Source organism: Melanerpes formicivorus, unplaced genomic scaffold, assembly GCF_026170545.1.
Source record: "Melanerpes formicivorus ecotype bairdi unplaced genomic scaffold, bMelFor1.0.p_v2 SCAF_109, whole genome shotgun sequence".
NCBI lineage: Eukaryota > Metazoa > Chordata > Aves > Piciformes > Picidae > Melanerpes > Melanerpes formicivorus.
Window position 1 is genome coordinate 882,577 of NW_027142461.1, and position 139,957 is coordinate 1,022,533.

Genomic DNA, 139,957 nt, shown 5'->3' on the forward strand with positions numbered 1-139,957 from the left:
GAAGGGGGAGGGAAGAAGGGAGGGGGGGAGAAAAGAAAAACAAAGATAAAAATCAAACTGTTTGTCCTCAAAATCGCTGGAGAATTTCATCTATCGGGCAAAGACAGGCAATTCGTCCGCTCCGAGGCGGAGAAGAGTAGATCTGGGGTTTTCTCTTCCTCTGCTTTCCCTTCACACGCTATTAAGAAGCAGGCTTTCTTTTTTAAATTAATAATAATAATAATAATGGCGATAATGTTAACAACGATAATAGCAATAATTGTAACAGGACTGCTTATAATAACCAAGAAAACATTGCGGCGAAGCAGCGTGGGTTCCCCACCGATCGCGCCTCGGTATTTCCGAGCAAGGTATTTCCCGCAAATAAAAGAATAATCGGTAAACGGGCATTATTAAAATAATAATTCTACCACGACCCAAAATCACCCTTCACTAGCTCTGGACAGAACCGAGACGAATACTAGCGCTGGGATTATGCATCCAAAGAAATCCCTAGAAAAACCAAGCCCACTGCCATTTTGTTACCAGAAAACGCCGAAATAGGCTCTAAACAAACAGCTTGTCCCCCCCGCGAGTTTTACGAATATTTCGGGGTAAAGGCACGACCACGGTCCCCCACCTAAGGGAAAGCAGCCCCGTAGCTCCCCATTCGCCACAACGGGCGATTTCGGAGCGGGAGGTGGGGAGAGGTGGGATGGGGGGTGGCGAGGGCCAAGGCGCCGGGGAAGCGGGAAGGGAATGCGCCGGACTGGCAGGGAGAGCCGCGCCGCACCGACGGGCTTTTCGGTACGGCTGTGCCCGTTCCCGCAATCGGGCAGAAGATCCCACAGGTATGTCCGGGGGAAAAAAAGACATAGTCTCCACGGAGGAGGATTTAAGGGAAAGAGCCACGATCCCGAAAAAAAAAGGGAAAGGAGAAAGATGAAAAAATATCCCGTTTGCAGGTGGTAGAAATGAAAGCGGTGGGGGTCAAGCAAAGCCTTTTGCTGTTCACTAGAAGCAGACCAACAATAAAAAGGAAAAAAAAAAGGGGGGGGGGGGGGAGGAAAAAAAAGGGGGGGGGAGAAAATAGAAGGAACAAATAGTTAAAACAAAACAAAACAAAACAAATGGAAGAGAGAAATAAGGTAAACCGCTGAATTTAGAGAAACGAGGGAAAATAAAGCCCTCTCCAGAAAGCTGGGTGCAAAACCCCGACCGCCACCGCCGACAACAATAGCAACACCCAGCGCACAGCAGACCCCCTCCGAGAGAAACGGGAAGCAACTCACCATAGCCGAAAAACTGTGTACTAACATCTGCGAAGAGTCGGGGGTTACAAGTCAAGGCAGGAAAAAATGGAAGAAAAATAATAAAAAAAAAAAACAAGAAGGAAAAAAAAAACCACACCAAAAAAAAAGGCAGAGGAAAGGGGACCGGCGGAGAGCTCAGCCCCCGGCGGAGCCCCGCGGGGTGCGGAGGGGAGCGCGGAGGGAGCGCGGCCGGAGCCCGGCGCTAGGAGCGGGCGGAGGGACCGGGACGCCGGGGCTGCTCCTGCACCGCGGGCGAGCCACGATAATCCATCAGAACTTTGCACCGGTCTCTGCTGCCCTTCATCGAGTGTTGCCAAGGCGAGCTCTCTATCCTGGCGTGGTGTGAGGAGGAGGCAAACTTCGTTGCTTTTTGTTTTGCTTTTTTGTTGTTGTTGTTGTTGCCTTTTTTGTTTGTTTAGTTGGTTTTGCGCTTTTTTGTTGTTGTTGTTTTTCGCCCTTTTTTGGGGGGGGGGGTGTTTGATTTTTAGCGTGTGTGTGTTTGTTTCTTAATCCTTTTTTTTTCCCCTCTGTCTCTCTCTTTTTTTTTCTCCTTTGACTTAGCTGCTGCTTCACTTGAGCTCCTAATAACAGATCTGCTGCCTTCCTGGAGACTCCTAATAGCAGATATTCATGACTATTAATATTACACGAACACTTAATAAGGGAAGAATGGCTGGAAATCGAGCGTGAAGCGAGAAGGCAACTCAAGGCAGAGCCTGTTCTAAATGACGTCCATTGAATGAAGAATCAGTGTATCTAATCAGAGATGGGGTGAGAGGGAGAGGGAGACAAAAAGGGAGAGAGAAGGAGCGGGAGAGAGAGAGAGGGGGGACATGCTGCTGCGTCTGACGAATCACAGGAAAGGGGCAACATTTTAAAAGGTTGCAGGGCATGCAAAAGTGAAAGAGAAAGAGATCCGGAGAGAGGGAGAGGGTGGGAGCCACGAGGATGGAGGTGGGGGAGGTGGGGGGGGGGGGGGGGGGCGGGGGGGTGGGAGAGACGAGCATGAAAGAGAGAAGGGAGGGGGGCGCGGGATCCCTCCCCCTAGCCCCCCGCCCTCCCTTTCTCCCGTTCACTTCCCTTCCCCTCCCCTTTGCCTCTCCCCCCTGGCCCCCAGCCCCGCGGTCCTTCTCGGGCGCACCTCGGGCTGCGGCTGCTGCTCGTAGCCGGCCTCAAAGCCCAGGGTGAAGAGCGGCTGCTGGTTCCCCGCTTGGCTCTTGCCACCCTCGGCCCCGCTGCCGCCTTTCCGCGGGGTGGGCTCCGCCGGGCCGCCCGCCGCCGCTCCGTCCATGCCTCGACGGCGCCCCCGCCGAGGGGGCTCCCCGCGCCGCCGAGCCGGCTCTCCTCCGTACCCCGCGTCCCGGAAATCGTCTGGGAAAGTTGTGTGGATTTTTTTTTTTTTTTTTGGGTGTCTCCCCTTCTGGGTGTCAGCCCTCCTCCTCCTCTTCTTCCTCCTCCTCCGGTTCCAGCACCAAGGAGCCCGGGTTGTAGAGGGGTGTAGGGGGGAGGGGTGGCTGGAGAACACAAGGAGCATCCACTGAGCTCCCCGTGGCCCCCGTCTTGGAGGATGCGGGGTAAAAAAAACAAAACGAGGGGAAAAGGCAGCGAGGCGGGGAGGGAAAGAGGGCGGGAGGGACGCGGAGGAGGTGGGGGGGGAAGAGGGAGCCTGGAAAAGAGGCTTCTCCCGGCCCAGACAAGCCGGGGCTCCGGCGTAACCCGTCGGACTGGCTGTGCAAGTCCCAAACAACTCCCTCAAACAGGCATCGCTCCGTTTCTCCTCCGCCGCTGCCCGGCCGCAGCCTCCGCCCGCTCCCGGCCCTGTGGCCACCGAGAGCGGCTTCCCGGGCTTCTATTCCCGGGATCGTATTCGGCTTGCCTTTCCCACCCCCCCCCACCCCCCCCACCACCCCCCTTTCTTTAAATGCAGATCCTATCCCCGTCAGGGCACAGCCACCCTCTTTTCCGTCCTTTCGACAAGTCCACCCCCGAGACAAAAACAACCCCGCCGAGCCAACCGCGCACGAACGCACAACAGTAGCCGGTGTGCTCCGATGGAGCGGGCCGCGGCTCTCTCCGTGTTTGGGAGGCCCTCCGGTACAAAGTCCCATCAGAGCCGGGCAACAAAAGCCATTTGCGGTGAAATCTGCACGCTCGCACATGTGCGCACTTGAATATGGATCCTGGAAGGGGAGGGAGAGGGGGAAGAGACACACTTTCCTCCCGAAATCCAGCCGTAAAATTACAGATATTGTTATTTTTTTTTCCGAATTAAAAATAATAATTAAAAAAAAATAAACAAACCAACCCTGACACCTCCTTCCTAGAAATCAGGCATCCAGCAGCGATAGGATCCAAGAACTCAGCTCCCTCACCCGGAGCCAGCTTTATCACAAATTCCTCATTTCGGGACTAAACCACTAAATTACTTAGTCGGCGGCGAGTCTGGCGAGTCTTCGGTCCCTTTCCTAAGACACAGCATCACCCCAAAGTATCGGCAAGGTCGGGTGGGAGCGTGCCCCTCCACCCCACCCCCCCCACCTTCGCCCCAGACATGCAGGTCGGTAAAGCTCCGGCGAGGCTAGCGGGGACCTTCCCGCGTGGGTCGCGACCAGATCACTGCGTTCATTTGCGAAGTAGAGTCCTTTATTTGCGCGAGTGGAACGCACTTGGAGCGGGCAACTTGTGCGAAACGGGTGAGAACAGTATTTGTTGCTCTGAAAGTAGGCACCCAGTCCTGGGCATCTCTCTTCTTTTTTTTTTCTCCCTCTTTTTTTTTTTTTTTTTCCCCCTTTTTTTCCTTTTTTTTTCCCCTTTTTTCAGAGTAAAAGACACTCTAAAACCACGGATGCACAAACAGCTCCATAGATGGGCGCATACAATCTCTGCTTGAACGGCTCCAAGACCAAATTAGGTGGATTTTAATTTATTTCTTTTTTTCTTTTATTTTTTTTCCCAAGCTGTTAAAATATTATGGTTCAAAGCCGTGGGAGAATGCCCCCCCCAAAATTAGGAGGGAACATTGCTCCCAACCCCTGAGATTTCAGGTCAGCAGCTGACCCCCGACAAATTCGGGCAGCTCGGTGTTAATCAACCCGCAGGTACATCAAAAAGGCTGAAATTAAGCGTCCATCCTGAGCCAATTTATTGGGATGCCTCGGGTACCTGGTGTGTAAAGAAAATTCGCTTCCCTTTGTCTCTTTGCCCTTTCATTCATTCATTCGTCCATCCATCTATCCATATGGATGAGTGTAGCATCCTACAGAGCCTTATCTACGGAGGATCTACCTAGACCACTCTGCTGCTGGATCCTCTTTGCCTTTCCTCATGCACTTTCGACCCAGCCGGCTTTCCACAAGCCCCGAAGTTCCTGGGGAAAAGACCCCAGACCCTCTTCAGCTGCAGGACCACAAGGAAGCCTGGCGAAGGAGCAGAAGTTTTGTTGGGATTTTTTGTTTGTTTTGGGGGATATATTTTGCTTTTGTTTTTTTCTTTCCTAAACGAAATTGAGAGACGGAGGGATGCTGCAAGCTCCTGCTCGCAGCTTGCGGGGCCGGGATTTTACCCCGGTTGTGGGGGAAGCGCTTACCTCACATTCCTCATATTTGATATTATCCGTCAGTTTCCAAAGCATTTTCATGGATTGGCGAGAGGAGAGAAGGTTTGGTTCTCCCTGCCTTTCCCTACGGTGGCGTTGCCGGGGCTGGCGGAGGCTCTGGAGCGCTCCCGTCCGCGCTCGGAGATCTCCCTCTAATGGTGGAAACTTTTCCCTTTTCCAGCTCTTTACCCACAGCCTAATCGCCTCATTAGCATATCAACAACAACCCAATTGCTCGCCAGCACAACAACCTGCAGCGATGGACACAGGTAGAAGGGACCCACGAGCAAAGATAAAAACAACCAAAAAACCAAAACCAAACCGAAACAAAAAACCCAACCAAACAAACAAAACAGCCAACAAAAAAACAACACACAAAAATTTTCTCCAATGCATTGAAACCCCAGCTCGGGAAAGGGAGAGAGCTGAGGTGGGGATTCCGGGCCCTGTCTGCTGGTGGGGAGGAAAATGGCCAGAGAAGTCACTGTCCCTTCAGCTGCGGCTACCCAATCCTGGTTTGGGATTTATTTTTCATTGTTTTAAATTTTTTTGTTTCTTCCCCGTAGTTTTTGAGGAAACCAAAGTGAGGAGAGACACAAAATCAGGTTTTGCTCTCTGAGGCTGTTGTCTGTGGAGGCTTCTATTGCCTTCCCTCTGAATTGGATTTGATTTTCCTTTCTTTTTTTTTTTTTTTTCCCTCTCTTTCTTTTTTTTCTTTTTTTTTTTTTTTTTTGAGTGCAGATTTGAAAAGCTTCTTTCTTTCTCAAACTATTTCGTTCTTCTCTGCTCTGCTGACTACTGCTCTTCCAAAAATAATAACAAAACCCCAAACATAGTCTCCTATAGAGAAGTGGGCGAGTGGTAATGAGATTGCAGCAGGAGGAAGGGGAAAAAAGTGTCTTTTGCAAGCACCTGAGCAAAGGGACAAAACCCAATGACCGTAATAAAACTTGGGTACTTTCTTAGGTGGAGCGCTTCGTTTTTTTAACAACGTGCCGCTAAGCGAGCGATCAGCCCGCCCTTCTGGGGAGGGTTAATTTTCCACCCTTCTCTTTTATTTCCCCGGGCGCCCAGCCTTGATCAATCCATCGAAAAGATTCATTTTTCCCCTCTCACGGATCCCACGCCGCTCCTAACGCCAAGGCATCGTCTTCTCCGTGGGTCGGGTGTCCCGAGCATCCCCCGGGGCTGGGCATCCCCGAGCTAGGAATGAATGAAGGGGGTGGGGAGGCAGCAACTGGCCGCCCTGCCTCTCCCTGAAACTTCCCTATGCCAACCTCAAAACCTGCCCTGTCAGCCTGAGACACGCTCCCGAGGTCATCTCCACGCGCTGAAAGAAAGTTTACCGCTTCCAGGAGCAGACAGCCCCTTCACCCCACGGTGGGCCCTCAGGGTGGGGGAGACCTGGAACACACATCCCTAGGCCTGAAAGGATGGCAAAGCATCCAGGCTCCTGGGCCTGCTCCTTCACGTTTACACCCAAAACGTATTATTATTATTTATTTTTTTGTCTTTCCCTTTTCCACACCCCGTCCGACGCTCTTTTCTACCAGCTCTTTTGTCTGCAAGTGGCAGGAGAGTAAATTGTTGGTTTTACTCCCATTGAGGTTCAAATGGAGCTGGCAGACTAAGCCTAGTTAATGCCTCAGGGGGGGTCGAGGGGGGGAGGATGAGAAATGAAGAGAGGAGGAGGGTTAACGAAGGGGCCCACGGCCCCTCTGCGGCGGACCATTTGGGAGAGCTTCCCACTCGGGACAATCTCCCGACCACGGCCACTCGGGACTCCCTCGTGGCAAAGGCCCGACTATTGTCTCTGCTCTCCCTCAGCCTCGGGCTGGATGGGGTACTAGGGGGAGGAGGGAACTGTTTTCCCCAGGAGACCTGCAGAGGGAAGCGGCTCCTGAGAGCCCCGCGGCGGGTCCTCCTGGTGCAGCCCCTCTAGCCAGGCTCGACGGGGTTGGCAGTGGAGGGCCCACAGCACCGGGAAGAGGGAGCGACGAGGGCCGGGATGTAGGGGAAAATCGAGAAGAGATTTCAAGACAGATAGCCCGTATGGGCAATTACACCAGAGTTGAGTTCAGTGCGGGGGGGGAGATATAAAAAAAAATTAAATCCTCTTTGATCGCTTCTCCGAAGCGAGCTGATAAAAACTTCTCCAGTTGTAACTGTAAAAAATGATTAAGATATTTTTGTTAAATTCATTCCTTGCCCCTTCCCCCCCCCCCCCTCCCCAGCTCACTGCTACCTTAAAAAATAATAAAATAAGGCAGTCTGGGGAAAGACCAGGTCAAGAGAGTTAAAAAAAAGTTGAGAGTAAAAGGAGAAAAAAAAAAAAAAGAAAAAGCAGCCAAGCTCCCATCTTGAACTGGACTGTCCTGGGAAAAACACCTCCTCCTTTTTGGTAATAAAACCCCGAGCGTTCCAACGGGACGGTTCTTCCCTTTTTATTCACAGGTGAATGGCGGTGATCCCGATGGAGCGGACGGACATCGGGATGCTGCAAGGATTTCCCAGTGTCTTCCCGTTTTGGGAACCGCCGTAGCTCCTCCACACGTGTCGGCTCGTCCGTGGCGCGGATGGAGGCTCCCCCTCCCTCCCGCAGGTCCATGGGGTTGGGCGAAGCCCCGGCCGTCCGCGTTTATCCCCCCGCCAGGTGGATTTTACTTTTCCCTTCGGCTGATCATCCCCCGCAGAAACAATTTCCACAGACGCTCCTGGTGTATGTACTACCGGCCGGAATCCGGCAGCATTATTTTTCCACGCGATGGAGTAGGGTAGGAACTCGCAGCAACGTTCCAGCCCTCCGAAGCCCGTCCACGGTGCTTAACTCTGGGCCCTGCCCCGCATCGGGCCCCATCGAGCTCCTGGTGCAGCCTCGAGGCTCCGCGGCGGGCCAGCAGCCACCAGACCAGGGCAGAGGGACGACGGGCGGGCACACACCGCCCTTCACCGACTCACGCCGCCACGCAGCTCAGCCCCAGCCCGGGGCATTCCCACTGTCGACGGAACAGCCCTCGCCGCTCTCCCGGCCCCGACCCGACGCTCTCTACCTGTTGCAGCTGGGCCCCAGCAGTAACCGGCGACATCTCCTCCTAGCACCAGCAACCACAGAAATCACCGTGGTTTGCCCGGCTCACTCCCGGCCTTTCACCGTTCCCTGCTCCAGCCCTGCCTCCCGTCCCAAAATAACAATAAACACCCTCCCCTCCCACCCACCCCCAAGGCAAGAGGGTCGCCTTACCTGCCAGTCCCCCATTTTGGCAAGGATAGACATCCTGGCTGCGGGCTCTGTGTCCCCAGGTCCCTGCTGGTCATGGACTGCGAGGGCAAACCACCCTCCCGGGACGCCTCTGGGTAAATCCTCCCCTTACCTGCGCCGGGACTCTCTCACCTGGCCATAAAGAGCTGGGTGCTCCCTGCCTGCGCCTGCGCGCTGCTTCCGCGCTGCCCCCGCGCTACCTCCCGACGGCCCTGGCCCCGGCCCCGGCGACCCCTGGTGCTGCGCCACCACCAGATCCCCTCCACCCTCCGGGTGAGCCTCCCGGGTATGCTCCGGGCCATCTGTAGCCGCCGAGCTGGTGCCTACTTTACTGACCCCCGTCTATCCCCAAACCCCGAGCGATGGGCAGCTCTACCCGTCCCGGTGTCCTTGGCTGGGGACAAACTCTCATCCCATCCTCAACCACCACAGGAGGGGGCTGGCAAGTTCCCTTGGGGGCGAGTTGCCAGAGAGTGCGTGCTCGTAGTTGTCCTAGTAGTAAATAATAACAACAACAACAACAACAATAACTACTACTGAACTAGCCCAAATGGGTAACATGGCTGCAAGTGGCCAGGAGAGTCCAGGGGGAAACAGAGTCCCCCTCCACCAAATGCAGACGGCTCTTCTCAGGCTGTGGCACCCGGAGGGATGTGGCTCTGTCCCGTCGGGCTGTGCGAGGTGAGGGGATGCTGCTGTCCCCCGGGGGAAGCCGCCGTGTGACAATCTGTGGTCCTTGGACCTCTCGGTGTCCGCACCCCTTGTCCCCGCCCATGTTTGGGTTTTTTGCCCTCAGGGACTGAAGTGCCCAAGTGCCCTGGAAAGTTGCCATCGTGTAGCGCAGCTCCAGTTTCACACCCCGAAAAAGAGGGAGCACGACCCCTGCCTCATCTCTAGGGGCTGGGCATAGAAAGAGCGGAGGAGGGGAGCAGCACTCCTCAACAGCATTTGGGGGAGAGGCGCTCCCCCAAATTAATTTCCACTTTTCAGTTGCACAGCAAACCCTTCGCGTTTTGGAGGCAGGCGAGCGTGGCAGCGCGTCCCAGGTGTGGGTCATTTCAAGGCTCCCTAAAAGCAGGAGTGCGCTATCCCCCACTTAGGAGGCCGCGCTGGGTCGCTAGGTGTCCTGGTGTGCTAGGCTAATCTCAGCCTCCAGTACGGGGAACGTCCCACCCACAGAGCTAGGGGACAAGAAGGGAGGTCGGTGTGTGCGGATCGAGAAGCGAGAGCCGGTACCCGCAGACAGTCGAAACCTCGGTTCGTGCGGGTCTCCGCTTCCCAGCCTCTCATCTCAGCGAGACGAGGTCTGTGGGGACCGAGCCTCTTCCGCGGGGACCTGCGGTTCCTGAGGGGCAGCAGCGGGGTCAATGGGCCATGAGAGCCACGCTTCGCCCCGCCGCTCCCAGCGCCTGCCCGCGGTGTACAGTTAGCGTCAAATTACTGCAATTAGCTGGGCACCGGAATTTAATTATCCAGCCCTGCCCCTTCCCTACACATCCCCTACCCGGGTCCCGAGGAGGCTTCTGCTCGGGGAAGAATCGGAGCAAAGGCAGCCCCGTGCAAAATGGGAGAGGGACGGGGAAGGTGCGCCAAGATTTCATGGCTCTGGGACTCTGCCGCTTCTTTCCCCGGTTCCCTCCGCTCTGCCCTCTCCAGGAAGCGGCAATTGTAGTCCCCTAACGACTTTTACAAATATTTCTTTGTCCACTTATTTATTTACTATTCGGGGAATTAATCCGATTCGAAGCCGGCCTTCGGTGAATCGTTCGCGCTAAATTTGAGTGCTACGTTTCTGTCGTCCTGCCGGTGGGGATCCTCCCCTTTGTCCCTGCTTCCATCGCTCTCCATGCAGGGTTAAATCTCCCCCTTCAAGACCGGGCTTTATCCCGCGGAACTTGGCAGCCTGCAGACCGGGAGCCGTGGTTTTGGGGCTACACGCCAATCTTGGGCTTGCATCAGGCTCACCCCTGCGCTTTATTTTTTTTTTTTTAATTTTCTTTTTTAATTTTTTTTCCCCAGCCTGAGGGAGGAGGGCATGGGCTGGGCGTGCTGCAGAGCCCCCGGGCTTGTGAGGTACGCCTTTTCTCCTCCCTAGGGCGTTTGGTGACCGCACTTCAGGGGCTAATTCGTCTTCCCCGGCCCGGCCGTTTAAAGGACTCGTTCCCTCGGCAGCCTTCCGGGCAAATCCGGCACTTAAAGGTAGCTGAAGCCACCACACCCTAGGCTACTGTCATCCCTGAGGTGCCAGCTCTGGGTGTCTTCCTCGTCCTGCCTGCCCTGCCGCCTGTCTCCTCCCCGTGAGAAGGGAAGATGAGGCTAAGGAAAGTTGTCTCCCCAGCCCCGTCTCCTTTAAAGCAAAGACACACGTAGCCTTTTTTTTCTTTTTTTTTTTTTTTCCCTCTTTTTTCCATCCTCCCTCCTTGTCACACCGGCTGGTTGACAGCTCGACAGTGATTTTGGCAGGTGGATCGGAGAAAGTCACCGCGCAGCTCCATTCCCTCTGATTTTTTTTGTGATGGACCCGCCGGATCCCTCCCCGTGTGTCACAGCGCGGGAAGCAGACGGGACAAAGCCCTTGACTGTTCCCCTTCCCCTCCACAGCAGTACCCCTTTGGCTAAATCCCTTCACGCATTTTTTACCAGCTAGGATAAGAGATGCTCGTGGGGGGGGCTTTCCCCCGCCTGGCGTCCGCTCTCCCCAGCCATCCCGAGATACTGCCAGGTCCCTGTCCCCCGTGAACTGGGAATATTCGCACCTGCCCGGCCCTCAGCTGCCCTCCAGACTCTTCCCTTTGCTTCCTGCACAAGAGCGGCGGGATAAACCCGGCTCCCGGTGAGTTTAGGGTTGGTTATTCCTCCTGCTGTTGCTTTTCCCTTCTTCCTTCATCAGTGTTGCCCGACCGGGAAGATGCTCAGCACGGGGCTGGTTTCTACGGGCTCGCTGCCATATAAACGGCTTTAATTTTATTTTGAAATAAATTTCTGGCGGTGCCCATGGGATTCCTTGCAGCCCGTCCAGAGCCAGGGCTGGCAGAGATGCAGCCCCGCTCTGTCCCGGGGACATGGGGTGGTCCGGCTCCCCGGTTGGGTCGGGGCGGGACCCAGGAGGGACTTTCCTCCATCCTCTGCCCAGGCTGAGCTCCTAGCATCAGGGTTTTCAGAGGGAGAAAGGAGAGATTCGGGTTGGTGCGGGTCTGCCTCGGTATTATGGGAATGAAGGGATGAGGCTGCCCCCGGGATGAGGGTCTCCGGGCTGAAAGCGTTTTCCCGGGCTCATCTTTAAGCAGAAGAGTAAAAAAACAGCAGGATATTAAAAAAAATCCTCAACAGCCCAAGCCCTACAAAACAGCGACAGAAAGGAAGGGAAAATGTAATAAAAAGAGAGAAGGGAAAAAATAAAAAAGGAGGAGTGGAGTAGAAAATAGACACTTCCTCGCCTGGCACTTTGCTGTCCAGTATCGCTCGATTAATTTTGGAAGGCCGGTGCCGGAGAAGGGGAGGTGCTGGCAGCAGAGAAGTTTTCCTTCGGTTACTGTGGGAATTTGTGCTTTGTTTTTTTACGCCTTGCTGCGGTGGAGCCGGGTACCGGGGTAGGAGCAGCCTCAACCCTCTTGCATCCGGGAGAGCCGACGTAGGATGGTGTGAAGGAAAGGAAAAATAAGAGAAGGAACCTGTCCACGTCCACCCACGACTGGTCTGGTCAAGGTGCTGTCTGCCGGCTGCTCGGTTTAGCAGTGTTAGTTTTCCTTTATGCCCATTTCTCAGGGGATTAAACCCCAGAGCAACAGGTCGCTTCCACTGCTCCACGGACCTCAGGATACCAACGTCACTTTTCTCCCACTCCCTCTTCCACTCTCTCCTCTCGTGACTTTCTTCTGGAACACTCTTTGGAGGTGAAGGATGCAGGGTGCCTCACTGGAGCTGGTGCGGAGGAGAGGGAGGAGGACAAAGATGGTGAGGAGGATGCTGTGCCCCTGAGCAGGGCACTGCTATACCTCTCCGCACACCCTCTGCTGCCCATCCCCCTTCCCGTGCCCAGAGTCCCCCAGTCTGGCGTTTAAGACCCAGAGCGTTTACAGGGGACTGCACACTTTGGGAATCAGCTCTGCATGGAAATACCTTTTAATTTTTTTTTAATGCCCAATGGAGTTGGGACAGGAAGGAGGCAGAACAACTTTTTGGGGAGCAAGATAACCTATTTTGTTGGGGGGGGGGGGGGGGGGGGGCGAGGGGGGGGGAAAAGCCAAGTTTTTCCAAGGAGCACATGGCTCTCACCTATTCTTTTAACATTTTTTTTTGCTAAACTGATTAGGCTAAAGCAATTAAACTAGCAAAACCAGGAAGCAGTTGAGAGCTAAATCAGAGTGCACACTGTGGTACCAAGGCATTCCAGCTACTGTGGACCGGTCAGTGTTCGCATGAGCAACCACCCGCTACAAATTCCCACCGTGGAAACATCCCAGGGATATGTAACAGGTACATTCTGCTTCACCAGACACCTCCTTCCCAACACAGGCCCTTTAGGCTGTGTTGTCTCTACCTCTGCAATTGCTGTCTCCAGAAAATGAGCCCCTTTAAAAAAAGATGATCACTACGAATCAAGCATTGGTGGGGTAAAACTTTATGCTTCAGCTCAGGGAGTGGTTGTATAGTCTCAAATCCAAAGGTTTGTGAGGAATTTGTCTTTTTGCTTTTCCTCCTAAAGCACAATAAATCCACACTAAAGCCACTAAGCACTTCTAAAAGTCTTTGGAATGAGAAATCTATCTGCTATAAGTGCATCTAGATCCGATTGTTTACTCCATCCTGGCTGCTGTTTCTGTAGTATGTTTTATTTCCTAAACAGACAAAAAAAACCCCAAACACCCAGAACACCTAATTTTAAGAAGACAGTTTGCAGCTCTGGCGTAAAATTAGAGCATTTCCTGGGCAATTCCGACTGCTCATGTGTCCTCCAAAAATCCCTTCTGCATTTGAAATGCCGGCAACTATTTTGCCAGCAGCCTCATAGCTGCAGTAGGTTGTGCTTTTACCCACAGAATTACAGAATCACAGAATCACCAAGGTTGGAAGAGACCTCAAAGATCATCAAGTCCAACCTGCCAACACAGACCCCATGACTACTAAACCATGGCACCAAGTGCCACGTCCAATCCCCTCTTGAACACTTCCAGGGACGGTGACTCCACCACCTCCCTGGGCAGCCCATTACAATGGCGAACGACTCTCTCAGTGAAGAACTTTCTCCTCACCTCGAGCCTAAACTTCCCCTGGCACCATGATACTTCAAAAATCATTACCAAATATGTTTTATTTGATGTTTATTTTTTTCATTTCCCGTCGATAAGCTTGTCAGATGAAATCCAGAAAGCAACCTGCTGCCGAAGGTCCCTTGACAAGAGCCACCTGATTGCAGCGGTATTCCTGGTGCCAGTGTTCTCAGGAAGGGCTGTGTTTCTTCAGGAGAAGCTTGGCTGCCTTTACCCTCTTGCTCCCCTTGCCCTAAAATCCACTGATGCAACAGCACATCTCCCGAGTGCGAAACACAAACTTATGCTCCAGCATTAGGTTTCTGTACAGGGAGTTTTGCTTGGATTAAGGTTTCGAAACTGAGCCCATAATAAGATATGCTGCAAAACCTCAAACAACCCTCCTCCCCTAGGGGTATTTATCTTACACATTTAATTGCCCAGTAAAATAAATTCTGTGTGTGTACACTTATAAGGGAAGCATTTTGATCTGGTGATCTCAGTGTATCTTCTGATCTGTAGCAGCTTAGAGTGAGTCTGTACTAACATCCTCAGAAACTGTGGAGAAGCAAAAACCGTGCCCTGCTAAATAATGCCGATTCAGCTGCTAAATATTTACACACAGACAGCTTTCCTTGTAATGCTCTCTCTTAACCATACATTAACAATCAAGAGCAGTAACAAGTCATTTAAGCATAGGCCAAATCCCTGCTTCTGCTAAAACAAATAACAGGGGTCCACTGATTTGTGTGGAGCAGAATGGGGCTCCTCCGTGTTGACTTGATGTCACATTGATACGTTTTTATAACGACTTCCCCTCTCAAAGCACTTGCTGCTGTACAATAAGCTTCCACAAACCCTTGAGAGATGCAGCGTTATTAGTTTATCTGCTCTCCAGATAAGTAAACCGATGCACGGGCAAGATAAGGAATTTCCCCAACATCTCCAGCAGCAGGTTTGCTGGAGATTAAGGAGCAGAAAGGAGAGGAAACCAAGAACTGGGACTGACTTAACCAGCAGACCAGTATCTGCTCCTCCTGCTGCTGGTGACAGTGTGTGCTCTAGCCAGGAAAGTGAGACTGAGGAGCAGCAGGTGATCAAGATCTGTATGAATAGAATAGAATAGAATAGAATAGCATAGCATAGCATAGCATAGCATAGCATAGCATAGCATAGCATAGCATAGCATAGCATAAATCAGGTTGGAAACAGGCCATTTCCAGCCGGGCGCCTAATTGCGCTCTTTGATAGCTAAACTTGGGCACCCACATTTGAAACTTTCCTCTTTTCTACCAGCCCTCTGGTGTTGCATCCATCCCAGCACGAGATGAGACATTGGAAGAGGGGATTTCATTCTTCAGTGCGCCAAGCAAAACACCCTGAGACACGTCTGAGAAACAAAGCCTGGGATTACCCACAGCAGAGTTTAACCGAAAAGCCACTTTGATATGTCTACACTAACATTAGAACCACTGTCTGCAAGGCACAGATTTTCAAGTGTCACATAATTACAAAAAGGCCTATTACTGGAAAATGACTGCTGGGGGCTCTGATGTCCAAAACAATATTAATCTGCACAAAGAAGTGATTTTTATTTTTTTTTGGGGGGGTTGTTTTGTTTTATTTAATATTTTAATTTTTTTTTTGTTTATAACAAGAAACTTGCAAAGCTGTAGCCTTTAATCTAGCCCATCTTGCAGGCAGCTGCAATGCATTTAGCCTTTAACATGAGCTCAAGCCATTGTCCTAGCACATGCCTACACCCCACGACACTTTATGGTATTAAAGGCAACGCTGTACAGCTCGAGCAGGCTTGTCACTAAGATATATCACTCAGTGGAGAGCAAAACAGGACAAAACACTCAAGAGCATGGATTTTGTTGTTTTTTTCTTTTTATTCCTTTTTTCCCATGGCAGCCTCTACTATGGGTCTAACTTGCTTGGCTTAGTTGTGTTTATATGTTTTATACCAGCTTGTCCTACCTCCCTGACAGCTATGGAGTAAAACCTCTGCAAGGAGAGAAAGAGCAGGCCCTGCACTGGATAATCCAATATAAGCCTTGCATATAGCCACTGAAAGAATACCAGCCCGCTATGTGGACGATCTAAGGACAGTCAAGAGCTGATGTAATCACTCTTAAACTTGCCTCCTCCCTATGTCAAAGGGAAAGGAGGGTGTGGTGGAAGAATGGAGGTTACAGCTGATGTGCACCCATGATACAGCTGTCCTGGGGCTTTTCACCCTGGGGTCCATTACAGTCACCACCACAGCAGGTTCAGCTGCTCACAAGAACAAACCAACTAGACAGAGGTTCAGAACATCGTGATTGCGCCCAGAGCAGCTACTCAGACACTTTTTATTTTCCCAAGGGTGCTATTGCCCAGCTGGTACAAATGGAGCTTTTCAGATTAAGATGGGGAAATTGTTCAGAAGTTTGTGGGTGCTGTGCAAGAAGGGCAAAGCCATGCATCATCCTCCCGTGGAAGTTAGCCCCCCTAAACCTGAGTGTACACCATCCCTCCTTCCCCAGCAGCTCCCTGGGACTCCTCACAGGGTTCTGAGCAGCCACGCAGCCTGTTTACACCCAGTTCAAACTATTGTGAAGCCCCAACGAGTTTGCAAATGAAATCAAGCCCAGGCTGATAACCTGCTCCCTTAACACTACCAGCTCCAGAGCAGAGTCCTCTGCCTTCATGGAGTGAGGAGCCTGCCCAGAAAGGAGCTGTGCAGAAAAGAGGCTCAGACTTTGGTTTCTTTTGCTAAGTCTTTGGCGCCCCTTTGTGTCTTCTTTTTGGGAAATTCAAGCAGCAGAACAACTCCAGATAGTTCTTTCAACCTAACACCAGAAACACCACTCTTGCAAGTGGGAGAGCTCTGCAACGACAGCCAGGCCAACCCTATCCAACAGCCTGACTGTAAATTGAGTTGGGCAATTATCTCCTCCTTACCTATCCTCCTTTAGCTGCTGGAATTGCCCTCTTTGGCAACTTTATCCTAAGTGACTACTGTCTTTAAAGCACCATTTTCTGGCGTCATGACATGGATCATCAGCTTTTCTGCACCCTTGTATCTCCCATTATGCACGAGATGCAGACTGGAAAGGATCTTAAATACAAGGAGGAAAAAAATAAAGCATTTGAAGTATTTTAAGGTCTCAAGAGGTCAGATTTATGACTGGGACCAGCAATATGGTACTTGTGGAAAATACATGTCCTTATGTCTGTATCAGCACTGCAATGTGAGCCCCTCTGTCCTTCAGAGGTGAAAGCAGAAGCAGAGGAAGTATAGCACAAAAACTTAGAAACAACCTAAGAGGAACTGTAAATACTTTTCTGTGAGGTAGGTGGCATTATTTATCCTGTATCTGGGACATAAAAGAATGAGGTGAGCTGCCTAAGGGCACAGGGATGAGGAGAGACAGCTGGACAAGGAGGAAGGAAACCAGCCCGGCTGAGATCTGGTGACATTTTCTCTCAGAGGTCCTGGTGCAAATGGGCTCTGCAGAAGTGAGTTTCCAAAGTCTTTGCCCCTTTTCCTGTTTTTCAGCTGTCAGTACTTACTTCAAAACATGTCAGAGATGTGCACATCTGAGGGGTGGGGTGTTTGTTTGGGGCTATTCAGAAAACACACACACACACACACACTCTGCAGAGTGTCACTGGGAAAATATGGCATGCAAATGCAGACAGGCTATTACTTGCCCCACAGTCAGCATCACCTGCTTCATACTTAACCTTGCTAACCTGGGACAGGCCCTCCTCTCCTGACACCCTTCCCTGCCTTCAGACAGATGGCCCCAGCTCTAGGCGATGTAGATGTCGACCTGCCCTGCCTGTATTTATGGGTGGGTGGTTGCCCTGTCTTTGTTTCCCACCTGGAGTGATTATTATTCCTTTCACCAGCTCTTCCAGGACAGCCTCCCTTGTCACAGGTAAATCTGACCCCTAAGGCCATAGCTCCCCACACCAGAGGAAGCTGTTTCAAAAGCCATCCCTCACCTCCCTCCCTCTCATTTCTTGTGCTGTTTCCACCTTTCTTCTCCCCTCACACAACAGCAGGTTGCCTCACCAAAGGTCTTGGTAAGGCACACTGCAGAAGATAGGCAGAGAGCTTAAAAAGAAGCCTGGAGAAAAAACCAAACCAAACTAAACCAAATCAAAAAACCCCAAACAAACAAAAAAAAAAGGGGGAAGGGGGTGCCAAAACCAGGAGGCTAATCCCATGTAAGGACTCAAGAATCTTGTCTGCCTTGCTACTTGCTTCCCTGCAAGACCTCTTCCTAGTCTTGCATGCTGTGAGTCGTTTCAAATGTTGGGAATGCTGCTACAGGCCAATGGTATCCTGTCTTGTGTAGGAAATAGTGTGGGCAGTAGAACCAGGGAAGTGATTGGTCTCCTGTTCTCAGCACTGGTGAGGCCATACCTGAGGCTCAGCTTTGGGCCCCTCACTACAAGAAGGATGCTGAGGTGCTGGAGTATGTGCAAAGAAGGGCCACAAAGCTGGTGAAGGGTCTACAGCACAAGTCTCATATGGAATGGCTGAGAGAACTGAGGTTGTTTAGCCTGGAGAAAAGGAGGTGAGACTTCATTGCTTTCTGCAACTACCTGAAAGGAGGTTGGAACAAGGTGGGAATTGGTCTCCTCTCATAGGTAACTAGCAATGGGACAAGAGGAAATGGCCTCAAGTTGCAGCAGGGGAGGTTTAGGTTGGATTTCAGGTAAAATTGAAAGAGTGGTTAAGCATTGTACCAGGCTGCCCAGGGAAGTGATGGAGTCTGCATTGCTGGAGGGGTTGTTGAAGGACATGGTTTAGTGGTGACCTGGTAGTGATGGGTTAGTTATTCAACCTGGTGATCTTAAAGGTCTCTTCCAACCAAAAAGACTTTAGTATTATGATTCAATTTCCTAATATTTTTTTTTTTAGACCCATTAAGGTCCCTGAGCTTTGTTAATAGTTCAGTGCTCATGTAAGGCCTCTGCAGGAGGAAAGCCTTCCCTGTGTTTCTGAGAATCCTGCTCCCAGCAGCACAAAAGGTGGGAGGATGGTCTTCATCTCAGCAGGGTGAAGCTGTTATGCTTACCTCCATTCTGTCTCCTTCCTGCAGAGGGGCCAGCATTCGTTGCAAAAGCTGGTGGCTAACTGAGTGGGTAAATGCAGTATCAAACTCACATCTGTGATCACCCAAACCTGATTTCCAGCACAGGAAAAAGAGTTTCTGTATCTCCCACCCTGCAACAGGGACTATTAACTAAATAAGGGATATATCCTGTTTGTGAGGGGGGCAGCACAGCACAAATACAGCTCCTAAGGGCTGCAAGCCCCAACTGCCTCCACTAATGGGTCATGTGTTGGCTTGATCCGGTTTACAGGCTGTTGATTGAGCATAAGAATTTAGAGCAGGAACACAAAAATTGTCCCATAAATAGGCTGTCTGCATTTTAAACTAAATTAGCCCTGCAGTGAATGGCCTCCTCTGCTGAGTTACAGCATGACTGAGCCTGCGCTGGGGATTGAAAGGGATTCATGGGACTGGTTAAGAGCAGCACTATTAAGGTTATTATTGGGGGCTGGATCAGGCCCAATATGAATGCAATTATTCAGGACCTTTGAGCTACAATTATGTGTGACAGAAGAAGCCCAAGTAGCTCATGGCAGAGAGTATTTGGCCTTTAACAGTCGTGTAACTCCTAGACAAGCAGACAGGGCTTAGGGCACTGACAGACGGGTTGTGGTGAAGCTTGCTGTGCTGGTTGAAGATGTTTCCATTTCCAGCCACTCAGTCCAATAAAAGAGTTGGCAGGAGGGAATTGGTTCCTGAGTCTCAGTTGCTCTGGGGAGAAGCTCAGCACCTCAGGCTGTGGTTTCACACCACTGAGAGTTCAATGACAATAGCAGCCTTAAGGGATTCACACCCTCTTCCTCAGCCTCCTGTCAACTCTTTGCAGACCTGCTGAACTGAATCACTTCATTAAAGAGAAAAAAACCCAACCCAGGTGGTGAGAATTACCCTCCTCTCCAAATTTAAGCAGATCAAATCTGATTATAGCCTGGCCAAAGCTCTCCAGCCTGTGGAGCTGAAGGTGTAGGATGGGGATAGCTACCAATTTAGAAACCAGGGCCTTGCCTTTAACTGCTGAGGATACTTTTTCTCCTCTGCCTTCCTTCCACTCCTTGGCTCCTTCTGCTGGAGAGGCTGCCCACAACTCTCCTTGGAGGACAAGAATGTTCATCCTCACAGCAGATCTCTTCTGGCTGGCTGGTGTCCTGCAAGCAAGGAGACAGAAAGCAGGTATGAAACCAGGGTGGAGGCAAACCGTGAAGCTGAAGGTGTAGACTGGGGACAGCCCAGCAATTTTGAAACCCGGGCCTTACCTTAAACGGCCTTTAACTGCTGCTGAGGGTGCTTTCCCCCCCGCCTTCCTTCCATTCCTTGGCTCCTGCTGTTGGAGAGGCTGCCCACAGAAGACAGGAGCACTCATCCTTGCAGCGTGTCTCTTGTGACTGGACCTGTGCCCTTCAAACAAGGAGACAGAAAACAGGTACGAAAGCAGAGTGAGAGCAGCTTGGCAAAGAGTGTTTGGAGCAGCATGAAGTTTCACCTGCGTTTTCATCTCCACGTTGGTCCCAGCCGGTTTCCACCCAGCCAACACTACCCCTTTATAATGGGCGACTACTTACAATTTATTGGAACCGAGCTGTTGCTAAACACATGGAGTAGCGATGTATTAACACATTGTAAAAGCCTGTTTGATCACCATGGGATTCCAGATGAACTAACAACAGAAAATAAGCCGTGATTCACAAATGACTCATTTCAGCATTTCTCTTTGATGCAGCAGTTCAAGCAAGCCCTGTCTATGCACATTCAAATGAGCTCACTGAATAGTCATTGAGCCCGGCAATGCCACGCTTACAAAGTCGGGGTTTTTTTTTACACAGTCTAAGTGCAGTTTTTAAGTCTAAAAATTGAGCAATTTCTAGCGAGTTGTGCCAGGCACTCCTGCCCGCAGCCGCTTTCTACTCTTAAAGCCTCCCCGCCAAACATTAGCCTTCTGTGGTTTAAGCCCTTCAAACTCAGGGGTCCTGAGAAGTCAGAAGGCTCTTTAGAGCTGTGCATCTCTTTGTCGGGTTGGAAGGAACAGCGCGAGGTACGACGTCCCAGCGGGATTCTTGCCCTGCCCGTCTGGCAACGCCGTGAAGCCTCCTCCTCCGCTCTCCGGCAAAGCCTCGGAGATCCTTTAGTCAGCATTGCCATCCAGTGGCACCGGGGACAAATGACAGCGGAGAGGCTGGTGGCTAGGAGGGAAGGCAGCTCGCTTTGTTAGCTTAATACATGGTCTGGAGCACAAGCAGCTGAGAGAGCTGGGGTGGTTTAGTCTGGAGAAGAGGAGGCTCAGGGGAAAGCTTATTGCTCTCTACAGCTACCTGAAACGAGACTGTAGCTAGGTGGGGGTTGCTCTCTTCTCCCAGGCAGAACAAGAGGGCACAGTCTCAAGTTGCACCAGGGGAGGTTTAGTCTGGATATTGGGAAGAAATTCTTCACAGAAAGAGTGATTGGCCATTGGAATGGGCTGCCCAGGGAGGTGGTGGAGTCACCATCACTGGAGGTGTTTAAAAAGAGACATGATGAGGCACTAGGCACTTAGTGCCATGGTTTAGTTGATTGGATGGTGTTGGGTGATAGGTTGGACTTGATGATCTCAAAGGTCTTTTCCAACTGCTTAATTCTGCGTTTTTGTGGTGATGTGGCTCGACAGGTTGGTCCCAACTTGGGGAGCAATCTCAAGGTAGGTTGTAACCTATTTATTGACAGTTTGTACTATCACTGGTTAGTACCAGCTTGCTTATTAACTGGGAGACCTCATTGTAGCCTTTCAGTACTTTAAGGGGACAGTGTTTTTACCAGGGCCTGTTGTGAGAAGACAAGGGGTGATGGTTTTACATTAAAAGAGAGATTTAGACTAGATAGAAGGAAGAAATTGTTTACAATGAGGTTGCTGAAACTCTGTCCCAGGTAGCCCACAGAGGTGGCAGATGCCCCATCCCAGGAAATATTCCAGGTGGCGTTGGACAGGGCCATGAGCAATCTGTTCTAGATGAAGGTGTCTCTGCCTAGTGCAGGGGTTTGGACTAGATGACCCCTTAATATTCTATCCTATTCTATCCTATCCTTTCCAACCCAAACCATTCTATGATTCCACAATTCAAGGTAACAAATGGATCCTAGATCCTGCCTCTATTTGAAGTTACTTGGTTTGGATATTTTTTCTGGTGTATATGCTCAGTTCTTTAATAGGCAGAAATTTGAAGAGCTGAGTAAGTTACAGATGGTCTCTCTAATCACTCATCTGGCCATAATTTTTTTTCCTGAGGTGCTGCTAGCCAGGATGCTCTGCAAAACCTCAAGTGTTAAGTAAACAGTGCAGAAGACTATTGGTAAAAATAATCTGCAAAGACATAGGCTCTTGCTTTTCCCAAGAAAACCTGCAGCATTTACATTGAACCAGTCTGGGTTTTGGAGCACATCTCTCACTCACCTGCTCTTCATGGCCCCATCATGCTGCCATGTCATGGTGCCCAAAAGGATATTCTCTGAACTGGCTGGGTCACAAAGGATCAAAGTCATTTTCCACTGCTAATTGGATGAAAACTCCCCAAACTAATGGCTTGGGATTTAAGTGCTTGCAGAAGAAGAGTCAAAAAGACTATTTCTGCTTTGCAAAAGCCAGACATTACTCTGCAAGGTCCACTACAGCTACCTGGCCCCATGAAGGAGGTCCTGCTGCCACAGCAGTGATTATCACTACAGGAGAGAAGGTGTTGCCAGGTCAACACCAAGGATAGATTGTCTGGGGACCTTATGGTGGCCTGCAACAGTTTTGCCACAAAAAGCTGACACTATCCCCCATCCATCTATGCAACTGAAAGCAGGGTGGAATATGTGATATCTAAGACCAGGCAGACAACAGGAAGAGCCTTTGGGTGGTCAGGTCCTAGCAGAAAGAGAGAACATACAGAGGCTTCTGCCAGAACTTCCCAGCTGGCTACATAATTTTCCACATTGGTGTGGCAAGTAGCAGGATGGGTTGAAGGAAGAGAGTTCACCTTTGCAACAGAAGGGTGAAGTGGGGAGACATGAGCAGACATGGTGTGCATTTAGACCAGATCACACAGGATGTAACACACCACAGATTTCACGCTGTACACACAGCAGCATCACTGGAGCTCAGTCCCTGAGCAGGCTTGATATTAAATTGATCAAGCTGGTAATGAAAGTGGGAATTACTCCATCTCAGTCGACACAAGGCAGGTGACCTTATTAAAAAATATGCCAGTGTATTTAATGGGGTAGGGCAGTTTCTTGGGGAATTCATGATTAATATGGCCATAACTCTGGAGATCCCACAGCTAATGCCCCTGGAAAGAGTCTCACTTCCACTATGAGATAGCCTGGCTGAATTTTTTTGAGATGGAAGACAGCTCCATGAGCTCAGCTGCTGTTTTCTGACAGAGAAGCCAAACTGCCCAAGAAGTGCTGCATTGATTAGAGGCCATGGCACCCTCCTGCTGGATGTGGCAAACTAGGTATGCAAGAAACCTCAGAGCCTGCTGAGGGATGCAGTATGCTTCTCTGTGGTTTGTTCAGGCTAACCACCAGGAGCAACTTGAATTCCCATACTGATTAGTCATCACCAAAACAAGAGTAGCCACTGTCCAAGACACTGGCTGAGCAAGACCTGACTTGGAGAAATCCCAATATCTGCTGACAACCAACTGCCTGGAGCAGGACAGTGTTTGCAGCTGTCTTGAGCCATATGCATGTATATGGCTCAAGGGCAAAAAAGAAAAAGATCTGAGGGCTGGAGAACCTCTCCTGTGAGGAAAGGCTGAGGGTTGTTCAGCTTGGAGAAAAGAAGGCTCCAGGGAGACCTTATTGTGGCTTTTCAGTACGTAAAGGGGGCCTGTAAGAAAGATGGGGCAGGCTTTTAGCAGGTACTGTTGTGACAGGAGAAGGGGTGATTGCTTTCAACTAAAAGATGGAAGATTTAGACTAGATACATGGAAGAGTTTTTTTTACACTGAGGTTGGTGAAACATTGGCTCAAGTTGGACAAGGCTCTGAGCAACTTGATCTAATTGAAGATGTTCCTTGCTCAGTGCAGGGGAGTTGGACTCCGTGACCTTTAAAGGTCCAATCCAACCTTGCAAGCAATGATTCTAGAGTAAGAAAGGCAACTTTCTGTGCACTTCTGAAAGGCAGTGCAAACTTAGGAGGGTCATGACATCCCGGCCCAGTATTGTGGCTCCAGCACGTGCTGAAGCTTCTGGAAGCAGAATGGAACAGAGTAAGAAAATGTGGCACTTCTGACAGCCTTCCAGCACCCAGCCTTTTGCAGACCATCTTGTGAGATGGACACAGTTATTGTGCATCCAATAATAGTCTTCTCTTATGCATTTGATCAGTTGTGTGGACATAGTCCACACAGAGATGGAGCAGATAGAGGCTTGGGAGGAAGCTTGCTGTAGGTGCAGCGGAAAGAGGCCTTTGTGCATCTTCCTTGCAAATAAAAAAGGATATAGCAAAAACTAACCCAAATATACACTTGAGGCTCAGGCCAAGGAGTGTTATTGATGTTAAGCAACAGGCAAGAAGCTGTAAGTAGCTCCCAAATAGAGAAACTGAGCCACAAAGGAAGAAAAGAGACTCTTGCAGGATTTTGAGATGGCTGAGTGGAATTGCAGATCGAGGCAGGAGCCAGACATGCTGCAGAAGGAAGGTTGCAAAAATCACCATGAAATAACTCATCACAGGACAGAAAACCCATGCCAGGGTACCAGCTGCCAGCTGTGGATGTTAATTGGAAAGCCCAATGCAAAAACCCTGCCCTGGGAGAGGCACTTTAGCAGGAAGGGACCAGGTAAGACATGGCTGGCTGCATGAGCTGAGGAATGTGATGTTGTGCAAGGCAGGAGATTCCCAGTAGTTTTGTAGCCTCTTTACAACTCTCCAGCAACCAAATATGGGGATACTAGATCATCCCAGCTTCAGTAATGCCATCAGGGTCTGTCCTTGACCCCACGGTGACTGATGGGTTGCAGGAACTGCTCTTCCCGTAAGAGAGCCATAAAAGTAAATGACACAAGCAGCAGAGTAAGGGGCAGAAACGTGAGCCTCCACCCAAAGCAAAAGCAGATAGGAAGGTACCTGGCAATTTGAAACACCCAGGAGTGGAATCTGGGGCTTTTACTGAGCACTGTTTTGGGGGGGTGTGTACCTCAGCAGCAGGAGAAAGACACGGAAATGGATGTGAGTGAGCGTGAAGTGGGGCTCCTCAAAAGGGTGAAACTGATGATTTGGTGTGGATGGTGAAGACAGGGGTAAAAAACCTGAACCAAATCAAACTAACAAACAAAACCACAAACCAACCCATCCCCCCAAAAAAAAACCCCACAAAACCAAACCAAGCAAAAAACAAACAACCACACCCCCCCCCCCCCCCCAACCAAACCAAATACCCCAAACCCCCAAACCTGTTGTCACAGCAGGACTGTGGCAATTTTAAACACAAATTTGGGGCTTATGCAATGTGAGGCAGATGGCTCAGCAACACAGGCTGGTTGGACTGTTGGTTAAACAAAGAGACTTTGACATACAGTAAAGCCTCCAAACTGCAAATGAGGCAACAGAAGCTGAAAATTTGGGCTACAAAAGGCAGCATTTCCACTGGAGGGAAAAAAACTGCAGCTGCACAGCACTGGACAACTTCTTCCCCAGTCTGGCAGGCAACATTTGCCACTTATCACAAGTAACTTCTGCCAGGGGCTTGCTGTTACTCATGTAAGGACTTAGCAGGCTGGAATGGTCATGGATGTCTAATGTTACCTCCCAAGCAGACTTGGAGTGAAACTTGATGTGGAGACTAAATCCTAAATTCCTTTAGAAGACTCTGGAGCCCTGAAAACCAAGAGGCACCTCCCTGCTGCTCACAGCGTGGTGGGGTGGGAAAGAGACTTTTCGAGGCAAGTCATAGTATCATAGTATCAGTCAGGGTTGGAAGGGACCACAAAGATCATCTAGTTCCAACCCCCCTGCCATGGGCAGGGACACCCCACACTAGATCAGCCTGGCCAGAGCCTCGTCCAGCCTGGGCTTAAACACCTCCAGGGACGGGGCCTCAACCACCTCCCTGGAGAACTCATTCCAGGGTTTCACCACTCTCATGGTGAAGAACCTCCTCCTCACATCCAGCCTGAATCTCCCCACCTCCAGCTTCATTCCATTCCCCCTAGTCCTATCACTACCTGATATCCTGAGAAGTCCTTCCCCAGCCTTCCTGTAGGCCCCCTTCAGATACTGGAAGGCGACAATTAGGTCACCTCCTGGCTCACTTCTACCTAAACCTAACAAGAATTCTGACCCTGTCAGGAGCACTTTAAGGACAACAGATAGCTACCACAGCACTCTGAAAGAGGATCCTGTGATAATTCCTTGAAAGAAAACTAAGCATAGAGATGGAAGAGGCATCAAGCTGGTCTGTGTTCTGATGAGAAAAGACAAGGTGAAATACCTGTCAGTGGATGAACAGATTTAGCATTTATTAAATGATTTTTCTTCACATTTAGGATGACTCACAGAAATATCCTACAAATGCTTATCCTTCTGGAGTGACCCAGGACTATCCTGAACTTACCAAAATTGCAGTGCAAATGGTAAATAGCAGAGATGGTGAGGCATATTTCTGAGTGGTGTCAAAGTCCTTTTGTTAACAGTTTCTCCATGTAGTAAGATCCTCAGCCCAGCTACAGCCAAGTTAAGAGATGCTCTACTACAGACAATCATAGCAAAGCGAGCTGGAAAAGACCTAGGAAATTACCAGGTCTAGGCCAGTATGACCTGCAAAGCTGCTGAAAAGGCTAGGCCTAACCTGCTCCTAAAAGCTATCAGCAGGAAAATTCCAGCCTCTCTAGACAATCTAATCCACATTCAACTGTTTATCACTACAAAGCTCCCCTAATGTCTGATCTTCACCTCTTCTGATGTTATCTAAGATGATTAGCTCTTTGTCCTATGCACAGAGAACACAGAGAATCAGCCATTCCCTTTCTATTTGCATCAGGATTTGCTTCTGGTTTTGCTTTTTTTTTACATATTTGAAAACTTTCTGGCTGTTTCCATTCTGTTTTAAATGACAAAATAACCATAATGTTTTTTTTCCCCCATCATTTCTGCCAGGTGATGTTTTCTACATCCCTATGGACTCTTTGCTCATTTCAGACCTGGCAACAAATTATGTTGCCAGAATAATGAGCATGATAATCACAGAATCATAGAATTGTCAGGGTTGAAAGCGACCTCAAGGATCATAGAATCAGTCAGGTTTGGAAGGGACCTCTAGGATCATCTAATTCCAACCCCCCTGCCATGGGCAGGGACACTTCACACTAGATCAGCTTGCTCAGAGCCACATCCAGCCTGACCTTAAAAACTTCCAGGGATAGGGCTTCTACCACCTCCCTGGGCAACCTGTTCCAGTGTCTCACCACTCTCATGGGGAAGAACTTCTTCCTAACATCCAATCTGAATCTACCCATTTGTAGTTTTTTTCCATTCCCCCTAGTCCTATCATTACCTGACACCCTAAATAATAGTTTCATAGTTTCATTCAGGGTTGGAAGGGACCACAAGGATCATCTAGTTCCAACCCCCCTGCCATGGGCAGGGACACCCCACACTAGATCAGGCTGGACAGAGCCTCATCCAGCCTGCTCTTAAACACCCCCAGGGACGGGGCCTCGACCACCTCGTGGACAACCCATTCCAGGGTTTCACCACTCTCATGGTGAAGAACCTCCTCCTCACATCTAGCCTGAATCTCCCCACCTCCAGCTTCATTCCATTCCCCCTAGTCCTATCACTACCTGATATCCTGAGAAGTCCTTCCCCAGCCTTCCTGTAGGCCCCCTTCAGATACTGGAAGGCGACAATTAGGTCTCCTCGGAGCCTTCTCTTCTGCAGACTGAACAGCCCCAACTCCTTCAGTCTGTCCTCATAGGAGAGGTGCTCCAGCCCTCTGATCATCCTCGTGGCCCTTCTCTGGACACCTTCCAGCACCTCCACATCCCTCTTGTAATAGGGGCTCCAGAACTGGACACAGTACTCCAGGTGGGGTCTCACCAGGGCTGAGTAGAGGGGGAGGATCACCTCCCTCGACCTGCTGGCCACACTTCTCCTGATGCAGCCCAGGATCTGATTGGCTTTGCAGGCTGCAAGTGCACACTGAGAGCTTATGTTGAGCTTTTTGTCCACCAGCACTAAAGGTTTAGTGGAGCCACTAGAAATAAAAAGAGTGATCCATGTGGCTGTTTCCTGTGGCATAGCCAAACCCCCATACCAGCACCATAACCACTCATAATCAGTACTGTGGTTAGCCTTGCTTGGCAGAGCAGGTCACTCCCAATTGTGCCCCTCTAGCTGCTAAAGCACCTGTAGCTGGCAGTGATCCTTTGGCCATGTAGAGACCAGGCTCCAGGAACACTACCTTGACTGGGCACCTCCCTGAAGGTCCAACATCAGTTGCCTCACTCCACCCACTGAGAGGAGCACATTGGGTTCATGTTCATCAAGTTAGCAAGGGCCCAAATGTTTGCAAAACTCAGTTTTGAACCTTTGAACACTATCAGAGTGCAAATAACAGCTGCATGTGTATGTTGGTACTTTAATGCATGCATTCATCTGCAGCAGAAACCAGATCTCTCTCTGTGGCTTGGCTACAGCACTGTCATCTATCAAAAGCCAGTCATATTTAACAGAAGAAAAACAAACCAGGAGAGTCCAGTGGAGAGCTATGAACGTGATGAGGGGTCTGGAGCATCTCTCTGATGAAGAAAGGCTGAGAGACCAGGGGCTGGTTAGTTCTACAGGTTTAGCCTGGAGAAGTGAAGACTAAAAGGGCAATGCATACCAATCTCTAAAGCACGGGGGCCAAGAGGATGGGACTAGACTCTTTTCAGTGCTGCTCAGTGATAGGACAAGGAACAATAGGCATAAACTGAAGGTTCCATCTGAACATGAGGAAAAAACTCTTGTGAGGGTGCTGAAGCCCTGGAGTAGGCTGCCCAGAGAGGTTGCAGAGTCTCCTTTGGAAGAATTCAAAACCCACCTGGACATTGTGATCCTGAGCAACCTGCTTTGGGTAACCCTGTTTTAGCAGGGAGGTTGGAGTAGACGGTCTCCAGAGGTCCCTTTCAACTCCTACCACTCTGATTCTCTGGTAACTGCGCCCCCACAGACTGCCTGTCCTCTATTAGGACACAGTTAATTACGTCTTGCTTTCTCTGCACAGGAGGATAAATGAGCATGGAAGAGAGTGCTGTGCTGCTGCTCCTGAGAAGCTGATGAGGAGTAGTTTGCACAGAGGTGAGAACATGCCTCTGCTTGATATTAACTGGGGAAGGAAGCAGTAGAGTGCTCTGCTTTGGACCAGTAGCAAGTCTGACTTGCAAAATGCACTCTGCTAGAGACCAGGCAGGCTTAGCTATTCCTGAAACCTTTCTATCTAAACGTCTGCAGCAAATTCAGACAAATAGTGAAGCTCCTGAAGCACTGAAGAGGTTCTGCAGGTGGAGCCTGAGAGCACCCCAAGGCAAAAAGCAGCTGAGATGGTGCATTGCCTGGCCCTTGCTGTGTGGTGCAGAGAGATGTGCTCACTGACTGCGTACGATTCGATTACTCGAGGACTTTACTGGACCATGTGAGCTGAGCTAGCGTTTGCCTTGATGTGTGCTTCTGTCTCTCCTCCCATTTGCTGAGAGCTGCTGCTGCATTGTGACTGTCCTGGTGTTGGTGCCTCTGCCTGGAAGCTCCTGTTTCAGGTAGGCTTGTATTTGATTCTCTTTGAACTGCCAGGTGATTGCTGGCTGGGAAGCACAGGAATGGCAGGGACTGCTCTGAACAGGAAAAAAGGGAGGGCAGAGAAGAGAGAGAAATAAACAGCTCCTGTGCTCAGACCTTGCTTTCCATCTGTGATACAGCACATAGATACCTGCCAGCTTAGGTGGGGCATGTAAGGCACATGCTAGAAAAGATTGCTGCCAGACAGGACTGCTCTTAAAGGAGTGTTTTGGGGAGACAGTATATATCGCATGACATCCCAGGGCAGGGCAAGACCAAAGAAGCTTCATCTTGGTGCAAGAAGGTGTGAGGGGTGAGGAGATCCTTCACTTGGGCACAAAGCTTCATCTTGACGCAAGAAGGTGTGAGGCATGAGGAGATCCTTCACTTGGGCACAAAGCTTCATCTTGGTGCAAGAAGATGTGAGAGATGAGGACAGACTGAGGGAGTTGGGGCTGTTCAGTCTGGAGAAGAGAAGGCTCTGAGGAGACCTAATTGTGGCCTTCCAGTATCTTAAGGGGGCCTACAAGAAAGCTGGGGAGGGACTTTTTATCAGGTAATGATAGGACTAGAGGGAATAGAAGAAAAAATAAAAATAGGTAGATTCAGATTGGATGTTAGGAAGAAGTTCCTCCCCATGAGGGTGGTGAGACACTGGCACAGGTTGCCCAGGGGGGTGGTAGAAGCCTCATCCCTGGAGGTTTTTAAGGCCAGGCTGGATGTGGCTCTGAGTAAGCTGATCTAGTGTGAGGTGTCCCTGCCCATGGCAGGGGGGTTGGAACTAGATGGTCCTAGAGGTCCCTTCCAACCCCAACAATTCTATGATTCTATGAGGAGATCCTTGCTTACCTAACCAGAAAAACAACACTGAAGAGAAACTGATTGCTTGCAACAGCCTCACTGTGATTTTAACCACAGTGTCAATTCAAACTCACAGCTTTGCAGGCAAGGGTCACAGAAAAAGGAATGTAATGATACAAAAGATTTTATCCTGACAACAAAACAGACCATGCCAAGTGACTCCAAACAGATGTGAAATCTGGATCAGGAAATGGAGACCCATGAGTTGAATTGAAAATGGATTTAATGAAATGACCAAACTAATACCAGTGCTAATATAAAGTATATAAAGTTATACTCAGCCCAGCAAAGGTACAGTAGTCACAATAAACAGGAAAGCAGTCCTTGGGAGCAGGGTCAGGAGCCTGAACAAGAGCCCAAGCAGGAGAGCCCTTCCTCAGCAAACTTCACCCTTTATACCTTGCATGGTATTTCTGGGCTGGGATACACCTGTAACCAACTCAGATCAGCCACCCTGGCTGACTCCAAACTGCCAGCAGCCTACAGCCCATGGCTGGCCAAGGATTCTGTCCCAGAAGAACCAAGATAGCACCCAGAAGTTTACACATACATATACACACACAAACACGTCTCTCTCTCTCTCTCCACGCACATATATATCTATATTTTAGTTATTAAAATGTCTCCTAGCTGTGTAGCAGGTTACATGGTGCCTAAAATAGTTTTAAAATCATCTGAGCAGGCAGTTTCAAAGGCATCTAAATGCCTTGGAGGATCTCAGACAGCTACCTGTGCTCTCTGTCCCCAGCTGAGAACTTCACCAATGAGATTCTCGCTCCTGCAGGAATGTTGACACTTGGCCCTGGTTCTCCTCCTCCCACATTTTCCTAACTCCACATGGATGGAGGTCTCATGTAAAAACCATGGTATAGGGGGAGAAACAGTCTTGCAGCCAGCTGACCCAGTGAGCAGATGGGAACTCAGTGGTCTATGGATTGCACAGAGAAAAGCAAGAAGCTGCTGGCCTTATACTCACCTCTGGCCATGGTTGTCTGTGTTATTGAGGTGTTAGGCAAATGAGTGTTGCTTACTCCCTGCTATCAGACTGTGAAGGAGCAGTGCTTTGAAGCACTCTGGGCAAGTCTGTGCTCCCTAGGACAGCATTCACCTATAACTGAGCTGGGACAAATGTTCTCCTCATAGCAGAGTTTGCTGTAGCTTATTGGGTTTGGATAGTGGTCTCAGCTCATCTCTCTGAATCCTCTTTTAACAAGCTGTACTGTTGGGCTGTTGCAGCATTTTCCAGATGACTTCTCAGCAGTATCAGGTGAGTCTCTATTACTCCCTGGGACTTTGTACACCTCCATTCATCCTCTCAGCTCTACTGGAGCCATCCTCCTTCCAAAGGCACTGGTGTCTGTGAAGAAGGCTGCACTGGATCTTCATCGTGACCACTGGTATCCCTAGCCACCCATGCTGAGGAGTGGTTCTGCTGCTTGCTGTCACTGGGTAAGCTTGACTGACAGGTCTGTCGAGTACTGGTGCCTCTCCTGGGGGTCATTCTGGCTACAAGTCCTTATGAAGCTTCTCCAGTGCTCCTCTCCTCATTACAGCTTGTAACTGATGGACTGAAACCACTGCCTGCAGCCTTCAATCTGTTCGGACAGAAGATCTCGGAGACTGTTTGGGACCAGGATGGGAGGAAAGTACAGCTTCTGGGAGAGACTTGGCAGTGCCTGAGGTGATTTGTCTGCATGAGTTGGAAGGCAGGAGAGAGTACTTCTGCCTCTGTAGCATGCTGGACTGATAGATCAAAACATTTATTGGCATAATCTCATATCATCCAATACTGCCTCAGCATTACTACGCATTGGAGTAAAAGGACATGATGGTGGAAAAGTTTTACATGCTCATGGCAGGAGATCCACGTGGACAGATTCACAGTTGGAAGAGAGAGCTACCAAATATTGCACTTCAGCTGGAGCCATGCCACAAGCTCTCACTGCATAAGCATGTGGCTATCCCAGATGAGTGTGTGGCTCTTAGAACAAGGATGTCTCATCAGAAAGCCTAAGGTCAGCTTAAGTAGTTTAAATTGCAAGTTTCACTAACCCAATTTCTTGTGATGGATGTAAGCCTGGAGCTCATCACAACTCATCTGTGACACAGAACAGAAGCTACTTGGCTAATCTCAAATTCACAAATGAAGACAACTTTACTGCAGAAACCTGATGGCTCTGACAGACCTCCACACAGAGGCAAAAAAGATTCTCCTGCTTCTTATAGGTTAGAGTTGGTGGCCTCTCATGGTAGCAGGGTGTGCTGAGCAAGCCTCTCAGCATTCTGAAGCTGTGATGACTGATACACTTGGGTGGTTCAATGAAAAAGTTCCTGTAAGTAAAGAAAAATGGAATATTAGAAGAGTTTAAATGCATTTTCCTGTCACAGGATGCACACAGAGCAGGCTCAGCAGCCATGTGATACACGCAGGGAGACTGGGGAGGGAGCAGTTAAGAATATGCTCATGAATTGAATCTGAAGCCACTGAAATATGTAGTGCTGGCTGTTCTTTGCCAAGCAGTTATGCAACACATCTGTTTAATCTTAAGGGTGTAGATTCCCCCTCTACTCCACTCTGGTAAGACCCCATCTGGAGTACTGCATCCAGTTCTGGAGTCCCTATTACAGGAAGAATCTGAATGTGCTGGAACCTGTCCAGAGAAGGGCCATGAGGATGATCAGAGGGCTGGAGCAGCTCTCCTGTGAGGACAAACTGAGGGAGCTGAAGCTGTTCTGTCTGGAGAAGAGAAGGCTCTGCGGAGACCTAATTGTGGCCTTCCAGTGTTTTAAGGGAGCCTACAAGAAAGCTGGGGAGGGACTTTTTAGGGTGTCAGGTAATGATGGGACTAGGGGGAATGGAAAACAAAACCAGAATGAGTAGATTCAGATTGGATGTTAGGAAGAAGTTCTTCCCCATGAGGGTGGTGAGACACTGGCACAGGTTGCCCAGGGAGGTGGTAGAAGCCCCATCCCTGGAGGTTTTTAAGGCCAGGCTGAATATAGCTCTGAGCAACCTGCTCTAGTGTGAAGTGTCCCTGCCCACGGCAGGGGGCTTGGAACTAGATGATCCTTGAAGTCCCTTCCAACCCTAACAATTCTATGACTCTATGATTCCATCTACAATTTGTTCCCTATTTATGCTGCCTCCACATCACCCATGACTATAAAACTATTAATACTGAAAGTTAAGATGGCAGCTGCATACCTGTGCATCAGAGGGATGCATGCCTTCTCCAGAAGAAAGCAAGTGCAGCCAGCAAAACAAGATGTTTGTGGTGGCTGATCTGACCTCTTTGTGGTATTCCATAGCATCATAGAGCGGCTTCATTGGAAGGGACCTTTAAAAGTCATCTAGACCAACTCCCCTGCATTAAGAAGGGACATCTTCAACTAGAACAGGATGTTCACAGCCCTGTCCAGTCTCACTTGGAATGTTGCCAGGGATGGGGCTTCTAACACCTCTCTGGGCGACCTGGGCCAATGTTGCACCAAACTCAGTGTAAACAAATTCTTCCATCTGATCAAAATCTCTCCTCCTTTAGTTTAAAACAATTGCCTCTTGCTCTGTCACAACAGACACTGCTAAAAAGCCTGTCCCCATCTTTCTTATAGGCCCTCTTTAAATACTGAAAGACCTCAGTAAGGTTTCCCTGAAGCTGCCACTTCCCAAGGCTGAACAACCACACCTCCCACAGCCTTCTCTCACAGAGTGGTGCTCCAACCTTCTGACCAATTTTTGGCCTCCTCTGAACCTGTGCACACAGGTCCATGTCTCTCCTGTGCTGAGGACTCCAGATCTGGATGCAGCACTGCAGGTGAGTTCTCACAGAATTCTATCCCTGCTGCACATGCTGCTTTGGATGCAGCCCAGGATACAGTTGGCTTCTGGGCTGTGAGTGCACATTGCCAGCTCATGTCCAGCTTTTCATTCACTGAGTGAGACCATTTCATCCATCAAAGTGAGATTCTTTTTCTGAGCATCAATGAGCACACTCAGATATTGATGCTTTGCTGTCCTGATTCTCAGTGTTTCACTCCATTTTTTTCTTATGCTGTTAATTTCCAGGCACAAGAATCTCTTCAGAGGCTGAACTTGTGAGTTCAACTTTAGCAGAATCCTGTAGAGCACTCATTGAAGATAAGGTGTCCTTTCTGAAAGAAAACACCTCAAAAATATCATCCAGAGAATGCAGTTGCATGGAGTATATCACACACAATACAGAATTAACCAGGTTGGAAAAGACCTTTGAGATCATCAAGTCCAACCTATCACCCAACACCATCTAATCAACTAAACCATGGCACTAAGTGCCTCATCCAGGCACAAACACAGGCTGGGCAGTGACTGGCTGGAAAGCAGCCCTGAGGAGAGAGACTTGGGGGTGCTGGTGGACAAGAAGCTCAACATGAGCTCTCAGTGTGCACTTGCAGCCCGCAAAGCCAATCAGATCCTGGGCTGCATCAGGAGAAGTGTGGCCAGCAGGGCAAGGGAGGTGATTCTCCCCCTCTACTCAGCTCTGGGGAGACCCTACCTGGAGTACTGTGTCCAGTTCTGGAGCCCCTATTACAAGAGGGATATGGAGGTGCTGGAATGTGTCCAGAGAAGGGCCACAAGGATGATCAGAGGGCTGGAGCACCTCTCCTATGAGGACAGACTGAAGGAGTTGGGGCTGTTCAGTCTGCAGAAGAGAAGGCTCCAAGGTGACCTAATTGTGGCCTTCCAGTATCTGAAAGGGGCCTACAGGAAGGCTGGGGAAGGACTTCTCAGGATCTCAGGTAGTGATAGGACTAGGGGGAATGGAATAAAGCTGGAGGTGGGAAGATTCAGGCTGGATGTGAGGAGGAGGTTCTTCACCATGAGAGTGGTGAAACCCTGGAATGGGTTGTCCAGGGAGGTGGTTGGGGCCCCGTCCCTGGAGGTGTTTAAGCCCAGGCTGGATGAGGCTCTGTCCAGCCTGATCTAGTGTGGGGTGTCCCTGCCCATGGCAGGGGGGTTGGAACTAGATGATCTTTGTGGTCCCTTCCAACCCTGACTGATACTATGATACTTCCAGGGATGCTGACTCCACGACCCCCCCGGGCAGCCCATTCCAATGGCCAGTCACACACAGAACCACTACATCACCTGCACCCTCTCAGCCAAGTAAGCTGCATTCCCAATCGCTTACGTCATGACCCTGTATAAGGACTTTGAGACCTCTGAGCAGCTCTTGAGGGCAGTGTACTTGCCCCAAAGCATTTACTGCATCCTCATTAATGCCAAGGCCTTGGCCTTTTTCCATCAGGCAGCGTAGCACCTTCTGAGATGCTCCCCCAATGACTTCCTTGCTTCTCAGGCTGAGCTGCTGGTCTACAGTGGTGCATCCTACCTGCAGGCTGACCTCCATTGCATGAGAGATCTGCTAGCCTCAGCTGTGTCCTGGCACTACCTGTTCAACACTTGCAGCCAGGACTTCCCCTTGAATCACAGAAAACGTGTGGTTGGAAGAGAATCAAAGATCATCCAGCCCAGCCCCTGACCCAGCACTGAAGGGTCAGCACTAAACCATGTCCCTAAGCACCAGGTCTACGCTCTGCTTGAACATCTCCAGGGAAAGTGACTCCACCACTGCCCTGGGCAGACCATTACAATGTTTGATAACCCTCTCTGTGAAGAAGTATTTGCTAGCATCCAGCCTGAACCTCCCCAGGCACAGCTTGTCAACATTTCCTCTAGTCCTGTTGCTGGCCCCCTCCTCGCTCCAATGTCCCTTCAGGTAGCTGTAGAGAGAGACTGTCCAGTTACTGAAAGGCCTTGTGGGGAAGAATTATCACCCCTGGGGTGCTGCCACCCACTCATGTCACTGCCTTCAGTGACAGCTCAGACAAACCTCCTTCTGAACATATCAGATGACTGGAACTGAGACCTTTTCCTTATTATCCATCAGATGATTCAACCCAAGAGTTGCAGTATAGCTCTCCTATGATTATCAACAGCCTGAATGCTTCAGGAGAAGGCATTTATTGCCTTCATTCAGACCACTGTCTGGAAAGGACTACTTTTAAATAAGCTTTTTTTTCTCCTCCTTTTTTTTTTCTTTCCCCCTTGAATATTATTTCCTTCTCTCCAAGGTCCACTTTAAAATTTGACAACTTTGAGTTTGTTTCAGTTAACACTTCACCTCTCCACACAGGTGTTTTTGCATTCAGATCCCCCACTGAACTGAAAATTTCTGGTGGCAAAACACAAAACTGAGCCTTTGTATATTTTTAAGGAGGGGTAGTGTTGGTTTGTTTTCTTTCTCTCCATTGTTTCAATCTCATCTTGAAAGAAAATCTCTTCTTCTGGTAAACCAGCCATGCCCCTCCCATGAACAGGTGGGAGAACTTGTCTTACAGGACAAACAAGAAAACAAACTAGGATTTCAGAGCAAGTCACTCTTGCATGCTGTCTTGTAAGCCCTATTTTCTTGCTGCTGTACAGGGTTAAGAGATCGCAGTTTCTATCCTGCCTGCATTTGCTCAGCAACTTCTCTCCTAACACTGACAGCTTAACCGCTTGATCTCTCATTCTTTCAGTTCTGTAAAATGACAAAAATTGCAACACAACACACACCCCCTCCAACCCCAAACTCCCAGCCCAAACCTAATTTACTGTTCAAAAAAATCCCAACAAACTAAATGAACTTGGAAGTCAAGCCCTGTGTCCACGGGTGGGACTTTTCAGGCAGCTAGGAGGGCTGCAGGTGCGGTGGCCACCACCAGAAGGCAGGGCTGGCCTGGCCATCAGGCACCAGTCTTCAGACAAACTGCATTTGTAACAAACAGGACCCCAGACCCGGCTCTGAATCAGAAATCAGTTGCACAAACAAATATTTAAAAAGGAAAAAAGTGGTAAATTCATTTTTCCCCCTCCAGTGCTGAGCTACTTTCCTCCCACTCTTTAATTAACTCACAAAACTGCCTCGTGTACTCATTTTGGGCGCTGGTGAATACTGTGAAGTCAGTAGTTTTGTATTCCTGGAAGGCAGTGCCTTCCAGTGTTCTTGTGGATGTCCCAGGGTGGTTCCTGTTTTGTCAGTCATTTCGCTGCTTTCCCACTGTGTCAGCATTTTCCACCTCTTTCCGCGCACCACATTTACTGCCATCTGTTACAATCAGGTTTTTAATTTGGGATGGTAATGCACATCCCAGGCCATTTACATTGTTTATCCCCTGCCATCACTGCCTCTTTTTGTCGTTTATAAAGTGCTATCTTTAGCTTAATCCTTCCTGAATTTTCCCCAGGACAAAGCCAGACATTTTGACACAGTATTTTATTTGATAACGGCCCAATATACAGGCTGGGAGAGAAATACAAGCCAGGAAGTCCTGCTTATAGCTGCCACATATCTCTGTGTATGGCAAAGTAGCTCTGCTGTCTTTCTGCATCTGAAATCAAAGTCACAGAATCACACAGAATCACAGAATCACCAAGGTTGGAAGAGACCTCAAAGATCATCGAGTCCAGCCTGTCACCACAGACCTCATGATTAAACCATGGCACCAAGTGCCACGTCCAATCCCCTCTTGAACACCTCCAGGGATGGTGACTCCACCACCTCGCTGGGCAGCACATTCCAATGGCTAAAGACTCTCTCAGTGAAGAACTTCCTCCTCACCTTGAGCCTAAACTTCCCCTGGTGCAGCTTGAGGCTGTGTTCTCTTGTTCTGGTGCTGGTTGCCTGGGAGAAAAGACCAACCCCCTCCTGGTTACAATCACCCTTCAGGTAGTTGTAGAGAGCAATAAGGTCTCCCTGAGCCTCCTCTTCTCCAGGCAAGTCATGACTCAGTATTTACAAACAACCATCCAGGAACAAACTCTCCTTAAAAATACAGAGCAAAGCAAGCAAATAGAAAGAAATGATCAACCCTGATGTTTAACCTCTCTCCCATCCAATATATCAAAAAACTTTAACACCCCCCACGCAGTATTATACAGTGCCTTTAGGGTCTTGTTTGTTGTTCACTGCACTTCAAGTTTACAATCAAAATAGTTATGCTATTGTGGCTGTAGAGGTACTGCACTTGTTGCTGTCTAGGAAAGGAACAGAAAAGCCAAAACAGTTACAAACCTCTACTTTGCTTTCAGCTTTATTCTTTAGAAAGGATGATGGCAGAGTCTCACCTACCATTTGGGCACCAAGGGCTTCTTGCACGGGCTGCAGTAATCAGCTGAAACTGTGTTTTACAGAGCTGCTGGCAAATCCCATTTAGGATTGTGGTTAGGGCTTAGGTTCCCTGTCTTTGCACAGATCCCATGGGAGAAGAGACCATCCCCACCTCACTTCAAGCTCCTTTCAGGCAGTCGTAGGGATCTCCCCTGAGCTTCCTTTTCTCCAGGCTAAACAATCCCAGGTCCCTCAGCTGCTCCTCAGAAGACCTGCTCTCCGCCAACTTCATTGCCATTCTCTGCACCCACTCCAGCACCTCAACATCTTTCTCCTAGTGAGGGCCCCAAAACTGAACCCAGTACTCAAGGTGTGGCCTCAGCAGTGCTGAGCATAGGGGGAGCTGATGATCTTGAAGGTCTGTTCCAGCATTTCTGATTCTATTTTTAACCCCTCAGTTAAGAGCCACTAGATGGAAGCTATCAAACATCTGAGCAGATTTTCTTCTCCAAGGCTACACAACCCTTTCAAGCATGCTGATCTTCCACAGCCTAGGCACGCCACAGAGAGGACAAAAACAAAGTAGTGCTCAGGAATATTTTAGAAACAGAAGGTAAAAGTTATGGGTATCAATCATCATGTCCTAAAAATCAAAGGATGAAAGCAAAACTATGAATGCTTCTTCCTGTAGGAGAAAGTTCTTCACAGAAAGAGTAATTTGCCCTTGGAATGGGCTGCCCAGGGTGGTGGTGGAGTCACTGTCCCTGGAGGTGTTCAATAAAGGATTGGACGTGGCACTTCAAGCCATGGTTTAATTGTTATGAGGTGTTAGGTTGGACTTGAGGATCTCTTGAGATCTTTTCCAACCTGGTTGAGTCTATGATTTGATTCTATGATTCTATTCTATGATTCTATGATAGTTGTATTGATGTGACCTAGTCATCACTCACAGGCAGTGGAAATCAGGATGACTGAATCTAAGGAGCGTGTGTGCCTCTCTTCTAAATGATGGCTCAAGGAGTTCCTCCTGAATAACAGCAATTTACCACCCAATTTATTAAGGCAGTGCTAATTTCAGGGTCTTTGAACAAACTGGACTGCAAACTGCAGCAATTCAGAAATGACAACGCATCATATTCAGACATCCTGAAGCATGGCTGGTAACCCCCTGGCAAGGGTCTGAACTGTCAGGAGCTGCCTGAGTCAGCTTATTCTGCATCTATAGCTGCTAACACCTCATAATGCAGATCTCTGCAGAAAGGCACCAAGAATTTACCTCCAGAGCAGAATTTCAGAGAGTCATGCTTTTAAAGAGGGAGGTTTAAGGTGTCCAACTTAAGAGGTCTGAAATCAGTCTCCCTCCCCTCCTTTACTCTATCAAGACTGAATATCCCTCAAAGTGAAACATCCCAAATGAAATAAAGGCATTCTCACCACTTTATGTGAATATTCAAAGTAGCCTGGAGTACAAACAAGATTATATTACATTGCTCAGGCTCCACAAGCGAATGGCAAAATACCACCTAACAGCAGAAGCAATAAGGTTGGCAGTTTGAAACTGCAGATATAAACTGCAGATATAACTGCAGATATAAAGTAGTGTTGTACACAAACAGACATTTTAAGACGGGGTTCTATTACCTGCTTAAGTCAAAACTCACCAAAAAAAAAACCATCACAGATTTCTGTCCAGCTGTGATTTAGAGGGTTGGTGGGTTTTTGTTTTGTTTTGTGTGTTTGTTTTCTTTGATGAGAAGTACTTCAGGTTCTGGTTTTCTGTAAGTAACTTAAAGTTTTAATTCTGTGACTGACTTTTGTGTGCGACACCTGCCTCAGCTGTCTCTTCTTGGTTTGAAAACAAAGAATGTTGCAATTAACCAGTGCAGAAGAGAGAAACAGGCAGCAGGATAAGAAAAAACATAGTCTCTGTTGCACCGAGGTAGGTTTATCACAGGATCACAGGATACTAGGGGCTGGAAGGGACCTCTGGAGATCTTTTGAGTCCAACCCCCCTGCCAGAGCAGGACCGTAGAATCTAGTGTAAGTTGCACAGGAAGGCATCCAGATGTGTCTTGAAAGTCTCCAGAGGAGGAGACTCCACAATCTCTCTGTGAACCTGTTCCAGTGCTTCGTGGCCCTTACAGTAAAGAAGTTCATCCTCATGTTGAGATGAAACTTCCAGTGCTGCAGTTTACATCCCTTACCCCTTGTCCTATCACAGGGCACAAGTGAAAAGAGGCTGTCCTTTCCTTCTCGACACCCAGCCCTCAGATATTTGTAAACATTAATTAGATCCCCTCTCAGTCTTCTCCAGGTTAAAAAGCCCCAGATACTTCAGCCTTTCCTCATAAGGCAGTGCTCTGTCCCTTAATCATCCTTATAGATTTCTGTTGGACTCTCTCAAGTAGATCCTTGTCCCTCTTGAACTGGGGAGTCCCAAACTGGGCTCAATATTGCAGATGAGGTCAAACCAGAGCAGAGTAGAGGGGGAGGAGAATTTCCCTTGATCTGGTGGACACACTCTTCCTAATGCACCCCAGGATCCTATTGGCTTTCTTGGCCACAAGGCACATTGCTGTCACATGGAGTACTCTTTGTCCACCAGGACTCCCAGGTCCTTCTCCACAGGGCTGTTCCTCAGCAGATTGCCTCCCAGCCTGTACTGGGGCAGTTTATTATTCCTCGCCAGATGCAGGACTCTACCCTTGTCCTTGTTGAACCTCATTTGGTTCCTCTCTGCCCAGCTCTCCAGTCTGTCCATGTCTTGCTGAATGGCTGCACAGCTTTCAGGTGTATCAGCCAAGCCTCCCAATTTGGTGTCATCAGCAAACTTGATGAACAGATGCTCTGTTCCCTTGTCAATGGCATTGATGAGGATGTTGAACAGCACTGGACCAAGCACTGATCCCTACTAGTGATTGACTCCACTAGTTACAGCTCTCCAGCTGGACTTGGCACCATTGACCACCAGTCTTTGGACTCTATTTTGTAACTAGTTCCTAATCCACCTGTCTGCTCTTCCATCCCACATTTCCTGAGCTTCCTCACAAGGATGTTATGGAAGACAGTGTCAAGAGCCTTACTAAGGTCAAGGTAGACTACATCCAGTGGTCTCTCTGCATCTACCCATTCAGTTATGATGTCACAGAAGGCTATCAGATTAGCCAAGCATGCTTTCCTCTTGTTAAATGCTTAATGCTGGATACTGGGGAAAATTTCCTCACCAAAAGGCTTGTCAAGCCCTGGAACAGGCTGCCCAGGGAAGTGGTGGAAGTACCCCAAGCTGGAGCAAAAGAGTGTGAGAAGAGCAGCAGCAGCAAAGAGGCATTACGGACTCAACCCCCGCTCCCCATCCCACCGGGAGTCAGGTGTGATGCTGGAACAAGCTGCCCAGAGAGGTTGTGGGGTCTCTGTCTTTGGAGGCATTCAACCCCCTCCTACACCCGTCCCTGTGCCATTTACTCTAGGTGATCCTGCTGTAGCACGGGGCTTGGACCAGATGATCTCCAGAGGTCTCTTCCACCCCGCACCATTCTGTCATTCTGCGAAGCTGGTAGGACGGGGGTGAGGTGGTTTTAGGTTGCTTTATTTCTGACTTTCCTCCTGTGTTACTCATTGCCATTAATCTTCCCGAAGCCGAGCCTGCTTTACCCGTGCAAGCGGCCGTTCCAGACCTTGACTCCCGCGGAAGCGCAGCGCCCGCCCGCAGCCCCCGCAACCCTCCCGGCGCCGGCTCCGGCCCTGGCGCGGCTGCCGACTGCCCGTCAGCGCCGGCGGGCGGGACCTCCGGGCGAGCCGGACCTCCGGGCGAGCCGGCAGCGCCGCCGCGGGGAGGGCGGCCCAAGGTCGGGTAGGCTGCGGCGGGGCGAAACCAGGCCGGGGGCTGCTGTTGCGGCCCCGGCTGCCCGCAGATGGAGTACGACTGGCTGGGCTTCGGCTACGCAACGCTGGTGGCGGCGGGCGGCCTCGTTGGCTACGCCAAGGCAGGTAGGTGCCGGGGGAGCGGGGGGGCGTCCTGCCCCTGCCCGCAGCCCCCTGCTCCGCCCTGCTCCGTCGCTGTCGGCCGGACGGACCTCGGGGGTTTAATTCCCGCCGTGGGAGCTGTCGGGGTGCCTGCCGCCGCTCTGAGGCCCCTCCGAGGGCTGCCGCCTCGGCCGCGGGGAGCTCAGGGTCCTGGTCTTCCTGGGATGTGATCCCGGCGAGCCGTGCTAAGGCCGTGCAGCGTGCTCGGCTCTCGTACTGGTAAACAAACTTTGCTCCGGTGTCTTCTGTTTAGATTATTTCTGAGGTTTAATGAAGAGAGGCTGAGAGACCTGGGGCTATTTAGCCTGGAGAGGAGGCGACGGGAAGGGTGTTTTACCAGTGCTTACCCCTGTCTATAAGGCGGCGGAGGGGGCAAGTGGGTGGGACCACACTCTTCTGTGATGTTTAGCAGCAGCAGGACAAGGGACAGTGGACACAAACTGGAACACGGGGTAGCATCTGAATGTGGAGGGAAACATCTTTCCTGTGAGGGTGACAGAGCACGGGATCAGGCTTGTGTTTGGTTTGCAGACTAACTTCCTATGTGTTCTTTTACTGACCACTTTACCTTTTTATTCTAGGCAGTGTTCCATCACTAGCTGCCGGTCTTCTCTTTGGCGGCTTAGCAGGACTAGGTGCTTACCAGCAGTCCAAAGACCCAAAGAATGTGTGGCTTTCCCTCGGTGAGTTTGTTTCACACCCTAGTACTGAGCATTGATGGTGGAAGTGGGAACAGCAGCCCTTTTTCTGCAACGTTTCAGCTCATCTGTGCCCTTCTATTTGTACAAATGCTTTAAGTGGTGACAGGACCTTCATGCCTACAGCCATGATGTGTTTGTGTGCAACTACTGTACCAGGTTCTGAAACCTAGGTTGTTCTTGAAGGCAGAGTTAGTGAGAAATACTTATTTCCTTTCCCAAAACTGATACCTTGTTAAACTAATGAAGACACAGAAAAACGATTGGTTGTGAAAGAGCATTTTTAGCCTGTGGTGATGCAGTAAGTATTTTGGCAATAGTGACTGTGACAAGCAGTGTGTAGCGCTATGGAATATTGATTTGTACAAGCATCTCAGAAGACCAGTGTGTGGCATCATACACTCTGGAAGAGCAGATGAGCATCTTACAGTAGATGAGACAAGAAGTTTTTGTGGATTTAGCTTGCAGTTAACCTCTCAGGTGAAAGATAAAATGACAGTAGTAGGAAGTATTAGAAAGCACTAGATCAGGTGAACCTCAGGGACTTACCTCCATGGTTGCAGGGCTTTAATAACCTGTTAAACCAGTATCTGCCAAGAACTGATCTTGCCTCTGGGAACCAGGTTAGCCTAGGAGACCTAGTTCTGTAACTGTGTTATAGTATTGTTAATGTTATGACACGGTAGCATTACAGTGATGTAAGACTATTTAAGCCAAAAGGACTTCATCATGTGAAGTGCTGAAAGGCTTCATGAAACCTCTGGTTGATACTTCAGAGGACCCAGCTGCCTTGTCATTAAAGAACTTGAGATGCAAACCACAGCTCAGTTTCCATTTGTGAACTGTCTCTTCCACTGTAGACTTGGTAGTTTGGGGAAGAGGAGATCGAGGGGAGACCTCACTTTCTACAGCTGCCTGTAAAGAAGTTGTAGCAAGGTGTGGGTTGGTCTCCTCTCCCAAGATAACAAAGTGACAGAGCAAGAGGAGACAGCCTCTTCTTGTGCTAGGTGAGGTTTGTATTGGATATTAGGAAGAATTTCTTCACTGAATGAGTGGTTAAGCCCTGGAACAGGCTGCCCAGGGAAGCCATGGAGTTGCCATCCCTGGAGGGATTTAAAAGCCATGTAAATACAGTGCTGAGGGACATGGTTTGGTGGTGAGCAGGCAGTGCTGGGTTAATGGTTGGACTTCACGATCTTAAAGATCTCTTCCAACCAAACCACCTGGGTGCCATGGGAGCAACTGTACATGTCCAGCATGAGTTTTCAGCATCATGACAGAAGGATCAGCAGCTGCTGTGTATCCTGATGTGGTGCATGTCATGCTTTCAAAGTGCACCACTTGAAAGGGGTGGTGTGGCCCAGCCACTATTCATCAGATTATCCTCATCCCTGCTGCAATGTGCAGTTGTGGCTCCCACTGAGCTTTAGGATGGTCATGGTACCTCATGGGTAGAAATCCAGAAGAACTGGGACAGAGTATGTTTAGAGTAGCTTTTGCCTTGACTGATGCAGACAAACTTCAGGCTTTGGAGGAGGGTATAGATCACCTTCACCTGCCTTTCTTCTTCAGGGAAACAATGGCCCTATAACTTCTCTGTGAATACTGATGGATTTCTCACCCCCCTCCCCCCCAAACTATATGATTTAGAGTTGTGTTTAAAATATTACTTGCTCTTTCAGTTTGATCTCTTTGCTTGCTGTTTGCTAATTTGTACTTTCAAGTGAGGTTGTTTTATTTCTTGGTTTGTAGCATTTAATGCCACCTTCCAGTTCAGATGTCACAGAGAAATGGAGCTGTAATTATATTTGCCTCCCACATGGTGAACTTTGTCCCAGACTTCTGGTAGTTTTGAGCCTGCTAAGGCCCAGCCCTCCCCTTTCCCAGCCTGGTCAGCAGGGGAATGGGCACTAGCTGTGCCAAGGTTCATGTAATTCCCATGGAGTAAATGAAGCTGAAAGGACACCAAAAGGCTAATGGCCTGGGTTTATTAGGTTGAACTGGAGCAGAGGGAAAAGGGGAGGGGAAAGCAGTGGGAAAAATATATATCAAAGGGAAAGGATATCACTGTTTCTCTGGCTTGAAAATGCTGGCATTGTCACAGGACCAGTTCCAAGCTCCTTGGCAGCGGTGGGGAGCAGGGCTGTGCCACGTGGTCCCCTCTAGGCCGCAGGCAGCGAGCGGGACCAGGTGGCGCAGCAGCACAGCGGTGCAGGAGCGGCCATATGGCAGGCAGGAGCTGAACAGTGCAGGGCTGAGTGGAGTGTTGGGGATGCAAGGCTGTGCCACGTGGCCACTATCGCTTTGCCACTTGCTGCTTACTGAGGTGCAGGGCTGGGCAGAGTGTCAGGGAAGCAGGGCTGTACCATGTGGCCGCTGTTGCTCTGCTGCTGTTGCTTACTGAGGTGCGAGGCTGGGCGAAGTGTCAGAGATGCAAGGCCGTGCCACAAGGCTTCCTGCTGTGGGGCCGTGCAGAGTAGGCCGTGCAGAGTGGTGGAGGGAGAGGGAGTAGTAGAGAGCAGAGTGGAGCGGAGCTGAGCGGCTTCCACCAGCCCCCTGCTCCCTCCTGCTTCCCTGGAAGTTTCCCTGTTTTTCCCTCAATCGCTGTGGGGCAGACCCCAGGCCGAGGGCACCCCTACCCCTCACTGGCACTGTTTGAGCCAACAAAACACTTGGGGCTTACAGAGCCAATTGGTATTCAAGGAAATAATTCTTCTAGAAATGAGAACTTGAGAGGAGAGTTAGTGATCTGCCCGGAGGACTGTAGGTTATGGGTTGTTAGACAGTAGTCAACCCTGATGAGATTTGCTCACTTCTCCTGAGCAGTGGGACATACAAAAGTAAGTAAAATGTTTGGGCATGCTGCTTTGCAGAGAGGAGGAAGGTGTGCCTGTGTCCTGTAGCCATCATCCTTTCTGGTTGGTACTGCTAAATTTCCAGCTGTTGTGGTGCTGCACTGCTGTTTCTGTTTTGAATGGTTCTGACTTGGTTTCCTCTCAACAGTGGCATCTGGAACCTTGTCTGCTGTTATGGGAATGAGATTTTACAACTCCAAAAAACCAATGCCCGGGATCATTGCTGGTGCCAGGTAGTCATCTGTCTTTTGTTTGCATCTGTAGTTTTGAAGAAACATTTTATTGATCAGTGGATTATATTGTTACATGGTTAAGTTCTGTGACAAATGAAATCTTCTGGTGGAGTTCAGCTGTATGGAGTGATGTTTTCTTCCTTGTTCTTTTGCCTCAATCCCCTCCCCCTTTTTTTCTGTAACAACTCTTTGTTCAACAGTTTACTGATGGTTGGACGCCTTGGATTTCTGATCATGGAGAAGCCTCTTAAGCCATAACTCTGGAATCAAGTCACTTGAAGATTACATGATGGAGAAGTGAGAAGCCTGAAAAGTGTAACTGCCTAAATGTGCTACATGAAAGTGGAAAAGGCACCGCTGTCCATGCGCTCTATTGTTCATATCCTAATGCATGTGGGTTGTGTTTAAAGGACCGATACTGAGAGCCCTTCTCATGTCTTCCAAAGTGGTATTTGTCTTAACATTCTCTGCACTGTGATGCAAGAAAGTAAGAGTGTAGCATTAGTTTAGCTTCTGGCCCTGCAGCTTATGGTAGGCAAAGACCTCTTGGCACTTGTGTGTAGACAGTTGCAGGATTGAAACTTAAATGCTATACATCTGGACATGTCATTCTAAAATCATCTATACCTCCAAAACAAGGGGAGAGAAATTGCTGATTTGTCACTAGTAATTAATACAGCAATGCACTTACTACGTTCCTTCTCCCTTTCCTTGCAAGTTTATCTGGTCATGATGTTTGTCAGTCAGGGATTTTGTTCTCCCAGCACCGTGGGTTAGAACCTGGTCTCGCAAAACACAATCATGGAGCAGGCTCTCAAGGTTCTGCTGTAGTGCAATGAATGCACACCTGCTACTTGCAAAGTACTTGAAAGTGCCCAGCTAGATGTGATTAGTTTCACTTCTACAGTTACCATTAATGACTTAAAAATATGCTTTGATAATGCTGAACTGTAACCAAAGCTTTTGCATTTGATGAGAATTAAAAAGTTGTTTTAAATAAACCAACTAATTATTGTTACAAACTTCTGTGTTCTATACAACTATTCTTTCATCATTCACCTGGACAAACTGGGTAACAGTTTTGGTGCCTTTGCCTCTGAGTGTTTGGATCTCTTTGTGACCATGAATTGTACAAATCCTCTTTGTTCCATTCCCTGAATCTAGTGACCTGTAAATATACAAATCCCATGGACTAGGGGCAGCTGTAGAGAACAAAAGCACACAGACCACATATTCAAGACATGTATTGAAGTTGTTTGTTTTGAGAAGAGTCATTTCCAGTTTGAAAAAAGCTCTATCAATGTTTATTTGAAGACTAGAGGGCTCAGTTGATCAGCCTGTGTCCTCAGCTGGTTCCCTTGCTCTCTGAAATAATTCTAAAAGTAAACTTGCCATCCAGAAATAATCCTGGGAGCTGCACATAGACAGTAACATACCCCTTTTCTGGTCTGATTTAACTTATGTCCCCTTCTGCACAGATCCTGAGCTTCAGTTTATTCAATGTTTTGTCTTTGGTGGCAGGCAGTGGGATTGATCCATTAGATTGGCTGGATTCTGGAGTTGCTCAGACTTCTTTAAACATGAGGGTGACATTGTGTGCTCTTCCTTCCCTCCTTGTTGCAGTGGAACATGCAGGGTAGCGACCTTGTACTGCCCAAGCAGGAGGCGCAGAGCTGGTTCAGTGGCAGCAGCCAGCAGTGCAGTGGTTTGCTGGTCAAGTTTGTGGTGATGAGGCACAGCTGAGTTCAAGCCAGGATGCCAAGCCAATGAAGTTGGCTTTCAGATCAGCAGGAACATGGCCAGATATGGGCACAGTTCTGGCAAGGGTCTCAGCAGCATGCTCCCAGGCCAAGAGCAGACTTGAACACAGGCAGAGAGGTCTCTTGAGAAACTGTACTCAGGGCACCTTCCACTCTCCTTGTTCATCATCCTGCAGAGTTCAGGTGCTCACTTGACCTTACTTTTCCCTTTTACCTCCCTGCATAGAAACAAGGACTGTGCAGAGTCCAGGTGCTCACTTGACCTTACTTTTCCCTTTTACCTCCCTGCATAGAAACAAGGACTGTGCATGAGAGCAAATGTTTTGTTTACAAATGATCCTTTAGCATAGATGGCATTTTTCCACTGACTGAATCAGAGTTCAAATGACTGCACCAAGCCTATTCAGCCTCTTGCTACTGTCTTAGTGCTGTTTTTTCTTGCTGTTTTGCAAGGAGAGTTTTTTAATGCTTGTAACACTTCAATTATGGACAAAGAAAGGCTGTTATTTAGGTTATAAAGATCATTCAAAGCCTTTTTAATGTTCATTAGTACAGAAGGACAACAGGCTTCTTTGAGCCATATTTCATGCCATAAATAGTACCTGTTTCTTTTTCTGCTCCAGATGACTTGGAGACATGCTATGGACACATATTTGGCTAATTCCATGACCAGACTGTGCTTTTAACTAAGTTCATGGCATCTAGTACTAGAGATGAGTGATTAATGTATCTGGTTGTTACAATTATAAAACCCTGTTCTAGAAAGCCTGAAGTTGTCCTTTGTTGCCATAGCCAGTTAGGGATAAATTAAGACACATTCAAATAGCACAGGGACATCTGGTAGTACTAAAGGAATGACAAATACTTAAGCCTAGACCAATGGCAATTGATTTGAAACCTCTAATGCATTATTAACCAAATATCCCTATATAGCTTTTCCAGCATTAAAAAAGTATTAATTTTCCAGTGTTGATTTTCTTTAGGTGCCATTCTCATAACAAAATGCTTGAGATCTTGGCACAACTGGTTCCAATTAAACTGATTTCCAGTGAGTTACAGCAACCTATAGATTCTGGCACATGAAGTCAACAAGTGGAATTCCAATTTTAATGTGCAGTTACAAAAGCCATACAAATAAAATTCCTTTCTTTTTTTACAGTGCTTAAAGTAATCATTAACAGCTTCACATCTTCTAAGGCATATTCTCATGTTGTACTTCAAAACAGCAGGTTGAAAAGAACTACCCAGTCTAAAGCATCTTTCCCAAATGCAGTTGTTAACAGAGGTAGCCTAGCTGAACAACTCCAAAACAAATTCATTGTACATACAGCTGTTCCCCTTTGTGGGGTACTACTATAAAATTTAGCACAGAAGCCAGGAAAGGTACTGAAAGAATATATAAACATTGAGGTATTGCATTATGAAACTCAGCACAGAAGCCAGGAAAGCTACTGAAAGAATATATAAACATTGAGGTATTGCATTATGAAATTTGGTGTGTGTTTTCAGGTATCTTCGAGACCTAAACCAGAAAGCAATGTCTTAAGGAACAGCTAAATATCCTCCCTCATGTAGCCCAAAAAAAGACATGTAAAAGCAAGAGTTTCTGGTAATTTATACCTTTTTGGCTGATTCAGCCTTAAAACAACTGACAGGCTGCAGTGATTCAGGCTCCTTAAAATTTGATTGTGACACTCTCCTGGCGGGACAGATGTAAATCTCCACAAATCTGTGACTAAAAATGGTCCAAAGTTATTTATAGTGGTAGTAGTACAGTAGATTCTAAATTCTAGGATGCACTACAGCCTAAATCTACAAGTAAGTCTAGTATTCAGTACTTGTTTGGCTGTTTCCCAATATAGCATTGTATAGCCATGTGTGGGCCAAGATTCCCAATTCAAGAGAGAGAGAGATCTGCTAGAAAGATTCCAAAGGAGAACCATGGGGATGATTAGGGGACTTGAGGATCTCTCCTATGAAGAGAGACTAGGAAAACTGGGACTGTACAGTCTTGAGAAGGCTGAGAGGCGATCTCATCAATGTCTATAAATATCTGAGGGGTGGGTTTCAAGTGGATGGGGCCCATCTCTTTTCGGTGGTGAGCTGTAATGAGGAACAGTGGATATAAATAAAAACATAGAAGGTTTCGCCTCAACATGAGGAGAAACTTCTTTACAGTGAGGGTGACAGAGCACTGGAACAGGCTGCCCAGCGAGGCTCTGAAGTCTCATTCTCTGGAGACTTTGAAAATCCATCTAGATGCATTACTGTGCAGACTAACCTGAGTGATGCTGCTTTGGCAGGGGCATTGGACTTGATCTTTGGAGGTCCCTTCCAACCTCTAACATTTTGTGATTCTATGATTTTCACAGTATCACAGTATAACTTAAGTTGGAAAGGACCTCGAGGATCATCGAGTCCAACCTATCAACACAGACCCCATGACTAGACCATGGCACCAAGTGCCACGTCCAGTCTCCTCTTGAATGCCTCCAGGGACGATGACTCAACCACCTCTCAGGGCAACCTGTTCCAATGACGAATGACTCGCTCGGTGAAGAACTTCCTCCTCACCTCAAGTCTAAACCTCCCCTGGTGCAGCTTGAGACTGTGTCCCCTTGTTCTGGTGCTGGTTGCCTGGGAGAAGAGGCCAACCCCTTCCTGGCTACAACCACCTTTCAGGTAGTTGTAGAGGGCAATGAGGTCACCCCTGAGCCTCCTCTTCTCCAGGCTAAACAATCCTAGCTCCCTCAGCCTCTCCTCATAGGGCTTGTGCTCAAGGCCTCTCCCCAGCCTTGTTGCCCTTCTCTGGACACATTCAAGTGTCTCGATGTCCTTCTTAAACTGAGGGGCTTTTTAGACCTTTGTGTAGCATCTATCAGTGAGTTGCTTACGTCCTACTCCACATTGAATCAAATTCTCATTGCTACTTTGAATATTTTCACATTACAGATTGTTAGGTAACTCTCAGGTTCTGAGTGAGTTCTGAAATCTTTACAGGAGAGCGTGACATTCTTCACAAAGCCTCATTTGTGCTTTCACTCTCTGGTAAGGAACCAGCCTGATACCTGAAGGTGTGGTGCTGCTCTGCTTTAGCCCTGCTTCTCTAGCTCACTGTGCCTCAAGCATAGAGAGACTGGATGGGGCTTTGGCGCCGTGGTTTAGTTGATTAGATAGCGCTGGATGATAGGTTGGACTCAATGATCTCAAAGGTCTTTTCCAACCTGGTCAGTTCAATCCATTCCATTCCATTCCATTCCATTCCATTCCATTCCATTCCATTCCATTCCATTCCATTCCATTCCATTCCATTCCATTCCATTCCATTCCATTCCATTCCATAGTGGACACTGCACTGGGTGAACAACTGTAACAGTTGTTTTAAGAGTCTGAGGAAAGGAGACCCATCTATAGAAACACACCAAGTGAAATCTACTTCTCAGGAGCTTTGGCAATATTTCTTACACAATACTTAATAAAGTCTACTTTATAGCCAATATTTTAGGTGGTATTATACAGGTGATAGAGCACAAGGTCTTTTTGCTAAGTTACTACTGCATAGTCTTAGGAAAAGTGAGAGCAAATAGGCATTTCAGGGTTTCCAGTGCTGGAGAACTGAACCCAGCTCACAGGACATCTTTCCAGGATGGTGTTTTTCATCTGTTTCCTCCATATTTGGCCAGCCAGTCTGTTCTGCCATGCACTGGTGGAATGGCTGGCGGGCGGCTTGAGAGGGACGTATTTCTTGCTCCTGAATTCACAGGGGGGCCTGGTAACTGAGCACGAGCAGCCTTGGCTTTCCAGGAATAATCTGAAAGGAACAAGAAGTCAGAATTAATTATGAATCAAAAGGTGCTTCACTCCTTTACAGATGAAAGAATTCAAGCTTAAAGATGACTTTTACTGAAGGGTGCTTTGCTCTCTGATATGCTGCCTGTGCTTCTTTTCAGATAAGGTTAATGCTTCCTGCGGTTTGTGTACCTTATTACTAATTCTCATCTACTGGATGCTGGTTTTGCAGAAATCCCTTGAAAAAACATTGAAATTGAGGGGGAAAACTGATGCTTATTGTCTACAACTATCTCCTGCTTCAAAACTGCTACAGAACAGAAGTGTTCTCTGCCTCAAATGTTTAAAAATGGACACACTCCTGATCCTTCAAGGATTTTAAGACTTCTATTTCTCTCCTCTATAGCTAAGAGCTCCTGATTCTGTTCACATGGTGGTGAATCCTCTTCACCTCCATTTCCTGTTTCTCCATTGATTTTGTAGGGCCTGTTCCAAGTCACCAGGTGTGTACTGCTCTCAGGCACTGGGAATAGTGCATTACTGTATTTCCAGCCTTCCTACTCAGATTTCCCCTTTCTGCATTTCACATGGTAACAGAATCACAGAAGGTCAATCAGATCAGAAGGTGATCCTTGAGCATAGACCAGCTGTCCTGGGCCTTGCTTCCCTCTAGGGCTTTGTCCCACGATACTCTGGCCAGCAGATCCCTGAAACAATGAAAGTCTGCATGCCTAAAGTCCAGGGTTGTAAGCCTGGAATACATCCTCATAGATACCAGCATGGTCACTGCAGCCAGGGCTGTCCCTGAGCCTCATATTGGTCACCAGCCCTTCCCTGTTAGTGAGAACAAGGTCCAGCATAACACCTTTTCTTGTTGGTTCCTCCACCATTTGGAGGAGAAAGTTGTCATTTGTGCATTCCAGGAACATCCTGGATAGCTAGTGCCTTGCTGCGTTGTCCCTTCAGCAGATGTCAGGGTGATTGAAACCATCCAGGAGGACCAGGGCCTGTGAACACAAAGCCACTTCTATCTGCTTATGTAGGGCCTCATCTACTTGGTTCTGCTGGTCAGGTGGCCTGCAGCAGACCCCTACAGTAATGTCACCTTCTGTCTTCTCTTTAATCTTCACTCATATGCTCTCAACCAGCTCATCATCCTTCCCCAGGTGGAGCTCCATTGATTCCAGATGGTCACTGATGTAGAGGGCAACATCTCCTCTTCCCCTCCCCTGCCTGTCCTTCCCACCCTTGCAGGAATGGTGACTCTACTTCCCTGGCCAGCCTGTTCCAGGGCTTAACCACTCTTTCAGTGAAGAATTTTTTCCTGATGTCCAGGCTAAACCTCCCCTGGTGCAATTTGAGGCAGTTTTCTCTTGTCCTGTTGCTTGTTACTTTGCAGAAAAGAGTGGCTCCCACCTTGCTATAACTTCCTTTCAGGGAGTTGTAGAGAGTGAATAGGTCAGTTTTCCCAGGTCTTGGCATTTTCCTCAGATAAACAGAGCTTTTATCCTACATTAATGTATGGCATTAACAGAACAAATGAAGAGTACAAAAGCAATTGAGGGCATAACTTATTTCAGTTTGGATAATACAAAGTGAAGGGTCACCAAAAATGTTAATGTTCAAGTATTGAGTGATAGGAGATAAAACCCTGCCATTTGCTTCATTCTTATCTCTCTTCCCATGCAAGTCTGCAGAGCTTAGGCTAAATGGATTCTTGTTCTTCTCTGGGACATGGAAGAGTCTCCTAATTGACCTCCATCTGCCAGCCAGCCTTTCTGACTTTTACTGTGCATATTCCATTTCTGATTACAGATTAACTGAATTTATTTCTCTTTGGATCACCATATGTAAATCTTTTTAATTCATATTATTCACAGCAGTCTAGAGATAGGAGCAGATTTTGGCCTTCTGTGACCTTCTTGATTCACACAGTGTAACAAATCAAAACTCTGGCTGTTGTGTTTCAGCAGTGACTTGATAAGATAATGAAGTGCAGCACTAGTGATCCCTGGTGGGCTTCTGATTAGCTCAGACTATACATACATTTAAGTGTATGTAATACATGTGTGCCACCTCCTTCCTTCCTCACTTCTCTGAAGTCACTTGCAAGTTCCTAAGAACAGGTAACTCAAAAGAGTTACTCTGGAAACAGAATCACAGAATCAAAGATCACCCAGTCCAACCTTTGACCCAGCACTGAAGGGTCAACACTAAACCATGTCCCTAAATGCCAGGTCCACACACTGCTTAAACACCTCCAGGGATGGTGACTCCACCACTGCCCTGGGCAGACCACTGCAATGTTTGATAACCCTCTCTGTGGGGAAGTATTTCAGCATACAGCCTGAACTTCCTCTGGTGCATCTTGAAACCATCTCCTCTAGTCCTGTTGCTTGCAGATCAGGTTGGATATGGCTCTGAACAACCTGATCTAGTTGAAGTTGTCCCTGCTGGCTGCAGGGAGGTTGGACTAGACAACCTTTAAAGGTCCCTTCCAACCTAATCCATTCTATGAAGAGAGCAAGTCAGCAAAAGGACATTATTAAGCAGGACCATGTCTGATTGCTTTGCCATAGGGCCTTTAGTTAAACTATGAATGCTGAGTTTAGGGCCTTGTTATTTCCACTGAAGTAACTGGAAAAGTGTGCTGTTTGGTTTGGACAAGGGCTCTAAATATTACTCACAAAACAGTTTCTCCTGATCTGCTTAGTGGATGAGGGGAAAGGCTGCAGATACTGGACTCAATTATCCTAGAGGTCTTTTCCATCTGAAACAATTCTATGATTCTGTGATGCTTCACTGGTTTAGAAACTGTTTGGATGGTCTGGCCCTAAGAGTGGTGGTGGATGGAGTTAGTCTGGAGAAGAGGAGGCTGACGGGAGACCTCACTGTTCTCTACAACTATCTGAAAGGAGGTTGTAGTGAGGTGGGGGTCAGTCTCTTCTCCTTAGTATCAAGTGATAGAATGAGAGGAAATAGCCTCAAATTGTGCCCTGGGAGGTTTAGACTGGGAGTTAAATCCAGATGCTGGGTGGTTACTAATGGTGTTCATAGGGCTCAGCATTGGGGCCAGTTCTATTTAAAATGCTTACCAATGATCTGGATGAGGGAATTGAGTGCACCCTCACTGAGTTTGCAGATGACACAAAGTTGAGTGGGAGTGTTGATCGGCTTGAAGGTAGGAAGGCTCTGCAAAGGGATCTGGACAGGCTGGATTGATGGGCCAAGGTCAGTTGTATGAGGTTTAGTAAGGCCAAGTGCCAGGTGCTGCACTTGGGTCACAACTTCTCCATGCAATGCTACAGGCTTAGAGCCAAGTGGCTGGAAAGCTGCCTGACAGGAAAGGCCCTGGGGGTGTTAGTGGACAGCTGTCTGAACATGATCCAGCAGTGTGCTCAGGTGGCCCTGGCCTGTATCAGGAATAATGTGGCCAGCAGGAGTAGGGAATGGATTGTGCCCCTGTACTAAGCACTAATAAGGCTACACCTCAAATACTGGGGTCAGTTTTGGGCCCCTCACTACAGGAGGGACATTGAGTTGCTGGAACATGCCTGGGGATTACAAAAGGTTTCCACCTTTATCTAACAAATAATAATAGCAATAGTTTCTGTAGCTCTCAGCACTGCCTCTACACACCTACATTCAATTTGTTGGTGTTAAGAACAATTTATGGCCAGGAATCCTACTGAGAGAAACCTTACTAAGGGTTAATAAATCTTGTAGGAAACATGAGAAATGAACAATTCTCTTTGCTTCTGATAGACATGGTGAAAGGATGTTCCTCACCTGATACAGGTGCACCAAGAGGAGCTAGCTGTATCCGCTGTCCTGCTGATCCAGCTTCTTTTTTGTGAAAGGAAGGGATGTATGCTCCTGATGGGTTGTAAGCAGCACCACTCACAAAGCCAGGATTTCCTGTTGAACACAGAGTTTTAGTATTTTCACTTGCATTCAGGAAAACCTTGCTACCTTTCTATAGGCATTTCAAAATACATTTGCAACACCACAGGAGTACTGAGTGCTCTGAAAACTCTCTAGTGCTCGTCTGCTGAAAAAACACCAACAAACAAAGGTATTAATTCTTTGCTTGGTATATTAGTTGGACTCACCCTAGCACTTAACAGACTCACTGAGTTGCAGTTCCACTACAGCTGATCAGCAGTCCAGCAGGAATACAGGCAATGGAGCAGGATGAACGTTTCATTAGTACTTTTATTACATTTAAAATCACACAGAAAGGTTTACACCAACTTTTACAGCAAGGTAGGATCTTACCTTTTCCTTACAGCTACTTGCTTTACCAGAAGCTGGCTTAAACCCTGCAGTAGTTGAAAACTAGTCCTCTTGTGCTCAACATGTTTGACCTAATTCTACAATGAACCCAAACTTCTCTTGTGGGAAGTGGTGCACCACTTGAAGCTGACTTGTCTGGTTCCACAATTAAAGGTCTGCTTTGAATGTCAGATCCTGTTTCTGTAATCCTGGTTATAATTCTGTGGTGCCTAGTATTGGTCCAGATCTTCCTTTAATATAGCAATGCCTTGGGGATGTTGACATGACCATCCTCATGTGGAAGCTGAGAAACATTGTGAATTGACACACAAAATTAGTACTGAAATTACTTGAGACTCCCTGCTCCAAGAAAATTTCTTACCTTTTACATTTCTTTCATCACTTGGGATAGTGTTAAAACTGGGCTGGCAAAGTGTCCAGAGAGGAATACTTCTCTCTAGTGATGTGGTTCTGTATTCAGTAGTATTAAATTTGTGAACTACATGGACCTACACAGTGGTTATAATTTGATCTTTATCAGGTGTGAGCATTTTTATTACATGAATCTTCAGCATGGTTTCAACAGTAGTTGCAGTAGAACAGTATCTGATTTTACAGTTTTTCTGTCTCCTAAATCTCTGGCCTCAAAGGTCTCAAACAACACTCCCAACTCCTCCATGATGATTTTGGAGCTCAGAGCAGTGCATCTATAAGCTGCAAAACTGGTCATCCACAAACCCAAAATTGTCTCTTCAGCTAATTACAGCTGTGTTGGGTCATTCTATACCTCCCTGTTCAGAAGCACTAACAAGGAGCATTCAGCTCACTCAAGTTTTGCCAGTCTCCCCAGACTGTCACTTCTATCAGAGCTGCATGTGGCTTCCCTGTGCCCAGTTGATGCCAGTCTCCAGCACAGTAAAGAATGACTCAAGAGTCCTGGTGAAAAATACAACTTTAATGAAGTATTCCAACAAAATTTAACTTTCTTCTAGTCTGTGAGTTGTTCTTCCTTTTCAGGAATTTGCCTGAAAGCCAAAACAAGACAGTTTTAGTGGCTTAATCACTTGCCTGTGGACATACACACACACACACACACACACACACATACTCTTATTCCTCTAGTTTCTAATTGTTTCACTGGGAGTGGTTCACAGCCTGACAGCTCAGAGGCATTTCTTAAAATTCTGAGGTCTGAATTAGGTAGTGGGGGTTTAACAGTTTAAAGACTCTCATAAGTAAAATTTTGCCACTAATTATAGCTTTGTAGAAAGCATACAGGAATTGAGAGAAGGCAAGAAAATTTCTTTACCTATGTAGGTCTCTGCCTCTAGAAACATGCTCTCTGGAAACACTGGAACAGGTTGCCCAAGGCAGTAGTTGAGGCTCCATCCATGGAGATTTCAAGGTGAGGCTCAACAGGGCTCCGGGCAACCTGATCCCTCAGTTTAAGAAGGACATTGAGACACTTGAATGTGTCCAGAGAACGGCAACAAGGCTGGGGAGAGGCCTTGAGCACAAGCCCTATGAGGAGAGGCTGAGGGAGCTGGGATTGTTTAGCCTGGAGAAGAGGAGGCTCAGGGGTGACCTCATTGCCCTCTGCAACTACCTGAAAGGTGGTTGTAGCCAGGAGGGGGTTGGTCTCTCCTCCCAGGCAACCAGCACCAGAACAAGAGGACACAGTCTCAAGCTGCGCCAGGGGAAGTTTAGACTCGAGGTGAGGAGAAAGTTCTTCACCGAGCGAGTCATTCATCATTGGAATGTGCTGCCCAGCGAGGTGGTGGAGTCACCATCCCTGGAGGTGTTCAAGAGGAGATTGGACGTGGCACTTGGTGCCATGGTCTAGTCATGAGGTCTGTGGTGACAGGTTGGACTCAATGATCCTCGAGGTCTCTTCCAACCTTAGTTATACTGTGATACTGTGATCTAGTTGAGGAAGTCCCTGCTTACTGCAGAGGGGGTTGGACTAGATGACCTTTGAAGGTCCCTTCCAACTCAGACCATTCTATGATTCTGTGAAAATCAAGAACATGAGAGGCCTCAATGAATGTAGCTTCAAAAAGACTACTGCCTGATACTTACCTGCACCTCAGCATAGCTGCCTACCTGTCAAAAATTGGTGAAATATTGTGTGGTTCTTACCTCTTATGTCCAGTATCCTTTATGAACCCTCCTGCAGGAAATGGAAGAGTGCATCCAGGAGGAACAGCCTGGGTGAAACAGGTCTGGATGGGTGGTCTTTTGATGGATGAGAACAAAGGAAGGAGGAGAAAAATAGTTCAGTGTAAAATAACATAATAATTACACATAAACCAGTATCATATTGAAAAGCAGTTCCTTACCTGAGACCACTGCTGTACACAAGAAGGTGTTCTTGCTATGGAAGCAGTCATCCATCAGATCGCCAAGAGGTCTCGGTGACAGGTGTATATGCAAGTGCTCGTAAGCATGATGTCAGCAGGTGCAAGCATGGCCCAGGCCATACACCCTACCTCTATCAACACATTCCTGATGCTTCATGAAGGATAAAGAATTCAAATAGTTTGATCTGTGTGTAAAAAGCTCTCTAAATAGCTGCAGTTAAGACTTAATCACATGGGCAGGTCACACCAGACAAGGCAGAAATGGTGGGAGAGCAACTTTTATAGCACCTTTACAATCTGTATTTAGACACAAACGAAGATGCCTGGAAATTTGAGTTTCCACCCTTGTATGCTAAGGTACATCCACAAAAATCCATGCAAACATAGTGCTGTAAAATCAGGACAACTGGAAAATCAGAATGCAGTCAGTGGCACAAGTCTCAAGTGCTGTTAGGAACAAGCAGTCCTTCAGAAGAGATGCTGCTGCTTTAGGACTGCTGCTTCACCATGAACCAGCAACAGTGCAGTGACATGCTGTGACATGCTGTGAATTGTAACTAGGGTAACAAAATATTCTCTGTCTTTTAAAGCACATAAAAATGCCAAGAGTCCAGAGGAAGTCACAATGAAGACAGCAAGGTTTGCAAAGCCCGATTACAGCTATGGATGAAGTACATGATCATCCAGAATCTTCATTCTAAGTGCATTTTTTACAACATTTAAAACATGATTGTGCAAAGAACCAGGCTATAATTGCTATAAATTACCTTTTGGATCCTCTAATTTTTCCTTCACCCTTTCTCTGCATGATAGCTTTTCAATAGGGATAATTAAGTTCTCATCTGTAGGCAAGGAGAATGAAAGGAAGAGAAAAAGTTGGAAAGACAGAACTGTAGGAACAGTTTATGAAGCATCTGTCTAGGTGATGTAAAAGAAATGAGGGAAAACAAAGCAAGCAAGGAAAAAAATATCACCTGCTGTAGGAGAACCTGCCTTAGCAAGGGGATTGGACTAGATGACCTCCAGACGTCTCTTCCTACCTCCACCACTCTCTGATTCTGTGACTTTTATACCTGTCTCATTCTTATTTTATCAGGCAGGAAATGTTACTGTATCTAGTTAATTTACAAGATCCTTTCTATGAATGGAATAAAGATGTGATTGACCAACAATGCAATCACATTCCAGTCACACAAAAACATAAATCCCAAGTTTAAGCACTCGGGCATGTCTGCAAAGCTGACTGATCGCCGCCTTGCTATTCTTCATAAATAAAGCATTTTTGTAACTGCTTGCTCTTATTTCACCTTAGCACAGTGTTGTGCATGAAAGAAAAAAGAAAAGCAAAGGAACACACATACTCTCAGCGTGGTTATTTGAACAGGCAACAGCACAGTGTCAGCTTCCAATCCTGTCACTATGAGCAAGGAAAACAGACGTGTGGTATTTCCGTGATCTGTGCTCCAGCTATCCTGGTTTCATTTTCTCTCCTTTTGGCAACAGCTTATTGCCTTTCTGTCTCTAATTGCCTTGCAAGACTATGTTATGACTACAGTAATTAGGATAGGATAGGATAGGATAGGATAGGATAGGATAGGATAGGATAGGATAGGATAGGATAGGATAGGATAGGATAGGATGGAATGGGAATGGGATGGGATGGGATGGGATGAGATGGGATGGAGTGGAGTGGAGTGGAATGGAATGGAACGGAACAGAACAGAATGGAATAGAATAGAATAGAGTAGACTAGAATAGAATTAACCAGGTTGGAAAAGACCTTTGAGATCACTGAGTCCAACCTATCACCCAACACCATCTAATCAACTAAACCATGGCACCAAGCACCCCATCCAATCTCTTCCAAAACACCTCCAGTGATGGTGACTCCACCACCTCCCTGGGCAGCCCATTCCAATGGGCAATCACTCTCTCTGTATAGAACATCTTCCTAACATCCAGCCTAAACCTCCCCTGGTGCAGCTTGAGACTGTGTCCTCATGTTCTGGTGCTGGTTGCATGGGAGAAGAGACCAATCCCCACCTGGCTATGACGTCCCTTCAGGAAGTTGTAGATGGCAATAAGGTTTCCTCTGAGCCTCCTCTTCTCCAGGCTAAGCAACCCCAGCTCCCTCAGCCTCCCCTCACAGGGCTTGTGCTCCAAACCCCTCACCAGCTTTGTTGCCCTTGAATTAATTCTGAGAAATCCAGATACTATTATTTCAGAAAGCAAAAAGGTACATATGGTGATTGCTTAAACACATCTGCTCTAGTCCATCAAAATTCTGGCAGGTGACATTATTTTTCCACTTCCTAAAATCTTTCACATGATGTCAGATAAACAACATAGAGCTCAGCTGACTTTTAGAGGGAAAACCAGGTTTCTTGCCCCTGCAGAATGGCTACTAAAGTTCTGTTAAGCAGGAGAATAGCTTTTGTGTGTAAACAAACCTTCTGAAATTCTTTTGGTACCTGACTAAGTGGTTTATTGTCATTAAAGTATTTGGAAGTGACTCCTGTTAGCTGGACAATGGCTGCAAAGTTGTTAACAGGGCAACCTCCTGTAAACAGAGTCATGGGACACTGCACTTCATGTACAGGGCCTGAGGGTTAGAAAAGATCTTAATGTGGAGTCTGATACATTCCTCAGTGAAATCTTAACTAAACCACTTAACTAGTCTTAGTCTTCACTCCATAAAATGCTGGTGATAACACACAAAGTGTGTTCTTCACAAAGTACAGTGAAAGGCACCTGGCTCCCAAGCTCCTTGCTGAAGGGGACTTTTCATAGAATCATAGAATTGTTTTGATTGGAAGAGACCTCCAAGATCACAAAGTCCAGCTGTTAACCCAGCACTATCAGGTCACCACTAAACCATGTCCCTCAGCCGTGTATCTACATTTCTTTTAAATCCCTGCAGGACCCCAACAGGCAGCCTGTTCCAGGGCTGTACAGCTGTTGCTATGAAAAAATTCCTCCTAATACCCAACCTAAACCTCTCCTGGTCCAACCTGTGGCCATTTCTTCTCATCCTTTCTCTTATTACCTGGGAGAAGAGGTTGACCTCCACCCTACTCCAACGTTGTTTTAGGCAGTTGTAGAGTGTAAGAAAGTCTCCCCTGAGCCTTCTTTTCTCCAGGCTAAATAATCTCAGTTCATAGTATCAGTCAGGGTTGGAAGGGACCACAAGGATCATCTAGTTCCAACCCCCATGCCATGGGCAGGGACACCCCACACTAGATCAGGCTGGCCAAAGCCTCATCCAGCCTGGGCTTAAACACCTCCAAGGATGAGGCCTGGACAACTCCCTGGACAACCCATTCCAGGGCTTCACCACTCTCATGGTGAAGAACTTCCTCCTCACATCCAGCCTGAATCTCCCCACCTCCAGCTTTATTCCATTCCCCCTAGTCCTATCACTACCTGAGATCCTGAGAAGTCCCTCCCCAGCCTTCCTGTAGGCCCCCTCCAGATACTGGAAGGCCACAAGTTCCCTCAGCTGCTCCTCACACAGGTAAGTATTTAGGACAAGGCTAGTGTATTGTTAAAAGACAACTTTAGAATGCTGGAGCAGTACTTCTATTACACATGACACACCACACTTGTTTTCATACATGAGGCTGCTGTTGGAGAGTGTGCCATGGCACCCTGACCAGGCAGTAAGGAGGTCAAACCATTTGCTTAAATTAGCACAGTAAAACAATGGTCTAAGAGGATTATGGACACAATTTATCTTGACAGAACATTATAAGAAGGGATGGTCTAAACTTGCTTTATACTCTGAAAGCCAAACACAGAGTTTACCTGCTAAGAAATTTTTAAGTCTGTCATTAAAAGGAGAAAATAAAAACCAGTCTAGAATCTATTCCTGCAGCAGAAGTTAAACCAGATGGTCTCAATTAATTGAAGTAGGATAAGATTTGATGTGACATTTTTAATGACACTTCTACCTGTAGTATTTCTGTTCAAATTCATTCCTCCTCCAGCATGTGCCAGCGGTTTAGAAAACAAGTGGTTATTCCAGGTTCCATGGGATCCTTCTTTGACTGCTGCTAAAGAGACACTCTTTGGGTTTACACCTGAAAAAAACAACTTAAAAAGTCACAAATTTCCAAACACAATTTAGCCAAAACAACACTGAACTACTTGTGGTATAATGTGAACATCATTCATACAGAAGAACGACAGCCACTGATTCTCCTGCTGTGACAGGACAAGAAGTGATGTTTTTAAACTAAAAAAGTGGAGATTTAGACTAGATCTAAGGATGGAATCTTTCACACTGAGGGTGGTTAAACACTGGTACAAGTTGCCCAGAGAAGCAATACGTGTCCCACACCTTCAGCCATTTCAGGTCAGGTTAGACAGGGCACAAATTGATCAGTAGATGCCCTATCCCTGGAACCATTCTAGGTCAGGTTATATGGAGCTGTGAGCAACCTGATCCAGTTGAAGGGCAACAAGGCTGGTGAGAGGCCTCAAGCACAAGCCCTACAAGGAGAGGCTGAGGGAGCTGGGATTGTTTAGCCTGAAGAAGAGGAGGCTCAGGGCAGACCTTATTGCTGTCTACAACTACCTGAAGGGGGGTTGTAGCCAAATGGGGGTTGGTCTCTTCTCCCAGGTAATCAGCACCAGAACAAGAAGACACAGTCTCAAGCTGCGCCAGGGGAAGTTTAAACTTGAGGTGAGGAGAAAGTTCTTCACAGAGAGAGTTGTTATCCATTGGAATGTGCTGCCCAGGGAGGTGGTGGAGTCACTGTCCCTGGAGGTGTTCATAAAGGGACTGGACGTGGCACTTGAAGCCATTGTTTAGTAGTCATGAGGTGTTGGGTGACAGGTTGGACTTGATGATCTTTGAGGTCTTTTCCAACCTTATTGATTCTATGATTCTATGATAAGTTTGTTGAATGCTTTCTGTTGGTTTGAGCCTAAACACGATTCTGTGCAACCTGCTCCAGGCGACACTGCTTTTGCAGGGGCATTTAACTAGATGATCTCCAGGGGCTGAAATGTGCTGTACATAGACTGTTCACAGCTTGTATTTTCCATAGGTACTGGGTTTTGCCTTACCAGGTAGATATCTTGATTGTCTTAGGTAGTACTGTTTTGCTGATGTATTTGATCTTCCAGAATCATTTCTCATCAGAACCTTATTTTCCCCTCCTGGCTGGATACAGCATGAAGCTTTTGGTTCTGGCAAACTGAAAAATTAAAATGTTCAAAACAGTGTGACAAACAACTTCAGCTCAGAATACCACAAGCTGACCCTAACCTAAAGAATACAGTGCTCTCTCTTCTCTTACCCTACTTTCTGCAGTAGAATTTATTCCCACATAAGCTAACAGCCAAAACTCTTACTGCTGAGAGTTTGACCTGGGGTTCTGAAGCTAAAAAAAAGTGTATCCAACACTATGGAATAAAAGCAAATCTGATTCAGTTTGGGCATTACTGGTGCTGCATCAGCAACACACTCAAAGCTGGTCTGCTCATACTGTTTACATTCTGGCAGGATTTCAGTGACATAAATTTTAGCACATTTGTCTTAGGCAAGAATAGAATAGAATAGAATAGAATAGAATAGAATAGAATAGAATAGAATAGAATAGAATAGAATAGAATAGAATAGAATGGAATAGAATGGAATAGAATGGAATAGAATGGAATAGAATAGAATAGAATAGAATAGAATAGAATAGAATAGAAGTAGAATAGACCAGACCAGGTTGGAAGAGACCTTCGAGATCATCCAGTCCAACCTATCATACAACACTATCTAATCAACTAAACCATGGCACCAAGCACCCTATCCAGTCTCTTCCTAAACACTTCCAGTGATGGTGACTCCACCTTCTCAGGCAGTGCATTCCAATGGGCAATCACTCTCTCTATGAAGACCTTCTTCCTAACATCCAGCCTAAACCTCCCCTGGTGCAGCTTGAGACTGTGTCCTCTTGTTCTGGTGATGGTTGCCTGGGAGAAGAGACTAACCCCCACCTGCCTACAACCTCCCTTCAGGTAGTTGTAGACAGCAGTAAGGTCTATCCTGAGCCTACTCTTCTCCAGGCTAAGCAACCCCAGCTCCCTCAGCCTCTCCTCTTAGGGCTTGTGCTCCAAACCCCTCACCAGCTTTGTTGCCCTCCTCTGGACACATTCCAGCAAGTCAACATCTTTCCTAAACTGAGGGGCCCAGAACTAGACATGGTACTCAAAGTGTGGCCTAACCAGTGCTGAGTACAGGGGAGAATGACCTCTCTGCTCCTGCTGGCCACACTGTTCCTGATCCAGGCCAGGATGCCATTGGCCTTCTTGGCCACCTGGGCACACTGCTGGCTCATGTTCAGCCTACTACTGACCAGTACCCCCAGGTCCCTTTTTGCCTGGCCACTCCCCAGCCACTCTGACCCCAGCCTGTAGCACTGCATGGGGTTGTTGTGGCCGATGTGCAGAACCCGGCACTTGGATGTGTTAAATCTCATGCCGTTGGACTCCACCCATCTGTCCAGCCTGTTAAGGTCACTCTGCAGAGTGGACACTGGTCACTGGACACTGTTTACTTAAAAGAGACTTACCCAAAAGGAAATTCCTTGTTTTTCTTCTCTTTCAACAGTGCAATGCTAGGCTTCTTTGAACATGACATTCCAAATTCAGGGTCATCCCAGTCATCCCAGCTATCCATAGCCTTTACCAAAGTCTGACCCCATCGTCTTCTGCAGCTTTTAGGACGTGCTGCACCATTCTGAGGGCCACTAGCTGCTTGTTTCTATTTAAATAGGAAAAATAAAAGCTTCAATCCAATTCTAGAATCCTGTATTTTGTATCTAATTCACTTCCTCACTAGTACTTGAGGGAATGTTTCTCATTGTATTGTTCCCATTTTGTTCAGTCTCAGAATCATTTAAAGCACAAAACTTAATGTCAGTAGATATTTTGAGTGTCCATCTACCAGCCTGTCATCCTTCAGTTGCTCAAATCTGCTTCCGATAGTGAAGTTATCATTCTGTCTGCAGACCCAGTTCAGTGCTCAGCCTCTACTACTGGTAGCTTGCTGAACTTATGTTCTCAGTGGTGGCTGATGAGCTCAAAAAGTAGGGCATGGTGGTGCAGAATATTCATGGAAGTCATGCTGTGGCCCTGAAGTAAATACCACAAATAAAAGAAGTTCCTCAGGCCTTTCCTTAACACCCTCTCCCAAAGAAATTATTAGATTTAAAAACTGCCCTTTCATCTGTCTGCAGTTTGGTTTCCAGTATTTTCTCCATAGTGGTTCTTTTTTAAACAGACTTTCTATTATAGTTCAAAGAGAATAGGTGGAAAGCAAAATGAGGATCACAACCCAAAAGTTAATATTCACCCTGCTACAGATCTCTGTTAAATTCATACAAGCTTAGGAACTGGATGACCTTTTCTCAGGTATTTTTTTGCAAGTGGAGTTCTCCCTTTTCATTCCTGTTGCATGCTAGCAGTATCTTTCTGAATTGCTAGTCCCTAATTATCTGTATTGCCTCTAATAAAGCAGTATGCCAATCTTCAAGGGATTGCCTGGTTAAATATAGTTAAGACATTTTAATATACCCCCCCTCCAGTATTTATTGAAGACAACTTACTGGTGATGAGTTTTTAACAATAGTTGGAAAAAATGGTTGTGGCTGTGGCTGCTGCTGCTTTGGTACTTGCTGGTTAGCTGTATTCTGAGGCAGCTGAATTTGCTGAAGAGGCTGGTGGTTAACCTTTGACAAGGGCTGTGGCTGTGTTTTGTCCGATGTATCAGGTGAAGACAGAGGTTCTGGCTTGGATATGGGCTCCAGTTTAGGTAAAGCTGGCTTTGGTTCTGTTGGCTGAACTGGTTTAATAGGAGTCTGTTTCTCCAGATACTGTGGAGGTGGTCCTAAAACTTGACCAACTTGAAAATAAGGGTACTTCAAAGCCTGGAGAAGAAGACATAACACAAACTTCAAAAAGTTGAGTTTGGAAACCTCATAAGGAATCTAAGTAGGTTTCTGAATCATTTAAGCAAGTTCTACAGCACAGAGAGCAGTTCCAGCAGGTCACCTTCCCTAATTGGCTCCATCACCAGCTGTGTCAGGAATTTATCCTTCACAAACTCTGGAACCTCCTGGACTGCTCCATCTCTGCTGTGTAGTATTTCCAGCAGACACCAGGGCAGCTGAAGTGATTGCAAGACTTCTGCCAGATGTCTAAAGAATGTTTAATCTGTTGGACAGTGTATAACAGACTCCCACCAGGGTATCTGCCTTGTTGACTTTCCCCCAGTTCTTACCCATAATCACTTAACTCTATCATCACCATCATTAACCTCAATATAATCAAAACACTCTGTGACTTACAGGGCCATGCCATCCCCTCTCCCTCCTTGCCTGTTTCTTCTGAAGAGTTTGTTTAGAATAAACCAAACCAGGTTGGAAGAGACCTTCAAGATCATCGCGTCCAACCCATCAACCAATCCAACCCACCCAAACAGCTAACCCATGGCACCAAGCACCCCATCAAGTCTCCTCCTGAACACCTCCAATGACGGTGACTCCACCACCTCCCTGGGCAGCCCATTCCAATGGGCAATCACTCTTTCTGGATAGAACTTCTTCCTAACATCCAACCTGAACCTCCCCTGGCGCAGCCTGAGACTGTGTCCTCTTGTTCTGGTGCTGGCTGCCTGGGAGAAGAGACCATCATCCACCTGTCTACAACCTCCCTTCAGGTAGTTGTAGGGAGTGATAAGGTCTCCCCTGAGCCTCCTCTTCTCCAGGCTAAGCAACCCCAGCTCACTCAGTCTCTCCTCATAGGGCTTGTGTTCCAAGCCCCTCACCAACTTTGTTGCCCTTCTCTGGACTCGTTCCAGCAAGTCAACCTCCTTCCTAAACTGAGGAGCCCAGAACTGGACACAGTACTTGAGGTGTGGCCTAACCAGTGCAGTGTACAGGGGCAGAATGACCTCCCTGCTCCTGCTGGCCACACTGTTCCTGATGCAGGCCAGGATGCCATTGGCCCTCTTGGCTGCCTGGGCACACTGCTGGCTCATGTTCAGCCTACCATCGACCAGTACCCCCAGGTCCCTCTCTGCCTGGCCGCTCTCCAGCCACTCTGACCCCAGCCTGTGGCACTGCATGGGGTTGTTGTGGCCAATGTGCAGAACCCAATGGTTTGTAACCATTGATTTGTAGCACTCCAGCCATGTGTGCTCTCAGACATGAGACATCACACCACATTTCTGTGATGACTGCTCTATCATAATTTTCCTGACAGACAATGGCTTCCTGTTTGTTTCCCATGCTGTGTGCATCAGTGTAGATGCATTTCAGTTGATCTAAAGGTCTTGCCACCTTTCTGTAGGGAGAAGCTCAAATTCTTACCTGGTTGCTCTCAGGTGCTCCCATGATTGCTAATTCATCAGTGAACCTTATGTCTTCACTTGCACAGGGGTCTCCATTCCCTACCTCCACTGGTACAGCAGATCAGGTACTCTCCACTTTACCACATGCTCTATTATGTTTATTATGTTTCCACTGCTAACTACATTTTGGCAACTTGATGAAGAGCTTCACCACAGAAGTGTGGTGAGTGCCATTTAGTATTAATGTATGAATTTTCCAATTAAAGACTATAAATTAGCATTGTCCTTCCTTTTCTTATCACCAGCATTCCCTGGTTTGGTTTTAAGTACCTCCACTGTGCCTGCTGTGCCTTCATGGTGTTTATAAGGAAACTACAGTTTCTGTCTTCAGGCAGATGTGTAATTCATTCTTTTTCTCTGAACTTTTTCATGTCCACCACACAGCATGGGAATACTTTACCAACAGATGCTCCTATGTCAAAACAACACACTCTGCTACTCCTCTTCAGTAGCATCTTGCTCTTTGTTAGGTCTCAAAGAGATGTTTTGCCTCAGCTGCACTTGAGAATTGCTGCCTTTGTGCACACTGCCATGTAGATGCATTAAACTCTTCTTTTGGCTGTGACACAACTACTGCAGCTGCTTCCTTGACAATGCACTTGGGCAAAAGCTAGTTATTTGCTTTCATGGAGCACCATGCAATTTTCTGTGTAGAGATATATAGTACTGGACTACAGTTAGTGATTGTAACAACAGCTACACTTGATAAAGCGGAGAGAAATGGCTGCTCTGCTTGGTACCATCTGCTTAACCACTTCTGAATCACTTCTATTACATCCACCTGGGATAACCTGCAATATGTGCACTTTTCCCCCAATTGTATTCCATCTAAACAGAAGTGCATTAGGTGTGCTTACTAAAGAGAATAATAAATCAGTACAATGCAACCATCCTTGGTACTTGAAATAAGGTTTTTAAAATCAGCTTGGATAAAACCTGTGACCTGTGTGACCTAGTGCAATATTCCTCACAAAGTTCTTTACTTACCACTTAGCATGGTTTACATCCTTTCTCCCAGTGAAAAGAGTTCACAAAAAGCAAAGCTTAATTTTCAACATCCCCCTTTGCACAGATATGGAAGGAAAAAGAAGGCTGCAGAGGTGACATACAATATCACAGTATAACTAAGGTTGGAAGAGACCTCGAGGATCATCGAGTCCAACCTGTCATCACAGACCCCATGACTAGACCATGGCACCAAGTGCCACGTCCAATCCCCTCTTGAACGCCTCCAGGGACGGTTACTCCACCACCTCCCTGGGCAGCCCGTTCCAATGACGAACGACTCGCTCACTGAAGAACTTTCTCCTCACCTCAAGTCTAAACCTCCCCTGGCGCAGCTTGAGACTGTGTCCCCTTGTCCTGGCGCTGGTTGCCTGGGAGGAGAGGTAGTTGTAGAGGGCAACGAGGTCACCCCTGAGCCTCCTCTTCTCCAGGCGAGACAATCCCAGCTCCCTCAGCCTCTCCTCACAGGGCTTGTGTTCAAGACCTCTCACCAGCCTTGTTGCCCTTCTCTGGACACGTTCAAGTGTTTCGATGTCCTTCTTAAACTGAGGGGCCCAGAACTGGACACAGTACTCAAGGTGTGGCCTAACCAATGCAGAGTGCAGGGGCACAATGACTTCCCTGCTCCTGCTAGCCACACTATTCGTAATGTAGGCCAGGATGCCATTGGACCTCTTGGCCACCTGGGCACACTGGCGGCTCATATTCAGGTGGCTGTCGATCAGCACACCCAGGTCCCTCTCTGTTTGGGAGCTCTCCAGCCACTCTGACCCCAGTCTGTAGCTCTGCATGGGATTGCCGTAGCCAAAGTGCCGCACTCGGCACTTGGACTTGTTGAATGCCATCCCATTGGACTCTGCCCATCTGTCCAGTCTGTCGAGGTCCCTCTGAAGAGCCCTTCTACCCTCTAACTGACTAACATCTGCTCCTAGCAGCATCAGCTCCTGATACAGCTATCATTCATGAAACATGCAGCTCAGATTTTCTCTATTGTGTACAAAGAGTTTCAAAACATGCCAATACAGAAGCCAACATTACAGAAGCCAACGTTACAGAAGCAAATAAAGAATTTATGATGTCTCCTGAGCCAGGTTTAGAACTTTCTCTTCTCACTCCTTAGTCTCATTCCCACCAAAGTGTTCAAAATAAGGAGGCATTTCCCTGGCCACCAGTATTACGGCAATCAACTTTTTTAACAATGCAAGAAAATTCAGCCTTATAGTTAATCATTTTGGTGCTCAAACCTGACTTGCTGTAGGTCTCTTCTTTGGATTCCAGTTCAGTGTATCACTCATGAGCTGTATTGCTTCATTGCTTGCGTTTGGGATGAGAGTTTTTAGGCTTATAGGGACGCACTGTGGGAAACGGAAATTCATGGCTGAAGCAAGGTGGTATCCTTCTGGCCAGTCACTCTGTTTCAGAAGAAGGAAAAACAAATACCAAAAATAAGAACAGAAACTCTGTATTTTTGAGGTGTTAGATGAAGTTTCATTTTATGCTATACTTGTGTAGCTCCTTCCTATATAGCGGAAAATGGGCATTCCTATTTTTCCATTGCAATCATTTCAACACCAGGGAATACAGCCTCATAGAATCATAGAACTGTTTCAGTTGGAAAAGACCTCTAAGATCATCAAGTCCAACTGTCAGCCTAATACCACCATGGCCCTTTAAATCATGGTCTTTTCTTTACACACTGGTACAGTGTTTGTTGCAACAAAGACAAATGCAGAATATAGCTCCCACACCCTCTTTCACAGAGGTGTTAGGGGTCAGTTATCCCCAGATATCTCTACAGCTGATTATTCCCACTGTAGAACTCTTCACACTACTAAAAAAATGGTTTTAGAACTACCTCTCAGATTTTACTAAGTGCCATGGATTGAGTTGAACCTGCTGCTGTTATTCATACCATGCTGCAGTCATGCCTGCTTCAAAAATGAAAGTGCTAACTGGGCTTGAAGTTCAGATTGCAACATGGGAAGCTACCCATTCCAGTTGCTGCTTCTGGGTTCTGGCTTCTCAGGTGTGGTCTTTTTTCTGCAGGCAAGGTGGTGGAAAGAGTGAGAGTTGGGTAGCTGCTGGGTTTGGTGTTCTGTTTTATGTTGTTTTTCCCTCCCTGTGTATTTCACTGCACTACTTCTGCAAACAGGCTGAGCTAAGGTAACCACATATTGTATTATTAGGTTAATTACATTATTAGCTAAGGTAATTATGCACTGTGCTTATGATACCTTATGTTACATTAAACTCACTCTTATCTCCTTAACTCTGAGTTTTGTGTGTCACTCTTCCCTTCACTTTTGTGTTGGGGGAGCAGGCAGTTCAGCCCTAGCACTAAAACATTTTTGGTTTTGGTGCCAAACATGGGGCAGAGAATGAAGCTGTATTAAGACATTCAATTTGAAACTTCTAGCATACTTACTCCTTCCCAGTCTGCTACCTACCAACTGAAGAAGTAAAATCTATTGCACTGGAGGGCCTTGAATACAACCTTAACATTTCATCAGATGCAGAAACACTCAAGAGTCCAACTGAACCTATGTTTCATTTTGAAGGCAAATCAGTAAAGGTTACTCTCTGCATCAGGCTTTCAGAACAGGTATGCACTTATCATGCAGTTGGTTTATGTAAATATGCTGATGAGAATGTCATGAGGAACAATATCAGAAATCTTCCTGATTATGATGTATAATATTAGTAGTTTCTCCACAAAGCTTGTTACACTGATGCAGGAGTAAATTGGATTGATTTGATAGAATTTGGTCTTAAGATACTGTATTAGCTATTACTCATCTTTTTATGTCTGTTTCATAAAATCATGAATAGAATAGAATAGAATAGAATAGAATAGAATAGAATAGAATAGAATAGAATAGAATAGAATAGAATAGAATAGACCAGACCAGGTTGGAAGAGACCTTTGAAATCATCCAGTCCAACCTATCATCCAACACCATCTAATCAACTAAACCATGGCACCAAGCACCCCATCCAGTCTCCTCCTAAACACCTCCAGTGATGGCGACTCCATGAATGGATTGCATTGGAAGGGTTTGCATTGGATGAGACCTTAGAGAGTATCTAGTATCTAGTTCAAACCTCCACTACACCAGGTTGCTCAAAGTCCCATCCAAACTGGCTTTGAACACTTCCAGCCTCTACAGCTTCTCTGGGCAACCTGTTCCAGTGCCTCACCACCCTCATGAGGAACAAAGACTTCCTAAAGTCCAATTTAAATCTAGCTACTTCTATTTTGAAGCCATTGCCCCATATTCTATCCCTACATACCTTTGTAAAAGTTCCTCCCTAGCTATCCTGTAGGCTCCCTTCAAGAATAGAAATAGAAATAGAAGAATAGAACAGACCAGACCAGGTTGGAAGAGACCTTCAAGATCATTGCATCCAACCTATCAACTAATCCAACCCACCTAATCAACTAAACCATGGCAGCAAGCACCCCATCAAGTCTCCTCCTGAACACCTCCAGTACTGCACACTTAACACAGCCTATGGTAATCAAAGTACTCAAATATAATTATGAACCACATCTGGTTAAAGTAAGTCTCAAGATTTCAAGTGACTTCCTATTCCACCTCAGAGAATAATTTGTTCATTTAAATTAATAGAGATTGATTTTTCTCCTCCTCTGCTGCATCTCCCTCCATTACTGGAGCTGGAGACATTCTGTCTGCCTGAGGTAGTGATAAAGAATTTATGAAGTAGCAAGGGCTGAACTGGTGAAGTACAGGGATAGAGTGAAATTAGTACAAGTGCAAACATGAAAAATACATGATATTAAACAAAATTAAAACCCAGTTGGAATCATTTAAAGCACCACTGTCAACCTTCAGCTAATTAAACCACAAGTCTTCTGAGGTGTGGCTGAGGGAACTGGGGTTGTTTAACCTGGAGAAAAGGAGGCTTGGGTAGGACCTTCTCACTCTCTACAACTACTTGAAAGGAGGTTGCAGCCAGGTGAGGGTTGATCTCTTCTCCCTTCCAGGTAACAAACAATAGGATGAGAGGAAATGGTGTCAGGTTGCACCAGGGGTGGTTTTGATTGGTTATTAGGAGAATATTCTTTGCTGACAGAGCAGGTAAGCCCTGGAACAGGCTGCCCTGGGAAGTGGTGGAATAACCACCCTTGGAAGAATTAAAAAATCTTGTGGATTTGATGCTAAGGGACATGGTTTACCGGTGGACTTGGCGGTGCTGGGTTTATCTTTGCACTTGATGACAAAGGTCTTTTCCAACCTTCATAATTCTGTGATTCTCTAAAATGCATTTCATTAATCTCTCCTTTTCAGATTGTCATTAGAGTGTTCATTAAAGAAGCAGACTACAAGTGCACCATCATTGCCAGGACCTGAATGGGGCAACTTTATTTTATAAACAAAGTGATTTTATTTAAATAATGAAGCAGAATAGTCGCCTGTCACTATCCAGCAGTGTGCCCAGGTGGCCAAGAAGGCCAATGGCATCCTGGCCTGGATCAGGAACAGTGTGGCCAGCAGGAGCAGGGAGGTCATTCTGCGCCTGTACTCAGCACTGGTTAGGCCACACCTTGAGCACTGTGTCCAGTTTTGGGCCCCTCAGTTTAGGAAGGATGTTGACTTGCTGGAATGTGTCCAGAGGAGAGCAACAAAGCTGGTGAGGGGTTTGGAGCACAGTCCTGTGAGGAGAAGCTGAAGGAGCTGGGGTTGCTTAGCCTGGAGAAGAAGAGGCTCAGAGGAGACTTTATTGCTGTCTACAACTACCTGAAGGGAGGTTGTGGACAGGCGAGGGCTGGTCTCTTCTCCCAGGCACCCAGCACCAGAAGAAGAGGACACAGTCTCAAGCTGTGCCAGGGGAGGTTTAGGCTGGATGTTAGGAAGAAATTCTTCACAGAAAGAATGATTGTCCATTGGAATGGGCTGCCTGGGGAGGTGGTAGAGTCACCATCACTGGAGGTGTTTAGGAAGAGACTGGATGGGGTGCTTGGTGCCATGGTTTAGTTGATTAGATGGCGTTGGATGAAGGGTTGGGCATGCTGATCTCGAAGGTCTCTTCCAACCTGGTTAATTCTATTCTATTCTATTCTATTCTATTCTATTCTATTCTATTCTATTCTATTCTATTCTATTCTATTCTATTCTATTCTATTCCACTGCATTCCATTCCAAACTCGCCCAAACTCAAAAGAAGTCATTAGTAAGGTACTGTGGCTTGAAAGGAAGGCAAATTGAAATGAACACAGCTTCTGGGCATAACTCCTATAATTCCTTATTGCAGGATAATGGAATAAATAAAATTTCTGCCTGAAAGAGCAAATAAAAATCACTATTTGTAAAACTAGCTGCAAAAATGGACTCTTAAAATAACAGCTTGTATTTTTCACAGGGCAGAAGAGTACTTCACTTGTAACAAATGAATCTCTTGTGATAATTTTTATCATAATATTTAAGTGCTCTTCTTACACAGTCATCTCCCTGAAGAATGCCTCAGGCATTGTTGTAAGAAGATAAAATTCCCAAACTAATTACAGCTTCTTGATCCTGGAGGGCTGACTTAGAGAGTCTCTAGCCCTTCGGGTCTTTGGAAGAGGCAAGAGTTTTCTCTTGAAATACTCAGCTGGTGATTTGCTCCCTGCTTTCCCAAGCCATCACCTTGCTAGTCAGGGAACAAGAGGGCGGTCATGATTTGCCTCTGTTCAACTACTTACAAAGGTAGAGAAATCCCACAGCAGTCAGTTCAGTGCTGCTCTGCCACTACACACAATGAAAAATCTCTCTCTCATTACCCTGCGCTTCCACAAATTATTCACACTACATACTGGAAGCATTCCAGGAGCTGGCATGTTGCTCTGTCACAGATATTCTTAACATACAGTGAAATGTTCATCTCCCTCGACCTGTGAGCTGCTTGAGAAACTTGACATCTGTGTTTGAAAACTCCAGTCTTCAAATACTGCTCATACTACACATTCTTTCTGATGCACAGCTGTCATAGCAAGCACTGTTTTAGCCATTGCAGCAATTTCCACTTAGTCCTCTAGACTCCATTTTGACTTCCACAACATATCATCTGTGACTTTTCCCCCTCTCTGACCTTTTACTCTCTGCTCCATCATGACTTTGCACCTGTTTCTCAGTGTGTTTTCTTGGATGTTTTCCCATCACTTCAAGCTCTGTACTTTCTGTGCTAAGCTTAACCTATTCCTGGTTGAAGGTTGCTGTTCCTCACTTCTCTGTCAACAACAGCTCCTTTAGGGGACAATAATTTTGCTATTAAATTATAGCAGTAGAATAAAATGGACATGTTTCTCTCCCACCCTTTGGTTTTCCAAACCTAGAGGCTGTGTTCAGTCAGTTATTTCACCAAGTTCTGCTTACACCCCTAAAGTACTGATATACATCTGCTATCTCTTGCCATCTTTCCCCTTCTGACTTTATACTCTATGGTCTTTTCTCAATTTCTCTGTCAAATTCTGAAGGTCAGCTTATCCTTTTCTTCCATGTTCATACATCCATTTGCTAAAACAACTCTTAAACTGAAGCAAATAGGGTTGCATAATTTAATATGCACTGCCCAAACCTTTCTTGAAATTTTAAATAGTATTTAGGCCATCCAGAATATAACTGAAAAGGATTATTTCCTCTCTAAAACACTGCACATTTTTCTTCCATTACTTTTTATTGCTAATAATTGTTTGATTTGTTTGAAATCAAATGTTTCCTTTACCTTTTAAAAATAAGAAAAGTGGTGTCATTTGTCTTATTTAGGAGATCTTCTACAAGCTCCAAATTCCAGGTGCCAGCCCAGAAGAATTACTAGCAAGTAGGCCGTGGCAAAAGGAAATCCTGAGCAACTTCTGCTTTCCTTTCCAATGTACATAGCTTTAGGTAACTAAAGCAAACAATTTTGTCTGGCTTTCATCAGAGGAGAGCAAGGCCACATGTTGTAGTATGATATACAACAGATGCTAATATACAACAGAAGAGTAGATGTCATACCTTAATGGAAGCTTAAAAGAAAGTTATGAAAACCCTACTTGTAACAGTAATTTATATGTATGTTCTGAGAGACATCACAGAATCTCAGCATGGTAGAAGTTGGAACAGACCTCTGAAGACCATCCAGTCCACATCCTCTGCTGAAGCAGGGTCACCCAGAGCAGGTTGCATAGGATCATATCCAGGTAGGTTTGGAATCACTCCAGATAAAGAGACTCCACAATCTCTCTGGGCAGCCTGTTCTAGTGCTCAGGCACTCTCACAGAAAAGATGTTTCTCTTCAGGTTCAGGTGGAACCTCCTGTGTTCCAGTTTGGGTGCCCTGCCCCTTGTCCCATCAATGGGCACCAGGAAAAAGAAACTGGCCCCATCTCTTTGAACCACACCCTCTAGATATTGATAAACATTGGTAAGATCTCCCCTGTCTTCTCTTCTCCAGGCTAAACAGCCCCAAGTGTCTCAAGCCTCTCCTGGTCAGATAGATGCTCCAGTCCCCTCATCATCTTTGTAGCCCTCTGCTGGACTCTCTCCAGTAGTTCCTTGCCTCTCAAACTGCATTACTCCAGCTAGAGCCCCACCAGGGGAGAGACAGAGGAGAGCTTCCCCCGACCTGCTGGCCACACTATTCTTAATGCACCCCAGGATACCATTTGCATTCTTGGCCGTGAGGACACATTGATGGCTCATAGATAATTTGCTGTCCACCAGCACTCCCAAGTCCTTCTCTACAGAGCTGCTTTCCAGCAGGTCAACCCCTAACCTGCACTGGTGTGTGGGTTTATTCCTCCCAAGGTGCGGGGCCCTACACTTGCCTTTGCTGAACTTCAAGACATTCCCTTTTGCCCAACCTTCCAGCCTGTCCACATTCTTGCTGAATGGCAGCACAGCCTGGAAGTGTGCCAGCCACTCCTTCCAGTTTCGCATTATCAGCCAGCTTCCTGAGGGTACGCTCCATCCCTTCATCCAGGTCACTGATGATGTTGAACAAGACTGGACCCAGTGCTGAACACTGGAGAACAATGTGAGCTACAGGCTTCCAACTACTCTCTGTACCACTGATCACAATGCTCTGAGCTTCTCAATCCACCTTGCTGCCCACTCATCTAACCCACATTTTTAAGCTTACCTATGAAGATGTTATGATAATATTGAACATTTAATAATAATTTTCTTTAACTTGTTTGTTTCTTTTAAATACATTTGTGTGACTCTTTCTAAATCCTACCTTCTTTGGAGTCCCTAAAACTTGGCAAATTTTGAAGATCTCATCTACTTCACTTGTGCCTGGGAAAAGAGGTCTCAGGGTGTACAATTCAGCCATTATGCTGCCAACTGCCCACATATCAATAGGTGAGCTATAAATAGATGACCTCAGCAAAACTTCAGGAGCACGGTACCTATGACAATGGAAAGAAAGAACAGATAAATTAAATGGTAAGAGAAAGGTAATTAGTCAAGATAACATATTGGCTTCTCAATATACTTACCACCTGGTAGACACATAGTCTGTGTAAGGTGGCTGTGACCTTAGCTCTCTCGCCAACCCAAAATCTGCTATTTTCACAAGCTCTGGTCCAATACACAGAAGATTTTCTGGCTTCATATCTCTATGAAAAAATCCTGTGGAAGAGCAGACAGAAAAGAAAGGCAAATTATCGTGTCACCACTTCTTGAACAGCAACCTCCGATGGTGTAACCCAAAGGCTGCTTAGGGATGTTTTGGAAGAGCAAAGCTTGTTGTTTTAACTCAACATGGGAGAATAGTAACTCTCCCCCAAACAAGCACACACATTTCCTTCCCTCCCACATTTTCCCACACCAAGTGCTCTTAAAATTACATAAGCTGTCATTAACACCCGAAGGAAAATAGATCAGCTACTGGAGCAATACCAAATAACAAACCAATTTCTGAGTAAGATCTCCTGCAAAAGCAATGAGTGCTGTGTCAGTTTTGGATAATGGAGAACTAAACATCTGCCACAGTAACTTGATTTATAAAGTTCCTGGAATGATTTTTAACTAGCTTACTTATCATCATGACAACAATTTGCAGGCATGGCGTACAAAAGACAGCAAAATTCTGTTTGTGAATGCTAATATAAGTAATGAGTCCAACAGGATGGCATTCAACAAGTCCAAGTGCTGGGTGCTGCACTTCGGTCACAACAACCCCATGCAGTGCTACAGGCTGGGGTCAGAGTGGCTGGAGAGCAGCCAGACAGAAAGGGACCTAGGGGTACTGATTGACAGCTGGCTGAACATGAGCCAGCAGTGTGCCCAGGTGGCCAAGAGGGCCAATGGCATCCTGGCCTGCATTAGGAATAATGTGGCCAGCAGGAGCAGGGAAGTCATTGTGCCCCTGTACTCAGCACTGGTTAGGCCACACCTTGAGTCCTGTGTCCAGTTCTGGGCCCCTCAATTTAAGAAGGACATTAAGAAACTTGAACATGTCCAGAGAAGGGCAATGAGGCTGGTGAGAGGCCTTGAGCACAAGCCCTACAAGGAGAGGCTGAGGGAGCTGAGGGTATTTAGCCTGGAGAAGAGGAGGCTCAGGGGAGACCTTATTGCTGTCTACAACTACCTGAAGGGAAGTTGTAGCCAGATGGGGCTTAGTCTCTTCTCCCAGGTAATCAGCACCAGAACAAGGGGACACAGTCTCAAGCTGCACCAGGGGAAGTTTAGGCTTGAGGTGAGGAGAAAGTTCTTCACAGAGAGAATTGTTAGCCATTGGAATGTGCTGCCCAGGGAGGTGGTGGAGTCACTGTCCCTGGAAGTGTTCAGAAAGGGATTGGATGTGGCACTTGAAGCCATTGTTCAGTAGTCATGAGGTGTTGGGTGACAGGTTGGACTTGATGATCTTTGAGGTCTTTTCCAACTTTATTGATTTTATGATAAGTTTGTTGAATGCTTTCTGTTGGTTTGAGCACTCACATACCTGGACAGCAGTTAAGTAGTTCAGCAAATCAATTCTGCTGTTTAACTGATACATAATTTTTGTTATAATATAAACAAATTGGAATGAAATTCACTTGCTGCAAGAAAGTGTAACTTCAGGTATGGTTTAAAAATTCACCATATTTGAAATGCCTAAGAATAATCTATATTAGAGACGATGAATAGCCTTTGCTAGGGATTTTTATTCATGTTATTATTGTGCACTCTCTGATTTTCTTTACAAAGAACAACACAGTTAAACTGCAGCATGAAACCTACCATGCTTATGGATAAAAGCTAGCCCTTGTAATATCTGATACATCATGTTTCTGATGACTGACTCAGGGAACAACTTGTTTCTGTAAAGAAAGAGACAGACAACTTCATATAATTAAAGAGAAATTAGTGTATCTTCAGAACACATGTATTTCTTCACAAACAAATGAAAAACAGGCCTATCAGATCCTGCACACCAAGTAAGCCATGAGCTTACATGCAATGAGCTCTCATTTCAAACCTCACCTGTTGCCAAGCCTAAATTTCACTAAGTTCTGAAGAGGGACTTCCCTGCAGCAAGATTAACAATCCTGCCTCTCTGGAGAAGCTAGTATCAGAGATAAGATGCAAGACAATGTCTGAAGGAAACACACATTCAAGGCAAAAGAATCCAACAAAGGAAAACATTAGTGAAAAGGCAGGCCCTATTCCAAAGTCCACCCTGCAAGCCTTGCTAAGTACTGTTTGTCCAAGATTGCAACATCACACAATTAGTCCATAGGTAGGCCTTCCTTATGAGCTTTCATGCATATACATGCAGATGATCATCCCCATCTTAGGCCAAAAGCAGAATTAAGAGTGTTTGTCCAATCCTTTACATGTAAAAGTGAAGGCTAATAAAGTAAAATAGTATTTGGAACTTCTCTCATGGCTCTGCACACCAAAGACATGCAAACTATCATGTTAACAGCTGAGCAAACTGTTCTTTCCAAGAGCATTACAACATGCAGTATTGTAATGCAGAGCAATGCAGAATTCTACCCTCACACAAGCAGGTGAAGCAACTCCTGTTCACATCAGTGGGGCTGCAACAAGAGCCAAAACCAGAAATTCCAATGTGTTCTTCCATCTAGCCTAAAAAAATCATTAAATAAACTAAAATGGGGCACTATTTGTTCTGTGAAAGAGACATACCTGTCCTTCATTAACTGATAGAGATTTTCCTTCATGTATTCAAACACAAAGTAAAGATGGTCATTTTCTCGTATGACTTCCTTCAATTTGATTACATTGGCGTGATTCAGCTTCTTCAGAGACTGTAGCAGAGCAAAATATGGCTTCAGGTAACTCCACAATGACCTTGATGCCTTACCAGAACTACATTTTTAACATGTAAAAGTTTCTAGCACTGAATTTAAAGCAGCCCAGAGGAGAGAGACTTGGGGGTGCTGGTGGACGAGAAGCTCAACATGAGCTCTCAGTGTGCACTTGCAGCCCGCAAAGCCAATCAGATCCTGGGCTGCATCAGGAGAAGTATGGCCAGCAGGTCAAGAGAGGTGATTCTCCCCCCTCTACTCATCTCTGGTAAGACCCCACCTGGAGTACTGCATCCAGTTCTGGAGCCCCTATTACAAGAGGGCTCTGGAGGTGCTGGAAGGTGTCCAGAGAAGGGCCACGAGGATGATCAGAGGGCTGGAGCACCTCTCCTATGAGGACAGACTGAAGGAGCTGGGGCTGTTCAGTCTGGAGAAGAGAAGGCTCCAAGGTGACCTAATTGTGGCCTTCCAGTATCTGAAAGGGGCCTACAAGAAGGCTGGGGAGGGACTTCTCAGGATCTCAGGTAGTGATAGGACTAGGGGGAATGGAATGAAGCTGGAGGTGGGGAGATTCAGGCTGGATATGAGGAGGAGGTTCTTCACCATGAGAGTGGTGAAGCCTTGGAATGGGTTGTCCAGGGAGGTGGTTGAGGCCCCGTCCCTGGAGGTGTTTAAGACCAGGCTGGATGAGGCTCTGGCCAGCCTGATCTAGTGTGGGGTGTCCCTGCCCGTGGCAGGGGGGTTGGAACTAGATGATCCTTGTCCCTTCCAACCCTGACTGATACTATGAATTTACAGAACAGTAGATTAAACCTTCTATTTCTAGGAATTATATCATAGCTGGGGTACAGATTAACACAAACCCCTAACTCTGTACAAAGACAGACAGTTCTGAACCTGTAACAGTTCTTGCTTACAGAACTAAAGAAACACAGCGATTCTTTTTTTTGCTATGAAACTTTTATAAGCAAAGATTCTCTTGTGGTTGCTCTTCTTGGAGATACTGATTATGGACAATCTCCATTAAATTAAACTTAAGTTGAGGACACTCAACTCCTTTGTTAGGGAGTTTTGTATGCATAGAAAATCTGACGCCCAAAGTATGGGATGACTTGGAATTTAAGGCCAGGATTTCAAGTGCCAGTTGGCAAACTGAAACTCCATTGCCCTACAAATGCCTCAAAGATGGGGCATACACAAAGAAATCTGCCAGTCAAATCAAAACCCAGGATGACAAAACACAGAAACACACACAGAATCAACATCTATATCTTCTCTCAAAGATAAGAATCTTGGCTACAAGACATGGTCACTGCTTGGGAATAGTGGGATATTCCACAAAGTAGCAGGAGCTCAAGGAGTGCCAGCAGCCCATGGTTATGTGGAATCTGTCACTCCTCATTTAGAGAGTTCAGAGTTTGGCCTTATGCTTGGACATTGTAAATCTTCTTCATGCAAGCCTGATCAGACAGTTTTAAATGTGGTTGTGTTCACCATTTTACCTTGACTTCTCTCAGATTCATACATTCATCCCATGAGTAGAACTTCCTTTTCATTCTGAAATACAAATGCAAGATAAGGTACTTTCAGTGAACAGCACAGAAACATTTCAGACCAACAAAATCTAAATGCTGTTTTTCAAGTGTAGCAGTAGCTGTATTTTTAACTGGATGTAAAGCATTCTAGAATACCCTTCAAGCAACACAATTCAAACAAACTCTACTCTTGGACTTGCTAAAAATGTAAGTGTTGGATGATTCATCATTGCAAACTGACTCTCCAAGGTATTTCTGAAAACACCAGGAATGCTAGGAGGAAGTTCTTTACAATGAGGGTAGTGAAATACTGGCACAGGTTGCCCAGAGGGCTGTACATGGCACATCCCTAGAGACATTCAACGTCAAACTTGATGGGGCCCTGAGCAACCTCATGTAGTTAAAGATGTCTCTGGAAGCATTCAAAAACCATGGAGATGTGGTACTGAGGGACACAGTTCAGTGATGGACTTGGAGGTGCCAGATTAATGGTTTCACCTGATGATCTTGCAGATCTTTCAAACTTTATTGATTCTATGATTGCCACCCTCTCCCCCCCCCCCCCCCCCCCCCCCCATTGTACATGGATGGCAGATAACAATAAAGTTAAAAGTGAAAATCTTTAGGCTTTCCTTGACTGAATTTAGAGTTACACACCTTTTGATAGCCACAAGTTCTCCTGACTCCACGCTCTTCCCCATCAACACACTGCCATAGGTGCCATCACCAAGTTGCTTGATGATTGTGTAACGGTTCATTTTCCTTAAGACCCAAACAGCCAAAAAATTTAAGCAATTCTAAATGTCTTCTGGTTTCTTAATGGACTCTGTCCTCTTTTGTCTTGGTGAAACCTTCTTCTGAGCTGTTTTATGTTGGTGAACGTGCTCTCATAATGGAGCGGGACATTCATTAGGCTCCTCCTCGCAGCTACTACGAGATCCAGACATAACGTTTATGAGACCAAAGAACATCTTCATCCTCATACAGGTCCTTAAAAAAAAATAAAACAGGGAAATACATCATTTTTCAGTACATTAGGAAAGAGACACTCTACTATCGGCATCTAACAAAACCACCCCCCTAGATCTGTAGGTGTTCTTTAAATAGAACACTTCAATGTGTGTGTGGTCTTTAGTGCAGCCTTTCAGTATTTAAAGGGGGCCTATAAGAAAGATGGGGACAGACTTTGTAGCAGGGCCTGTTGTGACAGGACAAGGGGTGATGGTTTTAAACTACAACAGGGGAGATTTAAACTGGATATAAAGAAGTAATTTTTCACACTGAGGGTGGTGAAACACTGGCACAGGTTGGCCAGAGAGCCAGCAGATGCCCCATTCCTGGAAACATTCCAGGTCAGATTGGACAATGCTCTGAACAACCCAATCTAGGTGAAGATGTCCTTGCTCACTGCTGGGTGGGTTGGACTAGGTGACTTTCAATGGTCTCTTCCAACTCAAACCATTCTTTGATTCTATAACTAGTTCCTTTCAACCCTTCAAACTATAGAAGGTGCTTAGTCCAGGATGAGGTTTAAAGTAGGGACTGAAGAGGCAGGATTACTGCCCTAATTCCCTATAAACAGAGAAGTGTGTTTAAGGCTGGTGTCCTCTGGACACCACAGAACTCATTATGCTTAATATACAGGCAGCAGCAGGTTCCTAACTTACAATCAAGGCAAGAACAAAGTTTGGGCAAATGTATAGAAGGACCCAAATTTTGCACAGGGTGCTATGGTAAATATGTCAGCCTTAATGTGAATTCTTATTCAAACTTGAATTTGAACCTGAGCTTTCATTATACACATCACTATCTATCACCCACACAGATGAAGGCCAGTTCCCACAGGTCCTGTGTACAAATCCTGATTCTAACCCGCCTACCAGACACAGTCCTAAAACTTGATATTATGGCACTTATGAAAACTCACATTAGTCATCCATTTAGGCCCAGGAAAATCTAACCATCCATCACTGTAATCCAAATGCTTGAACACAAATCACTGACAGCTCACTGAATTTCCACCATTATCTCTACCTGTCTGGAAATGCCAAGTAAAGCTCAAATCAACTGGCATCCAGTCAGCCTACCTCTGCAGGAGATGCAGAATTCAGGATGCAATTCTGTAGTCATGATGCCAGATTTAGCTACTGGCTGTCAAAACTGATTAAGGAATTCAAATTCAGTGAGTAAGAAGTTTCAGGCTTGAGATTTACTGACCTGGCAAAACTCAACAATAAAAATAACTTGGGCTATGGGCACAACCTAGAACACAGAGGTTCCATCTGAACCCAAGGAAAAACTTCTTTCCTGTGAGGGTGCCGTAGCACTGGAACAGGATGCCTAGAGAGGTTGTGGAGTCTCCTTTGGAGAGATTCCAAACTTGCCTAGATGCAATCCTATGCAACCTTATCTAGGTTAATCTGCTTTAGCAGGGGTGCTGGACTAGATGATCTCCAGAGGTCCCTTCCAATTCCCACCACTCTGTGATTCTCAACCTGCTGGCCACACTATCCTATCCTATCCTATCCTATCCTATCCTATCCTATCCTATCCTATCCTATCCTATCCTATCCTATCCTATAACTATAACTATACTATACCACACTCCAGATACCATTTGGCCTTCTTGGCCATGAGCATACATTACTGGCTTGTGGTTAACTTGTCCACCAGCACTCCCAGAGCTTCTCCACAGAGCTGCTTTCCAGGAGGTCAACCCTTAACCTGTACTGGTGCATTCCTCCCCAGGTGCAGGACCCTAAGCAGCCTGATGGTGTGTCAGCCACTCCTCAGAGTTTTGTGACATCAGTCAACTGTCCCTTCTTCCAGGTCATTGATGAAAATGCTGAACAACACTGGGTCCAGTACTGAGCCTTGGAGAACACCCCTTCAATAGTCAAGTAGAAGTGTCAAAACTGCTCTATGGAAATGCACATGGCCAGGTGTGAAAACTATGTGCTCCAACAACAATCTCTAAGTACCATCATACATTCTGCATACCTTCACCCGGCCAGTCCACTAATGACTCTCATGGGGGTTGGAACTAGATGATCCTTGTGGTCCCTTCCAACCCTGACTGATACTATGATACTTAGAGTTAAAAAAAGAGCAAATGAGGGAAGTCTTATAGTGAGACACCACCAACTGAAAATTAACCAAATGCAGTGGAAAAAACCAACCAAACAAAGACTGTAGGCACCACACACGATTCCACCACTTGCCTGGGCAGCTCAAGGGGTCAACCACCCCTTCAGAGAAGATATTTTTCCTTATATCCAACTTAAGCCTTCCCTGGTACACTTTGAGGCCATTTCCTCTTGTCCTATTACTTGTTACTGGGGAGAAGAGACTGATCCCCACCTTGTTAGAACCTCATTTCAGGTAGTTGTAGAGCGAGAATGTCTCCCCCAAGCCGTCTTTTCTCCAGGCTAAACAACCTCAGTTCCCTCAGCACACTCCTCAGAAGACTGTGCTCTAGACCCCTCACCAGATTTGTTGCCCTTCTTTAGAAACACTTCAGCATCTCCAGCACCGCACCTCAACATCCTCCTTGTAGTGAGGACCCCAAAACTGAAGACACAGTGATCAAGGTGAGACTTCATCAGTACCAAGTACAGGGGGGCAATTCCAGATACAGACAGGATGCTGTTGGTCTTCTTGGCCACCTGGGGATACGTTTGCTCATACTCAGTCAGCTGCTGACCTACATTCCCAGATCCTTTTCCATCATCAGGCAGTTTCCAGCAACTGTTTCCTTTGTTGAACCTCAGACCATTGGCCTCAGCCCATAAGGCCCTTTTGTAGCAGCCTGGAGTAAAATCAGGGCTCAGTACAACTTTGCTGGTTAATGCAAGCCTCTGAAGTGGCCTTTCCCATCCTAAAGCTTTTATATCATTCCCTCAGAAATATGAAACTCTAAAATATAACACTGTACTAATAGCCTGAAAAGAGAAATCCTACTGTAAACAACAGCTTGTTTTGTACTCTTTGTGACATACTGCTCATAATCTCATCACACAGGATTAAGGAAGGATTAAAGCGGGGGACAAACAGAGGGCACAATCTAATAGCTCAAAAGAATCTAGCAATTTGTGTCCATTTAGAGGATCTGAACAAGAGATACATAATTTAAGCAGAGTTTCACTTTTACAGTGTCACTGGAGTTTTAAGCACTAGCAAGAAGTTTAAATTACTTTAGATGCCTGAATTATGTTACAGAATGTAACAAATGATGGCAAATTGTCTGCATTTCTGCTGTACCAGCATCAGGCACTACCAAAAGCTCCACATTTGCATGCTGAACGGGCTGCTCTCAAATTAAAACACAAACCAGGATAAATGACCCAATAAAGAGCTCCCAGACCAATAAGCAAAACATTTACAACCCAATTTCAGCACCAACCTGTTTGCAGTAACCGCTGCAATCAGCCAAGCCATTCACAGAGCATGGTGCCGCTCTTAATGATCAATCCTGGGAGCAGCAAAATTGGTCCTACAAAACCTTCTTTGGGGTAACTGTGTATTACTAAAGCTGACAGTAATCTAGCCCCATGGCAGGTGGATCCAGCTCTTGAGATCAACTGTAAATCCATTAATCAAAGATGAGCAGTTATTTAAAAGCGTGACTGCAAGCAAGTTAACAATAGAACTGTTTTGGTTGGGAATGACTTTTAAGATCACCAAGTCCAACCATTATCTTACTCTGCCAAGTCTGGTGTTAAACCAGCAGCTCATCTGTGAATCTTTTAAACACCTCATGGGATGGTGAGTCAACCACTTCCCTCAGCAGCCTGTTTTGGTATTTCAGAACCTTTTCAGTGGAGAACTTTCTTCTACTATCCAATCTAAACCTCCCCTGGTGCAACTTCAGGCCATTTTATCTTATTCTATCCCTCGTTATTAGGAAAAAGAGACCAAATCCCACCTCACCACAACCTTTCAAGGACTTGTAGAGAGTGAAAAGGTTTCCCCTCCAGCCTCTTTTTCTTCAGGCTAAACAACCCCAGTTCCCTCAGTTGCTCTTCAGAAGACCTGTTCCCCAGATCTTTCACCAACTTCACTGCCCTTCTCTGGATTCCCTCCAGCATCTCAGCATCTGAACCCGGTACTCAAAGTGTGGCCTCATCAGTGCTGAGTACAGTGGGTAACCACTTTTCTGGTCCTGCTTGTCACACTATTCCTGATATAGGTCAGGATGCTGTTGACTTTCTTAGCCAATATCGGCAATAAATATCCATACTTTCAAATACACTGCCTTAGGTAATTTTTTAAGTGTCTCTTGAAAAGCCTAAGATGTTGTTTCACTCACTTGTATGAGGCATTCAGGATTAGGCACAAAGAAGTAACTTCAATTTGCTGTAAATATTGCCCCTTGTTTTGTTGCAAGCCATTTTTTGTTTCAAACAGTAACAGTCCCCAGCCAGTTCTTCCGGATGGTTCAGCAGGGACCTGCCTGGATGCCAGCCAGGTTACCAGCTAGGTTACCCCTTCCCACCACCCTGAAACCTCTTCCTGCAATGCAACAACCAGTGCAGGGCAGTAAGGGTTTCAGTGAGATCTGCTACTTTCAAGTCTTCAGCTTAGGGCCGCACCCAGAAGGAATAAAGACTATGCTCATCGCCACACCACTCTAAGGTTTAATAAATGCCTGTTTCCACATAAATTTTAGCTTCACTTGATGACACTCATTCACGTCCCAAGAGTGTGACCTCTCTTAATATATTCTCGTGATAGAAAAGGGGGCACAAGTCTCCTCTCGCTTATTAAGGCTATGCAACCCAAGGCTGGCCAGCCTGGAAGTCTCACTGTGGTTCTTGTCAATTAAAATTCACCTTCTCTCATTAACCTTTCAGGCTGTCAGGGCTTCCTCTCTTGAGTCCAGAGATCCTCATGGGAAGACAACCCTATGAAGAGAGGTTGAGAGCCCTGGGGCTTTTTATTCTGGAGAAGAAAAAACTGAGAGGGGAACTAATAAATATTTATAAATACCTGAGGACTGGGTGTCAAGAGGAAGGGGACAGGTTCTGTTCAGTTGCACTCTGTGGTAGGACAAGGGGCAGTGGATGTAAACTACAGCACAGGAGGTTTCACCTCAACATGAGAGAGGAACTTCTTCACTGCGAGGGTCACAGAGCACTGGAACAGGCTCCCCAGAGAGGTTGTGGAGTCTCTTTCTCTGGAGACTTTCAAGACCCATCTGGATGCATTCCTGTGTGACCTGCACTAGGTTCTATGGTCCTGCTCTGGCAGGGGGGTTGGACTCGATGATCTCCAGAGGTCCCTTCCAACCCCTAACATCCTATGATCCTATGAGACCACCAGTGGCCGGCCCTGAGGGCTGGGATAATAACCACTTGGAGGAGGGGCGCCGGTCCGCTCCCGCTCCAGCCTAAACTAGCAGCTCCCGGTGGGACCCTGAAGCCGGCCCCAGGAGACACGGACACCCGCTCCGGACGCCCACCACCCCCGAACGCGGCCGCCCACTCACTACGGCACTGCAGATGGTGGGTGGGGGCGGCCGCCACCGTTTCCTCCTTCTCCTCCTCCTGCCGCCGCCGGGCAGCGCTCCCGCGTCGCCGGGGCGACAGCGCCGGGCAAGCGGGGCGGCGGCAGGAGGAGCCTACGCTTGGCCGCGCCCCTTTGTAACGGTCATAGCGGCTCGGCGCACGGGCGGCACAGCCCTGCGGGACGCGGGGGGTGGGCGCGTTGATGGGATGCGCGTGAGCGCGCGGCTCCGCGCGCAGGAGGGCCCTGTGCGCGGGATTGCCGGCGCACCGGGTTGGCGCGCGCAGGCGGGCGCGTCTGCGAGGGGTCTGCGTGCACGCGTGCACAGGGGTGTGAGCGTGCGCAGGGGGACGTGTGCACTGGGGGCGCGTGCACGCGGGTGTGGGGATCCGCAGCAGCCCCAGAGCCTTTCGGGCGGGATTTGAGCTGGGAGCAGCGGGTGGCAGGCGGTGGGTAAAGAGCGGTGCGGGGAGCGGCGAGAAGCCAGAAGCGTGTGAAAGCTGGCAGAGCACCACGGCACCGGTGCGTGAGGACGTGACCGGTGCCACACGTGTCCTGAAGATGGCACCGCAGGACAAGAGATGATCGGGAGGGAGTCCTGGCTGTCGCTTGTGGCGACTGTGTATTAAATAAAGCCACCAGCTAGGCCGCCGTGTGCGGAATTCGTGTCTGTGGTCATGGAATCGTTTTGGTTGAAAAACACTTCTAAGGTCGTCGAGTCCAAACATTCTTTAGCTTAACGAGTCTGGTGCTGAACCATGTCTCACAGCATCACATCTCTGTGTCTTCTGAACACCACCAGGGGTGGTGATTAAAGTGCCTCCCTGGAGCCTGTTCCAGAGTTTGGGAGCCCTTCCAGTCACGAAGACTCTCCTGCTGTCCAGTCTAACTGGTGCAACTCGAGGCTGTGTCATCACTTGTTACCCGGGAGAAGAGGCTGACCCCTGACTTTCAGGTAATTGGAGAGAGTAACATCTCCCTTGAGCCTCCTTCAGACCAAACCATCCCAGTTCCCTCAGCCACTCCTCAGAAGACCTCCAGATCCTTTGCCAGCTTCACTGCCCTTCTGTGGACCCTCTCTGGGACCTCCATGTCTTTCTTGTAGTGAGGGCCCCAAAACTGAACCCATCTTTAAAGGTGTGGCCTTGCTAGTGCTGAGTACAGTGGGACAGTAACTTCCCCCAGCCTGCTGGCTGTATCATCCCTGATACAGCTCAGGATGTCGTTGGCTGCCTTGGGCAGCTGGGCATACTGCAGGGTCAGCTTCAGCTGGCTGTTGAGCACCACCTCAAGTCTTTATCCTGCACTCATCTTTACATCCACTCTTCCCCTTTCTTTTTTTCTTTCCCTTTCCCTTTCCCTTTCCCTTTCCCTTTCCCGTTCCCTTTCCCTTTCCCTTTCCCTTTCCCTTTCCCCTTCCCTTTCTCTTTCCCTTTCCCCTTCCCTTTCCCTTTCCCCTTCCCTTCCCTTCCCTTCCCTTCCCTTCCCTTCCCTTCCCTTCCCTTCCCTTCCCTTCCCTTCCCTTCCCTTCCCTTCCCTTCCCTTCCCTTCCCTTCCCTTCCCTTCCCTTCCCTTCCCTTCCCTTCCCTTCCCTTCCCTTCCCTTCCCTTCCCTTCCCTTCCCTCCCTTTCCCTTCCCTCCCCTTCCCTTCCCTCCCCTTCCCTTCCCTCCTTTCCCCTTTCCCCCTCCCTTCTCTCTCCCTTCCCCTTCCCTTTTACTCCCATCTTTCTCCCGTCTTTCTCCCATCTTTCTCCCTTCTTTCTCCCTTTTCTCTCCCTTCCCCTTTCTTTCTCCTTTCTTTCTCCTTTCTTTCTCCTTTCTTTCTCCTTTCTTTCTCCTTTCTTTCTCCTTTCTTTCTCCTTTCTTTCTCCTTTCTTTCTCCCTTCTTTCTCCCTTCTTTCTCCCTTCTTTCTCCCTTCTTTCTCCCTTCTTTCTCCCTTCTTTCTCCCTTCTTTCTCCCTTCTTTCTCCCTTCTTTCTCCCTTCTTTCTCCCTTCTTTCTCCCTTCTTTCTCCCTTCTTTCTCCCTTCTTTCTCCCTTCTTTCTCCCTTCTTTCTCCCTTCTTTCTCCCTTCTTTCTCCTTTCTTTCTCCTTTCTTTTTCCTTTCTTTCTCCTTTCTTTCTCCTTTCTTTCTCCTTTCTTTCTCCTTTCTTTCTCCTTTCTTTCTCCTTTCTTTCTCCTTTCTTTCTCCTTTCTTTCTCCTTTCTCCCTTTTGTTAGAAGAAATTTATTAAAATACACATTGATAATATTGATGCAGGGGGAACTTAAATGTTCTATGTACCATATATATGTATGTCTTATAAAAATAACCAGGAAGTTCTTTCTTGGTCCTTTGTTATCCTCATTTCCCCACTGTGTTAAAAATAATAATGGCCATGTGCAGTATCTGAGAGAAAAAAAGTGGACAGCAAAGCCTTATCTTTCATTTCAAGCTTTAAGGCTCAACATTATTTTTTAATGATTTTGAGAGTGAGGGAGAAGAAAAGTTCTCTTCGACACAGTGACTACAAGTGGCCCTGTCAAGAGAAAGGTTGAATATTTTTGAAATTTAAATTCACTTCTGCATCTCCAAGCTGCTGGCTGTTGAGAAAAAAGGGGAAGAAGCTGCTGTAATTATACTTCTTTTTTACTGCTGTGGTAAGTTTGTGATGGTTTAAGCCTTGTTGACAGATTGATTGCTTCTGCCTCAAGTCAACTGGGTGGAACATGGGGCTATGGGAAGTGGTTTTCTGGAATCCAAAGGATTCAACCACTCACACATAGTTTGCTGACATGGAAGTACAAGAAAACAACATATTTTTGTGAAACAGAATATGCCCATTTCCTTTATTAAAATAAAAACATCAGAGGTACCTCCCAGGTCAAATTAAGTTTAAAAGTGAGACTTGGATGTGAGAAGGGAGAAGGTACAGCCACCCACACAGGTAGAATTCCACCAGAGGTTCATCAGGAGTTAATCATACACAGCAAAGCACTTAACCATGCATTCATCTGTAAAGAGGTGTTTAAACACTGTTACATAGGTACACAGCATGTATGGAAGTACCTCTTCACTGTAAATGGTGCAGTGGTGGCCCTGTGACACTGTGATGTCCCCTACTTGCCTTTGTGTCCTTTCATGTCCCTCTCTTCAACTCAACCATATTCCATGGCTGCCCTTTGGTCCCAGCAAAGGGCTTCCCCCTTGTGTGGAGCTGCCACCAAATTTCCACAGCTAGCCCTCTGGTTGCTCTCGTGTTCAGGACCCTGAGTCTGAGTGAGGCTGCCCAGCATCTTTCAGAGTTTGTGTGAAGCTTACTGGGATCTTGCTGGCCTTTCATGCCTGAATGTTCCATGTCCTGTAAGGCTCACTTGTGAAACTCTAGTCCCTTCCCCAGGAAGATGAGAATGTGGAAGGGAGGGAGGCTACAGCTGCTTTGATGCTTTTTATCTGAGAAGTTCTTATAACAATATTCTTGGTTTCTTCTTTCTAGATTGTCTTTAAGGTCCCTTCCAACATAGCTATTCCACGGTTCTGTGTTTTCTAGTCTGATTACTGTCACTTGTAAGATATCTGGCACAAGCAAGGGGGCTGATGTTGAAATAATTTCAGTATTATTTTTGTGCATGTGCACATCATAGAATTGGTTTCATTGGAAGATAATTGAATCAACAAGTCAAATCACTAACCCAGCACTGCCAGGTCACTACCAAACTGTGTCTCTCAGAACCATATCTACACCTCATTTAAATCCCTCCAGGGGTGGTGACTCCACCCCTGTCTTGGGCAGCCTGTTCCAGTACTTGACAGCTCCTTCAGAGATGACATTTTTCCTGATTTCCAACCTAAATGTCCGCTGGTGCAATTTGAGGCCTCTTCCTCTTGTCTTATGTCCTGTTACTTGAGGGAAGACCACCTCACTACAACCTCCTTTCAGGTCTCCCAACACTTAAGTCTAAATTCTGTTACTGGAGCCTTGTGTCTGTCAATTGTTGGTACATTTTGTAATGCTCCCCAGCACTTCACCCGCCTGAAAACAAAGAGTCTGTAGACAGAACTTGCCAGTATTTAAGCCAAATTGCAGCATGGCTTGCAGGACAAGCACTGCAACCTAGTCACTTATCACTTCATTTTGTCATAAAGACAGGAGAGAGGTAATGCGCTGTGCTTTTGCTATGAACCAAGAAATCAAAGGAAAGTCAATGAGTTGAAACAGAGACCCAGCAATGTTTGTGAGCCTTGCAAAAGGATCTCCAAGAACATCCTCAAGCACCTGCTTCCCTGCTCATTTTACACAATAACAAGAGCAGACCCACTGCTAATTTTCTGTTGAAAGAATCTTCTTTGGTTGTGGCCCTTGAAGGTGTTGATGCTTTGCCCAAATGCCAGCCTGGAACTGGCTTCTCCATCACAACATCATTGCAAGCGCTGTTACAACTGATAGGCCTTGGATAAACTTTATTTGGTTTCTGTCTGAGCAAGCCTGAAACAAATGAGGGACATTTCTGTCTGTTATCCAGACATGGACACCACCATACACTGGTCTCATTACTTCTCAGGCAGAGAGCTTTTAGCAAACCTGGACTCCATTTGGTGTGGATGTTGTGAGGAACTATTGCAACATTAAATGTCACAGTTTTCCCTGTTTCATCTACACGTGACTGCTACTGATAAGGGTGGGAATGACATGAACTTTCCTAAATGCATCTCTAAAACTGCACTGGGTATCCTGCAAAATGTTACCTCTCAAGAAACATGATCTGCTTTTGGGAATGAGTAGCTCAGATGTACTAGGATAGCTTCCCCCCAAAATACACAAAGAAAAACCCTAGAAATCTAAGGAAAAATATCTCAGGCAGCTCCCAGGATAAAACAACCCACAGCCTCAAAAAACATATTCTGCTCTGTTGTATCACTGGTGCCTGTAGAGTAACTCTGGTTTCTACCCACTGAGCTTGGAGGAGCAGTTGGTTTTGTCTTTGAAGATGACTGTACCCCAAAACAAGGATATTAACTTCTTCAAGCTCCTCAAGCCTAAAGCAGCCAAGTTTCTGCAGGCCTTGTTTGTAGCATTTAGCATATTTGAAAAGCCCAGAGGTAACCTGCTTTTGAAAGAGGAGCCAGGGCCAAGCATATTCCAAGGGGGAATGGTTTCAAGCTGAGGGAGAGTAGGCTTAGACTGGAACTTATGAAGTTCTTCTGTACAAGGGTGGTGAGACTCTGGAATAGGTGTCCCAGAGAGCTTGTGGATGTCCTCCCCCGAAGGTATTTAAGGCCAAGTTAAATGAGGCCTTGAGCAACCAAGTCTAGTTGAGAGGCTTCCCTGCCCATGGCAGAGGAGTTGGAGTAGATCTCTGAGGTTCCTTCTAACCTAAGCCATTCTATGATTCTATGAATTACTCAGCCTCTCGTAGGAGGTCTTTGGCAGGACTGAGTGGACACACATGTCCATGGAGCAGGATAGTATGCCAGGCTCTGTCCTCCGAGCAAGAAGAGATGGGATCAGAAAATGATGCCCACTTGTAGTTGGACCCATTTGATGTGTGACATGGCTGCCTTCAGTGGGTAGACAGTTGAAAAATATTGTCATGTGGCCTCTTGTCTCTAGGAGGTCTCCATTCAACAATCAGGCTTTTAAACTTGGCTATTAAGAGGCTGCTAGTTTGGTACGTAGAACAGTTTCTGCGTGGGGACAGGTGGTACTTTACCTCAGTAGGGCCCTTGTTGTCCATATGAAGTCAGAGACACAGGTGGCCAAGCTCTGAAAGCACCTTCTTCCTCCCTCTATGACTCTGCCATAACAATTGAAATTTGTTAGATGAAGATATCTGCTGCAGTACAGGATGCGGGCTGGCAAGGGGCTCCTCTCATGTGCTTAAGGCAGGACCAGAAACCGTGCTTGAAGGGGATGATTAATGGAAGAGAAGCTGCTTACTCAGGGACCAAAGGCAGCACATCTTTCTTCAGGATGCTGCTTTGCTTGAGAAACATGCTTTTAGTCAGTCCTGCAGCTATGTAAACTAACAAAGAGGCTTTCAGAGTCAGCTTTTTTTGTTACAGCAGCTCATGTTGCCTTTATATTTATATACTTTGGAGAGAAAACTATGTACAGCACTAGACTTGCTCCATCTGATCTTTTAGCTGAAAAAGGTAATGTACAGCTATCTTGTCTGAGACACTTAGGCATGAAAAGAAGAAAAGTGAGGACAGACTGAGATGATCTTTAGAGTGGTTTTATTTATGACGCTACAAATTGCTACCAGAGCTTTTTACTGTGCTTAAGCAGCTGGTTTTTAGAAGTCCACACCCAAAGAGTTGCCACTTAACACAATTATAGCTGCATTCTATTAATTGATGTACAAAGTTCTGCTTAAAAGGCTGTGGTTCAGAGCATAGCATGAAGATTTAAGCATTCAGCTACAGAGACAAGTTTCATACCAGCGATATCAACAGTACAACCCCCTACATCTTGTCCTAATGCATTAATACACTTGAAGCTTGAGAGAGGCTCTGCAGAGGGACCTCAACAGGCTGGACAGATGGGCAGAATCCAAGGGCATGAGATTTAACACATCCAAGTGCCAGGTTCTGCACATTGGCCACAACAACCCCATGCAGAGCTACAGGCTGGGGTCAGAGTGGCTGGAGAGCAGCCAGGCAGAGAGGGACCTGGGGGTGCTGATCGATGGTAGGCTGAACATGAGCCTGCAGTGTGCCCAGGCAGCCAGGAGGGCCAATGGCATCCTGGCCTGCATCAGGAACAGTGTGGCCAGCAGGAGCAGGGAGGTCATTCTGCCCCTGTATACTGCACTGGTTAGGCCACACCTCGAGTCCTGTGTCCAGTTCTGGGCCCCTCAGTTTAGGAAGGATGTTGACTTGCTGGGACGAGTCCAGAGAAGGGAAACAAAGTTGGTGAGGGGTTTGGAACACAAGCCCTATGAGGAAAGACTGAAGGAACTGGGATTGCTCATCCTGGAGAGGAGGAGACTCAGGGGTGACCTTCTTGCTGTCTACAACTACCTGAAGAGAGGTTGTAGACAGGTGGATGATGGTCTCTTCTCCCAGGCAGCCAGTACCAGAACAAGAGGACACAGTCTCAGGCTGCACCAGGGGAGGTTCAGGTTGGATGTTAGGAAGAAGTTCTATCCAGAAAGAGTGATTGCCCATTGGAATGGGCTGCCCAAGGAGGTGGTGGAGTCACCGTCATTGGAGGTTTTCAGGAGGAGACTTGATGGGGTGCTTGGTGCCATGGGTTAATTGTTTAGGTGGGTTGGATTGGTTGATGGGATGGACACGATGATCTTGAAGGTCTCTTCCAACCTGGTTTAGTTTATTCTAAATAAAGCTTTATTCTTTATTCTAAATATGTTCATCCAACTGCCCTAAAATCAATAGAAAATGGAACAACCTAAAGCTTTAAAATTTTCTATGATATTTGCACCCTCTCTGAATCTATTCAGATGTTTGTAGCAATTTTCTTCGGCATTACTCCCCTCCAATATATTTCTTTTAAACTTAGAAGGCTGTGAATCTTAGTTTTTAGCATACACAAAAAATGCTTCAATATTGATTTGGAGTGTGAATGAAAAAGCTCAGTTCTGTAACTGAGCAGTCTTATATACTCCTAAGCCCTCAAACTTTGCATCAGCCTTCCTGGGTGGTAACTTGGGGTTGATTTTTCTTTTGGCTTCCCCCATACATCCTTTTTGCTTTTAGAATAGAATAGAATAGAATAGAATAAACCAGGTTGGAAGAGACCTTCAAGATCATTGTGTCCAACCTATCATCCAACCTACTCAATCAACTAAACCATGCAACTAAGCACCCTGTCAAGTCTCCTCCTGAACACCTCCAGTGATGGCGATTCCACCAGTTCATTAAATGGGCAAATTATCAAAATGATGATGCTCACTTCAACTTCTTCTTGTCAGCAAGTTAAAACACCAGGTAGAAGAATGACCATAAGAGTTTAACAAAGCCAAATGAGATATATAACAAATAGCCTTGAAAGACAAAGTAAGCATGATGCAGATGAACTAGGGTTTTGGGGGTGTGAATTCTTGCTTCACATGGTTTGAAGTTTGAAAATGCCGATCAATCCATCTCTGAAACAGGACACTTAACTGATTTCCTGCATGGGTCAAATTCACATATCAGGCTGCACGCATTGTTTTCATCTAAGTATGAAAAGAAAGTCAATGAACTACCCCAGGAAGAATGATTCTTGAATCTCAGGTATTTGTAACACTTTGCTTTGTAAGATTTGTTTACCCGTTTGATAATCGCATTGAAAGGTTCTGGGTGTCGAAGCTAGCTGCTGGCATTAATTGAGGTGGTGCTTTGGTTTTAACTGTGATTTCACGTATATTGGAAGGCTACAGTAGCATATAGGTATTCAAAAACAGAGGAAAATATACACAGAGTTTTTAATATTTGAGTGCCCAAAGAATTAGAGATACTTGGTAACTTAATAGCAATAATGCATTTGTAACCCTCACCAATCCCGTGTCTACGTGACTCTCACGCTCAGCAAACACAGTTTGGGTACAGGTTCCATTCCCCAGCAGTAGGCAGCTTTCAAAATATATTAACCTAGCAGTGCTCCTCTGATTCTTTTGCTTCCTACCCTGATGGAGAATTAGAATCATAGAATTGTTCTCATTTGAGGAGATCTTTAAAATCATCAAGTCCAGCACTGCCAGGTCACCACTTAACTGTGCCCCTCAGTTAATTAGCTTAATGAGCTAAGAATTCTGGGTTGCGAATCCTTATGTTTGGGGGTTTGGCTTTTGTTTTGGGTAGGGTTTTTTTTGTTTGTTTTGCTTTGCATAGGATATCTGGAAATTTTGTTTTCTAACCTCTCAGATTCCCGGTTGCTTCATTTCCAAGAGAAATTTTTTGGGCTGAATCAAAAGCAGTGTGATCAGCAGATCAAGGGAGGGGATTCTGCCCCTCTACTCCACTTTGCTGAGACACCATATGCAGTACTATCTCCCAGCTCTGGAGACTTCAGCACAGGAAAAATATGGGTCTACTGGAGCAGCTTTAGAGGAGATCACAAGAACATCCAGAAGTCTGGAACACCTCTCCTTTGAAGAAAGGCTGAGAGAGTTGGGGTAGTTCAGCCTGGAGAAGGCTCCAGGGAGAACTTATTTCAGTCTTTCAGTACTTAAAGAGGGTCTAGGAGAAAGATAGGAAAAGACTTTTTATCAGTGGCTTTTTGTAACAAGACAAGGGGTGATGGTTTTAAACTAAGAGAGGGGAGATTTAGACTATAACATTGTACACTGGGGCTGGTGAAACACTGGTACAGATTCACCAGAATGGTGGTAGATGCCCCCTCCATGGAAACATTCCAGGTCAGATTGGACTGGGCTGTGATTAACCTGATCTAGTTGCAGTTGTTCCTGCTGAGTGCAGGGGGTTTGGACTAGATGATCTTTAAAAGGTCCTTTTCAACTTAAACCATTTATGAACAGTGATGTCACAGGGAGACATGATTGCAAGGAGAAAAATGACCAGCAAAAGTCCCTTGGAAGAAGCAGAAAGATCTGATGGAGATGTAGCAACCAGAGAGGAAACATTCAGCACTGACCTGTACAGCTAAGCAGTGAGGATGTTGTGTTTTTAGGCAGGTTAGAGTTGTACTCATGGATAAAGCAAATTTCTGCAGCAGTGCCTGTGTAGTATTGGTCTGTCCAGCTTGCCAGACCCCTTCAGACACAAAGCAGCTTCACTGCAAATGGTTTTCAGGACCATCTATGTAACCATGATACCCATACAATGCTGGGGCTGCTTGGTGGGGCACACCTGAACCTTCTTGCCTTCAGACCAAGTGTTGCAGCAGGTCAGTTCTCAGTGGCAGTGGGGCTGTGTTAGGGCTTCTTGCATAGGAAGGCTGGACAGTCTGAACTCTTGATGCAGGGGAATCAAAGACCAACTTGAAGTCAGCATGTAGATGTTTTAATTTCTCAGTTCAGAGAAACCCAGCTGGGAGCCTTCAGGTGAATTGTTCTGCAAATTATCTTGCTTTCATTTGTTTCTTTCATTTTCCATCATTTTTTTCAGTTGACTATAATGGGTAGCCACCTTCCTTCATGTTTAGCATTATCTGGTAAGCATTTTCTTTCTTACAGGTGGGATGTTTTCTGTCAGAGCTTGAGGTATGTGTCAGAGTTGTGGCTGTAAGTGGATCACACCCCCATGAGAAGAGGTTAGTGTCTCCCAAAGGTGCTGTGCCTCTGTATGTGTTTGGGTTTCAGCTCCTCATGCCATTTTAGAGATCAAGTGGGACTGGTTTGAAATACTGTGAGAAATGTTTTTTCATTCAGCACAGCTCCAGCTAGGCACTCTTGGACGACAAGCTGTTGTGATCTATTGCTTCCTCACCTCTCCTCAAATCCCAGATCTCTGGGCTCAGCAGGCATGTGAGCGGCATGAGAATGTGTTTTTCCAGTTTGCATGTGTCTGCCTTTTGGGCAACACTTAGTCAATATTCAGCACTCTCAAACCTTAAGGTCTGTCCCTCATGCTCAGCATAGCTGTTCCCCAGTGCTGGTGGCCCATACCGATAGGTCTCCAGAGTCTCAGCTGGTTTAGGCTTTGTGGGGACTGGGTCATGCTGGTAGAGTAAGGCTGATTTTACCATCCCAAAGTCTTCCTGTATCTTCATCCCTGAATAGATAGCACCCGAGACATTTTCTGCCACATGGGTATAGCTCTGAAGATTTTTTATATCACAGAGGTCATCATTGTATTTCAGTGTGGATGGCTTGTAGGCCTGGTAGGACACCTTGGTGGTCGTTGTGATGACTGTTTGCAGTGGTGGGGCTATGGGAGAGGGGCTGGGACCGTACCTGCAGGGGTAGTCCCCACTGTAGTAAGGGTGGTTAGTGCTTGTTTGCATTTGTCCATAGTCACACCGGTCTCCACTGCCAGGTTTCCCCCAAGCTGGTCTCAGTCCATAATGCCTGCCAGTATTATCAAAGCTCTTATCATGGGTGCTCACAGCATTGTAGTGAGATCCATTTAAACTGAGGGGTTCTGCATCAACAGGAGGACTTCCGAGATCTTTGTAAAATGTTGAATAAGGGCTGGAGCTTATAAAGGTAGGAACTCCAAACTCATAGCTGCATGGCTTGGGCACATAGATTCTTGGATTGGGGCACTTTGGGTATGGCGATAGCTGGTCCTCTTGGAAGCCAGCCGAGTCATAAGGTGCTTTGTAGAGGTCAGTGTTCTGCAGTGAAGGGTAAGACTGGGCTGGAATTGGAAAACTGGTGTCTGTGAGGACACCAACCCTTTCTGGACCATCCATACAGGGCAGACTCTGTAGGTTATTGGTGTAACCGCTGTTGTCATGGTACCTTCCTGCCTGACAAAGAGAAGTAGATCTTTGAGATTCAGGAATCAATACCAGCCACGATAGAATAAGAATAGAATAAGAATAGAATAAGAATAGAATAAGAATAGAATAAGAATAGAATAAGAATAGAATAAGAATAGAATAAGAATAGAATAAGAATAGAATAAGAATAGAATAAGAATAGAATAAGAATAGAATAAGAATAGAATAAGAATAGAATAAGAATAGAATAAGAATAGAATAAGAATAGAATAAGAATAGAATAAGAATAGAATAAGAATAGAATAAAAGAAATGACCAGATTGGAAGAGACCTTCAAGATTATCGCATCCAGCCTATCATCCAACACCACCTAATCAACTAACCCATGCAACCAAGCACCCTGTCAAGTCTCCTCCTGACCACCTCCAATGATGGTGACTCCACCACCTCCCCAGGCAGCCCATTCCAATGGGCAATCACTCTCTCTGTGTAAAACTTCCTCCTGACCTCCAGCCTGAACCTCCCCTGGCGCAGCCTCAGACTGTGTCCTCTTGTTCTGGTGCTGGGTGCCTGGGAGAAGAGACCAACCTCTGGCTGTCTACAACCCCCCTTCAGGTAGTTGTAGAGAGCAATAAGGTCACCCCTGAGTCTCCTCTTCTCCAGGCTAAGCAGCCCCAGCTCCCTCAGTCTCTCCCCATAGGGCTTGTGTTCCTCATCCTTGGTTACAACGTTCCCCTCCATGTCCACCAAGGAGTGGAAGTTGTCCTTGCCCTTCCTCTTGCTATTAATGTATTTATAGAAGGACTTTTTGTTGTATGTCTCAACATTGACACTCTTGTTTCAAGTCCCAAATGAACAGATGTAGGGCAGTGGAAAGCTTTGTTTTGCCTTAGAATCGCTAGATCATGCTTATGACAGATTAACTGACTAATGACTTTGACTTACCTCTAAGTTTAGAGGTCTTTTTTTCTGGGCATGGTGGAAAGAGGACAGTTGCTTCTTAATCGCGCTTCGTCTTGCCTCTGCCTCCAATTTACTCTCTGGCCTGGGGTGGTCATGGACTCCTTTAGCCTAAATTAGGATTAATAAAGCATTAGATGTGACCTGGAAATAGTAAGAAAAGAGAAAATGCAGTAAGTGGAACAAGAGGTAGACCCAGTGTGGTCTGTGGTTTGGCACAAGAGAACAGGGAAAGGAAGCCAAGGAACAAGAAAGGGTAAAATAGGTAGATAGAAAGAGCAAGTGAAGGTAAAGTCAGTGGGGATTGCTGACCTGATGGGGGAGCAAAGGTGTTACTGATGTTTATGACATGCAGGAGTAGCCAACTAGAACCAAGGGGAAAAAATTATAAATTTAGCTTGGTTGGTTTCCTGCAGAACAGGATCTTGGTTCTGCTTTATAACAGGCAGCACTAAAACAGTACAAATAGGCTTTGTAGAGTTTTAATGCCTCCAGATATTCCTAAGTCTAAAACCAATAAACACCTTCTTGAATAGGAAAGAAAAGTAGGGTAAGAAGAAAGGGCCTCAGGTTGCACCAGGGGAAGTTTAGGCTGGACAAAAGGAACAATTTCTTCATGGAGGGGGTTGTCAAGCCCTGGAATAGGCTGCCCAGGGAAATGGTGGAGTTGCCGTCCCTGGAAGGATTTAAGAGACATGTAGATGTGGTGCTGAGGGACATGGTTTGCAGTGACCTGGCAGTGTCAGGTTAACAGTTGGACTTGATGATCTTGAAGTGCTTTTCCAACCAAAACAATTCTTTGATTCTATACCCTGGAAAGCCACCCTAAGACACTCTATTATGGAAACATTTGTGGATATGCAGATCTATGTATCATAGTATCATTCAGGGTTGGAAGGGACTACAAGGATCATCTAGTTCCAACCCCCCTGCCATGGGCAGGGACACCCCACACTAGATCAGGCTGGCATGTAGTCAAAGCTATAGCGATAAAAGATTAAACAATACATCCTACATGCTCTTACCCATTATATTCCCATGAATGGCCATACATGAAGTCCTGAATACAAAGCAAGAAACCTAATATTGCTTTGAAAATGCTTTCTGAAATAGAAATTAACATCCAAGCAAAGATTTATCAACTATTTTGACAGCAAAATCCTTCAGTTTTCCCTTATCTGTAATGGAGTATCTGAATAATAATGATGATGATAACAGCCCATTCCAATGGGCAATCACTCTTTCTGTGACAAACTTCTTCCTAATATCCAGCCTAAATCCTCCCTGGTTCAGCACGAGACTGTGTCCTCTTGTTCTGGTGCTGGTTGCCTGGGAGAAGAGACCAACCCCCACCTGGCTCCAACCTCCCTTCAGGTAGTTGTAGAGAGCAGTAAGGTCTCCCCCGAGCCTCCTCTTCTCCAGACTAAGCAACCCCAGCTCCCTCAGCCTCTCCTCATAGGGCTTGTGCTCCAAACCCCTCACCAGCTTTGTTGCCCTTCTCTGGACACGTTCCAGCCAGGGAGGTGGTAGAGTCACCATCACTGCAAGTGTTTAAGAGGGGACTGGATGAGGCACTTGGAGCCATGGTTTAGTTGATATGATGGTGTTGGGTGATAGGTTGGACTTGATGATCTCAAAGGTCTTTTCCAACCTGGTTAATTCTACTCTAACAATAATAATCCAGGTGAGGAATTTGGAGTGTAGCATGTTTGATTCCATTTCCTGACTGGCGGGCAGGATTCAGTGCAGTATGGGTCAGGAGAAAAATAAAATCATCCAGGAGACCATGGATTCTCATAGAAGAGAGTCTTTTTGTGAACATTTTTTGCCATACTATTAAAAAAAAAAAAAAAATAATAAAAAGACCAAATCAACATGAAATTTCAAAGTCTAACTTTCTATTTTTTTCCTCCCCCTTGCAGATTTTTAAATCCTCCTCATATTCAAGGGCTGTTTTCACACAAAGTAAATTTTTCAGCTTCCAACATGTGCAATTAAAGTAAGGCTTTCCTCTGTTAATTTTAACAGGAAAGAAGTATCAGGTCCTTAGTGAGATTCAGTTGTCACATGTGCAGGACAAACCTTTTGTTCATATTTGTGTAAACTGTATACTGTAAACAGGAGAATTTTAGACATCAATAACTATGCTCATTAAAATTAAACCTACTTAGCTCTGAAGTGCTGCTTTAAAAAACAGCTAGCCAATGTTGTTATTTGTTTTCACCATGTTTGTACTACAGAGGAATTCAGTCATAGGCCAAATCTCCGCCAGGCTCAGTGTTACACAAAGGAAAAAAGGGGGTGACGGAGAAATATCTTTGTATATATGGACATGGTTTATATATAGAGATGTTGTAATTTATGTGTGCACACATGTGTATATGTTTTACCTGGAAAAAAATTGCTTTGCCATCAAGCCTCCAGAAGTTAGTGACTGGGTAGCCACTGTGTCCTCGGCAAGGAATCAGCTCAAGGGCAGAGTTACAGTTTGGGCAGGATTTCTCTGTGAACAGAGGTAAAGAAACTGCTAAAGACACTGAGCAAAGGTGAAATTGTCGTCTGAGTGTAAACAGAGCTTGAGAACAATATGGTCAGCATTCATAGAAATTCAGATTGAAACATGATGTTCAAAGAAATGCAACAGACTACCAAGCACAGCCAACAAAGGAGATGAACAAGAGCTTCATACTTGATATAAATGCCAATGAGATGACTAAAAGATGGGACATTTAAACCAGCTATGAGGAAGAAGTTTTTTACACTAGGGTGGTGAAACACTGGCACAGGTTGCTCAGAGGAGTGATAGATGCCCCATCCCTGGAAACACTGCAGGGCAAGTTGGACCGGGTTGTGAGCAGCCTGATCTAATTGAAGATGTCCCTGTTCACTGTCAGAGGCTTGGACTAGATGGCCTTTAAAAGTCCCTTCCAACCCAAACCATCCTGATTCTTGTAATGCATATAAAAGAAAGGATTTTAGGTTCGTTTCCCCTGAAGTATTTAGAGACAGGCATTAATAGCGTTTGGAAATAAATATATTCATCACAGTTTTGGCAAATTATGCCTTAGTCTGCACACAAGTAAGGCTGCAAACTAAGGCAGAGTTTAGCAATCAAGCTCAGCTGAAAGAAATGGAGTCCCTTGAGTATCCCAGCTCTCTTTGGGTGCTTCTCACTTTGTTGCTTCTGACGAGCCTTGTCACATATGGCAGGGCGAAGCTGGAGCCGGGCGCCACTGGGCAATGCACAGCTCCTGGTACAAACCACCACCCCCAGGCAGGACTTCTTGAGGATCTGGCAGTTGTGGTTGTTGGTGTTGCGCATGGCCCAGCCGCTGAGGTGTCTCTGTGCATTCTTCTCCTCGCTGGAGTAGATGAAGCGCACGTAGCCGTCGGGCCATTCCTGGAAGGTATCAAAGTGCTTGGGCTCCTGTAGTAGGGAAAGCAGGGGTGGCATTGATGGGGCAGCAAGGAAGAGAGCAAGGGAACACTATCAGAATATTGCAACCTGATGGTTTTGTCCTGTTACAAAACACCTAATGGGGAAAATATCCTTTCTCTGTGACCACCCAAACAACTGGAAAAAATCAAACTGAAAAAGCAGCTTGTTCAGAAAAGCTCTCTAAAAGCTGAAAGATAGTCTGAGCTTCCACGTCTCAAAAGCAATGGTACTCAGCATTATGAGGCTGCACCTTCAACATCGAGTTCAGTTTTGGGCCCCTCAATACAAGAAAAATGTTGAGGTGCTGGAGCAAGTCCAAAGGAGGGCTGTAAAGCTGGTGAAGAGTCTAGAGCATGAGTCTTGTAAGGAGCGGCTGAAAGAACTGATGTTGTTTAGCCTGGAGATAAGGAGACTGAGTAGAGACATTCTCACTCTCTACAACTACCTTAAGGTGTGTGTTAGTGAGGGGGAGTTCAGTCTCTTCTGCTAAGTAGCAAGTGACAGGACAAGAAGAAATGAGCTCAGGTTGTGCCGGGGGGAGGATTATGTTGGATATTAGGAAAAATTTCTTTACATGAAGTTGGTGATCCCCCTACTGCCCTGGGCAGCCTGTTCCAGGGCTCAACATCTCTGGAGTGATTTAAAAAAGTATAGGTGTGATGCTGAAGGACTTTATTTAGTGGTGACCTGGGAGTGCTGGGTTAATGGTTGGACTTGATGATCTTGGAGGTCTCTTCTAACCTAAGTGATTTTAGGATTCTAAAAGAAAGTCAGGATCCTTTCTTCTCTTGCCTTATGATCCATAACAACATGGTCTGTTGTTGCAGATGCCTCTCTGCAGTGAGATTACCCAGCTGTAAGAGCTCAGCAGTGTTATCAGAATTTATTGACTGGTCTAGCACCAATACACCTAGACAGAACAGAAGCTACCCTACTCACACACACCATTATGCTTTCCTTATTATGAAACTGTGCACCTGCATGCTGAAACTTAGAAATATTAGCTAGGCAATGTGCTTTTAAAGTGCATCCAATATGAATTCAAATCAAGCTTCTGGCAAAAGAAACCGGAATAAGAAAGTTGTCACTGCAGAGATGTAGTTCCAATATATGGCTCAGAGAGAGCGTTTTGGTGTGGGAATTTACTGGCTTTCCAGAGTTCCTTGCCAAAACTACAATTATCAGAGCAATGAAAGAACAGTTAAGGCTTTAAACTCCAAGTAATTACAGTGCAGGTAAAGACTTCCTGCAACGCTCATTTACCATAGGCATGTATTACATGTGACCAATGCCAGGCAATGATGGTAAATACCAGCATGAACTACCAGCATTAAATCACCCTCTATGGGATCCATAAAATTAATTGAACTCTTAAGAGGAAAAAAAATTGTGAATTAATAATGCATTTGGAGCTCACAGCAAGAGGAAAGCAGAGTGCTCATGGACAATAAAATGTCACAAACTGATGAAATATTTACAGCATCAGAAAACCAAATACCCCAGCTTCTTTTCAACATTTCTTTAAATGGGGAATGAGGGAGAAAGAAACAAGCCAGACAGCAGAGCTAAAGGTGGGTTTAGGAGTTCACATGCATCTGAAGCTATGCATCAAATCCATATTTTTTTACAAGCTATTTTGTAAAGGCTCTCACAGCCCATCCAGACCCATAGAATTCTATTTGAAATGCTGTGGGAGAAGTAAAGCAGCTACAGAACAAAGCTTTGCTCAAAGGAGAGGCTTTTCCTCTAGCACTCCCAGTCAGCAAGGGATTTTTCCACCACATCCTCCCCTAACCCTCTCCCATCTGGTACCTGTGGCAGCTTAGGGTCGTTGATGTCCCAGGTGAGCTTCATGCTGGGAGCAGCTGCAGGCAGTGAGTCTGGCTTTTTTATATTTGGGGGGGCGTCCCCTGGGCAGGTGGTGCTGCCCAGCCTGGGCTGGCTGGGCCCCCCCGTGCTGAGGTGGGCAGAGTCTGTTTCCCCAGCCCAGTCCTCCTTCCCATCAGTTACCTGGACATGGGGTGTAGCCAAGGGGAGGAAGCTTCATTGGAATCTGCCTCCCCAGCACCAGGGGCTGTGACCTTTGCAGATTTGAGCAGGATCTGGAAATATAATCCAGGAGTAGGAAGGCTCAGTCTATTTTCCTGATGTAAGTAAAGATTCTGTTGGCCTTCTGGGCCACTTGGGCACAACCTGGCTTATATTCAGCTAGCTGACAATCAACACCATTGACTCCTTTTCTACCAAACAGCTTTTCTGCCACTGTTACCCAACCCTGCAGCATTGCATGGGGTTCTGGAGACCCAATAGGTGCAGTCAATGGCAGGTGCCAACCTCTACTTGTATTTGAGTTCAAGCACAACTCAAAGCTGCCTACAGCTTAAAAAGCCTCAGGAGCAAAGCAAAGGCACTGTACCAATAACCTACTCTTCCTTAAATACATACACCTGCTTTCTACGTCTAGATGCAAATGAATTAGGGGTTACTAAGTGAAGTCTCTCTTCAGCTGTGCTCTGTGGCACAGGATTGCAAACATAGAGCCAAAGTCAGAACTCCCTTATCAATTAGCATCTTTTAACTTAATAGAAATTTACAGGTAATTTTTTTTTTACCATCTTTTAGGAAAAAAAAAAAGGCTTTTATGAAGGAAAGAGTCTGCTTTTAGCTCAAAGGAAAAAAAGTCAACAAAGCATGCATAATATCATAGAGACTGAATCTCTGAATGCATAGTCCTGCTGTAATCCTTTAAGTGATCCCACCAGTTCTGAAAGATTTATCTCAGTTGTTTCTATCTCCCCTGAAAAGTTTTCTGAACTTTACCTTTAAGTTTGAAAAACAAAACCCAAAACAACTCATAGTAGAAAGCAGTAACAATGTTCCCCTTCCCCCACCTTAAAAAGCAGCCCTCCCTGGGCTGCTGGACTCTTCTTTTGTATCCCCCTGCTCCAAATGAGTGTCAAACTCCTTCACCTGAGTGTGGGGTGGGGGGAAGCCTTCCAGGTGTGGCTTTTTAGTGCAGCGAGAGGGGGGGGAACCTTTCTTTGCCTTTGTTTTCTTTCACTTGCCAGGGTTTGGTGTAGGGGTTTGATGAAGGAAAGGGTTCTTGCAGGTGTGGGAAATATTGGTAGGTGTCTGCACTTTGCCCCAAGTGATTGGGGAACACTGCAGCAGCTGGCCACGGTTGTGGGGAGGGGGTGAAGTATTTCCAGCGCCTTCCTTTTACCACAGAACTAGAACTTGGGAGTTTCCCCCACTGCTCCCAACCATGGCTCAGGTAAGCATCACTTCTGGAAAGCAGCAGTTGGGCTAGGATAGAGGGGACGTGCATAGACAGTATGACCCTCATCTATGCACACTCACTGCCTCCTAGGCATTGCCTATGGGGTTCCACTGTGGTTTCTCTTCTTTAGAAGCACAGGGTGACCTTGAATTTTTTTTTAAGGAATAAGGGTGGGGGAGAAGGGGTTTTTTTGAAGAAAGGGAGTCAGTAGTTGTCAGCTTTGGGGCAGGAAAAGTGGGATATTCTGTGGTTTTTTTTCCTCTCGCCCTTTTTAAAGGAAGAAAAAAGTGAAGAATGGAATAGAGAGGTGGATGGCAACATGGAAGCCAGAACAGAATATTATGTAAATACATTTTAAGTCTATCCTTATCTCTATTTTAGTTATGTTTAAAGGTGTATTCTTAAATAAGTATGGCTTAACTTGGATTTTCAAAGTAATTTAACTTGGGAGATGTAGGAGAGCCCTTCATCTTCCCTTCAGTGCAGTGGAAAGGAATGATTGTAATGGTTGTGAGATAGGTAAGAATTGCAAACAGCATACTGTAGGAGTCACTTATTTGTACTAAAGAATTTTCTTGGTCAGTGTTCTTTAATATTATGCAGCTTGAAAGGTCCTGTCTCCTTTGGAAGTTAAGGCTGATGTTTCACCTTCAGATATAACAGTGAAATGAAAGTAGAGAAACAAACAGAGTGAAAACAAACAAACAAAAAGCTTTCAATGTTAAAACCAGCATTGCAAGTGTTTTCTCATAAACAGCACTGCAACCATTTAAATGCCTGTTTTACTTGCTGGTTGTTCATTTCCCCTCCCTCTGCAGCTTGAATTGCTTCTTACTGAGGCTTTTAAGGGGAAAGGATTTCAGAAAATCAGTGAATTGCTTCAAGAGAGGGAAATAGAACCTCTCCAAAAATACAGCGAGTCTCTTCTCAGTCAGCTCGACAAAGCATTGAGAAAGGTGAGTAACACTTTATTGAATCTTAAAGGTTTCTCTTAATGTTCATCTCTCTGGGTATCAGAGTAACAAAACCCTGTGTGTCTGCAGGAGCTGGACAAGAATGAATTCCAGAACATTTCACTCCTGCTGAAATGCATTCAGCTCTACTTCAAAACTGATCTTCAGGAAGGGACAAGTTTGTTTATTGAGCAAGGATTGGTGGAAAAGATGAGTATAATACTGCATACAAGTTGCTAATGCCATTTAAGGTTGATTACATCCAAAGAAGTGAGAACTAGATGGTGGTTTGCAGGAACTAATGATTTTGTTAATATATTGCATGAGCTCTGTGGGGAAATAGTCATACTTTCATTATGTAACTTTCAATACAGCAGCTACCATTGAATGGCTTTGTGGGGTTGCTTTTTAAATTGTCAGTGGAAGGACAGGTTGAGTTCTGAGGAGTGCCAGCTGTGAAATGCCATAGAAATTCTAATGCATTGTAAGTGTTCCAACAAAATACCATTTTAATAACAGAGATAGAATCAGTTAGGCTGGAAAAGGACTTTGGGATCAAGTCCAACCTTTTGGGGTTTTATAACATAAAACTTGGCATGCTCTTTATGAAGGTCCCCTTTAAGGTGCACAGCAAACCAGATGTATTTAATCTGCAATTGTATTGTATCTGTTTGCGTTTTATTGTGCACAACGACACAACAATTACTTCAGCTCATAATGTAGTAGCAAACACCATTGCACTGAAGACTTAATACCTGGATTGAGCATAGCTAGGGTGGAACAGTTAACACTTGCTCTCTGTTAGCAGAGTTGTACCAAGGAGTCCTTGGTCCAGAATACTCTACCTTTGCCTTGTACTTTTTTTTTCAGGCATGCAGTAGCTCAAAATTTCCGTACAGAGAGATTAATAATCAAGCTTCGCTTTCCTAAGCTCTGTACCCCACAGTGAGGCACAGACTTCTTGTTAGACTTGAGGGAGTGATGTGTTTAAAAGCCACAGAGCATTAAAACACTGGCTTTGGAAAAGCTTGATGAATTAAAAGAAACATTATTTCACTGTGAATTGATATTCTCCAAGTGCATAGGTATTATGATGTCGCTAGCAGAATGCATTGTGTCCTGGAAGTCCTGAGCATCATGAGTGTGTGCTTAGATGAGAAAGGAGGACAAAATGAGGTTGGGTAGGAAAAGTGAAGAGAAGTCCTGCTTGAGTGTGAAACTGGCACTTTCTCTGTCTCTCTGGGAAAATCTGAGCTCCTTAACGTTGTGTAGCTTTTTTGATACAGCACATTACTTTGAAAGGCTACAAAAAATTTATCTGTGTGTAAGGTTTCCTGCAACTGTCTCTAGTTTTAGGATTAACAACTGTATTATTTCCAGGTTTTAACTGATTCTTTTCATTTTTACTTGGTATCTTGGTTTGAAAGAGCAAAAGATTTTGCGACCCTCATAGATGTGAACGAGAATGGACATTTAATGTTACTTCTTGAAGAGTTCTTTGACTCTGCATTGGTATGTATGTGCATTAAGGGATCAGAAAGGTTGCCATTATTGGATAAGAACACCATTGTTCACAGGTTTTTATTAAAGTAGACAATTAGGCAGCCCTTGTGCTGTAGGACTAAGCCTAGGATGCAGCTCAGATGGTGCAGACAGGCAGTGCCCCAAATCCTGCTGCGGGCTGGCGTTAGGCTGAGTTTTGAAGCATCCGGGAGAAGCTGCTGCAGGGCTGGACAAGGCTGCAGCGTTCTCTCATTTTCAAACGTGAAGCCAAGAGTTTAGTTTTGCAGGAAAATGTGAAAAAAATTCTCATGCACTTTTTAATAAAAGTGTTTGTGCTGAAGCTCTTTTTTTGAGCACCTAAGGTACGAAGCTGCACCTTACATGCAAACGTGTTGGCCACGGTGCTCGTGGTGATTTATCCCTGTGGCTGTTTGAAACAGCTGATTTAAGGAATAATCTTAACTCCTTCCAATTCTCCTTTTCCCCCCTTCTATTTAAATATTAAGAAGTTTAAAGGAGACCTAGTGATGTAAATTTGCAGTAGGAAGAATGCTTTTAAATTCATTCCCCCAGTCTTGTTTGGAGCTTATTGAAACTGTGTGGCTCTGTGCATGTGAATTTATTTGAATGCTTATGGCCCTTTGGGAGACTGGATAAAAGACATTTGAGCAAAATCACATTGAAACTATATGAAATACTCTGTTTACTTGTAAAATTTTGATTTCTTGTTCTTCCTGGTCCATTTCTTCATATCCTTTCACTGTGGGGAATGAAATGGTGTGGTGTTTGTGGTTTATTTTTAATTTTCCTCAGGGTACTTTAACACTCTTCAGATCTCATATATTATGATATATAGTACTGTAGTGTGTAAGTGTAAAATGCATTTTTACATAGGCACACATATGCAATAAAAGTAATGAAGCAATGCCATAATGTGGGTTTTCCAGGGAACCTGAGGGCTGCAGGAATCCCTGGGGGAAGCGGGTACTGCACTCCCTTTACCGTCCCTGTGTAGTGCTGACCTGTATGATCGAGGTGACCAGATGTGACATACTTGTCTTGGGTGGCCCTGCTTTCCCTGATGTGGGTACACTAATGGTTTATGCTATTTAGCCCCTGAAAATTGTGATGGTAAGGGCATAAACACCTCGGCATGTTGAGCACTGCTGCTCTTCAGTTCTGGTGTCTTAATGAAGGCTTCCTTTACTTTTTCCATCAGGTCATTTCCAGGTGCAGTAATGAAGGTCAGTATTTTTTTTGTCCCTCATTTAATTTCCCCCCCTTTTGAGTCATTATTACTCTGAATCCGTTTCATGACCACATTTCTTAATTCTGCTTGAATTCTCTACTCTTCTTCTTTCCTCTCCACTCCCTATCTCCTTCTCTCCGCAATATTTTCTGTCATTTCTGCTGATTTCTCTCCAGTAAATTTTGATTAAAATTTACCTCAGAACACAAACCTGCTTATCTCTACTTGTTTTGAATAAGATGCAGGGTGGGGAAAAATTCTACCCATGATATCATGGCCAGCACCATGCATTTCAGTTGGTCAGTGTAAGTGGTGCTTGTGAAAGGAGTTTGGGCTAGAGAATCAGTTGGACTTGATGATCTTTAGGGATTCTTCCAACCAAAACACTTGAACAATTCTATGATGTGCTTTTGCATGTCTATTCATGCAGGCTTCAGATGTTATTCTCTTCCTGAAGGCAACCAAAATGAGGCAGAGGGATGTCTGTCTGCCTTTCATTTGTTTTATCAGCAAGATTTTTGTCTGTGGGCTTTCTATGAGGGCCGAGCTGGAGGTACTTGCAGAAAGAGCAAGTGTCTGTGCGTACAGACATCCAATCTCATAAGTCATGTTAAATTGAAAAAGGATTGCATTGTGGGCTAGGTGATTTGAATTTATTCATCCTTGTAGCTTATTCCAGTGGGAGCAGAGCAGGCATGAGTATCTTCTAGTTAATCCTCTACTGGTTTACTCTGCCAAAAGATCTGTCTCCTGTGATTAGTAAGTAGCTACTCCTTGCTGTGCTTTATCTGCTGACCTGGGTAGCTATTTAAGTATCTGGAGCTTTATTCTTGTTTTTCAGAGAAGTTACCAATTCTCTGTTCTGTCTAGGATTAGATGGTTGAAAGCTTGGTTTTAGAAATTTGCAGCTGGGATATTTTTACTCCTTTAGCACAACAAACTACAGTTGCTTCAACTTTCTTTTATATGAACACCAGCTCATGGCTAGCTGTAACTTTTCCAATTATTTTTCCAGGCAAGATGAAGCTGGTGAATTTATTTTTGCCAGCACTAGGGCACATGGTGACAGAAGAAAAAATTTGTTGTGCACTGCAGCAGGAGGTAAGACTCCAAGCAGAAGATCACAAACAAATGTGCACACACGTGTAAGCAGATACAGAAAAAAAATGTGCTACTGCATCATTTCTGCCCTTTCTTCTGTGGGAGGAAAGGCTTTGAGGACCCTCAACTCTATACTAGACAGTGTCCCACGGGAGGAAAGAAAGAAATTCCCTCTGTCAGAGGAGATGTGCTCGCTCACGTAAGTGGCTTCCTCTCCAGCTCCCGTAGCTAAACAGTCTCTTCCTTGCAACAGGAATAAGTTATTTCCACTTTAACTCATTCAATTTTGTCATTTCAGGAAAGACCTTGCAAAAACTTTACTGGAGGCTGGTGGTAAGAAGTATTTAGGGGTTATTCTTGTAAAGTTTGGGCTCTCCAGCTTCACCTGCCTATTATTATTTAAATTGTGGATTAAGTACAATTTATTTCCTTGTCACAAGTTGATTTTATTTCGGGAGGGGGCAATTAGTTATAGTACCTAAAGAAAATATGAATCAAACCCTGTCTCCTGGTTTTGAGCTGGAACAGATCCAGCTGGAGGGCAGAATGTATTTTACCCCAAAGGAGTAAATAAAAACACTTGCACAGAATTGGAAGTTAAGTAGAAATAATAGTTACAAAAGTAAATAGTAAATATAGTAGAAAAGGTGTGTATATATCCTTTTTGCCTTTAGAGATAGATATATATACACACACACAATCATAATCAGTGCTGGCCTCACCCCTTTGCTAAGCCTAAGGTTGGCCTCACTACACAGCAAAAGTGCAGCTCCCACCAGCAAATAGAATAAACCAGGTTGGAAGAGACCTTCGAGATCATCGTGTCCAAGCTATCATCCAAACCACCTAATCAACTAAACCATGCAACCAAGCACCCTATCAAATCTCCTCCTAAACACCTCCAATGATGGTGACTCCACCACCTCCCTGGGCAGCCCATTCCAATGGGCAATCACTCACTCTGTGTAGAATTTCTTCCTAATCCTCCCCCATGCTGCAAATGAAAGCAAAAGCCATGCTCCTGGAGGAGAGAGAATTGCTGAAGTGCTGTCTCTTAAATACATGAAAAGGGCATGGAATAACAAATTACAATATCTTGTGCCTCTGTCTTGGGACTTTCCAGTCCCCTGTAGGACTTTTATCTCTATAGTCTTACAGTTAATCCTTAACCTACAACAAACGGTTAGATTCAACAGTGCATTAGTTGTCTGGTTGCTATTAGTGATTCCTATTAACTAATGAGAAATTCTGAACTGATGTGTGTTGGAATGGAATTAGATCATCTTTATGTACATGTTTACAAAGAATGCTGCCTGTTAGTCTTTAAAAAAAAGTAAGTGTCCAACAAACTGCAGTTAATGATGTTTATAGTCTCTTGGCAATAAGGCTTTCTAGGTTGTTGCTGTAATACATAAAATGTAACTTAGTCCTGGTGAGTTTCCTGATGAGGCTTTGCAATTATTTTTTTCCCTGATCCCCAAGAACATCTCACAATCACAGAATGGGGGGGCTGTTGACAGGGACCTTTGGTGGATTGTCTACTCCAACCCCCCCATAAAGCAGGTTCACCTAGAGCAGATTGTCCAGAGTTGTGTCCAGGTGGGTCTGGAAACACTCCAGAAAAGGAGACTTCACAACCCCTCAGGGCAGCCTGTTCTAGTGCTCCCTCACTGTCACAGGAAGTATTTTTCTTTCTGTTCAGATGGAACAGCCTGTGCTCCACTCTGTGTACCCTGCCCCTTGTCCTGCTGCTGGGCACCACTGAAAAGAGTCTGGCCTCATCCTTTGGCCACCTGCCATTTTGATAGTAATAAGCATTGATAAGAATAGAATAGAATAGACCAGGTTGGAAAAGACCTTCCAGATCATCAAGTATCCTCTCAGCCCTTCTCCAGCCTAAATGGCCTAAACCCTCATCAGAGAAATGCTGTGGTCCCCTTGCCATCATCTTTGTAGCCCTCTGTTGGACTCTTTCCCTGCCTCTTACACACTTGTGTATCATAGTTAGCAGTGCTCTGCACCTTGATCTCACTGAGCTGGGGTACCTAAGAATGCTTGGAGCTAATGCCTGGCTGTTACCCTCCACTAGGTGGAACTGAAGCAAACCAATAAACACTACTGTCATATAGAAGTGCGAGAGTAGCAATGCTCTAACCCTTTGTCATGCTGCGGGGTGATATTTATCCTGTGCTTATGTTTGCCGTGTAGATTATGACCTTCAAGTTGCCCTTTCAGAAGCACTTTGTAGGTTAATGACAAAAAAATGGAGGGATGACCTTGTTCACCACTGGTTTGAAGATAGCTATCTTGCTGAAGCTTTCAAAGAGATCAAGGATAGAGAATTTGAGACGGTGAGGGTCCTTATTTTGAAAATAACATGCTTGGCAAGTCTGCATAGGGGCTGGTTTTGGTTGAGTTCAGTCCAGATGTCCTTGTAAGAAGGTCCTACAAAATTGATTTATAAATACACAAAGCCATTAAGCTATTTTGGGATCTGTTTTTCTGGTTTTTATCTTGCAAGTAGAAATTTATATATTGTTAAAACAGCTCTTATTTCTATGTTGTTGTTTTTCTTCTAAAGCATCAATGGGTGATTTTTGTTGTTTGGGGGCTTGCTGGCCTTAAGTTTGTGTCTAACCATTTGTAGCAACCTGAGCTTTTCTTCCTCAGTGGCCTCTGGCATCATGCAGACTAAATAAAAGCTTATAACTGGAGTAAAGTTTTTACAGCCCAATAGATGAACTCTTTGCAGAGCAAACAGAACCTGATTTGTTTTAATAAGGCATCATTTGTCTTGAAGGACTGCAGGAAATTTCTTAACCAGCTGAATGAAAGGCTTGGAAGTGAAAGAAGGTAAGCTGTGATCCAACACAAATTGGTGTCACTGTTACTGCAGGGGGGAAAACTAGGACTGGAAAGTGATGTGGGTTCTCTTTAAAGAGACAGGATTTCTATCACGTGGATAATTTAAGTTATTAAGAGGTTTCATTAATTTTAATGGTGGTTCTTCTGAAAGTAAAATCAAGAAGAGAAGGTATCAGTACTAAGCCACTCTAAGCTTCTTCAAGCTTAATTTAGTTCTAAGAATGCATTACTTTATTTTTTTCCAATAAGATTTGTAACTAATGATTTTGTCTTTCATAAAGTCAGACTCTGATGTCAGATGTGTCAAATGTGTGCTTTTCTCCCAGAGTCTACTCATTTCCTTGCTTATCTGCTTTTGCTGACACGATTGAGGTAATAGTTCTTGACACTTGGCACCTTCCCTATGGTGTTACCCCTGTTAAAATGTTGCTTTCTGTGGTAAGTGGCATGGTCTTTTTTTCCCCCTCTCAATTTTCTGAAGCGTAGTGTGCAACCTTTTAGTTGGAAAGCTTCCTTGTTTGTCACTTTGCTCCCAATTTACCACTGCTGACTTTGCTTCTGTATCAGCCAAATGAATGAGGCAGTGCTTCTCATCATGGTGATGACAGGAGAGCACTCTAAAAAGAAGCAGGAGGTCAGGACCACTTTGATTCATCCAGCAACTGGACTGACAGAAACCAAGATCAGCCTCATGCCTGTGTAGGAAAGGTCATAGTCACAGCTGTAGATCCTGCAGTTTGTCTTTAAGTAAACATATTTGTGGCACTGTTCCTGGCAGTTGGATCAAATCAGAACCTATGGAAGCTGATTCTACCTAATCCTAGAATTATCAGGGTTGGAAGGCACCTCAAGGATCATCCAGTTCCAAAACCCCTGCCATGGGCAGGGACACCTCACACTACATCAGCTTGCTCAGCGCCACATTCCTCCTGGCCTTCAAAACCTCCAGGGATGAGGCTTCCACAACCTCCCTGGGCAACCTGTGCCAGTGTCTCACCACTGTCATGGGGAAGAACTTCCTAACATCCAATCTGAATCTACTCATTTCTGTATTTATTTTTTTTTCTATTCCCCCAGTCCTCACTGTTTCAAGTGTTCAGAAACAGAACTTGTACAGACTCTTTCCTGCTGCAAGCATGCCAGTATTTGCATGTTGCCTTTCTCTTGACTGGTTTTAGAGGGATATCTGGCCTTACTGCTGTAAGGTTTCCATATGTGTGCACACACATAGGACAACTTAACACCAATTTTATCTTGTTAAAGGAATTTAAGAATGAGACAGCAGCTGTGTTGTGTTTTGGTTTGTTTTTCTGGGAATGGTGGTATTGCTGTTGTGCCTCCCCAGGTGAAGAAGCCATCAGATGAGAAGCTGGAGAAGTTCTGGATCGACTTCAATGCTGACACCCAGAGTGTGACTTTCTATGTGGACAGTAATGAGGTAACAGCAAAGTGCCACGTGGCCTTGAGCTAGCTTAACCAGCAGATGCTCACTCAGCCCTTCTGATGTGGTGGCTTTGGTTTTTGAAGGGAGTTCTCTGGGACTCTGTGAGGCTGTCGAAAGAAGCAATCAGCAGTTACAGCCTGCAGGGTAAGATTTTTTTCAACCAGCATTGTCCTCTGTTTGGCTGCCTCCCTTGTTATGCCTTTTTTGACACTCTGCAGCAGCTATGCTTGTCATGCCCACTTAGTACATTTACTACATTCTGTAACCAAGTAGGACACATTGGGGGTCAGTTAATAGATATGCTAGGGACTAGCATAACCATCTAGATTCAATAAGGTAAACTGGAAATTTTAGTCACTTCTAGAGAAGGAACCATCCCAGTGTCCTCAGCACTGGTGAGGCCCCATCTCAAATACTGTGTTCAGTTTGGGGCTTGTCATTGCAAGGACATTGAGGTGCTGGAGCTGGCCCAAAGAAGGGCAACGAAGCTAGTGAAGGTACTAGAGCACAGGTCTTGAGGAGCACCAGAGGGAACTGGGGTTGTTAAACCTGGAGAAAATAAAGTTCTGGGAAGACCACCTTGCTCTCCACAACTGTCTGAGACAAGAGACCAACCCCCCGTTGGTAGGACAAGAGAAAATGGCCTCAAGTTGTGCCAGGGGATGTTTAGGTTGTACATAGGGATGGATTCTTTCCCTAAAAGGGTTGCCAAGCAGGAACAGGCTGCCTGGGGAATTAAATCCCGAAGGGGATTTAAAAGATGTATAGATGTGGTGCTGAGGGACATGGTTTAGTGCTGAGCTGGAAGAGCTGGGTTAATGGTTGGACTTGATGATCTTAAAGGTCTCTCCCAACCAAAACAATTCTATGAAATGCATGGAAAAGATGTAGAAGAGATTGTTTAAAAAAACCCAAACAAATAATTCGAAAAAGAGAAAGGATCAAACCAAACTCTGATTCAGATGTTTTGGGGATAATGGACTGAATGTTTTCCTCTAAAACAGATGTTAATCCCCATTTCCCCCTCCCTCCCCTGTTTTTTTCTTCCACACAGAGAGTGCTGGAGAAAAGATTGTTAAAATCTACATGAAGATTCCTGTTACCCTTAATAAAATAGAAGCAACAAAAATCAAAATATCTTTCAGTGCAGAGTTTGAAATCTTAAGTATACTTAGAAAAGTCCTGGGGGATGAAAAAATGATGGTAAGCTCTTAGTAAGTTTTTTAAAGTCATTACTATGTTTCTTTTCCAAACTGTATTTTATTGATATACACTGGGTAGAAACACTCAGTGGGAGTTTGAGTTATGGGTGTTTTGGTTTTTCATACCCCCCCTGTTTCCTATATGTCTTCCCCTGGAGGATTGGTGACTCTCTATGTAGATGTTCTTAGCTTTAGCCTGAAACTTTAGGGACTTTAGGAAAGAAGTTTCAGGGAACTTAAATTTGTGGTTTGGAAGCTGTAAGGTTAAAGTGGTTTGGTAATCAATTCAGTGTGATATGATGATTTTTGCTGAGTTTATGAAGCAGGAAGTAAAGCCTGTGACCTTTAATTGCATACCTTGAAATGTGAACTTTCTCTTACATTGGCTCAAAGTGTGGCATTGCACAGGATCATAGAATGCCTTAGATTGGAAGGGAGCTTAGAGATCATCTAATCCAACCTCCTGCTATGGGCAGGGAAGCCTCTCAGCTACACTCAGCTGCTCATCCAGCCTGGACTTAAACACCCTCAGGGAGGGGGCATCCACAGCCTCCTTGGGCAAATGATTCCAGAGTCTCACCACCCTTGTACTGAAGAACTTCTTCCTAAGATCCAGTCTAAACCTACTCTTCCTCAGCTTCAAACCATTCCCTCTTGTTCTATTGCAAGACCCACTTATGAAAAGTCCTTCTCCAGCCTTCCTGTAGGATCTCTTCAGGTATTGGAAGGTACCTCCATGGTCTTCCAGAAGATCTCTATAGGCTGAACAACCCCATCTCTCTCAGCCTATCCTCAAAGAAGAGGTGTTCCAGCCCTTGAATCATCTTTCTGGCCCTTCTCTGGACTCACTCCAACAGCTCTGTGTCCCCCTTATGATGGGGACACCAGGATGAGCAAATTTTGACAACAGAACATGGAGAAGAGAAAAGGGATGCATGAATGCTAGATTGACTTTGTAGAGAGCACTTACAGATTAAAAGTAGAGTACTTTTAAAACCTCAAGATTCTATAAGATCATGTGAAAACATAGGTGTGTGTATTTTTGTGGTAAATGTTAAAATACAATTTTTATTATTATTATTTCCTCCCCCCCCCCCCCCCCCCCCCTTGTAATTCCTCTGTGGACCCTGGAGTTTGTAGAAAACCTTACATGATAGTAAATATTCTTAGTGTAGCAGCTGTCATTCCTCCGTGCAGGAACCAAGACACATTTCCAGATGAACCTGGCATCCAGTGATTTGCCAATGCTTTGTTGGTAGTCATAACAACTCTTAGTTATATTATTAAGTAGCTGACTTTGCTAGGTAAAGATTGCACTTCTTTAAGGTCACTTTCACCTTGGATTAATTCACACCAACAGATAAATGTGGCTGAAGAGGAGCCTGTCCATGCTGGGAAGCAAGCCAAGCAGACTGAAACAGGTGATTTGTCCAATTTATTATTTCATTTCACGAAACTGATGTTGTTCAGCTTTCAGATGTTTAAAAACAAGAGGAAAACAAGTCAGACTTCAAACTCAGTCTTCTACTGGTCATGAGCTTGGTATTTGTGGCAGATTCTGAGTCTCTCTAGTCCAGGGAGTAAGAATGAGGCACCATGGCCACGTGCTGCTCGGGTTGCATGGGCAGAACAACTGATTACAGAAGCTAGATCCATGTCCTGGTGGGTTGCCTGGCAAAGTATATCTCAGCTGCTGGCAGACACCTGATGTGCAGAGTGTTCAGAACTGTTTCTGGAGCTGTGGTGCAGTAGGATGAGGTTTGCCTCATGCGTAGGTTCTGGTTTGTCTGTGCTGTGTGGGTGCTTGTGGGAGATTCTCTGCAGGAGGGGACAATGATATCTATGCCAAAGGAAGCGCAAGTTCTCTGAACCAGTGCTTGGGCTTTGGCTGTCCTGTGCTGTGAGTGCATGTTTGGTGCAGCCTCTACCAAGGCTGCCTCAACAAAGGTGACCCCTCTTTCTGACAACATGATGGGATGTTCTGGTTTCCTTATCTCACACAGAGCAGGTGATGGCCTGGAGATGCTAGAGGCTGTTGTAGAAGTGCAGCTGGGGAAGCAGAAACGCTGACTCTCAGCTCCTGTTTGCAGAGAGATGAACAGCAGCCCAGATCCTCTCTGCCAGAGGTGACCCCATGCAGGGTCATTGTGGGGGCTGTTTTATTGTGTGTCTAACTACAAATGTAGCTGCCTTGCAGTAGAAAAAGCTGGACCTGAAGTCATCATTATTTCCTTCACCTCACTGGCCTGTGGTCAGTGTTTTGTATTTCTTTGAGTGAGGCAGACTAAATTTTCTGTGCTGAAATGGTGTCACTCCCTGTGCTGCCAGCAAACATCTCCTGCAAGATGTTTACTTCCAGCACCACTGGGCAGAGTTTAATTTTGCTCTGCATGTGACCTTTAAAGGTCCCTTTCAACCCAAACCACTCTGTCTTGAGGGACGACAGAGCTTAAAGTGTAGGCATGGTGCTTGGGTCTTTCTCCAAACCCAGCACTTGTCCAAGGGGGAAGAGGGAAGTAGCTCTTTCCTTTTCCTGTACCCTGCTCTGCACCAAGGCTGTGACCCATAGCTGAGGAAAAGCTGCTTACAGTGCAAAGGCAAGACATGCTTGATCAAAATTTGGTCTTAAACAGGAAATGTCTTCTCAGCTCAATTTCAGTATCAAAATATTTGGGAGGTGGCTCTCCCTCCCCCACCCCCTGTGTAGTGATCTTTTTGAAGGCTGGGATATGCCCTTGCTGCAAAGTTGGCTGTATTTCAAAGTGATTATTCTGTGTTGATTATTTCTCAGTGTAACTTGCTGAACACATCTTTCCAGTTCTTGTAAGATAATGAACATGCAGCTCTCTTTCTATGATTCCCACCTATCAATGACTTGCAAGTTTGAGGAGCCTTTTGGCTAGGTAGCTTTTGTGTGTGTGTTTGTGTTGGCAGCAAATTTTTACTGTTCTCTTAGCTACTGTGCTTTTCAGATTCTCCTAGGTGAGCACTCGAAAGAGCTGCTTCCAGTTGTAGGTGTCTGAAACAGTTACCTCTGCAGTAGTCCTTCCCATTCTGATATAGTTCCAATGCAAAATGAAACAGAAATCCCCTAGATTCTGGAGATGTAGATGAGGGAGAAGCTGCTTCATCAGCACACAGAGGTGTGAAGTGGGCACTACAACTTGAAGTAATCAAAGAATACGAAGAGCAGAAGGTAGTGAAACAACTTTTCCAGTGCCTGGTGTAGTGAAACAAATGGTGTAAAAACCCCTGGTCTGGTTGCTTTAGCCAGACACAAAGGGTTGTTCTGCATCTTCCACAGCTAAGAGTCAAGGTAGCAATAAGCTGATAAGTTTCAATGTTCACATGGTACAAAAGGCTTAGAAGGGGTAGGCTCAAAATGATGCTTACTTAGTGCTCCAGTTCTGCACTGAGTGATTTGGAGAGGTTTTGTTCTATTAAGCAAGACCTTCATGCGTTTGTATGTGGTAAGTGCTACTCTTATGCTTTTATGTATGTGTAAGAACAGAAAGGAAATGTCTGTGTTCTGTTACCACAATGACATTTTAATTCCATTGCTGTTCTGCAGTGATACCTGAGTATAACAATTCACAGGCCAGGAAAGATTATTCAGCCTCTGAAAGCATGGACCCTCTATCAGATGATCTAGCCTCTCAGCATGACCAACAGTTAACAGGCACTGTACCAGTAAGTGTTTGGTGAAACAATCCTTGTGGCCTTTCCCTTCTTTTCTATGAAAGAAGATGGCTAGAATTGTGGTGAAAACCTTCTTTGAAAGGAAACTGCTTTGCACCCACATCCACAGTATGTTCCAACTCCATCTTATATCACTGAGAAATCAACCCAAAGAGTTGCCTCTAGAGCTGCAGTTCTGACAAATCTACTTTAAAAAGACACAGGTTTTGTTCTGTCTTATCAAGGGATGAGGGAATGGCCTTAGTGAGAAGGTTATGGTACCACTTACATACAATCTGAAATGTTTTTCTGTGGCTGATGATGAACCTGTTTACATAACCATTGGCACAGGCTAGCATGGAAAATCCCTGTTCCAAAAACCCTCCTCTTTTTTTATTAGTCATATATGTGCTCTGTTCATGGCTTCATGTCTCCAAGCAGAAAATGGTGAACTCTGATGTGATCATATTTACACAAAGCCTGCAAACTGATACTGAAGATGCTAACCAAGGCTCAGGTCAGTCATGGCTCCCTTTGCCTTCTTGAGTCTGACCCTGTTAAATGTCACCTAGGTGACATGGTGATGGTCCTGCTTTTGTGAGCATTGTAGCAAAAGCTGATGGATATTTAGTACTAGCTCTAGAGGGTGAAGTTGTTGTTCCCTTGCTTCATTCAGCCAAAAAATCCAGAACTCCATCTCCAAGGACAAAAGCTAAGCCTAGGTGAGTGTCACACAAATAGTTGCAAGGTAGGATATTTTTTTCTGGATTTTTTGTTTGTTTTCCCTCACCTGGAGACTTACTGTATGTGATTGTTGAGGTTTAATCATGAAACAGTAGAGGGACCTAAAAGTGCTATTTTGCTCTTCTGACTAGCAAGGCTAGTTCTAGCACTTCAGACCTGAAAATTGGTGATGTCTGGATACTGGCTTGGCCTCTTAACCTCAGCTGAGTCGCTGGAGCTCACCAGATATGTACCATAATGAGAACCATTACTTTTGGGAAAGATAATGGGAATTTGAGTTCACCTTGGCATGAGTAATACCTTTTTTCCCCAGAGCTTTGCAAGACAGTGTTTTCATATAGTTCATGTGCTGGACCTTTTAAATCACTGGTTCGATGCTAATTGATGCAAGTGAGGGTTTTTGGTTTTTTTTTCCCTCTTAGTACTTCACAAACTATTTCTCTGAGCTTTAAATGAACAACATCTTTGTACTGCATTCTTCTCACACATGTTCCTTTTTCCCTAGTGAGAAGCCTTTAGAAGAAGAACCTATGGAGGAATTAACACCAAAGGTATGTTTGCCTTGAGGCCCACCTGAGTGAAGATAAATGAGGCAGGGAAGAGATACTCTAGCGGAGCTGAAGGAGAATGCTAGGAGAGATCGACTCACTTCTGCCCTTAAGCAGTGTTCTGAGCCCATGTAGTGTCTAGAGAAGGGCCATGAAGATGATCAGAGGGCTGGAGCACCTCTCCTGTGAAGGCAGACTAAGAGAGTTGGGGCTAGTCAGTCTGGAGACAGCTCTGAGGAGACCATATTTTGGCCTTCCAGTATCTTAAGGGGGCCTACAAGAAAGCTGGGGAGGGACTTTTTAAGGTGTCAGGTAATGATAGGACTAGGGGGAATGGAGCAAAACTAGAAATGTGTAGATTCAGATTGGATGTTAGGAAGAAGTTCTTCCCCATGAGGGTGGTGAGACACTGAAACAGGTTGCCCAGAGAAGTGGTAGAAGCTTGAGGGTTTTAAGGCCAGGCTGTATGTGGCTCTGAGCAAGCTGATCTAATGTAAGGTGTCCCTGCCCATGGCATGGGTGTTGGAACTGGATGATCTTCGAGGTCCCTAACAACTCTACAATAGATATAGAATCATAATGTGCACCAGGAATGAGCTGCAGAGGTAAGAGCTGCCAACCTCATTCTAGTGTGGCCCTACGAAGTAATTCAAGCTCAGCCACAAGATTTATGTGTGGGCTGCAAGACCAAAGCTTTTCTTCCCGAATAGAAGCAACTCTTGGAAGTCTATGCAGATGTATGTATTCAGTTTTCCCTCCTTCCTTGACTAGGTCCAGGACTTTGCTTTCTGATAGGAAAGAACTACAGGAAATGGAGGTGGACAGGTGTTGCAATAGGAGGAATGATGTTTCCTAGCTGCCCTTATCTCTGCTCTCAGCAAGCTTTAGGATAATAACATGACTTTGAGTATTGTGGGTTTGGATCCTTCCAACATTTTTCTTTTCAGAAGGCTGTTACCTGGGAAAAAAGAAACAGAAAACAGAGTTTGGCCAAGCAGAGGGCTGAAGGCAGGTAAGACATACAAACCCTATGCCTGTGCAGGGATGGGTTAACCAGGTGATTTTAGGCTGTTTCTAGCATTTATGATGGGAAGAAGTGCCTGTGAGGTAGGGTGTCTGAACAGAACACACAACAAAACAAGCTGTTGTCTCTGAAGGGTCACAACTTGTCTCAATGGGAACTATTGGGTCCCCAAAGTGATAAAGCTAACTCTATGTTGGCCAATATGCCCTCCCTTTTATGATGCTGTTCCATACTGACTCTTAGGTGTTTAGCTAGTCCAGTGGTGATCCTCTAGTGAGTAAGCTATGAGTGGCAGCTCCTTTCACAAATACTTAAGCTTTTTCATATATTGTCTACGTTCTTCAGTACTGTGCATCCTAGCATCTCAGGACTGCCTCACAGTTTGTCCCCATCCTTCATACTCGTACATCGGTCAGGGGGTTTAGATTGTTCAGCCTTGAGAAGAGAAAACTCTGAGGAGATCTTACTGTAGCAATTCAAGGGGGTCTAGGAGAAAGATGGGGACAGATGTTTTGTGAGGGTCTGTCATGACAGGATAAGGGGTGATGGTTTTAAATTAAAAGAGGAAAGATTTAGATCCAATTTTTTACACTGAGGGTAGTGAAACACTGGCACAGGTTGCCCAGAGGGCTAGTAGAAGCCCTACCCAGAAACATTCCAGGTCAGTTTGGATGGGGCTCTGAGCAACCTGATCTCATTGAAGATGTCCCTCTTCATTGTGAGGGGGAGGTTGGACTACTTGACCTTTAAAGGTCTTTTCCAATGCAAACCATCCTATGATTCTGGTTTCAAAACTAGTGGCACTGCAGGTGGCATCACTCAAATTTGAGGACCATATGCAGTCTGGAAATTTGTCTTGTGTTCTCCTTCTGTGCCCTCTGCTAACCAAGTGTTGCATGCAAGTTAGTGCCTGCTGCTGGGCAGGAGAGAAAATGAACCATCCATGAGGGTCTCTCCTGCCATAGTGGCCGCTCCAGTGGATCCGTGGGCGTCCTGCCAATCTACTGTAGCTTAAGAAAACCTTGTCTAGAGTATTTTTTTTGATTGCTTGTAGGTAAGGGTAGGAAAACTTGATACAGGACTTCATCATTAATACAATTTCTGTGTTCTAAGTGCAAATAATTCGATGCAGTGATCACTAGTTGTAAAATGGGAGTAGCAGTGTACAAGTTAGGACAGAGAGTTCTTAGTTCAGTCATTCTGCTCCCCCTAGTGTTTCACCTGAAAACGAGAGGTTTTTTTCCTGCAGGAGGCTTTAACGAGTAGCTCAAGTCTTTAATGACAAGGGGAGGATGTAGTGGATGTCAGGAAGAAGCTCTTCACCATGAGGATGGTGAGACACTGGAACAGGTTGCCCAGGGAGGTGGTAGAAGCCTCATCCCTAGAGAGTTTTAAAGCCAGGCTGGATGTGGCTCTGAGCAACCTGATCTAGTGTGAGGTGTCCCTGCCCATGGCAGGGGGGTTGGAACTGGATGATCCTTGAGGTCCCTTCCAACCCTGACAATTCTATGATTCTATGTTGAGCAGCAATTTTATGATTTGTTTAAATGGATATTATTTGGAGAAAAATAAAGGTAAAGTGGTTCTTCAAGGGGGCTGGAAGACATGAAAAGAAAATCTAGATGCATGCAGAAGTGATGAGAGAGCAAACATTAAATGTTAGAATATTCAAAAGAAAGCTAAATGTTTGTGGGGTGTGTTTTGGTTTGGTTTTTTCCCCTCTTAAATGCTTCTGAAGTTCTCTCCTTACATGATTTCTTCCTGCTGTGTACTACTGTTGGTGACATTGGAACAAACATCAACTATGTAAATAGGGATGGGCTAATGTATCTTCTGAATCCCTTCCTTTAATTTTAGACATTTGCAATGGAAAGAGTTAAAATCAAATAGGCAGTTATAAAGTCTGAGTAGTAAAGGAACAAGAACTTCTTTTAGAAGCTGAGAACATCATTTTTAGGCATATAAAGTATTTGCCTAGTGTATAACAGGGTTCATGGAAGGGGTGGAAACAAACCCTGTCACCCTCCCACATCCTTAGCCAAGTTCTATAGGGTGACTCATGATTGTATCTCATTGCCACATATAGGCTGTCTTCCAGGAAGGAAGTCTATGACTTTGAAAACTCGGATTCTGCAAGTCATGAGAAGGTAAAGTTGAGACTGAACCTGTTAGAATTTGGGCTGAGATCTCAGCTCAGCAGCAGAGAGTGGGAACTTGGAGCAGGAAATATGTCTGCAGTAGAGAGTGGACACACTGTTAGAGGAAAACAGACAACTGGCAATCTGAGGTTGCTGTATTTCTCTATGGTGCTATACATGGAAATATTTTTGGGGGTAAGGAGAGTGCTCATCGCTTCTTGATCCTTGTGGTGGGTACTAAGCCAGGAATTTGAGTTGTTGCTTGAGTCTGGGATATCTTGGTGATCAAAGGCTGACCTCTGTTGGCATTTTACTGACTACAGAAAGCAGGTTGCTAAGCATCCTTTACTTTTGTCAGGCTAAATCAGAAGAGACTTTTGAGCCCTGCTTGGCACGCTGGGAATCCCTGGTTAAATACAGTCTCTGCATGTGTGGATATTCAGCTTGAATGATATTGACAGACTTCCAGAGAAAATGAATATAAATGAGTCCCTTTGCTTTGAAATTTGAGCAGTGTGGCTTTTCCCACGAAGCTGAAATCTTACCTCTGATTACTTCCTTCAAGGTGGCTCCTCCTTTGACTTTTAGCCTCTTCTCTGGTGCAGGTGGTGTCACCACTGCCTTTTTATTCAAGGGCAATGGGTGCTGAATGAGACTCAGAATTTCTGGTATGAGCTGGACAAGGTGCAGTCCTTGCTACTGCCACTGGGTGTCAGCATAAACTCTGCTTCATAGCACCCTGCTCGCTGTCCTAGCAGCCCGGTCCGAACGTTGTCCAGGCTACATCTACAGCACGCTGCTACTAGCAGTGTTAGTGCTTAAAAAAACGTTTCCTGTGATATTAGCTCTTCAAATAAATGTTATTCATAAAGCAAGGAAAAGAGAAAGTAGGTCTGTTTAAGAAAACAAATGTTTGTCTGTTGTAATCTGTGACACTCATTCTCCAGTCCTTTTGAGTCCTGGTATATTTAAATTTTTCCAGATTATTTTATAGGGTAATAGAGCTATAGGACAAATATCTTTTTCTGTTTTAGGTTACTGAAGCCAAAGGAAAGATTTTTGGCCAGAAAATCTCTTCACAAAATAAGAGGTAGGGGATTATACATGCACTGTTTATGAACAAAAAAAGAGTTCATTGCCTTAAACTGAAATCAAAAAGGTTGTGTGATGCTACTAATAAAATAGTTTTTGTCTTAGCTGCCACAGTATCTGTGAATGTTAACAATGCTGGTATTTAAACTCCCTGAGACTGTAAGAGTTAGTAGGGAGAAGAATATCACCTGTCCATTTTGACAATAGAGTCATAGAATGGTTTGGTTTGGAAGGGACCTTTAAAGGTCATTTAGTGTAATCCTCCTGCAGTAAGCAGAGACATCTGCAATTTAACCTGCTCAGAGCCTTGTCCAACCTGACCTAGAATATTTCCAAGGGTGGGGCTTCCACCACCTCTCTAGAAAACCTGTGCCAGATTGCTCAGAGCCCCTTCTGATGTGGAATGTTTCCAGGGATGCCTGTGCATTAATAAGTTGGTGGTTCTGCTGATCTGTCGAGGATTTCTGCCATTGCTGTTTGGCTGTATCCCTTCTGTGCTGCTTTGATGTGCTATCACAAAATCTGGTAGTCTAACTCTGGCCTTTATGGGTTACTTAGCAGGACTTCTGAACCAAGAAAAAGGAATGAGGAACCAAGGAATCTCAAGAGAAGGCTGGTAGGTCATGTGTACTTGGATAGACTCTTGCATCACTCAGTTGTACCCTTAAATAGGCTGAAGTTTAAGTCTTATCCAGCACAGAGGTAGAGGAGCCCAAGAGTCTCAAAATGTCATATTGAAAGTAGTGCTTGAGGTGCACTGGGACTGCCAGTCCAACAAGTGAATGTCAAGGCTTTCATCCTTGCAAGAGCTCTTCTACCTGAAGGTAGAATAAAATAAACCTTTATTTAGAATAAACCAAACCAGGTTGGAAGAGACCTTCAAGATCATTGTGTCCAACCCATCAACCAATCCAACCCACCCAAACAACTAACCCATGGCACCAAGCACCCCATCAAGACGACTCCTGAAAACCTCCAATGACGGCGACTCCACCACCTCCTTGGGCAGCCCATTCCAATGGGCAATCACTCTATCTGTATAGAACTTCTTCCTAACATCCAACCTAAACCTCCCCTGGCACAGCTTGAGACTGTGTCCTCTTGTTCTGGTGCTGGCTGCCTGGGAGAAGAGACCATCATCCACCTGTCTACAACCTCCCTTCAGGTAGTTGTAGAGAGTGATAAGGTCAGCCCTGAGTCTCCTCTTCTCCAGGCTAAGCAATCCCAGCTCCCTCAGTCTCTCCTAATAGGGCTTGTGTTCCAAACCCCTCACTAATTTTGTTGCCCTTCTCTGGACTCCTTCCAGCAAGCCAACATCCTTCCTAAACTGAGGGGCAGGAGGGAGGAAGGGAAGATGAAGATGGAGGGTGCTGTAAAACTCATGCTAGTAAAGGGCAAACACCTCCCTCTTGGTGTTTTTATGCTGCTGGTTTGACAGCTAGATGCCTTAGACTTCACAGCTTAAAATACTGCAGGTGTTGCTCTGTGGGGAGGACGAAATGGAATACTTTGGTAAACAATTAGAGGGAGCTGACTGAGTGGGTCTCACTATTAATAGTGTCTTTAGTCCAGTTACAGGAAACATCTCTTCTCTGAAAGTGACAATGAACACACGAGTCCTAGCCAGAGTGAGAAGAGCTGGATCCTGGACTCTCAGAAGCACTCACTGCCAAAGACTCTGGATTATTCCCGAAAAAGACCAAGGGTGAGAAGTAAATTAAAAGGTAAGCTTGGTCCCCTGCTGACATTTTGCTGTGTGTGATGAACTGTACAGCAGATCAGGAAATAGCTGATGGTGGCTTGAGGAAAAAAAATAAAATTGGTTGACTCTTGTGAACTTAGAAGAAAAAAGAAGGCTTGAGGCCAGCACCAAAGGATGCCCTGTGGAGGAGGTGCATTGTATAACCTTGTGCTCAAAGAACCAGACTCCCATCTCCTTCCCCCCACTAAGCTTACTGGGTTCAGGTGGAAGGGGTCAGGGCTATGAAAATAGAGTGCAGTGTGCCTCTGATGAGGAAAGGCTGAGTGACCTGGGGCTGTTTAGCCTGGAGAAGACTGAGAGGGGATCTTCTTAATGCTTATCAATATCTGTAGTGGTTGGGGGCGAAGAGGATGTGGCCAGTCTTTCCAGTTTGGCTCAGTGATAGGCCAAGGGGCAACAGGCACAAACTAAAGTACAGGAAGCTCCATCAGAACATGAGGAAGGTCTTTCCTGTGTGACAGAGCTTGGGAACAGGCTGTCCAGAGAGGTTGTGGAGTCTCCTTCCCTAAGAGACTGAAACCCTGCCTGGACATGATGCTGTGCAATCTACTCTGGGTGAGCTTTAGCCAAGGGCAGTGGATTAGGTTTCATAGTTTCATTCAGGGTTGGAAGGGACCACAAGGATCATCTAGTTCCAACCCCCCTGCCATGGGCAGGGACACCCTACACTAGATCAGGCTGGCCAGAGCCTCATCCAGCCTGCTCTTAAACACCCCCAGGGACGGGGCCTCGACCACCTCCCTGGACAACCCATTCCAGGGTTTCACCACTCTTATGGGGAAGAACCTCCTCCTCACATCTAGCCTGAATCTCCCCACCTCCAGCTTCATTCCATTCCCCCTAGTCCTATCACTACCTGAGATCCTGAGCAGTCCCTCCCCAGCCTTCCTGTAGGCCCCCTTCAGATACTGGAAGGCCACAATTAGGTCACCTCGGAGCCTTCTCTTCTGCAGACTGAACAGCCCCAACTCCTTCAGTCTGTCCTCATAGGAGAGGTGCTCCAGCCCTCTGATCATCCTTGTGGCCCTTCTAGCAGTGAATCCCTCCCCCTGAGGTCCCTTCCAACACTTACCTGATTGTTTGTGTGGGTGTAGCCCTCTCTGTAATGATGCTGAAGAGCCTGTGAGTGCTGAGCTGATGATTGTGTTTGTGCTCTTGAATGCAAGAGGAAAATATGTCTCTGGAGCTGCCACACTTCCTCTGTACAGCTTTCTGCTTCTCATTTCTTCAACTGGCATGGTGAATAAACTTTGGAAAGCCAACAGTTTGCAGACCACATCACACTGCTCCTCTGTTTAGACACTGATAGACCAATTACCCACCCTCCCCCCAGTGATTTACAAAGGGAACGTGATCATCTCTAACAGTATCCTCTGCTTGGGTGTGACCAGCAGCGAACCTTGCCAGTGGCTGTGTTCCTTGACTCTGTGGCTGGTGGGACCTCCAAATTCAAAGTAAATTGCTGTGAAGAGAGTTGGAATATCTGTCCCTCTCGAGGATGAGCCTTGCTCGGAGAGCTTTGGTTTCTGGAGGGATGAAAAAAGTGAAGGAAAGCTGATGGATAAGTTACACTTCATGCTGTGTTTCTGTGGGAGTTGTTCTCGTCCCAGCTCATGCACCCTAACTGGGGCTTAGGGACTGTCTTGGTTTCAGCTGGGATACAGCTGATTTTCTCTTCTTTGTAGTAGCTAGAATCATGCTGTGTTTTGGATTCAATGTAAGATGAATAATGTACTGGCATTTTAAATTTTAAGGAATCAAGGGCTTTCCAACTTCCTGTGTCTTGCTAGCATGCAGGAGGACTAGAAGCTGGAAGGGATCACGGCCAGCACACCTGAGCCCAATTAGCCAAGGGCACATTGCACGCCACAGAATGTCATGCTCAATCTATAAACTGTGGGGAGCTGTATGGTGGGGAGCAGATCACCACTGGGATATTGGTCAGTGGGTGGTGAGCAGTTGCATTGTGCTGCCTGGGGGCATGGTGGGGTTGGTGTTCCTGGTGGTGCTTAAGAAAAGACTGGCTGAGGCACTTAGTGTCATGGTCTAGTTGATTAGTTAGGGTTGGGTGATCAGTTGGACTTGATTATTTTGGAGGGCTCTTCCAACCTGTTTGATTCTGTGATTAACCTTTCTTAGGTTTTCTTTTTCTCTCTCATTGCTGCTCTTCTTGCTCTTGTTATAGTTAATCTTTTAATTCTTAAACTGTTCTTATATGAACCCACTGGTTGGCTGGTTGTTTTCCAGTTCTCATCCTTTTGGGAATACAGGAGGAGTGAGCAAGTGGCTGTGTGGTGTTTAATTGCTATCAGGGGTTAAGCCACAACAGGAACCATCCTACAAGCTGCTGAGACTGCCCTTTTTTGGCATCCAGTCTGGATGCAGCAAGCTGTGTATCATTTGTGGTGGATCACTTAGAAGCTTTGTTAGGAAGAGATTCTGAAGCTTAATGCAACTGTTGTGAAGGTCTCTTGTAAATGCCTAGGAAACTCAAAACTGGGCAGCTTAGCTCTGATGCAAACCTTTAACTGGATAAGGCATGTGGTTATGTTGTGAGTAACCAGGTAAGCTTTTCTCCTTGCAGTGCTTCCAGTGTCTTCTGCAAGTAGTAGCAGTGACTTCCAGGCAAGGAAGGTAAGGTCATGCTCGGGGGCCTCAGATTTAAAACCATCCTGTATGCAAAATGTGTACAAGCGGGGAGAAATTAAACGGGTGGTGTCATTCTTCTTTAGTGTTCCAACAGACAAATGTTGGTCTGCTAAGGCTGAGTGTATTGGGTTTGGCTGAGCTGGAGTTCATTCTCCTCCCAGCATCTTTCTAGTGCTGTGTTTTGCAGCAGTAGTTGATAACACAGCAGTGTTCTGGTTACTGTTGAGTAAGTATCCAGGCTGTGTCTTTTCAATGATCTCCTGCCCCAAGAGGAGGCTGAGGGCTGGGCAAGATTTTGGGAGGGGACATGGCTGAATCAGCTGACCTAGACTGGCCAAAGAGGTATTCCATGCCACATGAGGTGGCTCAGATATAAGAATGAAGTGAAAGAAGGAAGTGGGGGTTTGGTCCATAGCATCTATCCTCCTAAGGAGCCCCCAAACTTAGAGAGCCCTGCTTCCCAAGACCAACCATCAGCCTGCTGATGGGAAGTAGAGGCTGACATCTGTCTCTCTGCTTTCACTTCCACACACTTCATTGCCTTTCCTTATTACTGTTATTAAATTGCTTCTATCTTATTGCTGGCTTGTTATACTCCCCCCCTGCCCTGCCTATTAAAGAGGGGGAATGACAAGCAGCTTTGGTAGGCAGCTGGGCCCTAGGCCAGGTCCAAACCACAACCCTGAGGAAACAAGGAGGTCTTAGGAAGACACATGAAACTTTATGGTAACAACTGTGTGAGAGCCCTGAGCAAGTTGTTCTAGAACTATAGTATTTGCCAGTGATAGATGGGAAATTGGGTGGGAATTGGCATGCTTGGTGTGACATCTGCCTTGGCTGACACAAGTGTCACTCCGACAGGAACGAGTTCAGCTCAGGGGTATGCCAAGAGCTAGAGTGCATAGCCAAATACCTGCAGAAATCCTAGTTGGGCCCTACTGGGATGTGTCCCTGTGCTGTCCTCTGCACCATACTCTGAGGTGCCTTGAGAAAGCTAATGGTCTGCATTTTACTGGCAAGTTTTAGGGCTTTTATTCCCAGTCCAAGCCTCAGGTTGTGCCCGAGAGGCCTTAGGCTTTGACAGGTTGGACTTGATGATCTCTGAGGTCTCTTCCAACCGTGGTGATTCTGTGATTAGGAAAACTTTTCCTCTAAAGGGTTGTCAAGCCCTGGAACAGGGAAGTGATGGAGCCTCCAACCCCGGAAGGATTTAAAAGATGTGTAGATAAGTGCTGAGGGATATGGTTTAATGGTGACCTGGCAGTGCTGGGTTAATGGTTGGACTTGATGATCTTTGGAGGTCTTTTCCAACCTTAATAATGCTTGTGACTTAACAGGAACCATCAAGGCGAAGAGCACAAAAGGAGATGCCAAGGAAAAAAAGCACATCCAGCTCCAAGGCAGACAATTCATCTACAGTGATTCTTCCTGGTATTAATTTTTTAATCATCTTCTTCAATGCATCAAAGTTGTTCTGATGTGTGGCTGTGTGCTTTGGGGATTTGTTTGTTTGTTTTAATTCTACCTTTTTCCTTCAACTTTCTTCATGAGTATTGTACCTTGTGACCCTTGTAACAAGGCTGTGAGGGCTGGATATTGTTTGTAGGCAGCCTCTTGATCAGGGAGAACATAAGCTGAGGCAAATGAGAGGGGGAAGGAATGAACTTAACTGACAGCTGGAAATAAAACAGCCTTTGGACTGAGAGTTGGAGTCACTGTCTATTCCCTGTATGCAGAAACAAAGGAGAGGGTGATGGATAAAATGCACATGTCATTAAACTGGAAGTGTCTAGACAATGCAGGGTTCAATTTTGATTGCCTGTATCATTTGACTCCTCTTTCACGCAGAAGAAATGGTCTCAGAGCTTGAAGAGGATACACTACCAGTAGGTCTGTCTGCCAAGGGCTATTCCAGTGGTGAGGAGAACACCACACAGGTAGAGAACACAGCTCAAACTCCTGATTTCTGGTCAGGCTACTTCATTTCACTTAAAACCAATGCCTCATGTGTCTTTGTTTCCTTTAACTAGACAAGTACCTGACAGCTTGTCTGCAGCACAGGGTGGATACCTTCTTACTTTGTTTTTCTTCTCTCCTTAGAAGCTCCACAAAACACCTGGCGAACCGTCAAGAGAAGAAGGAAGTTTTACCTGGAATGACTCAGGTTTGTTAGTCTTGAATAACATGGAAGAGTTGTCATTGTCTGTTGAAGACAAATAAGCACTGAGGGCTTTTGAGAATTTCTGCTTAACAAACATCATCTGGTTTGTGTATCATTATAGACTATGGTAAGATGCTTTTATAGGACCAGCCTGATCTAGTGTGGGGTGTCCCTGCCCATGGCAGGTGGGTTGGAACTAGATGATCCTTGTGGTCCCTTCCAACCCTGACTGATACTATGAATTCCTGAATTCATCACTAATTCTTAAGTCTTGCCCTTGATTGCAGAGGAGCTTGTAGGGTAGCTACTTACAAGCCCTATCAGGAGAGGCTGAGGGAGCTGGGGTTGTTCAGCCTGGAGAAGAGGCTCAGGGGAGACCTTATTTCTCTCCACAACTACCTGAAAGGAAGTTGTAGACAGGTGGGGGTTGGTCTCTTCTCCCAGGCAACCAGCACCAGAACAAGAGGACAGAGTTCCAAGCTGTGCCAGGGGAAGTTTAGGCTCGAGTTGAGGAGAGAGTTCTTCACAGAGTTGTTAGCCACTGGAATGTGCTGCCCAGGGAGGTGGTGGAGTCACTGTCCCTGGAGGTGTTCAAAAAAGGATTGGATGTGGCACCTGAAGCCATGGTTTAGTTGTCAGGATGTGTTAGGTATTAGGGAATAGGTTGATCTTGATGATCTCTGAGGTCTTTTCCAACCTGGCTGATTCTGTGGCTCTAGGATACTTAGAGCTGGGAATATACAAACTAGTGACTCAAGAGGCACATGAAAAGTAACTTTAAATCATTTGAAAGCTGAGTGTAACTTCAATTTAAAAACTCAAGTGTCCCTGAAAGTCATTGATTTATACCCAAGAGTGGAGATGCAGACCATGATAAGCGTTTGGTAAATGGTGATTTTTATTTATTTGTTTATAAATATTTAAATAGGTAAGTGGTGCTTAGGGAGTGGTTTGTGGTCTGGTGGTGGTTGTTTTTTAATGAACTGAGCTTGCAGGAGCTGATTCAAGACTGCAGCACATTCCCTTTATGATTGGAAGCAACAGAACTTAAAGCGGAGCAGCAGTGGGCTGTCCTCGTTAAGGTTCTTCATGCTGATACAGTTCTGAATGCCTTGATGTTACTGTTATGACTGGGAATGCACTAAATGAAGCTTTGGTCTTGGGGAAAAAAACATCCCCTTTCTCATAAGCTGGCTGTGTTTGTATTCCCCATATGTCTCTTGCCTATCTGTCACTTGCAGAATATACCTTCACTGCACCAACACATCTGCTTAATTTAGGTTGAAGGTAAATGCTGAGGACTTAGTTTCTAATCAATGTTTAGTGTGTGGTCTTGTAGTTGGAGAGAAGTTCATATCATGTGAAACCATAAGTAGGGTTTTGTTCAGAAATTTCAGGTGTGATCTGTGATAACATTTGAACTGTTACCCTCTGAACCCTGAATCTGCTTTGGTGTGCTCCTCTGGCTGTCCCTCTTGTCCTAAGCACTCTGTCATCTTTCTGCCCTGTGAAGGTTCCAGGGAAGTAGTTTGTCACTGAGCTCAGAAAAGTGGATAGTAAGACAGAGAGAATAACCCCATGCAGCGCTACAGGCTGGGTCAGAGTGGCTGGAGAGCAGTCAGACAGAAAGGGATGTGGTGGTACTGATTGACAGCTGGCTGAACATGAGACAGCAGCGTGCCCAGGTGGCCAAGAAGGCCAATGGCATCCTGGCCTGCATCAAGAATAGTGTGGCCAGCAGGAGCAGGGAAATCATTGTGCCCCTGTACTCAGCACTGGTAAGGCCACACCTTGAGTACTGTGTCCAGTTCTGGGCTCCTCAATTTAAGAAGGACATTGAAACTCTTGAACGTGTCCAGAGAAGGGCAAGGAGGCTGGGAAGAGGCCTCAAGCACAAGCCCTATGAGGAGAGGCTGAGGGAGCTGGGGTTGCTTAGACTGGAGAGGAGAAGGCTCAGGGGAGACCTTATTGCTGTCTACAACTGCCTGAAAGGAGGTTGTAGCCAGGCAGGGGCTAGTCTCTTCTCCCAGGTAACCAGAACAAGAGGACACAGTCTCAAGCTGCACTGGGGGAAGTTTAGGCTGGAGGTGAGTAGAAAGTTCTTCACTGAGAGAGTTGTTAGCCATTGGAATGTGCTGCCCAGGGAGGTGCTGGAGTCGCCATCCCTGGAGGTGTTGAAGAGAAGATTGGACGTGGCACTTGGTGCCATGGTTTAGTAGTCATGAGGTGTTGGGTGACAGGTAGGACTTGATGATCTTTGAGGTCTTTTTCAACCTTGGTGATTCTATGATTCCATCTTTTTCTTTCTTTACTTTTAAAGTTTTCCTTATACAGGCTTCAACCTCCCTTGTCATGTTCCTAAGAGTTTTCCTGGGTTAGAAGTAATTGCGTGGCAACTCAAGTGAAGCTGTAGAGAAGATAACTGTAATGGGTGTGGTTAATTTTTTCCCCCCTCTCTTTTCTGTATTTATGCTTTTTTCTTAAGGAGCAGCTGAAATTGATTTAGGAACAAATGAGCATAAACAGGTTGTGAACTTGGGTTGGGAAAGAGAATGGAAAGGAGCTGGACAAGAGGGTTGCTGTGCTTGGGGGGTTTTTGTTTGGTTGGTTTTGGATTTGTTTGCTTGTGGTTTTGTTTTTTTTTTTTTTTTTAAGATTAGACTAGTGGGCCAAGACATGAAATTGACTTTATGATGGAGACACCGTAGCTTTGCAGTTATCCACATAGCACTAGCTCTCTCAGCTGCACCTCACAGGACTGGTACTCAAGAGCCCTCACCAGCCTGCTTGCCCTTCTTTGGGTATGATCCAGCAACACAATGTCCTTCTTGTAGTATAGGGCCCAAAACAGAACACAGTATTCAAGGTGCAGCCTTGCCAGTGCTGAGTACAGGAGGACAGTCTCTTCCCTAGTCCTGCTGGCCACACTATTCCTGATAGCACTCCTGGCTTGATTTTGCTAGGGAAGAGACTTGCTGGTGAAGTCCTACCATGCCCTGTATGATGCCATCCCCTAAACCAAAGTTGCCTGCTTTTTAACAAGTAATTCCAGGGGTGGTTTCTGGTTGAGAAGTTATAGGTACTGCCATGTACCTCATGGAGAAAAAGCAGTTGTGCTTTCTTTCTGAAATATAGAGGAAAACCTCTTTCCTGTGAGGGTACCAGAGCACTGGAACAGGCTGTCCAAAGCTGTTGTGGAGTCTCTTTCTCTGGAGAGATTCCAAACCCACCTGGATGCAATCCTGGGAAACCTGCTTTGGGTTTTGCAGGAGGGTTAGACTGGATGATCCATAAAGGTCCCTTCCAACACCTACCATTCCGTGAAACGTGTTTTATTCTCTTTCTAGATATATTAAGCAGCACTGCCATTAAAAAGTCTAAATTTTCCAGTTGGGAAACAACCAGTTTGTTCTCTGACACTTCCTCTAAAGCAAGGAAACGTTTTGATTCAGAAGAGAAGATCCAAACAGGTAAAGTCTGGTTGACAGTTAAGGTGAACTATTTAAATGCTTTCAGCTGGGTCTTGTTTTGTTTGTTTGTGGGTTTTTTGATGGTGGTAATCATAGTCAAGTGGAAGCTTGAAGAGAGGTATCTGTAAGGAGGGTATCTTCTCCAATGTTTAGCAGAAGGCATGTGTTGTGGTACTGCCATTGGATACCATGGATGTAGAGGTGTGAATAAGGACATTTGGGTTCCCTAATGTTAGTCCGCTTGAGAAGCTGCTCAGCTGGTGTCTCCAGTTTCTAGTCATGTCCAGAGCTATGAAAATGAAGAAACTGGAAAAAAACATTCAGATGATAAACAAAGTAATGGCAAAACAGTGGTAATTCCAAGTAGGATGGAGTTAGGCTTTCTATGCAGTGAATAACAAGACCTGCCTCTCTTTCACTTGTACTATGGTTTTATCTTATTATCTGTAAGTATGTTGCTCTTTGGTTAGTGCTGTGCCTTTCCTTCCATGCTGCTTTCAGACAAGTCTTTCTCATGGAATCACACAGAATCATAGAATCACTGGGTTGGCAAAGACCTTAAGACCATAGAGTCCAACCATAACCTAGTATCTGCCTGTGCACAAGTGTTAAATCCTGTCCCTAAGCTCCTCTTCCAAACACTTTTAAACACCTCCAGAGGTGATGATTCAACCACTTCCCTGGGTAGCCTGGTCTAGTGCCCAATGACCCTTTCAGTGAAGAAATTTTTCCTAATATTCAGTCTAAACCTCTCCTGGTGCAGCTTGAGGCCATCATCTTGTTACCTGAGAGAAGATGCTGGCCCTCACCTCACTACAACCTCCTTTCAGGTAGTTGTGTGGAGCAAGGAGGTCTCCCCTCAGTCTCCTCTTCTCCAGGCTGAACAACCCAAGATCCTTGAACTGCTCCTTATAAGGCTTGTGTTCAAGACCCCTCACCAGCCTCACTGACCTTCTTTGGACACCCTCCAGCACCTCAATGTCTTTTTTTGTAGTGAAGGAACCAAAACTGAACACAGAGTTCAAGGTGCAGCTTCACCAGTGCTGACTACAGGGGGACAATCACTTCCCTAGTCCTGCTAGGCACACTCTTCCTGGTACAGGCCAGGATGCTGTTGGGCACCATGGCTGCCTGAGCACACTGTTGGCTCACATCCAGTTGGCTAATTCTTAATGCATTTTGTGGTGGCTTCCTTTCCTCCCTCCTCTGTGAGCTCTAGAAGACCAATACTAAACTTCTAGCTTTCTAATAAATGTTGTTCACACAAATGATAAATCTTTCAGCAGCAGAAGGTTTTGCATTCCAATCAGCCCCCCAGCACGGTGCTAACTGGGCATTCATTTTCTCCTAGGTCAGGAAATGGATGATAAGGTGGATGATGCATTTTTTCCCAAGGCACTACATGAAGACTTCAGTGGTTCAGGAGTGATTGCTGCATTTGAAAACTTCACCAGCCAACTAAAGAAATTGTTCCGGGTAATGTGCCCTCTCTTTTTACATGTGCACTGTGTATGACATTTTTCTCACAGGACATGAAATTACCTTTTTATTACTAGGGCAGTTGGTCTAAATAGTCCATCTGTATGTTGTGCCCAAGAGCAGGGCTTTGACTCCAGTGTCTGGTAGCCTGGAGCTCTCAAGAGTGTTCTGCACAACCTGTATACCTGGGAAGTGTTACAGGAAAGGCATAAGGGCAGTTCTAAATAGATCTTTGTTTTTCCTCTTTGTTTTATTTGTGTAGTGGAAAACCACCTTGGGTATTTCAAATACTTTTGTCATGGGGAAGGGATCAAAGCCATTTTTGAAAGCATAATGGCAGTGTTAGCTACAGTGGAGCTGTGGGTTGTTATCCCCATGGGCACCCATTAGAGATACAGAAGCTCCCTTTTGGAGCATAAAGCAGTTTCACTGTGGTGTAAACTATGCAACTTCTTCATAATAAAAACCAGGAAGCAATACAGACAGCACTTAGTGACTAGAATGTGTAGATCCATGAGAACATGCTTGTGTCTTTGAGATTAATGGTTTGTGGAGGTGTTGGTTGTACAGTTGATAATATACAGGCTGAGTATTCTTCCTCAGCTCTACAGACATACTTGAGATGCAGTGCAAGCAACCAGCTACTACTGCTTATTTTGGCTGCAACAAATAATCTGGACATGAAACCAAGTTTAGCATTGGAAGACAATATCTGACCCACCACAAATCTTTCTCGTGCTTAAAAGCTTTGAATAAACCAGACATGGCAGAGCAGACTTATACTGGATCAGCACTCTGTGTCCTGTAGCCATGGCCTTTTGGTTTTGAGCTGGTGAGAGGTATTCATGATAAACTTCTGGCACCAAGTGCTAGGATCAAGGCTTGAGCTGGCTTAATGCACACAGTCTGCATTAATCCTGAAATGGTGCTAGCAAAGATTTGGTTTTATGCAGTGGAGTATGGGTGAGGTTCACTTCTTTGCTGCCTGGATAATGTGACCAGGACCAGACGGACCATGGGTGGGTAACAAAGATTTGCTGGTGCAACTTATGTGGCTGAACAAAGTTGGTTCAGATTTGCAGTACCCTGCTTTACATGTTAAATTTGACTTAACATGTTCCAGAGGAAGCTTTTGCAGACTAGGTTTCTAGGTTTTGGCCCTGGCTATTGCCTGTCCCTAATGGTGTGTCCTGCGGCTAGTACCGGAACAAGAAGATGGAGGCCAGTGCACGGAACACCCTGAGGACTTCAGAGAGGAATCTGTCCACCCTGCTGAACCAGATACATGAGTGCAGGTAAGCTGTCTGCTGCTGACTAAAACCAGCTTCATCTTTGTGTGAATTTTGAGTAGATGGATTAATTAAAGCAAAGCAAGCTTGAGTGGAAAACAGTTGATAAAACAGTCTTGCAAAGGGCTTGTAATTGCCATCAGTGTTCACAAATATGTTAAAAACCATCTTGTAACACTTAGTAGCTTCTGTTTCTACTTGTGTTGAGACAGAAGGCAGACTCTAGATTTACTTAATGAAGTAGGGGAGAGGAAAAGTAAGAGGTCTGTTACAGAGCCATTTCTGTAGGTTACTTCCAAGTTCATGAAGTGCTTACTAGTAAACTTCACAGACAGGGATGAGGCTTTCAGGAGGTCCTTTTGCTTTACACATTGTCAGATTTCTTAGGTCAATTAAACCAACTATAGTAACTATGGGTTCATCATAAGAGAAAATAAGCACAGCTTAAGATATGAGTAAGTCTGTCAGGCCTGCTACACATTCAGTTTGCAGGATTCAGATCAAATGTAGCATGAAATAATAGCCCTTAAAGTACAGAATCTGTGGTGTCAATAGGATCTTTATATGCAGAGTTTGCTTGTTAAGCTACCTGGAGAAGCTTGTCTACCTGAAACAAAACCAGGGGACTTTTCAGA

The 139,957-nt window shown here is 45.8% G+C and overlaps 6 protein-coding genes and 2 long non-coding RNA genes across 13 annotated transcripts in view; 4 read left to right on the forward strand and 4 right to left on the reverse strand.

Moving 5' to 3' along the window:
- TFAP2A (transcription factor AP-2 alpha) overlaps window positions 1-2,909 on the reverse strand; it is a 15,297-nt gene extending 12,388 nt beyond the window's left edge. The window contains exon 1 of the mRNA XM_068166872.1: window positions 2,434-2,909. Within this exon, the coding sequence (XP_068022973.1) occupies window positions 2,434-2,826 (393 nt within the window). The 5' untranslated portion in view covers window positions 2,827-2,909. The remainder of the gene's footprint in view (window positions 1-2,433) is intronic.
- Window positions 2,910-10,266: 7,357 nt separating this feature from the next.
- On the reverse strand, window positions 10,267-20,204 carry LOC137455762 (uncharacterized). 2 transcript variants are annotated; one of them, XR_010990891.1, is made up of 4 exons: window positions 20,075-20,204; window positions 19,769-19,910; window positions 19,521-19,660; window positions 10,267-12,067 (listed from the first exon to the last, which is right to left on the reverse strand). It is a non-coding gene; the product is annotated as an uncharacterized lncRNA (long non-coding RNA). The 2 variants fall into 2 exon arrangements; XR_010990892.1 differs by lacking the exon at window positions 10,267-12,067 and adding an exon at window positions 13,483-13,718 and having other exon boundaries at window positions 19,540-19,660.
- Window positions 11,567-15,160, forward strand: LOC137455763 (uncharacterized). The gene is made up of 3 exons (XR_010990893.1): window positions 11,567-11,851; window positions 12,459-12,622; window positions 14,692-15,160. It is a non-coding gene; the product is annotated as an uncharacterized lncRNA (long non-coding RNA).
- A 13,927-nt stretch (window positions 20,205-34,131) lies between the features above and the next one.
- On the forward strand, window positions 34,132-42,131 carry GCNT2 (glucosaminyl (N-acetyl) transferase 2 (I blood group)). Its single transcript, XM_068166873.1, is given in 5 exon segments — window positions 34,132-34,180; window positions 34,183-34,239; window positions 34,242-34,380; window positions 35,250-35,623; window positions 41,914-42,131. Coding segments are annotated over 5 exon segments (837 nt in total).
- Window positions 42,069-47,108, forward strand: LOC137455765 (transmembrane protein 14C-like). Its single transcript, XM_068166850.1, has 4 exons — window positions 42,069-42,264; window positions 42,882-42,983; window positions 46,002-46,086; window positions 46,287-47,108. Exons 1-4 carry the CDS (start codon window positions 42,189-42,191, stop codon window positions 46,342-46,344), a joined length of 321 nt encoding a protein of 106 aa, XP_068022951.1. The 5' UTR covers window positions 42,069-42,188; the 3' UTR covers window positions 46,345-47,108.
- Window positions 47,109-50,467: 3,359 nt separating this feature from the next.
- On the reverse strand, window positions 50,468-88,031 carry MAK (male germ cell associated kinase). Of its 5 annotated transcripts, XR_010990902.1 has the most exons (16): window positions 87,948-88,031; window positions 82,118-82,450; window positions 81,428-81,482; window positions 79,804-79,925; window positions 78,892-78,971; window positions 77,166-77,298; window positions 76,904-77,075; window positions 69,929-70,096; window positions 65,875-66,195; window positions 64,840-65,030; window positions 63,341-63,471; window positions 62,221-62,349; window positions 59,038-59,112; window positions 58,250-58,421; window positions 58,050-58,145; window positions 56,800-56,935 (listed from the first exon to the last, which is right to left on the reverse strand). XR_010990902.1 is itself a non-coding variant. In XM_068166859.1 (15 exons), exons 2-15 carry the CDS (start codon window positions 82,216-82,218, stop codon window positions 51,503-51,505), a joined length of 1,962 nt encoding a protein of 653 aa, XP_068022960.1. In that variant the 5' UTR covers window positions 82,219-82,450; window positions 87,948-88,031; the 3' UTR covers window positions 50,468-51,502. The 5 variants fall into 5 exon arrangements, 4 of the variants coding, with proteins under 4 accessions (XP_068022960.1, XP_068022962.1, XP_068022964.1 ...); XM_068166859.1 differs by lacking the exons at window positions 56,800-56,935; window positions 58,050-58,145; window positions 58,250-58,421 and adding exons at window positions 50,468-51,657; window positions 55,425-55,553; XM_068166861.1 differs by lacking the exons at window positions 56,800-56,935; window positions 58,050-58,145; window positions 58,250-58,421; window positions 87,948-88,031 and adding exons at window positions 50,468-51,657; window positions 55,425-55,553; window positions 85,863-85,927.
- Window positions 88,032-98,434: 10,403 nt separating this feature from the next.
- GCM2 (glial cells missing transcription factor 2) lies at window positions 98,435-105,741 on the reverse strand. Its single transcript, XM_068166864.1, has 5 exons — window positions 105,504-105,741; window positions 103,427-103,679; window positions 102,643-102,755; window positions 100,238-100,363; window positions 98,435-99,319 (listed from the first exon to the last, which is right to left on the reverse strand). Exons 1-5 carry the CDS (start codon window positions 105,543-105,545, stop codon window positions 98,435-98,437), a joined length of 1,419 nt encoding a protein of 472 aa, XP_068022965.1. The 5' UTR covers window positions 105,546-105,741.
- A 3,548-nt stretch (window positions 105,742-109,289) lies between these two features.
- The window catches only part of SYCP2L (synaptonemal complex protein 2 like), a 34,376-nt gene continuing 3,708 nt past the window's right edge, over window positions 109,290-139,957 (forward strand). Inside the window, exons 1-28 of the mRNA XM_068166857.1 lie at window positions 109,290-109,436; window positions 110,647-110,671; window positions 111,692-111,777; window positions 111,888-111,976; window positions 112,076-112,110; window positions 113,986-114,128; window positions 114,578-114,630; window positions 114,969-115,014; window positions 115,988-116,080; window positions 116,170-116,230; window positions 117,141-117,289; window positions 118,649-118,709; window positions 120,860-120,978; window positions 121,405-121,483; window positions 121,643-121,688; window positions 122,216-122,261; window positions 123,206-123,270; window positions 125,369-125,429; window positions 126,455-126,510; window positions 127,074-127,128; window positions 128,080-128,236; window positions 130,859-130,908; window positions 132,261-132,354; window positions 132,772-132,860; window positions 133,024-133,087; window positions 136,432-136,554; window positions 137,906-138,030; window positions 139,234-139,328. Coding sequence (XP_068022958.1) covers window positions 109,401-109,436; window positions 110,647-110,671; window positions 111,692-111,777; window positions 111,888-111,976; window positions 112,076-112,110; window positions 113,986-114,128; window positions 114,578-114,630; window positions 114,969-115,014; window positions 115,988-116,080; window positions 116,170-116,230; window positions 117,141-117,289; window positions 118,649-118,709; window positions 120,860-120,978; window positions 121,405-121,483; window positions 121,643-121,688; window positions 122,216-122,261; window positions 123,206-123,270; window positions 125,369-125,429; window positions 126,455-126,510; window positions 127,074-127,128; window positions 128,080-128,236; window positions 130,859-130,908; window positions 132,261-132,354; window positions 132,772-132,860; window positions 133,024-133,087; window positions 136,432-136,554; window positions 137,906-138,030; window positions 139,234-139,328 — 2,201 coding nt within the window. The 5' untranslated portion in view covers window positions 109,290-109,400. The remainder of the gene's footprint in view (window positions 109,437-110,646; window positions 110,672-111,691; window positions 111,778-111,887; window positions 111,977-112,075; window positions 112,111-113,985; window positions 114,129-114,577; window positions 114,631-114,968; window positions 115,015-115,987; window positions 116,081-116,169; window positions 116,231-117,140; window positions 117,290-118,648; window positions 118,710-120,859; window positions 120,979-121,404; window positions 121,484-121,642; window positions 121,689-122,215; window positions 122,262-123,205; window positions 123,271-125,368; window positions 125,430-126,454; window positions 126,511-127,073; window positions 127,129-128,079; window positions 128,237-130,858; window positions 130,909-132,260; window positions 132,355-132,771; window positions 132,861-133,023; window positions 133,088-136,431; window positions 136,555-137,905; window positions 138,031-139,233; window positions 139,329-139,957) is intronic.

Excerpts from the sequence above, each read along its gene's own strand:
- LOC137455765 (XM_068166850.1), top strand. The coding sequence starts at position 42,189 with ATGGAGTACGACTGGCTGGGCTTCGGCTACGCAACGCTGGTGGCGGCG. Across the intron at positions 42,265-42,881 it reads CGTTGGCTACGCCAAGGCAG|GCAGTGTTCCATCACTAGCT; the intron begins GTAGGTGCCGGG and ends TTTTTATTCTAG. Across the intron at positions 42,984-46,001 it reads GAATGTGTGGCTTTCCCTCG|TGGCATCTGGAACCTTGTCT; the intron begins GTGAGTTTGTTT and ends TCCTCTCAACAG.
- MAK (XM_068166859.1), bottom strand. The coding sequence starts at position 82,218 with ATGAACCGTTACACAATCATCAAGCAACTTGGTGATGGCACCTATGGC. Across the intron at positions 77,076-77,165 it reads GACTATGTGTCTACCAGGTG|GTACCGTGCTCCTGAAGTTT; the intron begins GTAAGTATATTG and ends CCATTGTCATAG. Across the intron at positions 62,350-63,340 it reads ACAATCAAGATATCTACCTG|GTGTAAACCCAAAGAGTGTC; the intron begins GTAAGGCAAAAC and ends TGTTTTTTTCAG.
- GCM2 (XM_068166864.1), bottom strand. The coding sequence starts at position 105,545 with ATGAAGCTCACCTGGGACATCAACGACCCTAAGCTGCCACAG. Across the intron at positions 100,364-102,642 it reads GCAAAGCAATTTTTTTCCAG|GCTAAAGGAGTCCATGACCA; the intron begins GTAAAACATATA and ends ATCCTAATTTAG. Across the intron at positions 99,320-100,237 it reads AAAGACCTCTAAACTTAGAG|GCAGGAAGGTACCATGACAA; the intron begins GTAAGTCAAAGT and ends TCTCTTTGTCAG.